We start from the raw sequence: 120,060 nt of genomic DNA on the forward strand, positions 1-120,060 counted from the left end.
TTTGTTGGCTGTCAAATCTAAAAGCGATGATGCAAAAGAAATCGGATATAATTGTCAAGGGAAATAACTGAGTAAGAGAATTTGACATATTTGTCATTCGGAAACTCGGACTTGTAGGTTGGCTGCTAATACGCGGTGCTAGAGTAAAAATATACTTCATAAAAAACGTCTAAATTTATTTTGGTTTTTTAATGTGTCCTCTTGTTAATGTAAATCTTCATTATTTCACACGTAACGTTTCAAACTGACCACAATATTAAACGGTTACCCGAACTGTGTTGGCCACTGGCTTATAGTATAACTTTTTGGCTACCATTTAGAGCACAAAGAGCCAATTCCCAGCAGCGGATCCCCCTTAAAGCCACTTCAGGGTTTCATCAAGATAATGACGTAGTATTTTGTTCCTCAAGTCCATTATATAGATCGCTCAATACATTGTATACATTCCATTCTGTAGGTGGAACTCCGTGAAGGAACTTTTTGTTCACCATCAGTGTAAAACAAAGCATCCTTTTAAGGCAAATTTATTTCACGTTGAAGTACATGTATTTTATACATTTCATTAAAAAATATAAGCAAAAGAATTGGGGGTCATCATTTTGCTTCAGAGCAAAAATAATCTAAAAACAAACAAACAAGAAGCGCCGTGGAGCGAGCCCTCACCTTTTTTCGAAGATTAAAACGAGTAAAATTAAATATTTTAATAATTAATAATGCCAGGGGATTGCCCCTTGATCTACACTTGAATATTGCAGAGACTGAGTCGAGTTGCCATGATTATGGAATTTTAAATAAATCATGGACATTTTATATACAAGTCATTTTTGGTTACATGCAGAGGGAAATAAAATAGTGAACGAGGTTAACAAGCACATATGTGAATACATTGTGCAATGAACAATGTTAATCTCTCACATTCATCACATACATTTGCCATCTTTACATGTCAAGAATATGTCACAAAATACAAGTGAGAAACTACAAAGTAACATGAACTGCAAACCAATGACTGACACCATGAAATTACACATTAACTGTGAATGTGTATAAAATACACTTCTCCATAAAATTCAAATGAGAAATTACTGTTTGAATAAAACAATCGGCAACTCTAAAAATCTATTTGTGACAAAAATTATTATGACATAATGTCACCACTACTGAGAACATTGTATCAGTGTTGTACATGACATACCCATTTCGTTAAATTCCATTTTTCATTTACAATGCAGTAGACCTTGGTCCCAGTTTTAGTTGTGACAAAATATAAATTCATTGTGGTCATTGTGTCAAAACTGTTTGAAAATAAAGTTAATTTATTGAAATTATTATTGTATAGAAACAATCGACAAATTCTTATCCTGGTAAACTTTCTGCAAATCAACTGAAATTATATTTATTAACCTAGATGATAAACAGTGCAAGCGAAAATAAAGTGCTTGGACAAGCCTTTTCAGCCATTTTGAAGTTTCCAAGGACTATTACTCTGACACACAAAAATGAACTCTGAGCAACTTTTGATAAAAAGGCTGGGTCATGTAACACTCGAAATGTGCTTATGATCCCATTGGCTGTTAAAAATATGCTCTTCAAAACCTCCGGAAATCTAAAAATGATTGAATCTAATTTTTAACAATGTAGAATAGTAACAATGACTTCATCATGATGACATAATAGATACATACTAAGAATAAAGCCTTAAGCCAGAGAAAAAATATTTTAGATTCTCATCCCAGCCCGCCCGTCAAATAAAAAAAAATAAACATGCCATTCAGCCCCATTTTTCTTCTTCAAAATACGGATGAGTATCAAAACATATTTTCCTCTGGCCTTTTGCTGCAATCCACTGTAAGATATAAAATAACCTCATATGCAGTGAACCATTGGCTTACAGAGACATGCTTGGACACCTTGACACTATGTACAAGATGTACTAGCACTTTGAACACTTATTATTGTTTCAGTGTGCAATCTGTCGTTATCCAACTGTGTAATGTGCTTTTTATTTAATTCCACTTCAGAGAATTCAAACACTTGTGGCTTTTGATTGAATTAATACAGTCTATCATCTTCAGTTCCCGTCTCATAGTAATGTTGAACACTTCGACATTTTCTTAGGAGTTGGCCTTGCTCCTCTGTTAAACGCTGAAAGTTCCTGGCTGAAATGCAAGAGAGGATTTAAGCTGGACAAAAGATAAAGGTTAAATAACATGAATAAATCACCAAGCCAGGAATATCGTTACACTTTAAATCATATATATAACTACCAATGTTATGAGCAACAGAAGAGTTCGAAGATATGTGCAAACTGGTTTGAGGAAATTGGAACTAGAGCTTGAAACTCTAAATGATCATGTGAATGTTGGTCTCACCATTCCACAAGTGGATTAAAAAATCACAAAATCGGCAAAAATGTATAACATTTCATGATTGCAACATCATTTGTGAGATATAAAATATTTGCCTCATGTACACAACTTTAAGTTGTATACAAGCATTCAGAGGTAGAATTTTAACAAACAGCAACACACCAATTTTAGAAAGCTTTTTGCATACTTTAGGAGGTAAAAAAAACTCATAGAGACTTGTCTTTAGAAAGCCTTTAAAACAAATATGATTGCATTTGAGCTGTGTTGTCTAAACAATGGTCAATCTCACGATTAATACAATTATGGAAAACAAGTATCAAATTTGTCCAAGATTTTGTCAAGGAAAAAATTATGACCAGATTTATCAAGACAGTGCCAAAATGTTCTCTTGAGTATAACAGGGCTTTTTTAAGTGACCTAACAAGTTAGTTTTTCGACAAAAGATGACCCAGTGCACACTGATGTGCTTCATTTCAACACCCACATTTCATCAGTAACTGGAAGCATACTTTGTCTATATAACAGACAGCAACATTGCTGCAAATCTATTGGATCATAAATAAAACTCTTTTTTTTAAGCGAACACTTTTAATGAGAAACAAGATAAGTCTACATCTGCAAGCAACATACAAACATGAATTTACCTTCAGGCAGCCCTTCAGCATGTTCAGAGATGACAGTGGATGGGGCAACTGTACCATTGTTCCCTGTAGCATCTGAAACACACAGTTAAGTTGAATGTTAACTGCTACAATATTATGAAAGCTTACTGGTATTCAGGTACAAAATTAACACATGCACTTACTGGATACATAAATTATAAATGTTACAAAAATTATTAGATCTAAATGTATTAATCAAGAAGTGTTGTCATTTTGGGCAACAATAAATCAAGGTGAACAAACATCTGCAGTTAAACTTCAACACGCACAATTCATTACACACTTTTAGCATACATCATGAGGTACTAAAGTCAATGCATGTCTAGGTGCAACATTAAAAAGTATGTACCTATTTACAGATAAAATGCTCAATTAAGCCTGCAGTTTACCAAGATAAGCATGGTCCACTTCTGATCTTCTGTTGATGCACCAAGAGCATCTTGAGATGGTTCCGAGATCTCTGTTGTTTCTGCAACTGTATAATCGTCTTAACAGCATCTGAAATGCATTGAAAGTGTTTCAAACTGCAACATTCTCGGTTCAGTCTATATTATATACCTGTGTTATAGAGGGTTGGGTTGAAGTCATGGGCAAACAGAACTGTAATAGCATTAAATAGTCATTCTAAAAAACTGGCGCCAGTTTTCTAGTAATTTTGGAAATCTCTCTCTATATATAAATATTGTTGAATAATGAACACCATATTTCCAAATAACATTATGATGCAGAATACCATAAAAAGTTAAATTACAAGTGCAGAGCTCCTGATAATTCTGTAGGGTTAATGGTACTGTTTGCTGACCATTTTGGACCAAGCATATTGTTCACTTGTGGTTGAAATTAGCACAAGCCTACAAGCGCCGCACTCGTAAAATACGTTCCGGGCTGGCTTAGATCCTGGGTTTTATACAGCAGGGCTTGTTTAAAATTGTATTGCCAAGCAGAAGTATAAGAATTCTGGTTTCCTCATTCAAAAGATAAGGTTTTAATGCAAAAAGTTATTTTACTCTACTGGTGTTTGGGTGTAAAAGATATTAAAATACAAGGAATAATAATGTGCATACTTTTTGTGTTGTTTGTTCTTTATTTTAACTTGTATTTAGGAGGGAAAATTCAGGAATGTATTTATGGCATTATACGATTAAAAAAATCAGCTTTGTCAACTCCTGGTTGTGAAAGAAATGGGAAATATGAATTTTGTTGCTCCCGCTCCTTGCTTCAACTTTTCTTGGTCACAATCGAACAAATAAACAAATATTTGGTGTGGCCTAAAGTTCATACATTACCCATAAAAGTACAGTGCATTTATTCCTGAAATTGTTTGAGCTCATAAATGCCTTACTTTTGCTTCTTCCTTCCTGCTTGAATGCAATATGTCTCTCGCAGAGAATATATCCTCCAAATATTTTCCGCAGATGCCTCTCACTCTGATCAACCATATCCTGTAGCTGCTCCTGGGTCAAATCTTGAACATTGCTGCAAAAAGAAATGTACAAAAATAGAAAAACATGTCCAGCAAACAATTGCTTAAGATTACTAAGTATGCTTACGGTACATAGCATTGTTTTATATACCGGATAGGTAAAGTTTAGCACAAGTCACCTATAGCTGATGTAGAAGTGTTTCACAACTCCATGGAAAGGTGTCTGTTGTAGCCCTTTCCATTGGCGAAGCAGTCACCAGTGTTTTTATTGTTTATAGTAGTACATGAAAGAAACTAACATTATTCATAATATGTGCACTGAACACATCCTTAATCAATAAAATGTAATGACAAAACAAGATTCCTTGAGAGCAAGGTTAATTATCTAGTCTATGTGCAGGTATCTCACTTAAACAGTTGTGGGATCATTCTGTATCAGGGATACATGTAATGATGTATGTCTTTCTGACAAGCTTTTAAAACAGACACATTCAGGTTTGACCGGTGAAGGAAACAAGACCTTTCCGGTTACCTTATACATTTAATCTCGATCTTGAATTCCATTATTTTTTCTCCATGGTCATTTCACTTTTACAGAATCAACTTCATCATTCTCTTCAGATATTGCCTGGTTTTCATTCCCTTTGTTCATTATGAAATGATTATCAATGTTTCAACCAAGAAAATATGCTAATATGTTAACAAGAGGGCCATGATTGCCCAAAGAGTTGTAACTTTATTTGAAGATTTTTCACTCCCCCGCGGACCAGGCACCATGGTGATATTTTCTTTGAAAAACAGACATGCTAAAACTGATAGGATTGTATGTACACAAACATATGTCAGATGTCCTAAAATCAATTTTAAGTTACATACAAACATTCTGAGGTACAAGTTGAACACACAACAAGTGAGCAATACACAAATCTTGAGAAGCTTTTAGCATACTTTGTGAGGTAATCAAACCGCAGTATAGCTGATGGTATTTTAAAATTTATAACATTTTGTAAGGAACACACACACAAACACACACATTCCGAGGTATATCTTAATAAGCATTGTGTCTACTTTATGAGGTACCTTTTGACAGAAAAAGTCTTTCAGTTATGAACATGAACAGACTGTGATCACCAGCGACAAATAATTACTCAAAGAAAGTTGGTTTCGTATTCAATTTACCTTGAGGCGGCCCTTCAGCATGTTCAGAGACAACTGTGGATGGTAAACTATCCCTCTGATTTCTACAGCATCTGAAACACAAATTTAAGTTGAATGTAAACTGTTACAAACTCATTAAAGCTTAAAACTTCACAAAAATATACTGATATTCAGGTATAAACAAGAGCTGTCACAGTATGTGACGAATGCCCCCGAATGTGATATTGACCTACGAACAAGGTCAGACAGTACATGAAAAGTTATACATATGGCAAGTTATTTTAAATTGCCTCTGAACATAAAAAAATACCACCCATACTTGACAACCTACACTGTTATGTCCTTATATTCAGAATTCCCTTGTGAATAAACACTTGTGTATCTTTCACCTTAGAGGTAGGGACACGGGTCTTGCACACGACACATCGTCTTCGTATGTGGAACACATGTAGCAAGTGATTTTAAAATCTGTCCATACAAGGGAAAGTAACAGCCCGGACACGACAACCTATACTCTATGTCCTTATATGCAGCACTCCATTGTGAATAAACACTAAGTATGACCTTGACCTTTGAGGTAGGGACACGGGTCTTGCACGCGACACGTCGTCTTGGTATGTGGAACACATGTGGCAAGTTATTTTAAAATCTGTCCATACAAGGGAAAGTTACAGCCCGGACACGACAACCTATACTCTATGTCCTTATATGCAGCACTCCATTGTGAATAAACACTAAGTGTGACCTTGACCTTTGAGGTAGGGACACGGGTCTTGCACGCGACATGTCGTCTTGGTATGTTGAACACATGTGGCAAGTTATTTTAAAATCTGTCCATACAAGAGAAAGTTACAGCCCAGACACGGCAACCTATACTCTATGTCCTTATATGCAGCACTCCATTGTGAATAAACACTAAGTGTGACCTTGACCTTTGAGGTAGGGACACGGGTCTTGCACGTGACACGTTGCCTTGGTATGTTGAACACATGTGGCAAGTTATTTTAAAATCTGTCCATACAAGAGAAAGTTACAGCCCGAACACGACAACCTATACTCTATGTCCTTATATGCAGCACTCCATTGTGAATAAACACTAAGTGTGACCTTGACTTTTGAGGTAGGGACACGAGTCTTGCACGCCACACGTCGTCTTGGTATGTGGAACACATGTGGCAAGTTATTTTAAAATCTGTCCATACAAGGGAAAGTTACGGAGCCGGACGGACGGACAGACAGACTGACGATGCAATTTAATATGCCCACCTTCGGGGGGCATAAAAATAACACATGCAATTATAAACTAACTAGATGCTTACATCACTAAATAACAAACATACAATATCTGGATGTATAAATCAACAATTGTTTGTTGTTCTGAGAAATAATGTCCCTGAGGTGACACCAAATAAGTGACAAAATAACCCAGACTCTATGAATCTAATAATTTAAGAACAAGAATAAGTTTTACTAAATAAAGCTTAAAAAACATTCTGAGGTTTAACTTCAACACACACATTCCATTACAAACTTTTAGTATACATCATGAGGTACTTTAAAGACTGTGCTGGTCTAGGTGCAACAGAAAAAAGAATGTACCTGTTTCAGTCATAAGCTCAATTAATGTCAGGATGGCTCAGAGGTAGAGTGTCCTCCTCACAACCAAGAGGTGAGCACTAGGTTTGATTCCCGCTCAGAAAATGTTCTAGTTTCCACTCATATGTACACTGTCTTAGTACTGAATTTGACTAAGGAAACCGACTGGAGTGTGTTTAAAATTAGCTGTTAGCTTTACACAATCGGGCTTAAATAAAGTAGTATAAACTAATGAGCACTCAAGTTTACCATGATAAGCATGTTCCAAGACTTCTGCTGATTCACTGAGGGCATCTTCAGATGTTTCTGTGACCTCTGTAGTATCTACAGCTGTATGACCATCTTTAACAGCATCTGAAATGTATCAAAATTCTATACCACGCGCACATCTGCCATGTCACAATGCCGTGAGATAGTATTTAAAGTATTTGTCTTATGTTCACAAACATAGGTTTCAGGAGATGTAAGTTTAGTTTTAAGTTACCATACAAGCACTCAGAGCTACAATTTTGACAAACAGTAACACACCATTAGTTTCAAGCTGTTGGCATATTCTGTGAGGTAATAAAACATAGAAATATGTCTTTTGAAAACTTTCAAATGAAGTATGATTGAATTACATCTGTATGGTTTAAACATCTGCCAATCTGATGATCAATTCAATTATGTTAAACAAGTATAAGAGTTGTCCAAGAATTTGTACAGGGAAGCAATCTCACCATGTTTAAGAAAGGTAAAAAAAATGGTTAAGACGGTATAAATAGGCTATTTCTTATGTGACCTAACAATTAAGTTTTCCGACACAAGATGACCCAATTCACACAGAGGTTCTTCATTTCAACACACACATTTCACCAATATTTTTACGCATACTTTGTCCAAATACATGTTAAAGAGTATAATAAGCCTGATTTTAATAGATGACAAGATATCTAACATTTGTAAGCAACACACACACACACACATATTCCATGTTCATCTTTACAAGCATTATGTCTACTTTATGAGGTACCTCATCACAGAAAAATAGTCTTAAGTAATTAACATCAACAGATTGTGGTCACCAGCGAGAAATAACTATGTAAAGGTTGGTTTTTGTATTCAATTTACCTTGAGGCGGCCCTTCAGCATGTTCAGAGACAACTGTGGATGGGGCAACTGTCCCACTGTTCCCTACAGCATCTGAAACACACAGTTGAGTTGATTGTATTCTGTTACAAACTCATTAAAGCTAAAAGCTTCACACATATATACTGGTATTCAGGTACAAAAATAACACAAGCAATTATTAACTAACTAGATGCTTACATCGCCAAATTACGAACATACAAGATCTAGATGTATAAATCAGCATGTGTTTGTCATTCCGAGAAACAATGTCCCCCAAGGTGACACCCAATGAGTGATTAAATAACCCAGACTGAATAAATCTGTTGATTGAGAACAAGCATAAGTTTTACTGAATTAAGCTTAACAAACTTTCTGAGGTTTGACTCCAACACACACACACACACACACACAATTCATTACAAACTTTTAGCATACATCATGAGGTACTTTAAAGTCGATGCTTGTCTAGATGCAACAGAAACATGTATGTACCTGTTTCAGATCATAAACACAATTAATGTAAGGATGGCTCAGAGTTATAGTGTCCGCCTCGCAGCCAAGAGGTGCTAGGTTTGATCCCCAGTGAGGAAAATGTTCTAGTTTCCTCTCATATTTACACTCAGTACTGGTGAGTTTGACCAAGGAAACCGACTGGAGTGTGTTTAAAATAAGCTGTTAGCTTTTACACAATCAGGCTTAAATCAATTAGTATGAACTAATTAGCACTCAAGTTTACCATGATAAGCATGTTCCAAGACTTCTGCTGATTCACTGAGGGCATCTTCAGATGTTTCTGTGACCTCTGTAGTATCTGCAGCTGTATGACCATCTTTAACAGCATCTGAAATGTATCAAAATTCTATACCACGCGCACATCTGCCATGTCACAATGCCATGAGAAGTATTTGTCTTATGTTCAAAGACAGGGTTTCAGGAGTTGTAAGGTCATTTTAAAATTTTAAGTTATATACAGTCATTTATCACACAGCAACACACCATTATTTAAAAACTTTTGGCATACTTTGTGAGGTAATAAAACATAGACAAGTGTGACCTGGATCTTTTACAAAGGGAAACAGGTCTTAAAGGCTGTCTTTATGTGGTTTACAGATGTGCAAAGTTATTTTAAAATCTGTCCAAACATCAAAAGGTTACAGCCTGGATATGACCACCTATACTCAATGTACGGTATGTATATTGAACAATCTATAATGATCAAACACAAAGTGTGACTTTGACCCTGGAGGTAAGAACACAAACCTTGCACGTAACACATGCCTAAAGTATACTAAACATGTGTGCCAAATAATTTCAAAATTTCCATACATGTGAAAGATAGAGTTCGGACATGAACAGATATACTCTATGTCATTAAACGCAGCATTCCATAGAAATCAAACCATAAGTGTGACCTTTGAGGTAGGGACACGGGTCCTGCAAGTGGAATGTCATCTTTGTATGCAAAACAGCAAGTTACTTTGAGAACTGTCTATACATGAAGAGGATACAGTCCGGGTTATATAGTGTAATTTTGACTTTGGAGGTAAGGACATTGGCCTTGCACACAACATAACGTCTTTGTATGCATAACACATAAGTATTTTAAAATCAGTCCATAGATGACTTCATAACAGTCCAGACACAACTGGGAGGGACAAAGGACACACGGATGATTTTAATTAGCCCAATTGGGATTCATAATCATTTATGAGATATCATAAAAGTATCTGTCTTCAGCACACAACCATGTATATCAAGCACCATAAAATCATTTTACAATTTAAAATTATGACAAACCTTCTGAGGTACAATTCTAACACACTAAGGATAAATGAGCTGGAGGTAATTTTACATAATGATGAACTGCAGTATAGATGATTGTGTGGTCTTGACAAAGGCCAATCACATAATGAATTAATTATGGAAAAAACTATTCATTTCAACAGTTTTAAGATTCCCACAAACGTTCTGATGAACAACTTTTAAACACAAAATTCTAACAAACAAAAAAACAAGACACAGACTGAAAAAGTAAAAAAACTATTGAGATTTTTTTATTACTTTGTGGATTTTTACGGCAATAGTAGGACAGGGCTTTCCGTAATCTTGTTCAAATGGAGAACAAAATTATGAATATTCAAATGGTTGGGCGGAAAATTAAGTCATATAACTTTTAGATGAAATTGGAAAATAAAATAATGTAAGGCAAATACAGTGTACATGAAATGAGTCAGAGAACATGACATTGCCAGGCTTTTATATATCATATGTCATGTGTAAATTCGAACTACGACAGAAAAAAATTGTCTCTCTGTATTTAATAATACAAAAAGAATTGTTTGCTTTAAAAAATTTTAAGGCAATATGATTTTTTTTATTAAACATTAAATCCAATGTACATGCTTCTTAGAAACAGTAAGTACCAAATGTTTTAATAATCAATATTTTGAACGCTAAAAGACTTTTCATGTACACTGAATATGTAGTTCTCAATTTTGCATATTCAGAAAAACCATGCAAATAACAAAAACAATTAACAAGGAACATCTCGATATTACTGAATTGTTCAAAAACCACAGGCTTGACATCATTTTTCTGCAAAATATGGTATACAAGTTTGTAAATGCAGAGACATTGATGTCAACATTATGATTCAACTTACTATCATAAAGTTGCCGATAGTTGTCTGGATTCAAGTTAAGTCCATTTGAATGAAATAGCTTTGATTGTGTGCACCTTGCTAATAAAACAATTTCATTTACAAGGAATTCAATTATGATTAAGTCATGTCTGTATCTACACCATAGGCTATGTAATAAATTATAACTTACATTTCAATCAAGACAAAATAGTAGTATATATCCGTAAGTTTTTATAGGTTTTAAAGGGAATAATTCATAAAAACAAGCAATGAAAGAAATAATTCAACACTTAACGAAACTAGAGGTTGAGGTTGTATGATGGTCTATTATTAAAATTTGTGACGTCATAAAGCTCACACCAAATTGGGGTATCAATAGGGGAAATCAATAATACAAATTTTACCCAAGTGAGATGCAATACCCGTCAGACTTTATTTAACATCCAACAGAGTTTGAGTACAATGCATTCAGTATTTTGACTTCAATTAAAAAGAAGAGAAAATTAAAACATTTTATTTACCTTTCGCTTTCTCCAAGGTACATCAGCAACACCATAATCGTACCTCAATTCAGTGTCTTTGCTGATCATTTCAGTTGCATACAGACAGAGTCTTGGTTGATGTCTGTCATCAACAACTTTAACCATTTTGCAATGAGGCTTTGTGTATCGGTCCAAGTCGTTGACCATGCGTGCCAGACACATGCTTTTTGAGGCATCGATGCTATTAAAACAATTGAAACATAACATTACTACAAAGAAAGGAAATGTATTATGACAAATGTCCCTATGTGTTTAATGTTCCTATGTGTTTTTTCACCACTTTGGGTGTCATTAGATTTTTTTTTATTTTGTGAACAACAATGCTTCAGTTTAAAATATTGAAACCAAGAAAACTATTGACTTTGATAATGTTTTTTTTGTTTGGAGAATGCACCCGACATGGCTTAATATTTTAAACCACACATATTTTCCAGTCATGGGGAAAATGTATGTTTTTTGCACTGGGAATAGCGCTGAATTTTAACCCAAAATTACCGCCCAGACACGACAAGATATTATGCCAATGCATAGTTTTACAGAATAAAACTTAACTGTAACCATGTAATCTGAGAGAGAGTTTTGGTACGACCACAAGGACATCACACTATCCAGACTTTATCAATGGACAAAAAGACAAGCTAAAAAAGTAGTGTATAAAAGAAAATAAATAGCAATTTATTACTACAAAAATTATAGCTTACACAAAAACTATATATACATACCAGTATTCCTTGTTGTTATGTCTGAAATGGTATTTGAACATTTCATCACCATCAGACTGCTGTTTACATAGTTCTCCTCTGTACTCGAGAATAAACTGCCCCTTCAAGAGCTCTTGCCTAGCAAACACTCCATTACCTGGAACCAGTAAATAGTGTTTTAGCCAGGAATTAAAAAGGGCAGGGTGGGCCAAAAACATGGTGCTTTCTTAAATGGGAAAACAATGCATTGTATTGATATCAAAGTACATGCATGTTCATGCACACATTGTAGTAATATCCCAGACAATGCGAATGTCCGTCGGACAGTCGGACATGTCCGGTATATTTCCATTTTGACCGACGGAACTTTTGTTTTGGTCGGTCACAATGTCCGGTGAAAAATTACAGTCAGCACCGTTTAATTTTCGGAAAATTTACTTTCACTTTCTAAATAAATGGTCAGAGTTATTTGTAACTATTATATCATGACTATTCAGCCTGTTAATCCGTGTATCACTATTTGTAAACCCCGTTTTGCACATGTTTCCGTAAAAGCCGAAAAAACACGTAAGGTTACGATTTCAGTTCGTACTCTACTACTTTTTAATAGACGGAATTTTACGGAAATGTTCGGACCTTGCTAAATTCCGTATGTATTTTTTTCGGCAAAGTGGTTCCCGGCAATCGTGTTAATTTAAATATGATGATTATACCGAGCTGACACTCTTTCCGCTCTGTTTAACATTGCCAATAACAAGAACTCTACTTTTGTTGTGTCTGAGTTTGAATTGTAGTAAAATTCGTTATATTTTTTAACTGTACTGTATCTTTAATTTAAAGATGAATTAAAAGAGTAAGATCTGGCTGCTCCATGGGTTGACGAACCGGATATGAGTTTTTTTGGGAGGAAAAAATAATGACTTAAGATCCGAAATATTGATTTTTTTGACCTGATGTTTAGCTTCTTTTTTGTAATTTATAATAGTACACATCTAACCAAGTAGATCTAAACCTGCTATAATGGGGAGTTACAAAACTTATTTAAAAAGAGGCTTAAAATCAAGGTTTAGGCTGATGTAACTGAATACTGTTTGTAACATTGCGACAGGTAAAAATTTGGTGCGACAGGTAAACTTTCAGTGTTTACCTGTCGCAATGTCCTGTGAAGAAAAAAGTTTTCGCGTTGTCTGATATCCCGACCGATTGCTCTTAATTCTTCTTTCTTGTTCATTTTCACTTCAGACACTTTCTTTACCATCTCGGGTTGTTATCACCAGGGCTCTCACAAGGCTGAATTTTTGGGGAGAAGTCACTTCTCCCACCAGTCAAATTAGGGAGAAGTGGGGGGACTTTAAGGAGAAGAGATACTTATCGTAAAACCTGAGATAAATATTGTGCCATGCCACCAAATTTTAAATTCACATTTACTTTGATTGCTTTTTCTAGATGGAATGTTAAAAAAGTGTTCTTTTTTGGCCTATCAAAAGTGTACTTGTCTAGAGTCTCCTTTTTGCAATGTATAGTTTACCTCCAAAAAAAAACAAAGACAAAAAAAATTGACAGCAAAAAACAACAAATAAAGGGCAATATTTATATATCCAGTATTTTTAAGTTATACTCCAGACAAGGTAAATTGCAATGGACCGACCGACAAACCGACCACAGGGTGACTCCAATATACCCCTTCAAACTTCGTTTGTCGGGGGTATAAAAATGCGAGTGAAAACTCTTGAAAAAGAGCAACTTTCAATTTGTTTACTTTCCATTTCTTGTAAACACACAAAATGATGACGTATACACAACTCACACGTTGTAGACTGTTATTTCGTGCTCAGATTCTAGACGGCAGTATTTGACTTATATCAATTTTGAGGCACAGTCCATCATCATGAAAAGCAATAATATTTTTAAAGTTTTTTTATGCATTGATATTTAATATCTACGAAGGCCGATGGTGATGATCAAACTAATCCGACATAGCAGCCAAAATTAACAAACTGTCCAAAGAAACTGTTACTCAATGGGAGACGAAACTCCACCTAGAATTAGACTTCAATACAGACAATGATGAGAACATCGGCAAGATATTTTGTGCAGACTGCATATCAGACCTACTCAAAACATTTTTGTTTTTACAAACCTTATGCTTTGATTATGACACAGAAAACATTGTTGTTGTTTTTAAGTACATACATTTTTCTAACAAACACAAAGGGGTGAGCAGTATTTTTTTCTAAATTCAATTCCCTGACTAAGTCCACAAATATGCTGCTAATGTATCACGACAAAATCATACCTATGTATTGATCGATATACTGCATATAGCACAAATTCAGCTCAATTTCAGCCGTGTTTGTCTGAAGGTAGTTTTGGTTGGCTTTTTTCTGCAAGGGCGTTGATTCTGGCCAAAAACATCTGCAATTGCAATAAAATGAGGCTGGAACAATGACAACATATCAACAACAGTCTGATGTAAACAGCCACCAGTCTGCGAAATAACTTTTCAGATGAACTTGCCCTTTCGGGCATCTCCCTGGCAATTTTAACTTGCCCGGACCAATTTTCACTTGCCCGAATAAATTTCAAATAAAATATAAGCAAAGATCACATCAGAGTTGTCTTTGAAACGCTTGCATCGGACTGGTTTAAATCAAGCGTCCAATCGGCTTTCAATTTTATATGCATAGTTATAAGCGTCTATTGATTCGGACTGCGGAGTAAGTGTACCAGTCGATACAGACCGCGTAAAACGTCATCAAATTTAGCGACTTTTACAAAGTCGAGTAATACGTCATCAAATTTAGAGTATTTACTTTGTTTGTTGATTTTCGGATAAACGATTTCGTTCTCTTTTTTCACTTGCCCGATCGGGCAAGCAAATACGATTTTTTACTTGCCCGGCGGGATTTTTACTTGCCCCGGGCATCGGGCACATGGGTTATTTCGCAGACTGAGCCACTATTCAATCCACTTACTTCTCGCGCCAGTTAATGACATAACCATCTGGGTTTACACAAATGACATGCTTAATCAATGCTGTGTATCAAAGTGTTTCATCTAGGCTTTTTAGCATAGCTCCCAATACTGCCCTGTGTGATTGGTGCTTTATGAGCAGACAATGTGTTTGCATAATTAGACCCTAGCTTATCTCATTATCAAATAAGTAAGTCATAATGAATCAATGTAGTCTAAATAATTTCGTGAATCTACATTTCCCATAAACATATTAACTAGATGTTGTCAAAACAGCATGCATTTAAAAAAAAACGGGCAAAAGTTACTAATGAAGGTTTTCTGAAGTCAGTCTGTGAAATAGCATTTTTAACCAAAGGCCACTTGGACAAAATCCATATATCATAAGGCCTGAAAGTTCCAAAAGAAATGAGGAGTACATGGATGTGTACTGAGTCCTATCTGCTATTACTGTGGCAGTCATTGAAATTAGACTTTCGGATGAACAAGCCCGAATTCTTATACTATTGCATGGAATCATGTTTTTGAACAAGCCCTGCTATATAAAATTCAGAATTTGAGCAAGCCTGGAAGACATTTTACCAGTGCAGGGCTTGCGGGCTTGTGCTAATTTCGACCACTGCTGTGGAAAATATGAAAAAGAAACACATGCTCTCATTCTTCCGATATTTCGACATCTTCTGAAATGGATGGGTCTTTTTACAATCAATAATAGGATCGTTTTTATTTGAAAATAAACAATTGTGTTACAGCCATTTAAATTTCAAAGATTAACAGAAAGACAAATTTGAAAACATGGTTTGGCAGCCTTTTAACATCTTACTTTTGCTTTCACATTACGATAAAGATCGGTGAAAGCTTATAGTTTCCATTTAACTGTATTAGTATTATGCAATAATATACTTATATTCTATATTTCACACCTGAATTCATCCTTTTTAAAACAAAGGCAATAAATTTAATCAGATCAGTTATGCAATAAAACTTTAATACTCCAACAATGACTGTAAAAATGACTTCTGACTTAAACAACATGCACATGTTGCCGCACATTTAAGACCATGATTTAGGAAATAAATTGATATTAATTTTTGTTTTACTCAAATCTGGGGCATTTATTCTGTTGATGTTTGTGTTGTCAATGTATATGTATACAAATCATACTGCATCGATTGTGGCTGCACATGCAGATTCTTGCCTAGTCTAAAATAATAGACATGTTATATGGGATTCTTCCGATCCATAACTTATATACGGGTTTGTGCAAAAACAGGGGGGTTTTGAAAAATATTGAAATTGTATTTAGAGAAGCATTTTAGGTTTGAAATAGATAATAAAGGTTTATATTCATATTTTACAGTGCAAGTGCAAAGATATTTTGCACAAAACAAGCATAAGATGCATTAAAACAAAGGATTTACCTTTCCAACAAAACGAAACTTGACCGACACAGACAACAATTGTACCAAGCTTAAAACTTGACCATCTTCGGCAAGCTTCGAGAAAGACCTCTTATATACAATCGTTACAACTCGGCCATGGCTGAAGTGTTCCAATTGTTGTTAAACTGTGAACCGCAGCCTTGCAGGTGTCATTCATGTATTGTATATTGTTATGTTTTGACAGTATGAAATGAAGAAACATGCATCAAACTCATAATAATTTGTTGGATATTTGTTTTTTTTTGTGTACGGAACTATTATTTAAGTAACATTATCTGGTAATATTTCTTGTTTTTAAGATATTTTATAGATGCAATCGGAATAACTACCCACATTCGATACAAAATAACTTGTACGTGAATGATTTGCCATATCAAAAATCGTAAAATATATCACTGTCAATGTATAATTATAGTGGTCAATATTAAATATTGACCACTACAATTATACATTGACAGATACTGTCAATGTATAATTATAGTGGTCAATATAAGCACAAGCCCTGCACTGGTAAAATGTCTTTCGGGCTAGTCTAAAATAATAGACGTGTCATAAGGGATTCTTCCAATCCCTAACGTCTAAACGGGAATGTGCCAAAAACGGGGGTGTTTTAAAAATATTGAAATTGTTTTAAGTAAAGAATTTTATGGTTGAAATTGATCATAAAGAGTTAAATTCATATTTTGCCATGTAAGTGAAATATTATTTTGCACTAAACAAGCATTTAATGCATTAAAACAAGTTGTTTACCTTTCCAATAAAATGAAAGTTGACTGACACAGATAACAATTATGCGAAGGGGAACAACTTGATACAATCGTAATAACTCGGCCTCCTACGACAATACTTCGAGATAGACCTCGTTATACAATCGTAACAAGTTGGCCATGGCCGAAATGTTCCGAGCGATTTAAAACTGTGCCCTGAAGCCTTGCAGGTGCCCTTCATGTATATATCGTTATGTTTTGACAGAATGAAATGAAGAAAAGCCGTCAAACTCATAATTACAAGTTGGATATTTTTTTTGTATGCGTACGGAACTAATATAAAATAACATTATCTGGTAATATTTCTTGTTATTATATTGTATAGACGCTATATGCTTTAACCCGGAATCCTGATCGGAACAACTACCCACTTTTGATACTAAACAATTTGTACGTGAAGGATTTGCCATATCAAAAATCTAAAAAAAATCCGTCAACGTACAATTATTTGGACTACTTTCGGGCTTGCTCAAATTCTGAATTTTAAATAGCAGTGCTTGTTAAAAAATTTGATGCCAAGCAAAACTATAAGAATTCAAAAGTTTAATTTTCACGACTGCTAATTCTTGCCTACTGGTAAACCACAAAATGTCAGTTCTTGAGTTCTAACTGCATGATCAGGCACCTCGCATCTGTTGCATGTTTTCGATATTGAGAGAGCCAGTTTTCACACACTATTATCTCCTTTAACCACCACATAAGCACGTACTAAACACCGTTAAAAACCTTACTATAAAGTGTATATATGTATGATATATCATTATACAGTACAGGTATGTGCCATGTGTAGTCATTCTAAAATGACTAATGTCATGTGCTGTGTTACGAAACAGTCTTAAAACAATGGTACAGAACGATGTTGAAGTGTTCTCCGACATCCATTACTTTCCATAAAAAGGTATTACAATAGAATTGATACGTACACACTTCAAAATCCAACCAATTTGCAAAAATCCTACAGCAGAAAAAACTGTCCGCCATCATTAGAATCGATAATACACAACTTACCTCGGCAAGCCGCCATGTTGTTCCCACACCACGTGAGGTGTCGATGGTAGTGCGCATGCCCAATGCGCGAATTAAACAGGTGCCCGCGGGGGCGGACCTGGCATGCGCAGCGAAACGGAGAGCCAATGCGCATGCCCGACTTTAAACTTTTTCCGCGCCCTGTTTTCGTATGTCAATGTGTGCAAGCACACTCAAACACACGACACACTATACAACGTTATTTAGAGGTAATCTTCATATTTAACCAGGAGAGTCTGGTGAACATTATAACGCTGTTCAGAGGTTTAAACTTCCGAGGTAACGGGACAATTAACCTCGGAAGTAAATTGTGCCTCAGAAGGTTGCTGTGTACTCATATGTTTAACCTCCAAAGGATATAAGCGCAAACGCACACACACACACACACACACACACACACACACGTACTTGCAAGCACCGCCAACTGAGGACACGCAACATTTCACATCCAAATGAGGACACCATTTTCCAGGGTGTCATTTCGAAAAATAATTACGTCAATGTGTTAAACGGACTTAAAGCTATCTGGGTAGAGGTTTAAATACGTAAACATTTTTTAACAAAACACCGCCAACCAGGGACACTGACACACCCAAAAAATGCGAACGAAACACCTCCAACCGAGGACATTCTGCCTCCGACCTCCAAATGAGGACAATTTATTACCAGGCAAATTTGAAGAAAAAAACAAAGCGGTTGTTCGGGAAACGTTATACGTCAACCTGTTCGTTGTGTGATTTGACTGTAAACCCTCATTTAAGAAAAAAAATATACTCGGACAACGAAGAACCCAACGGGGGTCACACCGACCTCATTGGTTCATTTGTTTAACATTCTGCATGGCGTTTTTTAACAGATTCCGTCTGTCATTCTTACATGTTTGCTTCCTTGATCCACATATATCCCTCGATATTCTTTGTTTACGACAAATAACAACTTCTAAATCTCAGAATCTGTCCAGGATGCACATTATCAAGTATGTTCATTCTAGATGGACCTTCGATTTCGATTTCATTATTCTGTCAAAGTCGACATTGTTTCTCCGTTGTGTTTTTTTTCACTGGTCCATGGGACTCGTTTCGTGGCCGTTGGAGCGCTAGATGGCAGAGTTGGTGTCATGGACGTTGAAACACAGGCTTGCGGCCTTGGAGTCATGGTAGTTCCGGCGCTGGGTCGCGTGACGAGATACGTAGTCGTTTGAGCGCTAGGTTGCGGGGTTAGAGTCAGAGTAGTTACAGCGCTGGGTTGTTTGATGAGAGACGTGGTCATTAGAGCGCTAGGTCGCGGGATAGGAGTCAATGTCGTTGAAACCATCGGCTTGTGATGAGACACGTTTTCGTAAGAGCGCTAGGTCGCGGGAATGAAGTCATGGTTGTTGAAACGCTGAGTCGTGTGATGATAGACGTGGTCGTTAGAGCGCTAGGTCGAAGGAAAGGAGTCATGGTCGTTGAAATGATGGGTCGTTCATTGAGAGACGTGGTCGTTAGAGCGCTAGGTCGCGGGAATGGAGTCATGGTTGTTGAAACGCTGAGTCGTGTGATGAGAGACGTGGTCGTTAGAGCGCTAGGTCGCGGGAATGGAGTCATGGTTGTTGAAACGCTGAGTCGTGTGATAAGAGACGTGGTCGTTAGAGCGCTAGGTCGCGGGAATGGAGTCATGGTTGTTGAAACGCTGAGTCGTGTGATGAGAGACGTGGTCGTTAGAGCTCTAGGTCGCGGGAATGGAGTCATGGTCGTTGAAACGCTGGGTCGTGCATTTAGAGACGTGGTCGTTAGAGCGCTAGGTCGCGGGAATGGAGTCATGGTCGTTGAAATGCTGGGTCGTGCATTGAGAGACGTGGTCGTTGGAGCGCTAGGACACTGGAATGGAGTCATGGTTGTTGAAACGCTGGGTCGTGTAATGAGAGACGTGGTCGTTGGAACGCTAGGGCGTGGGAATGGGGTCATGGTCGTTGAAACGCTGGATCGTGTAGTAAGAGACGTGGTCGTTGGAGCGCTAGGACGTGGGAATGGAGTCATGGTCGTTGAAATGCTGGGTCGTGTGAAGAGAGACATTGTCTTTAAAGCATAAGATCGCGGGATTGGAGTCATGGTCGTTGAAACGCCGGGTCGTGTGATGAGAGACGTGGTCGTTGGAGCGCTAGGATCCGGAAATGTAGTCATGGTCGCGGAAACGTTTGGTCGTGTGATGAGTGACGTTGTTGTTAGAGCGCTAGGTCGCGGGATTGGAGTCATGATCGTTGAAACATAGGCTCGCGGGGTTTGAGTCATGTTCGTTCCAGCGCCTGGTCGTGTGAAGACAGACTTGGTCGTTGAAGAGCTGTATCACTGGTTGGAGTCGTGGTCTTTGAAGCGCTTGGTCAGACTATGCTGTCAATATACAAGATAACACTGGGCGGACACTTATTCTTAGTAAATCAATTAGGTAATTGACCAGATAAGGCGTTGTACGTATGTAAATCAAACAGTTCAATGGAATTTCGCTAGATTTCGCTTATGTTTATTTTATTTAATCAAGTTCTGCCCGTAATCATTAGCTGCATTATGACTTTGAACTGCCATGATGCTATCACTACATGTGTTGTGGTTAATGAACTTAGTAAGATGAGATAGCAGTGACTGCACTTCTCAGTCAATTTATATGAACATTTGAAGAAACAGAGTGATCCGTGACAAGAGATCCGTGTGCGAAGCATGCAACCGCTTGGTTCTTTAAAGCACCGGCACTTTCCTTTGTATCACCAGAACAAGGCAAGAAATGTTTATTTGTAATACACGTGTGTTAACAAATGAGCTATTTTCCAACACGTTTAACATCATAATAAGCAACATCATAAAAAAGTGCACAGCGGGAAAGAAATACAAGATATTAAATTTAATGCCGAAAATAGAACGACACAAAGGCAATCATAAAATTGATTCCTAAATAGTGGGTGATTAGGAATTGATTGATTCACACAAATAGAAACATTATCATTTTGGGCCAAGGCATAAGAATAGCTAGCATAAATATAGCCGTGATCCATGACAACTTTATAAATATTCTTATATATGGTTGACTTCGCCAGCATTCTACGATTTTGAATAATATATTTCCTTAACTTTTTTCTTAATTTCGAAAATAAATTTAGATAAAACAAATAGGACCATGGGATATTCATTTGAAAAACTTTGTCGCCAAAGACTGTGAAATCTACGGTCATTTTTCAAACTTGCATATTTTAAAGCATTTTAATACTGTACTTTGATAGCTGTATTGGTAGGGAATTTCTTATGCATTTTTTTTTTCTTTTTCATAAGCCGAACTTCAATGAATAATTTTTTTTTTTCAATATATCTATAGAGTCGTATATCACCCAATAGGGCGGTGTTTTACCCTATACAGTTATTCACACTATTACCAAATAAGTTTACGGTCGGAACGCTCGAACGAAATTTAACAATGAATTAAGAAATAATAAACATTTTACATGATCCCCGCAAGGGCCGTGTTTTCCGTATACAAATATCATAGGGCCTTACTTGGGCCGCATTTTACACTAGTTTACAATCGGAACACCCTGACCATCTCCGCCATAAAACGACAGCCGAGGTGTTCCGATTGATTACTGTAAAAGGTTGCGTTGCACTAAATTTGTGATGGTTGGCTTATACCATATTTATCGAGTACCGCGATTGATTTGTGTTTATATACGAAGTCGATACATGTGTATTTATTGCAAATATTTACACCATAATAATAACTTAAAAGGTATAAGTTTTAGGTAGGCAAACAAGCTCTGTCTCCGGTCACCTGCCTTAAAGTGACACTCTTATTCAAAATCAACTCATACCCATGTATAAGAAACATACATTTTAAGCGATAAACCTTTAACTACTTACTAAATAATACATATATGGAAAGTATAACTTACTGATAGAACGATTGTTATCGTGCATTTAATGGCTAAAAACGCAAAAATATTAAATGATTGGTGAATGCTAAAAGATTTCCTGTGATTAACAATAGTCGTATCAGGTTGGAATACCGTGTTTTCTGCAACTTTCTTTCAAATATAACACGGTATCCTTCATAAGAACCATTGTTTTGACATTTATTCATCCTTTTTGGTATTTTTAAACAATCGTATTAGTTATGGTAAATCTTACATGGGTATAAGAGTGCATCTTTAAAAAAGGGTAGGTTTGACGCCAAATCTTTTTTCAAGTTATTATTTTTATTACCAAAATTTACCCTTTGTGACCCAAAACCATAGATTTTGTGCTTCAAAACATCAGAAATTCCAGCATTAGAATCTTTGACATTATCTTAAGCCTAAAATACTTCAGTGTCCTACTTATGGTGAACCCAAGCATAAATGTATAATGAAACTATGTACAATCCTCCAATGTATATCATTGTCATGGCAAAGGGTTACTTCATTTAATGGAGCGATATCTTGGTAAATCATCGTCAGGGTGCATGTAATGTAAATTCATACATATAATTATGTATGATTATTAAAATAATGCAAATTAATAACAAGTTCTCTTCATTATAATAGCAGGGTTGCAGACCCTTTAATGCTAAGAAATATCAGCCTCGACTATAGGCAGATAAATTACCCATTTTTTACTTTCAAAAATCCATTGTTCGAGTGCTCTACACTTATTCGAAAAATCATGTAATGTTTGTTCGAGATTTTCTCAGTTTGTTCAGGCGCGTAGGAGCTGGTACCACATGGGCCGTGGCCGCGGTCCCAATATTCTAGCTAGTAACGGCAATTGGGCCGCAATATTTGATACCATTTTTTTTAATTGTATTTCAAATGAAGCTACGCGCATATAGATTAATACATGTCTGACACGATATTGAATATACAGGTCACCATGGCATGATTACTCTAATTGATTAAAATGAATTTAATGTGTGTGATTTATTAATTTGTGACTATTTGTATTTGGTACAGAAATAGAAAATACTAGTATTAATTGTGTGCTTACAAACGTGTCCATAACATGTGTATTACTGTTTTATCATATTAGCAATTTCTTTCTCAGTGAATAAATGTTACCAAACGATATTAGTTTTAGATCTAACACCTATTTGAAATGTAAAAAGGTTTAGAGAAAAAAAACATGAAAACAAAACCTGAACTCACTGGAAATCGAGTCTTTCAATGCTTACAATTGAAAAAATCACCCGGGCGTGACACGAGCCCAACCCTTCCGCGGACCAAATGTCATTTGGAGTCCTTTGCGCCTGATGTGTTCGTTTCGAAAGATACCCCGCTTGGTATCTTCCTAACTGTAAACTTTATTTCTATTTTTGTTCCTAGATATGATCGTAAGAAGAACACATGGATTGATTTGTTCGGCCCCTACTCACCCCCCCCCCCACCACGTCCTTCCATCCGGACTAGTCAGAGCCATTCATGTATCTTAGTTCTGGTCCATAAACGAAATTCAACCCACCAGTGTTAAGTAATGTTGAGGCTCTTTGCTACTTGAAATATTTTTTGTCTTCGGCGAGTAGGATCTGGCTGCCTTCAAATGGATGGAACTTGGAAAGGGTGTTTTAATGTATTTGTGAAATGCTTTTATTATGTTGTTGTTGCTATTCATTGAATATATGATCAGATCATACTTTTTGCATTTTTGATGCATGAAAAATGCCTAATTTAGCGACGCCGACGGGTATCAATCCAGCGAATTCGTACGGTACTACAGAACAGAAATGTTGTCGGTGCGTTTATAGGTCAAGCTGGTAAAATCTTTCTCACTGTTTCTTTTCTAAAAAAGTAACACCTCTGCATATTGTAACTCTTATATGGAAGTAAAACAGATAGTCATACTAACTGCCCTTAATTTCAATGGCTATTTCAGCGTGTGATAACGACTGCGTTGAAACAACTGAATCACCCAGTGTGTTACATGGGACTAATACTGTAATGTAATGCGAACAACGCATCATCTTGTGGAACTAAAATGACTCCTTTGCACTTTAAGGATGTGACACAGATATCTGTTTGCATATACATCAAGGATAATGTCAGCAAGTCAGTAAAGTTTTCAGAAGTATTTTATTGGTCTGATTGTAATACTGTAATAGTTAAGTGTCAATTAACAGAAACTTCAGATGGATGGATATATTTATATAGCTGATCATTACAAGACAGGTATTAAATACGAATATATCAATACTAAGTAATCAGTATAATGTAGACAAATGGATACAAATACATGTCAAAAGAACCTCGGATACATAACATGCTCGGATATGTGAAATAAGTACATAATTATCAATAGCCGGAAAGTAGATGATTTTTATCTCCAAAGAGCAGAATTCATACTTTTATTTATATGATAAAATATGTTGAAAGTCCACTTTACACAACAATCACTATTAAAGCTATTAAAGTCTAACCTTGATTGTCAGACTTTCCCCTGTTAGTTAAAATAACTTACAAAGCATATCTTATTTCAACATTGAACCTTGATCTTGCCAAGGTCAACAAGAGCGCCATCCATGAAGAGAACACCAGCGCTCGTCTGTTTTTTTCTCCTTCGAAAATGAGGCATAACTCAATACAAACTAAAGCCAGAGTTATGCCCCTTGATGTACACATGCATATTGTCCCTGGCAACATCTTAACCAAGTTTTATTTAAATATGAAGTGATTTAGTTACTGTCCTAGGTAAAAGACTGCATGATGCCCACAGCCCTGACAGGTGCCAAGGCATATCACAATACCAAGATACTTTTTTCTGAAAAATTTTCTTTTACAAAAATTAATGCATATCAAATTTCAGAAATAAACAAATCTTCATTCATTGGCTCTAGATACAATTCAACCAAACAAATACTAAACGTTTTGATAGCAAACAGAAGAAAGTTAATACATTTTTGTTTGACATGTTCATACATGATGATATTTCATTTGCATTTCATCAATTTATCCAACAACACGAAAAACATCACATCACTGTGAAGTGACAGAAGCATTCAATACAAAGCAATACCACACACCATTATTTACCATGGAACAAAAAAAACAACAATTGAATACACTGCAGTGTAAATGACCACAAACATCATGGACAATTCTAGCAAAATCACCTACATATTCAATTTCAAATTTTTAATTGTTAAAAAATAAATGAAAATAGAACAATATCCAAAGAAAATGTCAATCACTGATGGTATTCAGATATAAAGCTTAAATCAAAATGCAATCTAGTCTATTCTATAATTTAAAGTATCTGTTTGTTTAATTGTTTGCTTTTTGATGAGCCTATTGCAAGGCCAGTTGCCTTGTTCTAATGTACCCTTTCACCATTGTCCTTGATCGCCTGGCAAGAATTGGATACTTCTTTATAAGTTCTTTATAAGTTCAAGACATTCTAACTTATTTTTGGTGGAGTATTAAGCTTAAAACACTTTTTAAGGCCATTTTCTACCACGTCTTCTTCAGCCTAGCTCCAAGGTGTTCTGACTGTGGCTGTTCGTTTTTCCTAAAACACAGAAATACAGGCTATTTTATAGACAAAAAAAAATCACTATATTTTCATCTATTTTTGAGCACTAAAATATGAAAGTGTGTTCTTGATAGTCCTCTTTAGGACAAATAACCATAAAATCCTATATTAAAACATGTTTTATCAATTGAAGTTGTCTAGGAATTAGCAACAGTGCCTCTGCAAGTCAATATATAAATATGACCTGTATTCAAGATGATGTGTTTTCACTGATAACCTTTATATTATTTGATTTCTTAATTTGTACAATAAAATGGGCACGGTAAGCAAACTCATTTTTCTGTAGCACTGACCTGTGCTATATAATATACATTGTTGTCCATGTTAAACATGTTTGTCTTCAGGATTTTATTTGATATGTAGAAATTCAATTCAAGGCCTTTCTGTTAAATACAATTAGATATTTTCACTGTAACTTTTTACACTGATCAGTAACATGACACACATTCTGGCTAATTTAAACACTGAATAGTTTTTTTTTAAGATTACAAGTATGGTTGTTACACAAAATTAATTGTACACTAAGGAAGACAACAGAAAAGCCTGATCACAAAAGTGCACTTACTCCTTTACAGAAACAACACTTTTTAAATCAAATTTGCTTTAAGAATAGAAATTTCTAATTGTTACAAATTTCAATATGATTCTTACATGGTTTGTGCCAATCCCAGCATTTACGACTGCTTCGAGTTGACCTATGGAGAAAAAAACATATTATATATGCAAATAGGTCTGCTATGTTTCTTAACGCTAACAATTAATGCTATTTATAATAATGAAACAGGTGTCTCTCGACAAGTATTATTTGAATGAAATTGATGTACATTAACAAAACCTCTTTCTGAGGACTTTTCTAAAAATATCACCTCCAATGGAGGCCAGTTACTTTTATTAGACACCATGCCTGTATTGAGATCTCAGGTATTTCAAATTTCCTTGATGCCTATTATTTAAAATGCAGTACTGGTTCTGAAATATTGAAGGTGTAGTGTTTTTAATACAGGAGATAATTTATCTCAAACACACACACACAACTATCTCTACACAACTAGGCTAAAAGAGACATGTTGCAACAAAATGACATAGTATTTTGTCTTTTGAACCTCTGGTTTTTTTGATTTTGTTCTGTGGTAAGCATAATACTGAAAAGAAGTATTCAGCTTTACTGATTGTAAGCACATACAGGTACATATATTAAACATTTCGGTTAATGATAATGTTATTTACATACAATGATGTACAACCAAGATTGTGAAATGACCTTCAACCTACGACTAGAATGATGTCAAACTGATTTTAATATCTCTGATGGTTTGAATTTCTTATTTGTTAAGCAAATTTCTACATGTAGTCATCACCTCAAAAGACAATGAATTTGGTCGAACACCCATTGATGTCCAAATGAAGACACTTCATTCCAATCACTTTGAACCCATTATGAAAACTACATTCCAAGACTAATTCTTTTACAACAAGGGCAAATCTATACATGAAAACATCAAATATCAGGCACCCGTTCATCTTATATTATAAAAACGATAAGTGTACCTATTTCAGTCCCTGGTTGATCAACGGAGGCATCAACATTATCAACATCCACATCATCAGCATCCCCATCATCAGTATCAACAGTATTCACATCATGGCACTGTCCAGCTGCAATACAAAAACATCACATCACTGAAAAGTGACAAAAGCATCAAAAACAGAACAAGATTATACATTATGGTATTTACCATAGAAGAAAAACTACTGAATACAGTGCAGTGTGAATGACCTCCAACTGAGGACAATTCTAGCACAAACACCTCCAATTGAGGACAAGTTATTACCTTTGGACAACACATAAAACTATTTCATAAATATCTCTTGTTTCAAATATCATCCTAATCTAAGCACTTCAAACAATTTAGTCTTTAAGACAGTAGGCACCTTTTAAGAAAGTATTTTAAAGAAAACCCACTGACAACCAATATAAAAAAAACTTCTAGTTAAGAAACAAGAGCTGTTATAAGACAGCGCGCTTGACTACGCCGCTTTGACTTAGAAGTGAAAACAATAACAATGTTATATGTGCCTGTCAAACACAATAAAACAATCAAATTCAAAAAGTGAACAAGAAGCGGGATGTGACAAAACCAGGTTTTTAATGATTGGCAGAAGAGATTCAGTTTCAACTGCTTTTTTCTATCTTTAGTAGCAGTGACCTTGATGCCATGGGCCCCAAACACAATCCCATGGAAGTCCTCCATAAACTCTTCCTACATATTAAGTTTGGTCACAGTATGTCAAACATAGCTGAAACAGTAATCTATTTTTAGTAACAGTGACTTTGACCCAAGAGGGCTGAAAGGCAATCCATCAAAGCTCTGCATATTGTCCTATATTCCAAGTTTGGTCACACTATGTCAACCCTTACTTGAGATATTCAGTACCGGTACTTAGCATATTTCTATTTTTAGTAGCAGTGACCTTGATTCCATGGGCCCCAAACACAATCCAATGGAAGTCCTCCATAAACTCTCCCTACATATTAAGTTTGGTCAAAGTATGTCAACCATAACTGAAACAGTAATCTATTTTAGTAACAGTGACTTTGACCCAAGGGGGCCGAAAGGCAATCCATCAAAGCTCTGCATAAACTTGTCCTATATACCAAGTTTGGTCACACTATGTCAACCCTTACTTGAGATATTCAGTACTAAGCATATTTTTATTTTTAGTAGCAGTGACCTTGATTCGATTGGCCCCAAACACAATCCAATGGAAGTCCTCTATAAACTCTTCCTACATATTAAGTTTGGTCAAAGTATGTCAACCATAACTGTTACTACATTTTCCTGTTCTACAGAAGTTCATTACTTTTATTTGGATTGGTTTTTCTTACTGCTTAAAGACCGACTGAATTAGTTTCAGTAAGTTATCTGTCCTCTGAAGGTACCTTCACCATTTTTACTTTCCTGGGCTCTGTTAAGGTAGTGCGTGGATTCCCTGTGGGCCACTCACATTTTTTCATATAGGTTTTCCAATTTAAAAACTTGATTATTGTACCTGAGATGTTAAATTTCTCTGATTTTTGATAGTTAGAACTAAGTTACTTGGAGTTTATTTTTTTATACTGTGTTTGTCAATTTTTGACACTCGACAGAATTGTTTCAAACTTACAGCCTAAAGTTGCATTATGGCTTGCCTGAGCAGCTAGGTATATCTAAGGCATTTATTAATTTCATAGTTAGTTTGGTTTTTACAGTGTTATTTCCATTTGAATTTAATTAATGAACTTGAATTCTTGAATAGATTGTATAAAAAAATGCAAACATCTCAGTTGTTCTTCACACCCAACCTCCCTGCCTTTGCCCTGTGTCGAACCTGAGGGTTCTTGTAACCGCCCGTGCGGCTTACTACCACTTGTTGAGGTTCGGTTACACAGTAATCTATTTTTAGTAACAGTGACATTGACCCTAGGCGAGCGAAGTCAATTCATGAAAGCTCTGCATAAACTTGTCCTATATACCAAGTTTGGTCACACTATGTCAACCTTTACTTGAGTTATTTAGTATAAGCATATTTCTATTTTTAGCAACAGTGACATTGACCTAGACCATAACTCTAGGGGCCCAAAACACAATCTCAGAAAAGGTCTCTATAAACTCTTCCTATATACCAAGTTTGGTCTATTTATTTCAAACCTAGCTAAAATTATTCCATTCATAAGGTGACTTTGACGCTGCCTCCCACCAGCCGCCCGAACAATGACGCAAGTTGATATTCAAATAACTGGTTTTCCCTTTATGAAAATGTGGTTAAGAATATATATAAAAATGTGCCTTTCAAAAAATATAAAAAGAAAAATTGAAAAAAAAAATCATTCCCATAATTTGTATTAAGGGTTAAAATGGAGTTATGTTCCTTGTTCTAAGATGGTCGTCAATAATTATGCAAAGTATTAAGGGCATTGAATGAAGGGTATAGACGTTTTTTTTATTAAAATCCCAACTTGCCCTACAACTTTAACCTGCCCTAAAACTTTAACCTAAGTCAATCAGGGGCCATAACTTGAATTAAGGATAATATGGAGTTATGTAACCTCATTGTGTGATAGTCCTAAACAATTGTGTGAAGTATTAAGTCAACTGAATGAAGGGTATTGGACTAATAAGTGAAAATCCCAACTTGCCCTAAAACTTTAACCTGCCCTAAAAGTCTAACCCAAGTCAATCAGGGGCCATAACTTGTATTAAGGATAATATGGAGTAACCTCAAAGGGGTGATGGTCCTGAACAACTGTGTGAAGTATTAAGTCAATTGAACAAAGGGTATAGAAGTTGTTAATAAATATCCCAACCTCATTGTTTGATGGTCATGAACAACTATGATAAGTATTAAGTTAATTGAATGAATGTATTGGACTTCTCTAAGTGAAAATCCCAACTTGCCCTAAATTGCAATTTCTAACCGGACGCTGACACTGGGGTGAGTAGTATAGCCCTCCTAATTCTTCGAATAATCGAGCTAAAAACTATATTCCAAGGCTTATCATAAAACAATTTTTTTTGCAATTTTGCTCAAATATCAGGCACAAATTTATCTCATATTATAAGAAAGATAAGTGTACCTATTTCAGTCCCTGGTTGATCAACGGAGGCATCCACATTATCATCATCCACATCATCAACATCCACATCATCAGTATTCACATCATGGCACTGTCCAGCTGCAATACAAAAACATCACATCACTGAAAAGTGACAGAAGCATCAAAAACAAAACAAGACTATACATTATGGTATTTACCATGGAAGAAAAACTACTGAATACAGTGCAGTGTGAATGACCTCCAACTGAGGACAATTCTAGCACAAACACCTCCAATTGAGGACAAGTTATTACCTTTGGACAACACATAAAACTATTTCGTATAAGTCTCTAGTATCTAATTCCTTTAACTCTAGGCACTTCAAACAGTTCTGTCTCATAAGATAGTAGGGACCTCTACTGAAAGTATTTGATAGAAAACCCACTGAAGACCAATATCAAAACACTGCAACTTCTAGTTAAGAAAAAAACTATATTCCTCTAGGCTTATACTAGAACAAAAAATAATTGAAATATTACTTTAATTACAGGCACCCATTCATCTTATATTATAAGAAAGATTAAAGAACCTATTTCAGTCCCTGGTTGATCAACAGAGGCATCAACATTATCAACATCCACATCATCAGCATCCCCATCATCAGTATCAACAGTATTCACATCATGGCACTGTCCAGCTGCAATACAAAAACATCACATCACTGAAAAGTGACAAAAGCATCAAAAACAGAACAAGATTATACATTATGGTATTTACCATGGAAGAAAAACTACTGAATACAGTGCAGTGTGAATGACCTCCAACTGAGGACAATTCTAGCACAAACACCTCCAATTGAGGACAAGTTATTACCTTTGGACAACACATAAAACTATTTCATAAATATCTCTAGCATTTAATTCCTTTTATGCTAGGAACTTCAAAGTCAGTTCCGTTTCATAAGACTGGAGACACCTCTACTTAAAGAGTTTTATAGCAAACCCACTGACGACCAATATTTAACACTTTGCAACTGTTAGACCTTTAAGAAAAAAACTAAATTTCAAGGCTTATAATGGAACAAAATTAAATTGCAATTTTACTTAAATATCAGGCAACCATTCATCTCATATAAGTAGAAAGGTAAGTGAAAAAGCGTACCTTTATTAGTCCCTGGTTGATCATCCGGGGCATCTACATCATCAATATCCACATTATCAGCATTATATCATCAGTATGAACAGTATCCACATCATCAGTATCAACAGTATCCACATCATGGCACTGTCCAGCTGCAATACAAAAAATCACATCACTGAAAAGTGACAGAAGCATCAAAAACAGAGCAAGATTATACATTATGGTATTTACCATGGAAGAAAAACTACTGAATACAGTGCAGTGTGAATGACCTCCAACTGAGGACAATTCTAGCACAAACACCTCCAATTGAGGACAAGTTAATACCTTTGGACAACACATAAAACTATTTCGTATAAGTCTCTAGTATCTAATTCCTTTAACTCTAGGCACTTCAAACAGTTCTGTCTCATAAGATAGGAGGGACCTCTACTGAAAGTATTTGATAGAACCCCACTGAAGACCAATATCAAAACACTGCAACTTAAACACTGCAACTTCTAGTTAAGAAAAAAACTATATTCCTCTAGGCTTATACTAGAACAAAAAATAATTGCAATTTTACTCCAATAACAGGCACCCATTCATCTTATATTATAAGAAAGATTAAAGTACCTATTTCAGTCCGGAGGCATCCACATTATCATCATCCACATCATCAGTATCATCAGTATTCACATCATGGCAATGTTCAGCTGCAATACAAAATCATCACATCACTGAAAAGTGACAGAAGCATCAAAAACAGAACAAGATTATACATTATGGTATTTAACATGGAAGAAAAACTACTGAATATAGTGCAGTGTGAATGACCTCCAACTGAGGACAATTCTAGCACAAACACCTCCAACTGAGGACAAGTTGAACAACACATACAAAACTATTTCTTAAATATCTCTGGTATAAAATTTCATTTAAGCTAAGCACTTCAACCAGTTTTGTCTCATAAAACTTGAGGCACGTTTACTGGAAGTTCTTTATAGCACACCCACTGACAACCAATATTATAACACTTTGCAACTCCTAGTTAAGAAAAACACACCATATTTCAAGCGTATCAAAGACAACAAAAATCTTCAATCACTTATGCTTTCTCAAACCAGGGGACAATTCAATACAATTTAACAGAGCAACCTTGGAGTTTACCAATTGCACTGATGGCAAATAAAAACTTTCTAGTAATTTTAATTGTAAACAAAACATGTACGTTATACCAAAGAATTACTCTTTATTTAAAATAAAGGTCGGGGCATGATGGTGAACAAGCATGCAAAGTTTCAAAGCCAGATGTCAATGGACTTTGAAAATATTTGAGGTGGTCCGTAAACTTTAACGTAAATTCTAAGAAGAAAAAGGGGCATAATTTTCTCAAAATGCTTGATAAAGTTACCTCTTCCTGTGTACAGGTTGGGGGAATGATGGTGAACAAGCGTGCAAAGTTTAGAAGCCATATGTCAATGGACTTTGAAAATATTTGAGGTGGTACACAAACTTTAATATAAGTGGTTACGCCGACACTGCTGCCGACGCTCGGGTGACTAGGATAGCTCTCCTTATTCTTTGAATAGTCAAGCTAAAAAATCATTGGTTAACACCTTATGCTGGGGCCTGAACTATAACTTTCTGCCAACAAAGTTATGTCCTGTTATACATGTAAAATAGGTGAGTATGTATTTTCCCCAATTCTGCGACAATATTTTCCTTTAGATTGTCCTATTTATGAAAAAACATTTGATAGAAATCAGGTAAGAATTGGCCAAGAAAAAAACTTTGTCTGCAATAAAATAATTAATTATGCCTCCACTAGAATATGTGAATGCAAATGTTTATATGGCACATTATCACTTACATTCATTTCTACTTTGATAATAATTATATTTTGCTTTTTTTTTAAATTATGCTTCCTTGTTTTAAACAGTATTCTATTTTACAATCAATTATTGGTTACAATCAATTGATTAGATATTGGCTGTAATTGGAAAGCTGTTGCTATTTATATACTGTTTAACTGTTATATATAACAGTAAGTCACTCTAAGATGAATTTTATTTATTTTATCGGATATACATGGTAAAGACTGATTTAGACTCTTAGATTGTTTTTTAAAAGAAATAAAAAATAAACATTATATCATATCTTGCTTTCAACCGGCTAGTGGTAACATTCAATCGTATTTGGAGTTTTTTTATAAAGATGAAATTAAACAAAATGTACGCCGTTAAATATGATATTGTTTTGGACTTCTGCTACATTAACAATAAATCTGACTGCAAAACAACCATGTATCTTAAAGATAAGTGTTTAACATCACATCAGTTCACATACAACTTCTGAGCATAAGCGACAGTAAATTTTGGACATATAGATCTATATTATTTTTGATTTTGATTGTTTTAATTCCTTATGACCACACTTGACTTAAACATTAACATTAGAAAGTTAAGGTTAGTCACTGTACCCTAAACAGAATAATTTTGCATTCACAGTCACCTTAACATAAAAAAACATAATCGGGTCATGATTCTTTGTCGGTAGGGTTTGGTTGTCTTGAAAACCTATTCAAATCATATTGTAGTTTATTTTTCAGAGGGCTACAAGTTTGCTAACAGAAGTCGTACCAACACAAACTCGCACCAGTACGAGTCGTGCAATATACGGACAGGTCGCTCCACATATGTATTATATAGGCGGTATGGGTAGATTCATATAAGTAGCTTGTCATATAGACTTTATATTAATTTACCATCATCAATTCTTAATCAATAAAATACCTTTAAAAAAGATATCCAATAAATGTTGTAAAATTTGACAGAAATAATATGTACTACCGTATATAATCCATATGCGGGGCGCCTTCTCTCTATATATGGTGAGACTTCATAGAAGTACTAGTTTGTGTTGGTACGACGGCTCTTGTAATCATGTGTTTGATGAAGTTCATGCATGGTTGTTAGCTACAAGCATGATTGTATGCTAGTCTAAAAAAATAGACGTGTTATACAGGATTCTTCCAATACCTAACGTCTAAACGGGTTTGTGCAAAAACAGGGGGTTTTTGACACGTATTGAAATTTTATTTCGAGAAGAATTTTATGTTTGAAATAGGTAATAAAGGTTTATATTCATATTTTACCATGTAACTTGTGCAAATATATTTTGCACAAAAAAAGCATTAAATTGCAATAAAACGAAACTTGACTAACACAGACTACAATTATGCCAAGCTTAACAACAATGCGTTGTTAAATTAAACCACAAAGGTTACACTTGAATTATTTTTAGACAATACCATTCTCTTATTACACTTAATGCACCAGTCAATTGTAACCTCGCCCCCCCCCCCCCCCCCAGGTCCGGGGGTATACCGGGGATAGCCGGGGAAAAGGGTTGTGTTTTTATTTTCCAGGTGCCCCCGCAGGGCCGGGTGATCGCGATGGTTTAGTCATAACGGCAAATTTAGCGGAGATTGGGCCTTATATAGAGTCTCTGGGGTGCGGGGGCATTTGGTCGGCGTTTAACAATCAGTTCGTCCCCGCAAGGCGGGGATTTTACCCGGGGTTTGCTGGAATGAAAGTCAAAGTCCCGGCTATTCCATTGGACCTGGGGGGGGGGGGGGGACCGTGGTTACAATTGGCTGGTGCATATGTGTTTCATGAAACCAGTCATCGATATTAGACTTTTGGATGAACAAGCCTGAATTCTTAAACTTTTGCTTGGCATCATTTTTTTTAACAAGCCCTGCGCCCTGTATATAAATTTCAGAATTTTAACAAGCCCGGAAGACATTTTTCCAATGCAGGGGTTGCTAATTCATACTGATCTGTCAACAAAGCATCACCAATTTAAACTACCTAGCAGGTGCCCTTTATCTTTCCGCTCAATAAACTTAGCGCTGGGCTCTGTCATTCTTGGCTATGAAAACAACAGGTGGGACATGGACGCTTAGAGTCGCCAAATAAAAACCGTCTCTGAAGACTGAAGCTATCATTCATTAACGACAACGTTAAATTATTTGGACTAAGATGTATGCTATTAAGCATAATGCTTTAATGCACTGCTTTTGTAGATACATAAGCTTTAATAAATTAAACCATTCAAAAATAACTACTGGCGAATAGCTGGTGTTTAAACATAACAGCTGACCAACTTAAATCTTGTTTTGTTCATTTTTACAAGAATACTGTCCACTGAATGTCTCCTAAAACTCGTCGTGTTGACATATAATAATTCTTTAAATTAGCATAAAAAATGTAATAAATTTCTATTTCAAAGAAAAGTATATAGTTTCTTATATAAACAGCTAATGGGCACATCATAATTGTAGAAACCATCACTGTATCTTCATTTTAATGAAATTTTCCGTTTCCGGGTCAGACATCGCGAAAACATATGACATTCTCAAAAATCAATCGAAGTAAACAACGTCTGGTCATGACCGTATCATACTGATAAGATAACACCTTTAAACATATATTTTACGATAAAATATTGTTATAAAGTAAATTAACAATTGAAAACAGATGTTTCACTCACTTGATGATGCGCGTAACACCGCCAATCGAGACCACTGGAGTGTGACCAAAAAAGAGGCAAAAAATGGAAATTTACGGACGGTCACGCACTTCCCATACACTTGACCCTTCTGACCTCCAACTGAGGACAGTCCATTTTTATGATTTTATTTTTCGTTTCAAGTCATAAAACGAACTTTGAGACTACCTTAAAAAAATGCCAAATGAGACCGTCCTCAGTTGGCGGTAATGGTCTCAATCGTTGCTGTTATTTCTAAGGATTGTCCTCAGTTGGCGGTGTGTGCAAACTCACACGCACACACACACACACATGACAGCGTGCACACACACACGCACGTACGCACGCACGCACACAAACGATCATACGCACGCCCATACACACGCACGCGCACACGCACGCTCTCACGCACATGAACGCTCTCACACGCACGCACGCACGAACGCACGCGTGCACAGCCATTGTACGCACGACAGGGATATTGAGTGCGTGATAAGGTAGCTATGTTGGCTTCTGTATTGGGCATTGAATGCATCGCCGAAAGTTGTCTCATGAAGTTGCTTGTACGCACGAAATGCTTTGATTACGTGACGAGAAAATGAACCCAGGGTCATGTTCGACTCCAGTGGCCTGTTTTAGAAGAAAGACCTGAAGAGTAAGTATCCAAAAGAAAAATCTCCTTTGATGTTTTTGTTCTTGAATCACTCTGTGATGCTTATGATTTCCGTTTGCAACATTGCAAGTTAAATATGCTTATAATGTTGTTGTTTTTATATAAGTAATAATCAAAACATCAGAGAAAAATGAGAATTTTGTATAAGCAATTAAGTATTTACTTCAAAATGGGCTGATTGTTCAGAACTTTGTTAAAGTTGAACAATCGTTGTAAACTTTCAAATCTTTACTGCACCTAAATTTTAATGGATACACTTTTAATTATTATTTTTAATACGATTCAACTGTTTGAGTTGTACTTCCTTTATTCAAATTTATGAGCTCATAATAAAGTATTTCACCTTTTAAAGATAACAACTATGCCGTTCACGACGTTATTTACTTTCTGAACAATGCTGTTTTAAAGAACTTCGTATATTGTTGGTATTTCTACTTGAAAATGTAACATTTCTGAAGTCCAGCATTTTTAGAGTTACTTACTTAACAATTTAAGTCCGTTTTCACTACGTACGGAACGAAAGACTAGAAACTTTCTTCACTAATTAAATTTCCCTGTTTCTAAATATACAGAGCCTACAAAATCATAGAAAAGAGCAAGAGATATCGTCTGCATTGGCTGTTTGTTTTCACTTATAATTTAACATTGAATCATTTGATAGCGTGAATTAATCTTATAAATTGATAGCGAAACAATAAACATAAAAATATTCGAGAAAAAAATGATACCAAATACATATATATAAGCCATTACAATAACTAGCAGCATTGCAATGTAAACAAATATAAACAAAAAGTAACGTTTCACTATTGGCCATTTCCGTTGGCGTATATTGTACATAAAACACGCTCATCCGCGAGTGTGGTCCTGTCGACAATATTTATTAACAATTCGACTTCGAGAGTATGTATGCTTTTAGGGCCCCGAGACTAATTTGTCTTTGATATAATACTTTTTAATATTTACATTTTTATATTTGTGATATTTTTTTCTGTCTAACCTTACTATGTGTGAGGGTATGTCAAATCTTTCAAAACTAATTCATATATGGTAGTTAAATATATAGCTATATGGGCTTTCAGAATAATGTAACTGTGTAAAAATAGGCGAGCAAGCCGTTTTTAGACATCAAATTTTACTCTATATGTTACCGACAAATTAGGACGTCCGCCCAGTTAACTTGTATAACTGCAAGGCTAAACGATAAAGTGTGATATTTATGGGGGGAACCATATGCGATTATCTTTGCTGTAAATGGAGGTTGTAATCTAAATTATTTGTGGTTATATAACAAGTTATTTATCGAAGTTTGTTTATTCGATGTCTCTTTTAATTGTTATTATTGTGTATAAAGACATATTTATTCATTATGTTGTTGCTGATGTAACGTATTTGCTCTCTTTCGTGCACGTAAGCGATATACGTCCGGCATTTACGCTACGAACGTACTAACACACATGCAGTTACGTGAATGGTGAACATCGGATGGTACTTGCACAGTTACGTGAGCGATGCACATCAAGTATTGTCGCTACAGACGTACTTGCAGAAGTACTTGAGCAAAGAACGTGGTATAGTTTCAGTTTAGCTGGCCAACCGATGACAAGAAATATGTGATAGGCTTTATGTTGATTGTGTGTGTGGCATACTTTCAGTTAAGCTGGAAAAAGGAATAGTAGAAATATGTAAAGGCTTTATGGTGATTGTTTGTGCGGTATACTTTCAATGAAGCTGGTCAACCGATGAGCAGACATATGTATTTGGCTATATGTTGTTTGATTAAGTGGCATTCTTTCGATGAAATTTGATAACCACATTAGGCACCATCTCATAAGTGACATATATCAAACCCGTTGGCTCTAACTTCCAGTAACCGCCGAAAAAACATCGAGCCTCGTAAAACTCGCGCCAAGCGAAAATAATGGCATTCAGTATAAAAACATCCTTTACATCCAGTTCGAGCAATCGAGAAATTCGAGCCAAGCAAGTTCGAGCCAACGGGGTTCGACTGTATGTTGGTGTTATTGTACACAATATTTATGGATAATTTGAAATATGTTATAGCCTATCTGATAACTGTATGCGTCGAGTTCGTTAAGTGAAGCTCTAATATCCCCTTGAAATGGTCAAATTAGACATTAACTGTTGGTAAGGCAGGAAAAGTATGTATAAAACTACACCATTTTAGAGTAATATTTGCCCAAAAGTTCACGTTATCATGTTCTAAACGATGTGTTTGGTTCCTTGAGGGAGGGGACACACTACCTAAGTTGAACCTCACAAGTGCGCCCCTTTTAACGTTATATCCTGGCATCCGTCCCTGAAATGTGTCTGATTACATGGATTTGATAAAACCTTTTACAGTGTTATTATGATAAAGCATTACGCAATCTGTCCTTGATGGCATAAATACGTCAATGTATCTTAATTTCATTTGAATACATTTGAAGCTGCACTCTCACAGATTGAACGTTTTGACAACATTTTAATTTTTTGTCTTAGAACGAGCCAATTTTTGCAAAAACATCCATGGAAAATAGTTATATAAGACTGCTGCCAAAAAATTAGATCGCATATTTAGCCATAAAACATTAATTTTCGAACGGAAAAATGAAAATTTGCGATCTGATCTTTTGTCAGCAATCTTATAGCATTGGTTTGCAGATATTTACGCAAAAGTTTGCTCTTTCCAAGACAAAATAAGTTGTAAAAGTGGTAAATCTGTGAGAGTGCAGCTTTAAGAGATAATCTGTAACATTTCATGAACAAAATTTATGTACTGCGGTTGCGCATAATAATTTGCTAACAAACTAGAACAGATAAAAGATAAATGAGCACGATATACATAAGTATGCCAAACCATCAGACATACTGCTATCAAACTAGTGAGCAATTGAAATTTGATCTTATCTTTAGTAATGTCAACGTTGATTTAAACACGGTGAAGTAAATGGTCTTATTAAAAGGACAATAAAAAAATCTAAAAAAATATATTGAACGCACAAATGTTGATCTTTACGTTCGTAATAATAATAATTTCAACCGCGCAAGTAGTATGTGACAATACTCTCGGTAGGGATGTTTATAATGAAATAGACACCTTGAAAGCACAACTGGGAGCTCTCACGAATCAAACACAGAGGATACAAACTGAGGTACAGTCTAAAAATGATATGACACAATTTCTGCAGGAGGACGTGAGGAAATTGAACCAGACTGTGGTTTCCGAGCAACAACGAAACGCGGTACTGGAAACAAGGGTTGCAGCACTAGAAACAAAGTATATGTACTCAATTTCTTCTTGTATTTAAAAGTATTTATGTGATAAATGCAATTTGCTTAACGACTCTCATAAGGAATAAAAGGATTTGAATTAGATCTATAAATAGCCAATTTGATTTCTTGTGTGTCGGTGTTTTTAATTTCAAATGTCGAATTATTGTCGTATTCGGTTTTGTCAAGCAAAACATTTAGCATTGGCCATACCTAAATACCGTTAAAAAGATCCTCAAGGAATATAGTACACACGTTTCAAGTGTCATAGTTAAGTACTTGTTGTTAACGCATATATGTGCGTATTCAAAGAAAGGTAAATAAATATATTTTATATTTCACCTAGGCTTGCAAACACCGTCGCTAGTTTAGCAGAGATAAATGGTGACCTGAAGATGACAAAGAATCTCACTTATGCACTAAGCAGTGACCTTCGAGACGGCAACCAAAACGCCACATTGATGTCCGACAGGCTACATATACTGAATGCCACTTTTCTAACAGCCATCGAATCTTTGGAAAAGGCGACTGATCTTTTAAAAGATAATTTGACTTCAGTGATCATCGCCAGCTCGAAACCTACCAAAAGTAAGTCGTAAATCATATTAGATAGACGGGCATGTGCAATAGATTTCTAATTGTATACGAAAGAAACGTGATATGTTATACTCTTGTTTAAATCCAATTTAATGCAAATATCTTATTGTATTATGACCCATATCCACGTTGAAAGATATTATCTGAAAAAATAGACGCAATCCATTGACATCTCCTCAAACTATGGAAAAACTCAATTTCTGACTTGAAACCAGCTGTAATTATTGTAAGATACTAACAATGTTTTTGCGTTATGCACTTCCTGTTCTCATTATCTCACCTTCTCTTATACCGTTCAGCCTTGTATATCAGTTTTAAACTTTGTCCCATCTTATTCTTATGAATTATGTTTATTTACCTCGAAATAATTATATTATTTCAGATTCTACCTTCTTCTCGTACCGGAATCTAAACACTTCCTTACCATTTACTGTCGGACAACCACTAATTTTCACCGGACGAATATCCAGTTCAGATCCAAACTATGATCCAACCACCGGCATATTCACAGCTTCAATTGACGGCGTTTACTTGCTTTCTACTACGCTTGCAGCTGATACGAACGACCATTTAACGTGCTACATTATGAGAAACGATGTGGACTATTTGGCCGAAATACATTCCTCCGCTTACAATGCGTATTCGTCCGCGAGTACAACGATTGTAGTCGATGCTAAAGTAGGTGACCAACTCTTTGTTGGTCGTTGTTCGGGAAATGGAAAGTTGAGTTCGTACAAGTCTTCTTTTTCTGGTGTTCTTGTTCACTAATAAAACTAATAAAGAACTAGAGATGTAAATGGGTTGTGTATGTGGTGTAAGTTTTTTCAGTGTTTATATTAGTGTATGTTGTGTTGATATGTGTGTGTCTCTAGTTCCTTGTCGTTTGGGTCCTTACCTTGAATACTGATGTGAAAAACCTCAGAAACAAGCTCAGTAGCTATAGCAAAAAGTTTAAACATGAACCCGGTTAAATGGCACTGGGTAAACGCAAAAGTCATAGAACGTAAAAACAAAAAGGCACAAACAAGAAACATGGAAGAACAGCAGGAAACTCCACAAACAGCAGAGTGCATACATACTATATATAAAAACTAGGTATGTTTATCAAGGATTGTTGGTCCCGCCTTGGAACGGTCAGTAAAATGTAAATTTACTTCGGGTTGTTTAAGATTATGTAAACTAAAGACTACCGTTCTCAGTTTCCGTAAGACTGAAAATTATGACAATATTAAATGTAAGGGGCGACTTTTTACAGCTGAGCCCTAAAACAGGGTTTTATTTTGAAAGTTCGATTACTGTGTATACTTGTGTAAGTGTAGAAGCATTTATCTAAGATGGAGTATCCCTTTCAAATGTGTTATATACAATGATGCAACTCGTATAACGACTTTCGTATATACTACATGTAAATAAAACAGATAAATGGAATCTAAAGTGGAAAACAGAATAAAGCATTAACAAGTTTGCAATGATTAACTCTTACGAGTGTTTGGTACAACGAAGCAAGGCCAGTTTCCGCAGACTTTTTGTTCTGTTAAGGGCATTCTATTTCGATTCTGATTGCCCTGGAAACGAATTGGAAAAGTTCAAAATGTGTTCATTTTACAACGATTTTAACATTAGCAGCCTTGTACTTGTAAGCCACTCTCGTTGGCACGCTGATGCGCGAGAGTACGGTAGTGTGTTACGGGGGAAACCTGAGAACTCAGAGGAAACCAACTTGAAAACACGCAAATGCACTAACCGATGCATTAACTGGACACGTGTTTAGGGCGATAATATAATATAAAATGACATTTTAGAAATAAATGACGGGAAGCAAGGTCTTTCTGTAAACTCAGAACTTTTGACCCGATACGAAAGCCCTACGCATAGAGCTGTCCAATAATGCACACTTTTCACAAGGTTCTCCTTGCAGTTATTTATTTGTGAATAGAGATAGTATATGATTTGATTGAAGCTCTCGAAAATAAAGGGGCTATTTCTTTTAACCTTTTGACAGGAAAGCATTAGAAATATTCAAAATTGCCGCGTAAATAGCGACCGCCAAACAGATCTGTTTTCAATTCAAATTGTTTAGTTAACAAAAAGAAAATCCCCTCACTTGCCAAGGGAAATCACATGATCTGAATGTGTAAGAAGTTTCATTCCTAACAATCGAGCATCTGTCACAATACTTGTATGACTTTGATTACCAAACTGTTCACTTAGTTATTCAGACAGAACATATCATGGAAAACTTATTTCCGCAAAATTATTTTTAATTTGAATGTAGATGCAGTTATCGTCAGAATTACCAGGTATACCACTGTCCTTTATAACAATCCATGTTACCGCGACACCGTGTTGCATTTACTAGTTAACGTTGCAAAAGTATATAATTATTGAGTATATATGATCTGCCAGTGAGTTTCAGATTATTATCAATGGCTAACTAGTCAACAAGTGTTTTGTTATATAACAATTTATTTTTAAGATTCATTGTATTCGCAAACCAATAAGATTAAGAAGACACAGAGAATCACACCGGTAAATATATTGAATTCATTGATTTTTTGTAACAATTTATAAAATTTATCAAAGGTAAGACAAAACTAAAACAGCTAAAACATACCAATCATGACATAAGAGTGTTAGCAATGGATGTTATTCATTTAATGTTTGGTGCGTGGTATTGCAATTGTTTTCATCTAGTATCGATTGTAATGTTCGTCAATTGTGATGTGTTCAATATTCGAAAAAATATGACAAAACTACTAGAGAACTTCACAGACGATACGGTAGAAACCAGTGAACAGCATTGAATAATAATTATTTTCATTGCAGAACATAACCTGTGCAATCTCCATTTCAAAAAAGTTGATACACTTGATACCAGTCTAACCAGTTTAATACATCAATGTCAATTACCGAAAAGTACAAAATAGCTGTTTACGAAGCGAGTTTATTAAAACATCCAACCAATTTCTGTTACACACAGCAAAATGTTTCACTTCGAGACTCATGTGTTATATCACATCAAAATATTCATAAATAAACAGCAATATACATAAAAGATATGCATCAATACTTTGAAGTGTTCTTCTAACTCCATGAGTGATTGTTACTGTGTAACTAATGATCCCTATCTGCTATTAGCACTAATTCGTTATTCCATCTGGTTCACGCATTCGTACAATTGACATAGTTTCGTTTTGAGTTCTGTCGCATAAGCAATGTATATGCTACTTTTATGAACTTCAATCTCGGGTAACTATATACATATATATGTATTTAGCTGTTACTTTAAATGATATTGTCAATGTCTTTAACGTCGTGTGAACTCTCCGTAAACCTGGTAATATTCACTACCTAACAACAAGTTGGTTGATACATTTATGGACGTTACTGAAATGGCCATGATGTAGCGATCGTTCTAGCGAGACTGCTGACCAGTCAACACGTATTGGACTTATAAAGGTACGCTCATCAATGCAAAGACAAACATCACGTCACTTGAATGACCTGCTGAACTTGGAAATAAGTCAACTTCAGCAGATATCTGTTTATTGCAAGCAATATAAAGAACATTAATATATTTTTCAGCAAACAATTTTTTGTTCACTCATATTTTCAAAGATTGCCTTTTATAAAAGAAAAAATATGAAATGTGATAGGCAAAAATATCGTACTAAATTAATTGTCATTTTACCATAGGAATTATCATGCGTGTATGTGGAACTCGCTCCGTCTAGTCACATGGGAGATGTTCGTCAGAAATAGTCAAAGTAACCCATTGTTTAATACAACCATGTTATTATTCTTTGACGAAATATAATCCCTTAACTTGTCATATGACTGTTTGAAATTCAACCAGCTTCCTTCACTAAATGGTTGACTGGCGACCAGTTTCGTTTGCTTATATTTTATTTTATTATATTATGTTTGTAAGTTTAGAAACGTGACATCTTTATATGTATAACTATATGTATTACGACGATGTACACATGTACAAGTCGAATAAACTGTCTGTTCTGTTCTGTTCTGTTTAAAAAAAAACTTTACAGAAACTGTGATCGGTAGTTTTTGATTTACATAATCTTAGCTATGCACTGTGCTGTTTGTAGAGTTGTGTGCTGTTCTATGTTTCTTGTTTGTGAATTTGTGTTCTATGTCTTTGGCGTTGCCCATTGCCACTAAACCGGGTTTATGTTTAAACTTTTTGCTACTGAGCATGTATCTGTAGCTTTTTACATATATATATATATTGAAATTTAGTATTTGTTACGCCTCAACATTGTAACCATTGAAATGTTTTTCATTAACGCTTGATTTGTCGTTTTGTCACGGCAGTTTTCATTGTATTATTGTTATGATAAAACAAGAACATTAAAACTTATTTCAGAAAACTGTCTTACGGGTAAATACTAACGATTTTAATTTGCAATCAATGTTGTACTACAATTATATTTGATGGACGATATCAAAGTCGTGGCTAAAAATATTTGTGTGATCATCATACGAATGAGCGTAAAAATGACTTGAAATGTTTTAATACGTGATGGACATTAGCAGGGGTAAAACGAACTAATAAACCCTGTTAAATTATATTATATCAAGAGGGCGCCATATGTCAGAAACATTTTAAAAAACATGTATCCGCCACCACCACCCGAATGGCAGCAAATAGGTCATTTCTCATTGATAAACTAAGAGACAATTAAGGGACTATGTGGAAAATGCTCCATATGCGAAAGGTCGATATCAGGTGCGTAATTGACATTTTTGGGTTTATAAATGTCTTCCTTTTTCAGCAATCAGCGCTAGCCTTGAACCCTTTGTTAAGCATCGTAAATATGTAACGATTTGCTAACACAGTATTGACATTTCTTCTCAATGTAAAATTTATCCATATACAGTTATCCATTGGAAATTGAACACATGAATCCCTAAAGACGCGGCCTCGTTTAATGACATGTTAGTTCGAAAGGGAGCTAACTGTATCAATATACCATTCATGAATATGGGCAAGATTATTAAATCTTATTACAATGTATGGAAGATTTTAAAAGATTCGTAGTTCGTGAATGATAATGAGATTGATGGGATTTGAATTTCAAGCAATTTACTAAAGATTTATTATTTCGAAATAACCTTACACTAATGCATTAATCAATCATGGATATCGTTTAAATTTACAGTGTAACCTTTATGAACAAGTCAGTTGTAACCACGCCCCCCAGCTCCGGGGAATAGCGGGGACTTTCACTTTCGGTCCAGCTAGGGTAAAATCACCGCCCTGCGGGTACGAACTAATGGTAAAATCCACGACAAATGCCCCCGAACATAAGGGACCCAAGGTAAGGCCCATTCCCCACTTAATTTTGAGCGAAAACAAAACCACCGCATTCACCCGGCACTGCGGGGCCACCTGAAAGGTGAAAACAAGGCCCATTTCCCCGGCTATCCCCGGTATTCCCCCGGACCGGAGGCGTGGCTACAACTGACTTGTGCATTACTGTTACAGTAAAAGATATATAAGATCAAAGTAAGTATTTCTGTTCATTAGGCTATTTATGGACACACATTTTGAAAATTTGGTAAAGTTCAACCTTAATTGGTTGTATAAAAGATTTACGTCAAAAAACGAACCGTTTATGTCACATTAATAATACTTATATTCAACTACAGTTATCGAAATGTTTCTAAACGAAATAGAGAAAACCTAAAACATTACAATCCTTTACCAGCTAGAATCAATAGGCCAACGAGAACAGATCGGCAGAGCATGATACAATATACTGTGTAGCAGATAATTGCCTCGGAACTCGTTCAGCTTCTTAGGGCCTCTTTTCTAAGAAACGTTAAAATGTGAAAACTCTACATCCAAGATAACACATTGTAACACTGGAAGTATAGACTTCAAGCTAATAAGGTGTACCTTAACTTAAACTTGTTTCACATGATATTATATTTATCTTCTGTAACGAGACTTTAATTGTATGGATATATTTTATTGCATGATCATAAAATTTAAAGTCGACCTGTTTTAAAAGAGTTTCAACATCCATCGTGAGTCGCGTCACGTCATAAAAGGAGTATTGTGGGGGGGGGGGGGGAGAGTTCTCACTGTAGGTCCACATCATGATAAAAGTTAAACGTAAACAGTACGCCAATAAATGCCTGTAGTTCGACCACGATTATTTTATATTTATTATGATTAACGAGTCCTTTCTGCGAAATCTATTATGGCAATATGCACGAACACGTATCAAAATCTTATAGCCGAATTGATGTGTATGTGTTTTTTTGAGATTCATTTATGTAAGTCATGTCGATATGTCGGTCTAGCACAAACATCTATCTGACATAGTTCGCCTATTTAAATAAATTTAAAGGTCTATATACAAACAAAAAATATAAGCGATATTTTGGTGTTTTTTATAACTTGGTCTTGGGTTACCACGTAGCTATTAATTGAAAAAACAACTTTTAAAGGCTTATTTTATTATCTGTACACAAAAATGCTGTTTTTGTTTGTTTTGAACATGAAGTTTGAATAAGTATAACAAATTAATGTTTTAAAATAAAAATAAAAATCAAGCTATGGTCGTACAGATAACCCTTCAGGGACAACAAGACTCCCTTGAGTCGATAAGGAACACTATATATCTTTTAATCAAAGTAATGTTAGTACTGATGGAAGGTATTTTTATAAAATTGTTTCTAACCCAATGGGCCCGTTAATCCGTAAATTAAGCAAGGGTGCGACAAGCTTATCCGCGGACACGCATGTAATAGCACTGGCAAACAATGAACTACTTTTATTCCACGTACATTCCGATAAATGCCTAAACGCAGGTAAAATACGATTTTGATACACTGAAATCAACAAAAATCTTGCACGTTTACACTTCAATTTTACTCAGCAATCATCAGCTGTGAACGAGAGACCCAGAAGTAATTTAAAGTTCATTTTGGCAAAAAATTTAAATTTACATGTATTTGCAAATAAATCAACTTCTTTTCGATGCCTTTAAAAACAACCTCACAAAAATAGGGTTTTTTTATTTCGAGGTCCTTATGGCTAATAAACCTTCAAGCAGAGTGCAACAAGTCAAACGTGTAGTTTTCCTAACAAACTCCAAATAAATGATAACGTATTAAATGGTTAAAATAATTTATTTTTAATGACAAACCACCCCTATTTCAATCCAGCACGTTTTCGCCAAAAAAAACTAAAACATGTACGTGTAAGAAACAAAACAGTGTGACTAGATGCAGTAGATGCATGTACTGTGTTTTGTACATTTCAATTGAATTTGATTGTCTTTACCGCATTTAAGATTGTGGCGTTATGTGTTGTTCTTGTTTGTATTTATATTCAAGAAAGGCTCCCACAGTGGCGTTGTTTTCGTGATGAAAAAATTTTGAATCTTAATCAAAAACTGTTATTGACTACTTCCATGACCGACTACGATACTTAAGAATAGAACAAAACCATTATCATTGTATTATTATAAGTTATTAGGTCATGAAGATATTGACTTGTGCTAGTAAAATGAGGAACAAGTATTGCCATAGTCAACAAAGCTTTTGTTTTTGGTGATTTATTCAAAGTATTAAAACTCAATTCAAAACAAATCAAACTTTGCATTTTATATTACTGGGTAATCTTTTAGGCAAAAATCGATATAGCAAATTAGGGGGGGGGGGGGGGTATTTCTTACAGCACTGATATAGATGTCAGACGCCTACGGCATAAAATAATCAGGCGAACTATTTCGTTTTGAACATATTATCTAATGTGAACGGCCAATATGTAAGCTATTTAAGCAAAGTACGGTACGCCAATCGTCAATCTAAATTTATTTTTTTAAAGTCGAATTTTTTCAAGAATGATATTAACCAATGTTATATAAATAAGGAAAATAATTCACCAGTCAAGTAATTAACAAATAATAACTTTCCATTTTTATACATAAACAATGCATGATAGCATTATCAAATGAATCAACTCAAATCCCCGCCAAATAAGCTAATTGCTTTCGCGATAGGTTAGTTGCTGATAAGTTTTTGTTCGTGGCATTTTTCGTTAATAGGTTTGACATTTACACTACTGTTTGGCGCTGGCACTAATTATTCATGGTAAAGCGCAGCAAAAAATGCCTTGTTTCTGGTAACACATTGGTTCAATTCCGCAAGCCCTTGATATCAATATTGTTTTAACTTTGTTAAAATTTAGTTATATGACCTTCTTTTATGAATAAACAAAAACGCGATACTGATTTATTAGTTTGTAGCCTAAAATCATTTAATTTTCAACACCATTACAATCCCTTTTTTGCAAAACAGAGCATTTCATATCGTATTTCTTAATATATTTTAACAATAGAGCTTTTATTTGAACTTCTGAGCTGGTATTTATAAAACACCTTAATTCATTTCCGAACTTAACTTATACTTTTTAAGTATATTAATTATCATATTATATCATATCATATCATGTAATCATTTCATATTATGCGTTCTTTATGTTCAATGATTCGGTTTATACTACATACTCCTACATAAAATCAAACTTAATTTCACTTAATTTGACTACTGAAGATTTAAAAACAACACATTTTAGGAAATTGACTTTAGATTAAGAAATAACTGTAGGTGTTTTAAGAATACCGTCCCAAAAATGTTTATCAAACTGTTTGAATCCAACATTTTCGTCACATCTCACACGCAATTAATTGCTCGATGTATGGCACTGTGCAACGTCAAGGGATTCTTTGAATGTTGTAATGATCACACCTGTGAGCATTTTTTGGACAAAATTACTCTACCAACCAAAAATAAAATATAGGATAAAGGCTCAGGTCGCAACCTCGCCACCACCACCACCGCCGCCGCCGCCGCCGCCACCACCACCACCACCATGATATCAGAAAAAGCTCGTCGATTTTATACAACCAAATACGTCCACAATACACAACAAGCGCCATTTATTACAACAATTTATGAAATACATAGGAATATATTCGGATGGGAACATCCAAGCCGAGGGCACGTGTTAAAGCTGGTAGACGACTCAATGGCTTTCCAATGTGCAAAAAATGCCATAAGAAAAACAAGTGTAGTGATATCAAGGCATTCAAATTTTGTCCTTGTTCCAACGCTTACCTGATATCCTGGAAACGCCACTTCTACTAGCCGTGATCAATGGGACATAAAACCAATTTGTTTATTGTTTACGCTTGATTAATGGATGCTGCAAGTTGATTTTATCATTTGTATAAATACCTAAGCAAATGTCAGAATAAATTAATATAAAACCACGGGTAATTATCTGAACTTTTGTACCACGAATACTATAAATAACCGTTAAAAATGTAGTAACAAATGTTTACTAAAGGTGATCCGTGGCACTGGACCTGTTTCATTGCAGTGTTAAAATATGTTTGTAAGTCTAACTCTCACAGTATGTATGCTTTCGGTGTTTTCTGTATGTGGAATAATTGGGAATGTCCTTGTACTTGGAATTTATCGACACAGACGAAATACAACGGCTAGGTTCTTTATCATCACACTTGCAATAGCAGACATATGTTCTTGTTTAATTTTAATACCGTTGACAATTGTTACCGAATCGCTTTTTTATCAATTACAATACGATGCTGTGTGCAAGATGTACAACTTCTTGCTTGTATGCAATGTGCAATTTTCCGTGTTTTTGATGGTGATCATTTCGATTGACAGGTACTTTTGCATATGCCATCCTTTTAAAAATGTGATCAACACATTTCGAGCAAAGGGCATAGTGATTTGCCTGTTAGCTGTTACATCTGTATTTGGAATTTTCGATTCATGGAGTTACTCGATTGTTGACATTAAAGCGTCTCCAGAACCACCAACATCATTTTCATTGTTGAAGAAATATAACAACACGACAAGTTCATCGCAAACACCATCGTTGTTGAATATTTCGTCGTACCAAATCGAGCAAGGGGGCAACGTTACAGTATCAAGCAGAAGCGAGAGGAAGGGAGACAGTTTCTGCATGCCTAATCTTGACAACATGGAGTATTACAGATCAGTGAGATATACGTATGCAAGTTCGTACCTAATATCAGCTGTTACGGTGCTTGTGTTCTATGGACTGATATTCCGTTTTATACACAATCATAGATCTCGAAATAAAAAAATATTACAGCCAGCTTACATCCTTGAAAGCGTAAGTTTTTGTTTTATTTCATAACTAATTGTTTCTTTAAAGTGACACTCTCATTTAAAATCAATACATGCACATGTATAACAAACATCAAATTTGACTGATAAAACTTTAACAACATACTAAATAATGCATTTATGGAAACTATTAATTACTGATAACATTTTGTAACCGTATATTTAATAGCAGGAGGCGCAATAATATTAAATGATTAGTGAATGCTAAACGATTTACTGTGGTCTAATATAGTCTCATAAGGTAGAAATACCTTGTTTTATGCTCATTTCTTTCAAATTAAACTTCTATCCTACATCAGAACCAATGTTTTCGACATTTACTAAGTATTAACCCTGTTTTGAATATTAAAACAATAGTATTAATTGTGGTAAATCTTATTTAGGAGTAATATTGCATCTTTAAACAACATAAATCATATTCAAACTTCCGGCAACGAGTTACACACAACATCAAAATGCTTAATGTCAGGCGATATAAAAAGGTAGGACAGGTTTTGTGACGTGACTTTTTACTTTTAACTGTTATTTGGTACAAATGGGGAACTAGCTTTTAAAGACATTTACGATTTTATTTTGTTGTTCTTTTCTTAACACGTATCTAATGCAATAACACAATATATGCAGTCCAAAATATAAGCATGAAATATATTTTATAGCAGCGATAATGTTAACGGTTGCTGGACTGTGGTAAAACCACCTTCGAGCTCAGTCAAATTTTAAGTGTCCATAAAAATACATTTCAACAATCAGCTCCCTTGTGCGTCCCGGGCATGCATACTATTTTAAACAATAGAAAAACAGAACATACATATTAAGAATGACTTGCAGTATAGCTCAAATTAGTAACCTAGGATTTTAAACAATTATATATCAAAAAATATAACACGTTGCTTAAAAAGGTACAAAATAAAAAAACAATAAAAAAATTAAGCTTAAGTCAATATCGCTTTGATTGAAACATCATGTGTTTTGCTATTACCAACAACTTTACTTAATTAGCTATTATCTACAGCTCAAAAACACACAGTTAAAAAATCAAAAAGCAGATGTAAAAACACCTAATATATCAACGCTATAATTATGACACTGGTTTCAATTAATTGTACATCTTTTAGACTATCTGCGCATGCGCGCAGGTAGAATTAAGATCTAAAAATCCGAAGAACTACTTCTTTTCATGTCGTTTTAACCCATTTTTTGTCTCAATGCGCTCTATGTTTAGCAGAATGACGTCGACACCATAACAAAAGATTAGTTGTATTGCGGTGCGAGTATGAGTTCTTGCTTGCTCGGGTATTTCAGCGCTGTATTTCTGTATCCCGAAATTTTATTTATAGCAGAAAACAACTATTTTTAGATCGCTATACGTATCAGATTGATGTAGGTCAAAATAATGGAGGCTTTGGTAGAAAGGTAACGATGATGATATTCACTCTGAATTTAGCCCAAGATGTTATAACCGACCACCAGTGTCCCATCGCCTGCAGGGTTTGTTATTAGGACCTGGCGTGACCCTGAAACACGCTTATTTGTAATGGTGTGTTTTTGATATTACTTTTAAGGGATAAGAAACAAAAATGTTTCGCGTTGCTAGTACTTCAAATACTATATGATCTGCCTGCTATACAATACAAAATACTATTTATTCTATGACTTTTAGGCGTATACTTTTCTATTAAGATGTTCTTTTTTCCATAAAAGCTTCGTTCCGGTGTATTCTTGGCATAGTTTTAGACATTAGGCGTTCAATTTATATAAGAACACATGCCCTGATACGACAGTGATCGAGTTATGCATAATTTTGGTCAAGCAAAGTAGTTCGGATTAAACCTGTAAAACATCCAAAGAGTGCGAAGCAATCATAAGAGCACTAGTACTATTTGTACAAAGATACTTACATAAAACATAAATAACATTAATTTATTAATAAAACTTGAAAAAGCAAAATCATGTTTTCATTCTTAGAACAGACAATTTCCGATAATCTAAAAATAATTTCTCCATACATTAACTGACCTATAATCTAAAAATATTTTCTGCATACATTAACTGACCACATGTTTGTCTTCACCGCGTGAAAACGACCATCTGATAAGCTCTGCATTTTGAAGGGAATGATTGCTAAAAATGTTCAGAAAATAAAATTATTGCCCTTAAACAATTTAAACGTGTATGTTTATAAAACTTGCCTATCGTATGATATCTAATCAAAGCATCGAAACTACATTAGAAGCGAATGAAAGGTGCATGCATTATAACCTTAGATACATGGGGATAGGGGTACGTCGACTGAAGTGATAAGCTGTGCATTTTGAAGGACTTTTGCCTTAAGTTGTGCATTTTGAAATGGATTATTGCTCAAGTTGTTGTAAAAACAATGATTTTCCGTAAAAAAACAAACGTGTATGTTCATAAAAGAAAATGATATATATGATGTATTATACTTTTTTTCGTATGATATCTAATCAAGCAACGAACCACCTTTATAAACGACTGAAAGGGGCATGCATTGTAACCTCAAATACATGGGGATGGGGTGGGGGACTATAATGTACAACGATTGAAGTGACTTTAGCATAAACAAAATGACACCAGACGCCATAAAATGGATACAGATATGTTTGTTTCCTCGCCAAATGTGGACACACGCGCTCTTGGCCCTCAACACAGTTTTTACTTTTATCCATGTGCCATTCACCAATTTCCCTTGTTCAAATAAAATTTGCAACTCTCACATAATTGCCGGCTGATAGTCTTTTAGCGCGTTCGCGCTTTCATTTAGACTAACGCATGACAAAACACGCGACATAAAAGAGTCGCTAACATTTTATTAGTGATTATTTTTAAAAGCAAAACAAAATTTAATCATAAATTAATGATTTGGTTTGAAACGTTCTGCTTATGTTTCAGGATGCAAGTGCTACAGCGATTCAGGACATTCATATAACGAATGATAACACTATCAGCATAGCTGCACGTACGCCAAGAGATACGGATAGAAACCAAACCTCCAATATTAGAACAGCCGCAATGTTGTTCGCTTCTTCTATTGTTTTCATTACAACTTTTCTTCCAGCGTGGCTCATGGCATTAGATGCAATTGAATTTAATGTTATAATATTTTATATGTACTTCATCAGCCATGCATCTAATCCATTTATTTATGTGTTCATGAGTAGAGACTTTAGGCGTGAATTGAACCAAACTTTAAAATTACCCTTCTGGAAGAGGTAATAAGAGTATGTAACCGTTCTCTCCCAGAAAGTATAACACCCGTTTCTGCTTTTAATTTTTATGGTGAGCACATTTTTTTTCGAGATGGCATTATGAAGTCTTGCCCAGAGCAAAATTTAAGATTTTTTGTGGCATTGTTATAGAGTTATCTACCCATCTTCTTTATTTTTTAAAAGTGCAGCACATGAATCTTAACCGTTGTCACATCCTTGTAAAATCATCTCCCCAAATAAAGCTAGGCTAATTCAACAAAAATAACCATTGCGAACATAATGAATCGGTAAACATTGACTGAAGACTAATCGAAAAAAAAAATGAAGGAATAACCATAGCGAACAAAATAAAACGGTAAACATTGACAGTGGTACAAAGATGAACAATTGTATATATTTTGTATCATTTTGCAGCGTTTTCTCCAATTAGAATGCAAACATCTTTTAATATGTATCTGCATCACCTCTATATAATAGAAAATTGAAATGATATTGTTTTTATTATTGCCTTTCTTTCAGCATGCCGATTATTACTGTACAAAAGAAATCATTATTCACGTAGATCTTTACATACTGGTAGTCGGGAACCTTGCTTGTCGGTATATAGAAAACGTGCATGCATATTTTGGTAGCATAGACCCACTTGTATGTGTTGGATGCGATTGATGGCTTCACACAAACTTTTGTAAAACGGGATATTCAAGGTGAAATAAAACATTCCCGCCACTGTTTTTCAATGTACAATATTAGTACAATCATGACATTGACCATAACATTTAGTCGTAACATATTCCATTTTCAGTTTCAAATATAGGAAATGCGTATTTTTTTATAAATCTTTCAGGTGATTATTTACCAAAATGGCCTCCACAATGGCTGCCGCATACACGCTTATTTTACAGTTTTACTACACCTTTTGCTTCGATGATTTGTCAAACATTATCTGAATGGCAATATTGGTTTAACTATACAAACAGTATTAGAGATGAGAGTGTCATCAAAATATCCGCATAATGGGAAATTTCTTTCAAAATTTAGCATTAACTTTGATGTTTGTTCATCGTAGTGTTTTGTTAACATTGAACAAATATACTTAAATATGCCGAGAAAATATATACAATCATATAAAGTTCATAAAAGCGTCCAACTTAGTCAAAAAGACTTCACCATTTTTATTTAAGTCATTATAAATATTTATCTAATTATTATCAAATCAATATTTACTAACATTACACCAATTTTATAGTCAATTTGCGCCAAAGATGGCCGTTATATACTAGCTTAATAATATGAAAATTGCCCCTTTCCCATTATATCTAATTATTATTACCGGTCATGTCAGATCTTAATTTATTTTGAAATTATGAAATTCGCACAGAAAAAAGTGTTGTTTTTTTCTTAATTAGTCAGCAGAAAATATCGTTAAAAAGATTTTCTGGCAAAAACAAGTGATCATTGTGAAAATAAATAAACACTGATAATAGGTTCATTGTATTTTTGTCAATTACGCTAACTGTCCCTAGTTTGTATCGATCGGCTCCGATGCGGAAAGTCAATTAACTACGACTACTTGACGTCCGTAACTGTGGAAATATCTCAACGCTGTCTTATTTGGGTCGTGCTAGGCCTTAACAAAGAAGTGAAAAATGGTTACGTGACGTGTGTTGAAGAGTGTTGCAGTTGTAATTATTCATTAGCATTCATACTTTAGTCGTAGAATAAACGTGACCGTTGGCGTGGTCTTTGCTACTCTTTTGTTACGATTCGAGCAACGATCTATCCTTATCAAAACCAAAATAGTGAATTGAGTATATCAATTTTAAACTGGTCAGTTGTCTTCAGTAAGCAACCGGAGCTATTTTCTATTCACTCTCAAGTTATTACTAAGGAGCGAAATCATGTACAACCTGGAATTACGTGCGTATGCTGAGCATTTGGTACAAGTATGTCATGTTAAACCGCGCAGGCAACTTTGTTCACTCCATAACGCTTGCTATTTATTGCAAGAAACACAGAAAACCGGATTCCTATGCATGGAATAGCGTGTTATACCTTGTTCCGCTAGATTAGTGTAACAACTTTAAAAACTTTACCAACCCGAATCAAAGACATGTTTCAGGGTATTACACTTTGTAACGCCTTTGTTACTTCTTTTTTACATTCAATTTACATGTGTTACATGTGTTACAGAATGCCAAAAAAGTCTGAAGAAGTAATATTAGTATGCCGAATACTTTGGGCAAGGTATTCAAAGAAGGATTGTTCCTTAACAAGATGTTTTGCTAGATTGCAGCTTTGATAATACGTGTGTCAATGTTGATCCAGGTTGCTAGTTTAGTTCGCCTATTAGCCTCTATTTGATTTCTAAGTGGTATTCGTACTTTGTTATTAAACCAGCGAGGTTCGTTGTTGCTATTCGTAACAACACTTTACAGTATACAAATTTCCCAAATGTACATCAGTCTCATTGGGCATATCTTAAGTATAATTTCTTTTATCCGAATGACAACATGTGTTCAAGTCAAATTAGGAGACAAGTTCTGTATAGACCATTTCAGGGGTTTTCCATATTTTCATTTTGATGTTCTTATTAAAGACTTGCTGTTGATTGATTTATTCAGACACATCGGTGAAACCTGTGATTTATTGATTTTTGACATACACGTTATGACTTTAGACAAGCTGCCGTTATAGCAGAAGTTTCTTTTATACCTGAATCAATTGCTAATACAATTAATCGTCAAAAAATACTGTTTGAAGTTTCAGAAGATGTTCCACAGAGACTTGTATTCTACATGCCAGAGGCATTTTAATGATTTTAATTTTAATGATTTCAAAATCCTGCCGTTTTGATACGAAAATGGGGTTCTTAATGAACACGATAAACTACCAATAAGATCAATGGGAATATTTCTTCTTATGGAAAATTGAAGGATGGGTTAAGAAAGTCTGTTAACCAGTATGATTCGTGAGCAATGGCTCAGTAAAAGCAAAACTGTCGGTATCAAAAATGATACTTGATCAGTGCATAATGGCCCGGTTGTTGGAACATTCGCTAAATCATAACGAATCGTTAAAATAACAATCGCTAAATTACCTACTTACCGTTACCTGACGAGTCGTTAAATTTTCGGTTGTTGGAATCAATTTAGCGATTTTCGCTACATAACGAAATTGTTAAGATATGTAGCGAAATCGCTAAATTTAACGATCAATTAAACTATTGGGTTGACCCATAATGCACTTGACTCACTTCCTCCAAGATGGCCGACGTTAGCAACACATCTGAAAAGAAAAAGATAAAAAGTTTTAATTTCACTGCTACTGAAATAAGTGTTCTTGTGGAACAGTATGAAAAGAATAAAGAAACATTAAAGGTAGTGAAGAAGCCTGAAAAAAGGCTTGAAGTTTGGCAACAAATTGCCAAAGAAGTAAGTAATGTTGGTGTTACAATAAGGACAGCATCACAGATAAAAAACAAATGGGATAATTTGCAAAGAGAGGTAAAGAAAGATGAGGTTGTTAGGAAAAGGTCGATTGCTGCAACAGGAGGTGGACCCCCAGAAAAAAAAAATGTGGAGAACTGCACAACAAAGTTGTCGAGTTATGTAAAGATCAGGCTGCTTTCAGTGGGATTCCTGGTGGCCTAGAGACAGTCATTGATCTTGGTATGAACACAATTTCTGATATTATTATTATTAATGAGTTTATTTCTGCTAAATTGTATTACTCTGTAGTTTAAAAAAGCAATACGCTTGCTCATTTTTTACCTGTTAAAATGCAAAAAACAGAGTACCGAATAAATCGTCTGCATTTAATAAGTGAATAAAATAAATGAGTCTAAAAATAGAAACGCTACTGTACACAATCTAAAATTGATTTAATAACAAATGCTATAACAAAATTAGTCTTACCTATTTAAAGTCGCTGATCTTTTCCGATGTAGTTGAGCTATTCTAGCATGGTTTAAACATCCGTGATAGTATTATGATTTAATCCATTTTTATCGTCGGACATGCTTTCACCTATGAAGTTAGCAGCCAGTAATTAGGAACTTAGCAGCCAAAAAGTACTTTTACCACGAAACAAGAAATGTTAAAGGAATCTAGCAGCCAATAAGTAGAAAATCAATAGAAGTGTATTCTGCTAAACAACATCAATGTCACAATAAAACAGTATCGTGAATGTAACTCATAAACAAAAATATAACAATATAAAAAATAATTACACTGTATGTATAGATAAAAGTTAACCCTGGTTAGAAGTTATAAACAGAAATGCGCCATATTTTAAAGGAAACTTTTTTAACATTTAGACATTTTTAAACCCCAAATCATCAAAAGACTGTGAAGCGGCTGTTTATATTGATTAGCATTAAAACCTGAAAATAGTTTGATAACACGTTCGTTCAAAATATAACATAAGCTTTAAAAAATATTGTTACTGGTACAGTTGTACAAATAACAACAACAGTAACAACTGTGTTATATAAGATTTGGTCATTGATTTTTGTCCATACGAAATCGTAAGATTTGATATAAATGTATTATAGCACAAATTTGAGTGACACTTTTGGCAAGAAGGAGATGTTGTGACCCAGATGTTGGGGGTGAGTTTTGGTCAAGTTGACCCCAGATAGAAGTTATTAGGCGGTACTCGTCGAAACCTCTGTTTAATACGATTACGCTACTTTTCTATGAAACTGGAGTACCTAATTCCTTATTTTGTAATAATTCCTTTCTTACTTGCTGCTATGTTATAAAATGTATTTGGTTGCTTTCTCTATTCCGTTGTTTCTATTTAAGTACAAACACTTATTGGCTGCATCTATTGGCTGCTAGCTTCCCATTTAGCCATGGCAAACTTTTGACAAAACGTCCAAAAGTGAAACGGTAATTAAACTGGGTCGAGTTAAAGTGCTGACCAATTAGCTGACGACATGGAAATAAATGAGATTTGCTGACCATATAGATAAAGAAGCGAAAAATATCTGATTGACATGATAAGTTTTTCAAACATATTTTACATTTTTGTTTATTCTTTATCGAAAACCCATTGACGAAAATTGGCGGATTGTTACTCAACAAGTTCCAATGTGAAACGGTAATAGTCGAAGCGGTATAACTTGATCACGAACAACATCATTTTGCTTGATCTAATCTAAGATATAAAAATATTGTTTGGACTGATTAATCGACATGCCTTAGTCATCAAATAATTGACATTTGAGTACAATAAATTTCATATGTGTATTTCATTCGTAGGGCATGCACCGGTAGATGATGAAATGATGAACATCCTTATTTCTGTAAGTTTGTTTTCTTATGTGCAAATGTTGATAATGTTAAAACAAAAACTATTTTCAAGAAGTGTAACCTTGAGTGAATAAACATAAAGATGGATAGATACATGAAGAAATATATAATTTTAATAAAATAAATTACGATACAAGTGCAAATGCTAATGGTATATATACATACGAAAAAAAGAGGTAAACATCTACGAAAATAGAAATATGTATAAATAATATAAACATGAGATCACGCATAACAGTATCTTTCAATACGTATTAAACTATCACATTTTTAACTCAAATACTTGGCACTCTTAAAACAAAACAAAAACAACAAAATTAATAAGAAAGTCATGCACAAAATAGATGGTTTCGATAGATAAAAAAGCAAACAAACAAGAAAGAAATACGACTTAAAATGATTGGTAGATACATGTTGAATAAAAAAGGAGGTCGCCCGCGCTCGGAAATATTTTATGCACGATGATGATATTATTTATCGTTTGTTAAATAAACAAATGTATTTAGTCAACAGTTAAGTCCTTTTAATATATCGAGTTTTTATTGCGTAGTCTGTAACCAAAATGACGATTTATCGGAGAAGCATCAACATATATATTTTACAAAAATATTCGATATTTGGTCGTAAGAATGGCATGTTTTTTATCAGTTCACATATTACTCCCAAATGTTACCCACATAGGTATTGTGTTACAGGGAATAATACAGTGTTTGAAGTTTCCAACCTAAAGCCTTTGGCAAGCAAATCGTGTTCCGAGCAAAAACTTTAAAAGAGAAACTTGCGCGGCTACTAAGTGCTCTTGCTAAGATAAATATACTCTGCAACAAATATGTTATACTAGTATAACAGATCCGTTTATAATCGACTATGGATATATTTTAAACATAATGCTAGTGCTTACATATTCACTTACTTATTTTGCAAAAAATAGGACACACTTCTTGCATGTAAACAATCTGCAACTATTATTATTATTAGTTCGGAAAGTAAAACCCTCTGGCATATAAAAACTAGAAGAGGGTCATTTTGACGCGTTCCTTAAAATGATAATGTATAGCTACGTAAATTAAAAACAATCATAAAGGAAGATATTTTCTGTACACAACCAAATGGCTTTTGAATCAAACAGTCACACAGGAAAGTCATGATAATGCATTCAACTAATAAAACAAATGCATCAACCTATAATATGCGCCTCTGAGGCCATATCAAATTTGATTCTACGTTAAGCGTTAGGTTTCAATTTCAAAACCTACATACCAGGCAGAAAACGAATAAACAAAGTTCGAAAAAAACACAAGCACATAAAACAGATTGTCTGTAAAAGCACATAGATAATCCAACATACTTTGTTAACGTACAGTTGTTATACATACTAAACAAGTAGGCTAACAAGGACTCATTTTCAGCCCCGCTTACTTAAAAGATAAAATGAAATATAATTTGTTCTTGAAACACATGTTATGATAACTAATGAGCCTTACAGATGTTAAATTAAAATATCGTGTGTTCTGTCTTTAGTTATAAAAATATAACGAAAATGGCTCAATATGTACGTGAAAAACTACACAAAAAAGCTCAGAAGCCAAAAGTATAAACATAAACCATATTTAATGGCACAGGGTGAACGCCAAAGACATAGAAAACAAAAAAACAAAAATATCGCACACAAGAAACATTGAACAACAGCACAAAACTCAACATACAACACATTTAATATATACTGTAAAAAAAATAGGTATATTTTTCTGCAGCTTTTTGCATAAATATTGTTAGGAACCGCCTTGGAACGATCAGTAAAATGTAAATTTACCGGGGGTTTAAACCAGTTTGTGCGCACAACCTCTCTTTATAATATATAACAATATTTATGCAAAAAACTACAGAAACAAGCTCAGTAGCAAAAAAGTTTAAACATAAACCCGAATTTGTGACACTGGGCAAACGCCAAAGACATAGAACACATTATCACAGACAAGAAACATAGAATAACAGCACAAAACTCCACAAACAGCACAGTGCATACATACTAAATATATACAAAAATAGGTATGTTTATCAAGAACTGTTAGGTACCGCCTTGGAACTGTCAGTAAAATGTAAATTTACTTGGGGGTTAAACCAGTTTATGTGCACAAACCTCACTCTTATCCCAACAATCCTTAATAAAGATAGAACGCAAAAGGTAAATCTTATCAAAGTATGCATTAACTTGAGGAAACTCATCTATAAAACAAATAATAATAAACGTAAAGGTAAACCCCAAGTACTTCTATGATTAGAGATCCCAACTCTATCTGTAGACGGAGGGAAACAATTCAAAGCACCTAATGCAAAAACGTTCCAAAGGTAATCCCGAAAAAAGTAAAAAAGTAAATAGTAAATCTAACGAAAGTATGCATTAACTTGAGGAAACAAAAACTTCGTTTAATGGCAAAGGGTAAACGCCAAAGACATGAAACACATAAACAAAACATCACAAACCAAAAACAACAACACAAAACTAGCTATTTCGTAGATTTGATACCTATATCAATATTGCACAATCTCTAAATTGCATAACTTACACAGACTGAAGACGGTACAGGCGATTTGTTTTTCAAAATACGAAGGTTGTCAAAAAATACCGTACAAAAACAAATAAAGTCCACTTGCTTAAAGAATCTTTGTCGTATACTAAATTATCATTTGTTTATTCTTTATGACTTATCAAAACATAACTTAAAGCAGGTCGTGTTGACCGTTAAACACAGTGAAATCGTGTATCAAAATTATAGCTAGATGTCGGTACATTGTAGATATTTTTGAAAATAATTTGACAAACGCCTTATTCATTTAAACAAATATTAATTTATACGAAATAAAACGTTCTGTTTCTTTTAGATGATATTTAAATTGACATGAGCTAATATTAAAAACAAGTCATAATTGTTGACGTTGGGCGATTGAGTGGCACAGAAAAACTTAAACATTGAATTCTGTACAAAATCGCATTGAATAAATGCAGTAATTAAACCATTGACCACGAAGTATTATATTCAATTTTGCTTACTTGTCTAGTAGCCATATTTTGGCCTGATGGAAAGATGAACCAAATAAATATACTTTAAGATCTAAGGACGCCAGGAAATATCAAAGATTGTTATTGACAGGAATCGAAAATTGACCGTTATAAATGTATATATTGAAAGCGTATTGCTGTATGTAAATGTGCGCATTTTTTGATACCTCATAATACTATATCTATATACCGAGGATTTAACTTGAGACATCTCTGTTCAGTAACTCAGATATCAATAAATTTCGAACAAAATAAGACCTGGTTTGCTTCAACGTTTGTACATATCTACAGCCGGTATGCTTGAGTTTCCGAAGGAAACATTGGCTTTAGAAATTGAAGACTGCTGTTCAGTCTCTTGACTAATTGGGTTTTGTCTTTGATCAATCACACTTACATCTCTACCTCGCTCAACTTCAAACGGAATGTTTGCTGTAGGAATATCAGCGTTATCAGCTAAAATGGTGGCAACTGGTTCATGTAGACCTTCAGCCTCCCTGTCAATATCCCGGGTAATGTCGTTAATTTCATTGTATATGACACTGTTGCTGTCGTTTTCGTTGTCACTGTCATTTAGCAAGCTAATGTCCGGAGCTGATGGTTCACAGCCATCTGAATGTTCAGTTTCCTGTGTGGGATATTGATCATGGTGCACAGGTTGTGGGATATTACCTTCATCCTTGTCATGATCATTGTTCGACTGCTTGTTTTGCTTTGTGGCTGTATCACCATTGAAATTTACAGCTTGGTTATTAGATATATTAACGTCAATACGTAAATCTCCGTCTGAAAAGAAAGAAGACCGATAGTACGATCAGTTCATCTTAAGATTCTGAGAAGATTCACAAATGTTTTGTAAGCTTCCAGGTTTGCTTTTGACCATATTACTATAAATACGTATTTTCAATTGCATTTTATACAATAAAAGGTTAAACTATATCACCCTACGTTTACTTTCAGCCGACACTCTCCTCCTGTTATCGCTTCCTTTGTGACTGGATTCGTCGCTCAGTTGGCTTACCTCGTCTCTTTCTAGAAGTTAAACAAATGTAACTAGACGGAAGAATTTAAAAACGCTTACTAGTAAAAAGCAAATCACTAGAATATGTTTGTTTCAATGGCGGATAAAACATGGCCACACTTCACAATACTATCGAAGTTCCTTTTTACGGTTTAATACGACGAATAACGAGAATATATTCTTTACTACCTGTACCAATGATACCGACCTGATTTTACCAGTTTAGTTTCTTCCGTTGTTTCTAAGAGCTTTGCTCTTTCATTGACATTGTCATACTCTTTGTCATGCTGAACATTATCTTTCTCAATGTGTACATAGCCTGTTTCAACGTCTCTGATTTTAGGCTTTCGTTTATCATAGATCATCATCGGTATTTTTTGTTTGAAGTAGCATAGACATACTAGCGAAACGACAAGAGCTGTAGCCAAAACACCAGATACACTAACTAAAACAAAGCACAATGATAAGCATGTAGTTTTAACATTTATATTTAAAGATAGTTAATTTTAGCAAACAAGCTTATATCGAGGTGGAAGATTTGAATCGTTGATTTTTTGTCAATTATTTAATAAAAGGAACCCGAAGTTAAGTTCGTGTAGTCAGAGTTAATAAGACAAGTTTTATAATGAATTTAAGAAAATTAGACTTTAGAATAAAAGTTATGATATGTATTAGTTTTTATTTTTTTGTTTAACTTACCAACTATATAAAAGATAACTTGATTCATCTGATGTTTCTTCTGACAAACTGGAAAGATTGTCCCGAGCCCTTTTGATACTGGCTCCAAGGTACCTTTCAAGGAACATTGCCATTCTTTTGGTCCAACCAAATCGAACTCTGCATTACACTGGAAACGCGCGACATATGTGTTTTGGGCGGGATCATCAATGAACCACTTACCATCCATCAACGCAGGTGGATCATCGCAGGTGACTCCTTTAAAAAAGAAGGCACTTTAAAATACCACTTTATATCTTGAAAAAAAGATAATGAATATATAATTGTGATGTACAGTTTAAGAATCAAATGAAGCTGTTATGAACAATTAAATTTATTTCAATAAATCTACTTTTGTCACAATTTGAAAAAGGTAAAATTAAGTTTTAAATATATTACTACTTTATGAAGTTAATAAAAGCCATTAATGAAGCCATTAAAGATACCACAACACTCAACCCAAATTAAACAAGCAAGTATAGAAATACCATTTAAAGGATTAGGTCTAACATGTATGCATATAAAAACCATTCATAATGAAGTCAAGCATGCAAACAAATAATCAGAAGTAAGCTGGAGAAAGTTGAAACGTATGATATGGTCAATTGAATTTCCTTCAAATCTTTCTTTCTAAAATTTATATTGACACACTCTTAAAGTTAATTTTATACTCTAGTTTATATAATTTGAGTTTAGAGCGACTGTGAGGACAGCTATAATCTCTGATTATTATCATATATCACCCTTCAGTTCAACTCCTAGTGGCTAAGAGAAAGTACCCTTGCGGATATTAGAACCTATGCTCGCTCAACAATACCACATTAAAACACATACATGTGTATATATCGAATTCAAATAGCTTTAACCGTTTCAGCAGACCGACAATGACCATTGAACCATCTATCTACAAAAGAGTACAAACGGCCATCCACATAAAACGGCAATCCAATCTCTCTCTCTCTCTCTCTCTCTCTCTCTCTCTCTCTCTCTCTCTCTCACTCTCTCTCTCTCTCTCTCTCCCGTTTATGGTCGAGGTGTTAACTGTACCGATGCCGTATGACCGCCATTTAATTAAACTTTGTTTCTTTTTTTGTTATTTTCTACTTGTGCTATCACCGATTTATTTTGATTTGATTGGTTTAACACAATCATTAAAACATTTATAGTTAACAGGCATTTTACAGACAATGCTTTAAAACAACAGATTGATTAGCTATGTCAAATCCCCTTACTTTTCTTATGATGTTAATGTTTTAAATATCTTAAGCAAGACATATCATTAAAAGAGCAAAGTTGAAGACTATAAACGAGTAAAGAGCATGCCAACTAAAGAGAACAAAACTTGGACAAAATAGTTGTTACAAGAAATAGTGTTCTGTGCATTGTATATTCATGTCACGTCAATCTGAAATAAATGATTCATTCGTCGTTTTACTCCTGCGTTGTTTTTATTTGTTTCATAATATTGTTTACCTGTATCCTATGCAATAAAGTACATATGTCACATTTCTTTCTAAATATTTGCTTATTTCTCAACGAAACCATTATTATTTTACAACAATATAATTCAACTGTAATAGGGGTAAATATAACATTAAACTGGTTAACTAATTGTGTTGGGCTGCGTTCAATTATCGATATTTTTCAAACGTAATTCGTAACAATTCTTAAATAAGTTTCAATCTGGTCATCTTAATGTTCGAAAAAGGATATTTTCCTGACGGTTGGTTATAAATGACTTACTTGTGCAGACCGGGGGCAAAACATTCCATTCCCCATCGAAACAAAAGAGGCTTTTGTCTCCGGTGAGTGTAAAACCAGGGTCGCATGTTGCAACTGCTACTTGACCATGTTTGAAAGGTCCTTCTTCGTTGTATGATCCATTTTGAAGACTTGGCAAGTGAGGACACTTGATGTCTAAAATTTGTCAATTGATCATGTAACGATATTTTAGTACGTTTAAGATGACAAGCAATAATATTGCTACATATTCATGTTGATGTTTTCAAGAATATTGAATACTTGAATTAATTATTAGGTATCATTTCTTTCTAATGATTTATACACGACAAAACGATTTTAAATCTCATTTGATAAAAAAGAGAATACGTTACTTTTCTAAGAAAAGCGTTGATACTTACTCGATTGTTCTTGCAGCGCTTTTGTTTTCAGAAATTCTGTAAAATAAGCAATATATTTACGTAACTTAAAGGTAATTAATGTTTAATTGTTATTGCAAATTTAAGCCAAGTCAAGTCAAGTCAAAATTTTATTAGCATTATTCAAATTGAACATTGCCAAAAACATATATACAAGATGGCATTTAATGATATCAGTATAACATCAAAGGAGAAAAGTATGTTCTATAATATCATGGTATAATAGAATTTATACAATTAAGCGTTTCTTCTATCTGTAGCAAACGATATATATGTTGCTATGTTATTTAACAGCTTAACATTGTCAGTACTTAACAAAGTATTAAATTTGGTCATATTTGGCCATTGGCAATAATATCTTGGTAAATATTTGACACGAAGGTCTCTATACTTTGGGCATATCAAAAGAAAATGATACTCATTTTCAACAACATTCATATTGCAATGTACACATTTTCTATCTTCACGATTAATATTCCTATATCTCCCTTCTTCAATATTAAGACAGTGTGCTGAACATCTAAATCTAGTTAAACACATCCGTAATTTGTTATTATTTATACAAGACAAGTATTTTTCAATGACAAAATCGTGTTTAAAACCAACATAAGATTGTAATTTATCTGAGTTTCTAACACTCGTATACCATTGTTGCAAATAATTATCATACAACCGTCTTACAACAGCCTCTAATTGCAGTCGTGTAACATTTTCACAATCAAACATAAAAGTAAATCCTAGCTCATCGAGCAGTTCCTTCACTTTTAGTGTCCATGTATTTATATACATACCATTGTTATTTTTCATACTATAAACTTTATATAAAAGTAAATTCTTTCAATGATAGTCTTAAAATTTACGGCCTCCGACAAAACAAGCGTTGGTGCGCAATAGCGAAAGTTAGAATGTTTCAAAATTTAGTTTTGAGAAACAATATTTTCCAAGATGTTAACACACACCCGTTTCAACATGTGTGTTGAATAAGGAATTAATATTAATTAAGATATTCGGAAAAGAAACACAATCAATGCAATTGTGAAACATAGTGACGAAACAAAAACAAATCTGATAAAATCGTCTTTGGTATTCTTTAAATCTCCCAAAATACCTATTCATGGATAAAGGGACTCATATATTGTGTCTGCATTTATTCTGTTTGCTAAATATTGAAACTGAAGTTAGTTTCTTGTTTGCAAATTTGTGTTGAGGTGCTTCAGGCCCACTTTTGCACTACCTATCTACAGTTTCAACCCATGCAGTACGTGTAAGACTTACCGTGGCATGTGTTCGAACAGTTTTTAGGGGCAGTAAATGTGAGACAATCGTCGGTGATATCATTGCAATTCCTGCAATAGGGATAGGCCGCCTGGCAAAACTGTTCCTCACCTTTCCTGTAATTATTAATAGTTAACAACGCCTATCAATAGCTAAAACATAAATTTAAATATCAAATGAATGATAACTAGATGCTACATCAAACAATGGTTGAAATATTGTTTCTTGAACTTTCTTACTTTCACGTTGTATGAAATGATGAGCCATTTAGCAGATTATGATTAAGTGACCAGATAAAAAAGTCATTGTGCATAGTAAAATCATTTGTGATCACAAATAATGAATACAAGTCTATAACGTCGTATCTATGTCCATTGAAATGATCCTAATGTGTACAAAACTTTCAAACCAAATCACACAAATATATTATTTAAGTTTATTTAAAAAAAGGTTGTAAAAACACGACGTGTACGAAGCACCACGTCGATCGTCGATGTTTAACTTGCAGTTGAGTTCAAAAGTCAGGTGCGACATTTCACTGTAAACTTGTACGTGTAGGCTTGCTGTTACGGGCATATGTCACTATTCTCATGCTATCGTATATGGCATTCTTAAATTGTCCAATGTACACATACTTTAATAATGTAGTACACACAAAGTAATGCGCGCTTTAACGTACACGTACCCATGTTCGCAACTGCATTATTATGGCGAAAATCTTAATGCTAAATTGTGTTGGTCTACTTACCAGTTGCACAATGTACCGTGGCATTCAAATTTCTCTAGCGCCAAAGTGTGCCCTATTACAGCAATGGTACAAGCAAATTTGTAGAACATTCTGACTGGAAGCATTTTCAAAGTTTTGTAAGCTGAAATAAAAATGTGTAAAATCATGTCATTCTTGAAGTATTTGCCTTCGTAAGACAGATGACTTAATATGATCGTGTTGTATACGATCTGAAAAACACAAGAATGGATTTTATCAATAAACTAATTGTTACCTTGAAACTTAAGTTTTGTTTTCTGGTCTTTCGTGGCTGTTTGTAATATAATTGATTGTTTCCGTTGAATCCTACAATAAATATACAGATGATGAATGTTGGAACAAGTGGGACGTTTAACATACATAAACTAGTTACCGCTCTATCTTTATCTTTGCCTACTTAAATGCATATGCTGCCTTTATATATACAGCATATCATTCTTCAGACGTAAACGTCGTACCTTACTTTGATCGTCAACTTTTATTAAGCTCCACACTTAATAGTCCATCCTTAAACTACTGAAGGAAAAACGCGACTACTAAACGCCATCTTAACCACTTTTCGGTGGTGCAAAGAACACGAGCTGTAGACACTGCCTTTGTGCAGCTGTACCTTTTGTTTATTTGTACATACGAAAATATGACTTATAATTTATTTGCAATCTTTATTAAATGGACATATTTCGAATATATTTAGATATTAGTACCGCGTAAGAAACCTTTTACTACATGTTTGCTACGATTTCGTTTTAATAAAGTATGACCTGTGGTGCAAGGAGCTTCTCTCCTGATTCGGACATTTTTCGAGAGCTGATAGCATTTTAACTACACTTCGGACTTTACACCAGATGACATCAATTGCAAGAAAAAAGAAAATTGTCAAAAACATACATAAAATTGATATCGTGTACAACGCATTGAATCTTACCAACTGGTATACCACATCGCTTACGACACACGCATCTTTCACAGCTTCTGCGCATTTTTCCCATTCGAAATTTACTGGGTTCGTTAACCACCTCAATCCCAGTTTAAAAATAGCGTCGGTATATCGATTTGTACTGAAAAACATATATAATTTAAACTGGAAAACAATTATGCGCTATTTTTAAACATGAGACAGCAACATGATTGTTACGTTTATTCTTTTAATCATGTACAACGCATTGAATCTTACTTACTGATGTATCACATCGCTTACGACACAAGCAACTCTAGCATTTATTGTTTGCGCATTTTCCTATTCGATATTTTCGAGGTTGTCTTCCGCGTAAATCCGAGTTAATTCAAAATATAGCGTCGGTATATATATCTCTGTACTCATTAACAAAATATGATTATAACTGGGAAGCTATTACGCGCTTTTTTTATACGTGGACACTCAGACGAGACAGCGTCATGATTTTTGCGTTTTGAATAATCATATGAAATCGGCCTCCTACTAGCTCGAATTGACCATGCCAGGCTTGTGTTAAGGTATACTGTGTTTGGGACCATCTTGTGTCTAGTCCCTTTAACACTGTAAGTAAATGCACAAATTGAATCATTTTTGCATCTAGTTGTATCACATTTAAGCATTGCCACACACGAACTTCCCCATAGCATTGCTACGTCTTTTTCAGGTACTCGTGAACGGAATATGTATAAGATAAAAACTAAAGTGATTTCTAACCGATACACCATAACAAAGACTGAAATTAACGCGTGTAACTATAATGACGTTCGATGGATCAGCAGTTGAAGAATTCTGGCACATTTTACACAGCAGGTATCAACAGTTCACACAAAATATATCAAATGATATTCAAAGCTTCGTGAACAATAGAAATAATAGGAAATTAGTTTTGCGGATATGTACTCAAATATGTATATTGCATGATTTCACATTTCCATTAATTGCTTTAATAAACATTCAACTGAAATTGATAATACTAATAATTATAATAATAATAATAATAATAACATAAGTAATAATGATAATAATATAAAAATGATAATAATGGTAGTATTATATAATTATTAAGAAATATTGCACATCTGTTAAAGTGTATATAACGCTACGTAACCTGGGATCCTAGTATTTAATAATGGGACTAGACACTTTGGGATTCCTATCTTGTGCGCTTACCTTATAAATAGGTGTAACTTAAGATAGAAGGTGTGTTCAATCGATGAAATGTTTTGAATGAGTAAACTCAATAACATTTTATCAAATTTAGTAATTATCGATTGACCACTTATGTGGTATCATTATTATCATAGATACGTTATTTGATGATTTATAGAGCTAAATACATAAAACGCGCAAACAACGCTACTAATTCAGTTATCACGTAACAACAAAAGTTATTATATTACAAATATGCCATATCGAGCAGACCAATATCACCAGAAATAACCCCGGGTTAATCCCAATATATACCATGCGTGTATATTTACAATAGTGTGTTGTCTTTATTCGCACCACCCTGAAACTAAACAATTATATGTTTTCAATAAAAAAAAATATATTATATCAAACTGAATACCTTTAGATATGTACTGTTTTCTCGCATTCTAGTCAATGAATGCCTTCTTACGAGAACATCACGTGTAAAAATCATAAACGAATTGGAAATTAAAAGCTTGATTCCCAAATATTCTATTTTTATATATACGTTTGTTCATAATTTTATTTATATAATTATATATATTTATAGTAATGACAATTGTTTAGGGTTTCCGCGATTGATTGCCCTTCTGTGAATCTGGATTCTCTAAAATACCTCAATGATAAACATGTTACTATACATGATAAGAATTTTCTTAGTACATTCGTTCCAACCAAAATGAATGTCGTTTCAAACCGGTGAGAATCTCACGTCACTCTAAGGCGATGATTGATAATGGCATAACTGGTCGACAACGACGATCACGGGCATCACTGACTTATTTTTTACGGAAAGGAAAGGCCGACGGATAAGCAGAAATTGACACAATCAAAGCTTTTAAGAGATTTAAACAGAACCATTAACGAAAAATGAAGTTAGTTTCTCCGTGTTGCAGTAATGAGTGCTACAGGGAAACTTTTCTTACACTTTTGCCGGAAGATTACATCCTGTGGAGCTCACAGGGGGATTCATTCAAAAATAGAGACAATTTTTTTTTGTTTAATTGACCAATTTTAATGGCGAAATAACACTGTTTTCCAGCGTTTCACGAACGCCAACACCATTCATCTGAAGAAAGCAAAAGCAGATCAAGTAGATCTACCATGTTCTGCAAGTATCTTAGGTCACAAACCATTTAGCTTCAAAACATTTAGAGATCAAATATAGCCAGGTTTGAGGTGGTAAAATGGTATAAGAGTTTACCCATTTAAAAAGCCGCATAATGGTTTCCCAGTTAAAATCATATCTGTTTAAAAGTACATATAAATATACCGACGCTATTTTTAAACTAACTGGGATAAACATGGTAGGAAACCAGTACATTTCGATATGATACTTCAGTAACTAAGAGTCAATGCGTTGTTCACAACGATCTCAATGTTATACCAGTTTTTGATGAGACTTTTCTTTCTTTCTTGCAATTGTATCATCTGGTGTTTCGTCCATTTAAACCATGATGACCCAATGCCCTCCCAAGGTTTAACTGAACATTTCAAAATATACAACTTTTAATATTTAAACGCTTAAAACGTTTTATTTTCACAATTCTGTTGTTGGGAGGCAAAAATGGTAAAACGACATATATGTTGGTTTGGGTAGCCCGGATTAACCCTTTAAGGTTGGAGACCACTGAATAAATTTGCTATACATTTTAAAGTCAACTGACCAATTTACACGCGAAATAGTACCTAGCTTAATGACATTAATTCCGGTTAATAGCAATTTTCAATAAATTGGAGGACAATTTTCATCCGTTCTGAAAATTCTATTTCATTTACCAACACGCCCACAGATGGTAACATTTTTATCGGAAATAACTTTGCGTATATATAAATACATACGCAGATAAATCCTTTGTATTATACGCGTGTCCTTACATTTAAATGTTAGGAGTTGTGAAATGCTGAGATAAAAGAAAACAATGAATATATTCATACATTATTAACAGTATGAAATAAAATAAAACGTTTTATGTGTTTTATGTGACTTTTTGTCGTTGTTTTCAATGACCGATTATTATGTTATGAAAGAAACATAAACTGAAATGATTTACACTTTATTGAGTTGTTATATAAATATATCGGTATGAATAAAAAATATTAAACATCAACTTACCTGTTGAGGATTCAATATCACACGCCAATACCTTCTGATCACCTTAAATGTATCTTCTCTTTTAAGCACTGCAACAGTGTTACCTTAACACAAACTTATGGGTTGATAAGTGGGATTGACATGGTTTACCAAAAACAAGCAATAATACACGACTACTAAAAACCACAATCGATATTTTTAATAACAGGTAATTAACGTGCGATAATCAATGGACAGGATTGGTAGTCGAATAGTTTACGATCGCTCTGTTTCAAGCCTAACAGGCAACTCGCGTATCCAGGGGGAGAGAGCGCACTTGGCCCATCCCTAATCATCCAAGTTTACAGTTTATTTCAACATCGGAGACAACGATACTAAAAATGCTTCCTTTCGGAACATAAACTGTAAAAATAAATCACACACCCTCCTGCCAAGAGTTTTACTATATACGCAATAAATTTACGTTCTGAGGGAGGGGCGCAAGTCAAAACGTAACGCCCCTAAGTAACGTCAGATCCTGTATCTGCCCCTGCAGACACATTGTTTAGACAAGATTCATGTAACATATAAACTTCTAAACTCTGAACGTGCGATAACAAATCGGAAATCATCTTAATTTATATTGTTTTATTGAATGTAAACAGCATTAAAAATCAAAACAGAGCACACATATAAATAGAAATATTTTGAAATTTACACCATGTCATTCTTTCACAACTCGAAACATAAAAATCGCAAGTATGTGTTAACGAATGTTGCCTTAATTACAAACAAAGTGATAAAACGGTTAAACATAGAAGGAAGTGCACCACCTCCAACATATCATTAATCTTACTAATCTAACAGGATAGGAATGGCATAAATGATCAACAGTATGAGCTTAAACGTTTAGGTATTCTAAGAAATCAGGGAAATATGTTCATAGACTAATGCTTATTCTTGTTTTATTTTGTTGTATTCGTTTTCAAATAATCAGTACTTCAAAACATGCATTTATTAAAGAAAGATATTAACTTGAACTCACAAAATAAAAGAGAGCACATTCGAATAGTAGTTTAAACAATTAATACACACTAACAAAGTTTTAAAGGGATAACTAGAAAAACAACTAGAATTTCGCAATCGGATGTGTCGCCTGTTCGGATCGCCAATCATTTTTCTAGTATATTGGTTAGCAGCGCATTGACTCCGACGGGGTCATCTACTTGCCATGATCTTTGCTAGGACCAAGTTTTAAGACTCTTCAATAATTCGTTCAAACAGTATGTATCAGAAACGAGTGTTACGCACACGACAAGGAAATCCCTATGTGTTTGCCATATTTCCATGGGGACACAAAACAATGCCACTTGAGCAAAAACACACCATCAAACAAATATTATAAGCGAACATAAATTATAAATAAAGGTACCTCTAAGTCACTGCACAATAAAAAATACATCTAGATCTAGTGTTATAATACTGTAACCGAATGATTGTCTGTCTAAATCGCTCATATCACACTTCTCGGCGCAATTTGCAAATACTTGTAACGTTCGTTTGAGCAAAGTGCTCTTTCGGGATACAGTATTAAATAGCATATTCAAGCACAGTTGTACAACAAGGCCAAACTGTTCGGATGTTAAATCTACTGCAGTCGAATGCTTGATATTCCTCTGCTGCAAATTTCTGCTGTGCATTTCTTTTCAAAGAATATCCGCATCTCCTTGCCGCTTGGTCTTTTATCGGGATCATTGTCCCATCCCCTGGTTATAATCTCCGCCACATCACTAGGTGGTCTATTTGGAGACCGAAAGCTAGGACGCCAGCCCCCACGCGGGTGACCCTGACGCTCCTTGAGCCTAGACATAGCGTCGCCTTGGAAGCCTGCTCCAAGTATTTCATGGTTCATATCGTCGGTGATCTCTTTGCCGAACCACATTTCCCAAAGCACGAGCGAGGTGCTGTAAATGTCGATCTTGTTCGACTGATTTTTTGTGCTCAGAAGGACTTCTGGTGCCATGTACGCCGGGGATCCGTTACACGTACGAACAAGTATGTTTGTTGCTTTTGCAACTCCGACATCAGTGATTTTCGCTGTATTATCATTTGCAATCTAAAACAAAGAGTAAAATGAGAGTTTTACTTTGGTATGCATGCGATATTTTTCGAATTACACAATGAAAACTACCGGGTCAAGACAATTAGCACTAATAGTAACGCGGTTCAGACGCACAGGGTGGAAGACATATAGGTTATTCAACGCGATACACGCAGCGTCACAATACAACAATGTCAGAGCAAATATATACACTGTAGACATATGTATTTACGAATACATTTTGATTGAACCGTTTCGATACGGGTTCGGTCAAATGAAACATAAAACAAGCGAATGTTATTTGAAAGCAGCGTTTCGTTCAAATATCCCGTTCATTTATCATCAGTTTACACTGTTTCAAAAACGAGCCTACCAGCACATTTTCCAGTTTCATGTCCCTGTGTGTGTAACCTTTCTCGTGGATGTATTCCAGACCCTTGCATATATCCAACGCATGGAGCAGCATTCCGTTTACTGCATCTTTCTTCCGTGGATGGTCGTTAGGGATTAAGCCCGGGATTCTCTTTTCACGGTCGATGGAATCTGGTAGTAAAGATTCTATTTTACGAACATGTATAATAACATATAGATAGGTGCATGTATTATTATGTTTCAGTTTTTCAGTTATCGAGTATACCACGATATATATATAGCATATGCATAGTAATAATCAACGAAATAACATGCACTTTTATCTTTTATGTGCAGATTTCCAGAAGATTCTTCAGGACATTGAAACTGCTCGTTCAATTCTTGAGCACCCTACATGCGAGCATACACGATTAATCTATCAATGGAAAACTTTTTGTATGTTGTTTCAATTACTCATAGACTGGATAACAAACATACCGGAGCAGTAATAGCCTTTCAGTGTGTCAGCACACAGCTCCATCACCATGATCCACTTCAATCCCTTGTCATTCTTGAGATTACTCGCCCCGTAATACCGTACAACATTCGGGTGTTTCAGGTCCCTGGAATAGGTTACATTTTTATACATATCATACATCGGCAAACAATACGTTCCTTAAAACATGCTTGTCATTATTCCATTTTCTTATGTCACGTCTTTATAACACGAATTTTGGGGAGAAGTTCAAACGACGTCTCCAACAAAGTTGGTAATATGTCTCCTAAATTGTTATAACCAGTAACGTTTATGTAGCCCTCAGACTGTTTCAAAATTCATTTAAAGTATTGTCTGGTCCATTTCCAATATTTTTGTTGACTGTTACATTTGACGGATATCTGATGTTGTGAGAATAGCTATCCGTATGGAGTGGAGAGTTAAGGCCTATTTTGAGAAATTATTGTTTGTACTTATTCCTAAAAGGTTACATTCGATATCGTGGATTATAGCGCTTCGTTAAATCCTAGTTGCAATACAACCTCCCGGAACAGCATACAGTACGTATGACCCCATTGTATTGTTACTACTAAAATGTTTTAAGAGAGCTACGAGGAATAACAAAACACTCTTGGGGCCATGTCCATATTGGATGTGCTTCCTGCCATGGACTAAGTCTGAATTTACACTTAAGACTCAGTACTACAAAATTTTCGGAAAAGTTCTAGGTGCATATAATTCGATATTTAAATTTGCTGTAGAAGTGGAAAATGAGACGGGTTGCAAATATTAACAGTGAAATAAGGAATAACGTGTAGTCATACGTAGCTGTTTTTCTTTATTTTTCTGAGTTAAACCTTAATTCATTAGTAGATACACATTGTGTGTGTGTCATGTGGACCCCATTACTAGTAAAGGGGTGGCCGTATGAGTGTGTTAGAGGGGGCGTAATCTACAAAGTTTTTAAAGCGACTTTAGTCCGACTTATCTTCAAATGTCTTCCTACCTACACCTAAACAATTTTAAAACAGTATCATCTATGCGTTTTTTTACTTGTACGTGAACATTATTTACAGTTTTCGCTCCTAATCAGTATACCTTTTAATATACTGGCTCAAGATAATGTTTACCTCATAGTGCGATCCTCCAGAAGGATTTCGGAGATGTTAGATTTGCGGACAGTCTCGATGGAAACCTGGAACAATAAAACTTTCAAATGAAATAGCTTTCAGCACTTATAATGTATTCCAAAAGAATATATTATCTAGACAATGCATTCGTAAATATTATAAACGAAGTGCATGTTTTTTTCTGCAAAATGGAGATAACATAATGAGGCAAGCGTTCTACTGTTGTCCCACTGTCACAATATCAAGCGGTTCTAACAGCCCATGATTGTCAATCCTGACAGATAGCCGGGATATTTTGCTAGAAGGAATTCATGCTCAAAGCAGGGTTAAGGGGCTTAGAACCCTTTGAAATTGCTTCATAAGTATGTTTTATTCATTTCAAGGTACTTCCACTGTTTGTCACGCGAATGTCTGAGCAAGAAACACTCTTCACAACTAAACAATAGTCTGAAAGTTAGCGCTTTTAATCCTAATTTCAGGATAAATCCTGAACTTAAGCACCCCAGTATTCACATTGGCATCCGAAAGTATCACACATAGATTTAAGCTTACTTTCACTGCAACAGGTTGACGCTTTCGTTTGAGTTCCGATTTGTACACTTCAGCAAAAGACCCTCTTCCTAGAGGCACTTTGTTGTCCCAGTCCAACTCTTGAATATCAAAGTCAAATTCCATAATTTCATTGATGTAAAAGATATCGAGTGTTCCATGCAGCTCCGTACACTCCATATTCAGTGTTGGAAGGACCTGTTGCATTTCTTTAAGCTCCTGCATGCTGTTCCGCAAAGTTTCGATCAGTTGTTTGTCCGACTACAAAACAATAATACAATGACAAATACAGGGACAAGCCCAGAAGTCGAAAATTTAAAAAAAACGGTTTAGGGTAACAAGGCAATGGCCCAAACGATAATGAATTATAGACACAATCTTATTAACGTCACATACACAAAAGAAATGCAAACAACTTGCTATATATATGTGTTGTATCATATGTTTGTTGTTGTTTGCGTGGCTCCTTGTGCTTTTAAACAGTATCTTGATAACATCATTAGGCTATCGAGCTTATCCCTGTTGTTTCGATAATTTTAATAGGTAAACGAACGATTGGTTATAGTTTATTCCTTTTAACTTTTGTTCACTATTTAACACAACCTGATCGTGAAGTCAAAGAGTCGAAACATAATAGGGCATTGAAATATACATGGACAAGCCCAGGATTTCAGCAATCACTCTGTTTAAAAGCACAAGGCTCTGACCCAAAGGCAACGAACTAGAAAGACAAACGCACACACAGCACAGACAGACCATACTTGCATCAGCATAGTTTTTCCAATCATCATACAATGTGATGTTGTACGAAAATATGGATACATTTAAGGCTGTTAATCGTACCTCAAGGAACACAGGAAGTCGTTTAGCTGCTTCATCGACTTCCTTGAAGTATCTACTGAAATACTTTTTGAGTTTAATACCGATGTCCTTCTGTTCTAAAATACTCTGTAAGTAAAGAGTGGTAGCCTCAGCCATGCCTTGTGTCTTGTTGCCGTCCTTGTAGCGGTCTCTGTTGTGAAAAAGTAAGTATAAGGCTATAAGTAACTATAGCCATACGTCTTTCATGTTCTTACAATACATAATAAGATACAGGTTTAATTTTATCCACAATTAAAACTGCACAATTATTGTTTTCGATAGTTTTGAAAGAATGGTCTTTAAACCTGAACCGAAATTAATGTAAAAATCAGTGTTTTTGGTAGTGAGTGTAATGGTAATGTAGGTGTTTCTGGACTAGCACATTCAAACCAGCCCTAAGTTTACTTAAGGCTTACAGTCGCTCACGTAAGCTAACGTTAGCAAACTGTTCTGTAGAGTATCCCTGTTGCATTGAAGAACTTACACCACAAGCATGGAACCAAACAGAAACGTTAGCCGCAAACATTACAAAACGCAGGGCTGGTTCTCAGTCTTATAATGATATGCTGTCTCGTAAGAAACAAATTATTACTTGAACAATTTCTTCACGCGTTTGTCGCCTGTGTCCAGCATCCCAATGCAAGAGATGGCCCCACCTAATGTGTTGTATGTCCTCTCCATCTTTCCTTTCTTCTTTGAAAATATTCCCTTTACCGGCACAACCTTGATTGTCTTCATCATCGGATTAGTGTGATTGCTGTCCGTCAAGAACTCTAAAAGTTACATTTTAAATTGAAATTGTCAATATTATATCTCAGACTTTTTCTGGTAGTATATACGAGTATTCTATGACGAGTTGCATGAGCTTCACAAGACACATTGCAATATTATAGCGAAGTGACGCCTCTAATGTATTTGTGTTCATGTATTACCCTATGAAGTTTCTATTTATATGTTAATAAATCATACTGGGGTTTGAACGCTTAAAACAACATACTTTCAATGTCCTGTACTTGGTGCCGAAGGAGACCAAACTCGTTTGCGAACACATTGATGATTTCCTGGTCAATGTGTTTAAGTATGTTGTTCTCTCGTTGCCACCCATCCATTACTCGAGCAATCCTCTCTGAGATTTTCACAGCGGCCGTGTCTGCAGTCTGCTTCCACCTTTTTTCCACTCCCGCACACTCCAGTTCATCCCACTCACAAAGCCTTCATACAGCAGAAAATACAATTAAAAAAGCAGAAAATGAAATGCAGGCACCATGGAATAGAATTAAAACAGCTGAAATTACAATTAAAACAGCAAAAAAATCAATGAAAACAGCTGAAACAGCTGAAAATACAATTCAAACAGCTGAAAATACAATTCAAACAGCAGAAATTACAATTAAAACTAGAACAGTCTTGTCTATTTTGGTCATATTGCTCTTTGACCTTCTGCTAAATATATGATGTGTTATGCTCAAATACAATAGGGTTATTTATACTGGGATTTGAATTCAAATCAAGGTTTTTTTGAGGATTTGAATTTCAAGAGAGGCAAACCGAGTGAAATCACAATCCGCCAAAATCCACGATAATAACCCTTTTTATACACATTACTGGTTAAATAACGTAAAGGATTCATGATTTCATATTAAATGTCAATTAATGACGCACTACTTTGATTCATTTTTCTTTCGCTTTAACATCGCGCAATAATACATATTATGACGTGACGTCAGCAGAGTGGAATGCAATCGTAATGCACTGGAGTTGAATACTGACTAATGAAGTACGTTATTTTGCGATATGTATTGCGTGTGGATGTATGATGGACTTCGGACTTGCCCTATCTAGAATGTATTTCATCACAAATGATTAACTGAAATAGCAGCACAAAAAATCACACGGTAAAATGGAACACATAGGTAGAGATTTAGGATACATTTAGGGAACATGCAGACAGCTTAACTCACATGTTTTGTGTTTTTTGTCACACATTTTCTCCTTGATCAAGTTATTTATTTTGAATATCTCAAACTCGACCTTGTCATTCAGCCTTCCCATACAGTCCTTACTGTTACTCTGAAATGAAACATTTTCTAAACCATTTTTTTTCTTCAAATTTTAAACTATTTAGCCTTCCTTAAAACCATAAGTGCTTTTAGTGGTCCTGTCGAGTCTCTCAAAATCGATTAGAGTATAAATATGTTTGTATGTTTGAAGTACGTAATCATGTTTTAAATCAAACATTAATCATAAAGCGTTAAATCATCATTACTGAATGAAATGAAGTGATCCTCTAGATAGATATGCATTAGCATAATTTCACGGCTAATTAATATTCTTAATGTGTGAATGGTTAAGATGACTCACAAAGAATCAATTTACAGGCTTTAAGATTATCCGTGCTCGAAGGAAAGAAATGTATCGGCTTGTTTTGTCAACATTAAGCATATCATTTTGAAACTAACGTGTATTTTGAGGAGGTTAAATGCATACCTGAAGCTCCTGAACATGTTTCTGCATTTGGTCGTACTTTGTTTTCAGTTCATCTCCTGATAGTTCTTGTTGGACGCCTGTCACTCGAAGTATGTAGGAAGCCCGAGTCAAGAAAGAAGCAAGCCACCTGCGATAGAGCAGTAACAATAATCTTTACAATTCTTCGACAAAAAGCATGGCAAAATCTTGAATAGATAATACTGGTATATAGTATGTATTATCATCCGCTAAACAAAACTATAAAAAACGCTCACCTTTCTTTCTATGGCGAGCGCATATTGTGCCTGCTAATATAAATATATACTAAGATTAATGTGAATGAATTGAAAGTAAAATATCTGCACGACCCAGGCAAAGACGACGGCAACAATATCAAGGCTTAGAATCATTATCTTACAACTTGTTTCGGAAACAGCTGTGTTTAAAACGACGATTAAACGGCAATGGTTTTTTTTTCAGCGCCTTACCAGTAATGGTTCGAAAGACCCTGTCTCAAGGAATTAGGAATAAGCTGTTCCATTTTCTTCAGAAGTTCAGTATGTTGTTCCGTATGACATTTATGTCTTTCATGCACCTCACGCGCCTGGAATATGTGATCAGTGTTGATTGGTTAGTAATAACAATAAGCTATAATACAAAGGAAACTACAGGTACAAGCCCAGTTGTCAGTATTCAAAAATAAACCCTGTTCGGAGGCAAAGGCCAAATCGACACTGAACGAGAGACACATACGTACGAGTACAACATCTCAACCAGACAACACATCCAAAAGATTTATTAATAAATAATTGGAATGCCGCTTTGGAAAGGTACTTTATAACTTAAAGCAACGCACAGAATTCCCTCTCTATATTTAAGATAGAGAATGCTACATCAGATTGATATTTTGTTTAAGCGTGAGTGATGCATATAATCAGAGTTCTGATAATTGTCAGTCCTGAAAAATAGCCGGAGGACTACTAGTATTTGAATTTTAGAGATTTATGCACATCTTCTTAACTGTACAACACTCTGAAGTTAAAAGATCCCATTCCTGATTTGAGGATTATTCATGAACTTCAAAACCCCTGTTCTTATAGTATATGCTGACACTTGAATGCCTAGTTCGAACGTGTTATGTTGTATAGCTACAATAATGGATCAATCCATTTTGAGATGCAATGACTTATCTATATTTGTCTTAGTCTTATCAACTAGATTCACTTACCTGATTCACTGACATGTAGTGCAGCTGATGTTGCCTTACACCAGGATATACGGCCGTCAGTTTCTTAAACACATCTTCTTGGACATCCTTTTTGTCTTTATCCGGCACATTTTCCCATTTGTTACCAATAAAAAGCGACGATTTTGGACTGAATTCGTCACATGAGTTCACGACTGTCTTCAGTAAATGGCCAAGCTTAAAGGAGAAGACGGTCGTGACATAGTGATAAGTTATTACTTTTTAAAAACAAAGTTTTTCTGTAAAGAACAGTTCTTACAAATGTTTATCAATGTAATGCAGCTTAATCTTAGTTTATAATAAAGTGTGTTCAATCAACGAGCTAGTCTGCGAGCCGCGACGCATGATTGCTTCTGGTGCATATTAGGAAGATACGTATCTTTCCAATGGAAATGGTACCGTTATTTACCCTGCTTTGTTGCACCCCTCCTGCGGTGTTAGTATTAATCACGTAGAGAAAGCCAAACGCCGAGTGAAGGTACTTATCCAGTCTTTGGTCAACGTTGCTACCTCCTTCTATACCAGGCATGTCAACTATTACTATTCCCTCCTGCAAAATAGATCGAGTTTGTTATAATAATTGGAATTTACTGCGTTTTAGTGACTGATTCTCCTTGCCAACCTCCTCCATTTTCGAAACCCCACCCCCATTTGATATCAAAAACATTTGTCAATCATTCACATGAGAAAGATAAAACAAAAACATAGAATATTATATATTGTATAATGTCCCCTTTGCAAACGATTCACATGCTTTTGACATATGAACACTGGTGTATATTACAATATGAACTAGAGATGATTCGTTTTGACAGGTTTTAAATATAAGCCCATAATATCTGGGAGGAGGAATCTTATAAGCCATCGAAACAAATCAAATTAAATATAGATATATATATATATATATATATGTCAGATATGAGCAAAATATGGGTAATGATATACAGCCTTATCATTTTAAAAACTCCAGTATGCAAGGAATTAAAACGTCAGTCAATGAAATCATTCGATGTCTTTGATAAATTTGCAATTCCCATGATTGAATAACACGTCAGTTGGGAATGTTCAATGCTCACAAATTTGTTTGCAATAATCAAACAAAGAAAACCATTTAAAAACAACTGAATTATGATCAGGTACTTCTATTGTACAACTTAAGTGTTTTTCAATAAGATATTAGTTACTGTATGCTATTGATAAACATAAATGACAAATGTTTAATTGCTGTGTTATTGTACTGCGACTTTATAAATCCAATAATTAATAGCCACTAAATTCACATGGACTATACAAATGTAGAGTATTAACAAATAGTAGTAGCAAATACATAGAAAAGAAGACAATGTATACATTTGACTAAGCAAACTACATTTATGAACATCAAAGAAACAACCAAAGTCGTCTACATAAATACAAAAGGGATTTCACATTAACATGAGTGGAAGCGGAAGAGTCTTAAAAGGTAGTCTGTAAAAATGAAAGTAGTCCCATGTTTGTTTATGGCTCACGAATTAAACAAATATAAACTTAGAAGGGAAAACACCTACGCTGAGCGACTCAAGTGGATAATACACTTCTATATGTTCATACGGGTTATCATCATTGTCATCACTAAGCCGTATAGTCTGATGGAACTCCTGTATTCCCCTATCGTCACCTGAAGATAGCGCGTTTGAATGCCGTTTATTTAGCAAATACTCGACCGAATTTGTCAATTTTTTTAACGTTAATGGTAAGAACATATACATTTTCAAGCAGAGTGTAGTTCAAATATTTATTCAGTGCAAAATTTTAACAGCTCATTTATATTCTGCGCTTGTTCATATTTAACAATACTTCACACAATGTGTCACAAGAACTTCCGTAAACTATCATGATCAGCCTAAAGAAATATATATTTCCTTTAAATTCAAAACGTAGTGTACTTACTAGCATACATGGTTTTGTCAGCGCAAACTGGTTAAAAACCTTGAGCCGTATTCATAAAGCATATCCAGTGAAAAATTTCAGCTTAGAGAAAAAAAATCTAAAAAAACTAATGATGTTTGTAAACTAAAAATATAAAAAATAAGCAAAAATAATATCAAAATGAAGAAGTATGTGAATAAATTTGATGAAAAATAGAGGGTATTCAAAATATTCTGTGTATAAAATGAATATTTTCACTATGTCGAATATTTCACTAAGAAGCTTTATGAATACGGACACTCGGCCCATGTTCACTAATGTATTGAATTTAAATTTGAGACTCAAACTCAACGAGATAAATATTTAAATTTCATATGCATCCATTAATATCATTCCTATGGACAAAACTAAAATATACATGTATAGCATGTACAGCAAATTTTAGCATCAAAGCCTTATTTATGCTGATTTTAAGGAAAAATCAAGGCCTTTTTAGTTGGGAAACTTAAAAGCGTAAACTTTTGAATTTGGAAAATTTAAAGCGTCATCGATTCAAACTAATTTATACAAAATGATTGAAGATAGAAGCAAAATCGAATTATCTCAGCACAAACAACTGTGCTATGTTTTATGGGATTATAAATATCTTATTATTGGTAAATATGCTTCTTTTCAATTCGGAAGTTACTGAATATCGCCCTCTACTAAAGAATGTGGAAAAAGCTCTTACTTAAACTTATGACCGTTTTCCCGCCATTCTTGTTAAAACACACGGCCTCTTTCCTATCGCATTTTCTGATCTCGACAAAGGTGTTGGTGCACTTGAGGGCATCTACGGGAAGAAGGCTCTTTTCAAGCAGCAGGTTGATGATGCTGGACTTTCCCGCACCGACCTCACCTTAGAAGGTATAAATGAAATATTGATTGCCAATTAGTTTAGCAGCGTAAATTGAGTGGTTATTTAGAGGTTAATACACGGCGTAGCCGGGCCGTTGAGTGATAATTGGCCCGAGTGACTCATAATGGTCCGAGACGTAGTCACTCAACGGCGCGGCTACGCCGTGTATTAACCTCTTTAAAACATATGTATGTTGTTGTTTTTTCTTATTTCTAAGTCTACAGTTTGCTTTTTAAAGTTTACCAGCTATCCAATAGTGCTTATTTTGCTCTCGCTTGACAACGATGAGTTAACTCACTCTCAAATTAGATTTACTTTTATTTCGTTTTTGAGAGTGAGCCAAACAGGCAAACAGCATTTTGTTGTCACTTTTATTTTTCCCATTCCAATTTCAATTCACTTTGAACAGTCCACAACGTCTATCCGATTTTTTCTGTACGAATCACTGACATCTTTGTGTTCATAGTCTGAATAACTGAATTCAATTCAATAAATATGAACACCTAGCAAGTAGAACGACTGCTTGTACTCAGATAAACCAATACTTCGTATTAATGATGTCAACATGTATGAACAGTTGCTGTTTTTCAAGTAAATTCAATTTTGCCGCTCCCTTTGTTTTGTATTTGAACGTCAACGCAGAATGAAAAACGCCCATCTAACGGTCCATCCTGGTTATCAAACACTAGCATATCTTCCTAAACTGCGTACGCGTTTGCCTCCCTTTAAGATTTTAACAATAAATATGTTCAAGCAGATTAATAAATTTTAATTATTTAGTCAAGACATTATTTCACAGTTGAATTCACGTGCGAATGTTCTACGGGCCGCAAAATGATAATCGATAATCGGCTCGGGCCGCAAAACTGATAATCGCTGAGTCATGCAAATAATCGCGAAATCCCTGTACAAATGTGTTACTATATATAGTTATATATAAATATGTATTAATGAGTTATGAAGTATAAAGACAATCAAGAATGACATGCAAAATACTCTGAGAACGACCTCCAAGGAGTAGATACGGATATGGCTTCGTCAGGACTTTACAACAACAACAATAAGCATTTCCTAACCTAAATATCACACTGGTCATGTGATATGATATATTGATGAAATTCAAATAGAAATAATTTTATCAAATTTAATTGCAATTAATAATTTAATGTAAAAAGATACTTATTAATATATTTGATTGTGATTCATTGCCAACGTTGGAGTTTATCAGGCTAACGGCGATCTCCATCGATTTCTCCTTTTTGTGCAATAGTAGCGTTGACACTAGTTTACCAGTTATTGCTGATAAGAAATACAGTTGTCATAAAGTTGACCAGTCTTTATAATATACGTTTCGATGACTATTTAGATTAAGACGATTTTAGTATGAGTCATAATTGAGTAGATCTGTTTTGCAGAGGAAACGTTGGTTGACCTCATTTGACTGTTAATACTGAAATCTCAAATCATCTCTAAATAACTAACTTGTTTTACATCTTTTAATTCGTGCCTCTATGGAGTCTGTAATTGATCGCTTACAAAGACATTTAATTAAAGCCATTTTTCACACCATTATCATTATCAGAGCTTGATATTTTTCTCATAGTAGTGTAAAACAAAATTGCTTGTAATATTTCGGAAAAGAGACAGACAAAACAAAATATAACCTGCAGTTGCTATCATTTAGTTCCGGTCTTTTACGACTTCAAGTCAAAATGTCATTAATGATGATACAGCTTATAAAAAAATTACTACAAATTATATATGAAAGAGAATATTTTCCATAAGTCGAAAAAAACCAATGTTGGGTTGGGTGCATAAACGATAGACCAAAGTGTATGCAATTAAGAATTAGAACTAAGCATAACTAATAAACATGTTGACTCGATGCAGATGTGTAAATTATAATCTCCTTTAATACCCTTATTTATTATGTTTCATATCTCATATGTATTGCTAATATTGCCAATTAAACTTTAACATTTTAAAAGAAAATAAATCAGTTCAAAACTTTATTATTTTATAAACGATATACGTCGGAACTTTTAAACTTATGAATATCTAATAAGAAATAACACCTGTTAAACAAAAATATATTTAACCCTTGACATCGAGTATCATTATTTAAACTAAATAATAATGGTATAAGGAAAGAGGGCAGTCAAGCATTAGTCACAAATTATTTTCAGATCGAACAAAGGAGCAGATAAGTTATCAAATAATTGTATTGCTATAAATAACAAACTTCGTTTTACGTGCCATACCCGAAGTGCCATAACCTTGCCGATGGATAATTCCTACCCCTCTGAGGTCACGCCGCGGGAAGTGCAATACAACCTTTATCGTACAGTTGAACACAAAGTTGCTGAGCATCGTTTTTCTACTTTTTAACACAAATGTTTTTAAAGAACCAAAAGTTATTCTAAATTCATTCGAAAAGTGCATTTGAAAGGGGAAAATAAAACTGCATCGTTATCCGCTGGAAGCTAAGCGATCGGATGACTATAAATTACTTTGAATAACTAAACAAAATTTAGCTCCTTCTTTCTACTACGAGACTTACAAAACGCTTAGGACCAAAATGTAACAATCATAAAATTTAAACAAAATCATCATCTTAGAATGCAAAAAGTATCCCAACATTTATATAGGAAGTAAGTTGATCTGTTGAAAGACTTATTCGTGAAAACTCTTAAACAATATTTTCCTTATATAACTCTATGGGAACTTTCACTACACTGGATTTTTCCATAGTTGGCTATGATGGACATGTTAGGAAAATCGACTTAAGAAATAATGTTTTATAAATACACGTTCAACTGAAATATAGCCAGCATTAGTTTTGCAAAAAATTATATCAACATTTAAATCGAAACAACGTTCAAACATACGATAAGAGGTCGCAAAATTGAGTGTGTTTAAAATATAAAAATGGTACTGTTAGTTTATCCTCACCTGCAACTAAAACGCAGCATTCACCTTTCTTCAACAACTCTCCTCTGTCCTTAAAATCATGTTCTAAACCTAAAAGTACACAAAATAAAGTTCACTCAGGCAATCCTAGTATTGTTTCAGCTATTCATTGCAACTACAATGGGTTAATGCGAAGACTACAATGGCTGTGTACAGTTTAAGGATAATTTTCAACGGTTTTAAGCTTTTTCGATTTGTATTGTCCTTAAAATTTACCCGCTAAATGCATCATAATGCGCAGATATTGCCACTTATAGTTCAACTCTACAAGAGGCAGCATTTATTATGCTCTATTACCATAATTATACTGTTATTCAATCCATTAAACATCTTACTTGGGTGTGATCTTTTCATGTTTAATCGGAGTTTCTTTGGAAATTTCGATATGAGAATCTCGGTCTTTTGGAATTTCTCGCAGAGTTTGTTTCTGACGCCGGCTTGGTCACGAGAGGCTTTAATAATGCCATGGTCAGAGGGCCTTCCTCCTCCATTAATCTAAATATAACAGCGAGCTCAAATCAATAGTTTATTGAATCAAACATCAAGCAAATACACTAAAATGACGAGACATTTAAAACTCTGAAAGAATGAACAAATAAGGTGTGTTTTATACATAAAGTTGTACATTGTACATTGTCCGAGATTATCTTAACATATGTAATGTGTCCTCCCAAACACGAGCATTCGTTTCATTCAAAAATCAAGTGACATAATACCAACTTACGATTTCATTTAATATGTATAATACAAATAAATAATACGTGCAAATAAAAATGAAATCATATTACCTTAATGATTTTAATCCAATGTTCTATCAAAATATTATGAATTTCCTGTAGATTCTTGGCACCTTTAATGTTAACTCCCCATTGCTCAGCAAGGGCTCGGTTGTCTTTTAGCCCTAGTTTCCGTATGTCGTCAATGTTATTGATTGATATCATGTCTAGTTTGAATGCAGACGAAATTTATACTTTGTGCATCTTCTGAAATATATTATAGATTTGCATAATACAGTGGGAGTGTATTATATTTATACATGGTTCATAGCCTATGGTAAGTTTCATCTTACAAACATTATCTCTTTTCATTACATCCGTGTCTACGTGTGCAGTATGTGTACCTGGTTTATAGTTTATCATAAGTCATATCTTACAAACATTATCTCTTTTCATTACATCCGTGTCTACGTGTGCATTATGTGTACCTGGTTTATAGTTTATCATAAGTCACATCTTACAAACATGATCTCTTTTTGATACTTACGTGTCCGTAAGTATTTTTAAAACATACGTGTCTTACAGTGTATACAAGGTTCATAGTAAGTAACATTAAACAACTTTAACGACTGTTCTTCCTCTATTCAAGTTTTTGTTATAACAGAATAATAACTTATGCATAGAAAACTTACATCGCTTCTATTCTTAACCTCGTAAATAAGTTATTAAGAAAAAATCAATCTAAGAAAGAAATTAAACAAAACATACCTGAGTATGTGTTTTCCTTCTGTAAAATATCCTATGAAGAAATAGAAAATCTTTTTTGTTAACACCGAGGCGAAATCGTCAATATTATTCATTTATTTACACAAAAGAAGACCCACTCCAATGTAATGCGCAGTGAACATTCTGAATAGAACTTCCCTGTTTCATGTTTCAATTGGTTTTAGTTCTTCTGAATGTACTCCGATAGGTTTGTTAAACAATTCACCGAAGACATGAATAGTTGGCTTGTAATTAGAATACACTTCACAATCAGCCCAATTTAAGTTTCATTATTAATCTATTAACTTCTTCCGACGTTAAAGCGTTAAAGTGGAATCAGACTCAGTTACTTATTCCAAAGCTCTTTCAAATGACATATCGGCAAGGACAATCTTTGCTTAATTGATTAATTGAGTTGTACTGGGTATAATGCTACAATGTGCAAAACAATGAACATTTATTACATAAACGGAAGTAACGTAATATACAGTCAAACCCCATTGTATCGAACTCCCAGGGACCGGCGAAAATGCCTCGAGTCTAGGGAAATTAGAGCCAAGCGGAATTGTTCACTTTCAGTATAAAGAAATCGGTCCTTTACATCTAGTTCGAGTCAACGAGTTCGAACCTACTGGTTTCGACTGTATACCAATTCGTGCGGTTTAAATAATAAGAAAACCTTCACATAACCTATCCACGATGGTTTACAAAATGTACCAACACTTTACTGCTTACAAATGCATAATATATGGGAAAATAAGTAGTGAGATAACTATTTCAAAGACATTGGGTAGCGTAGTTTAAAAGTTCGTTTCTCACTAACGCATCATCCTCAGAGCGTAAACATGTCTCTTATTGTGGCGTTTTGCTTAAGCTCATACCCTACAAACTAGCCCCTAGGGGTCAGTTGGCAGCTCAAGGTATTATAAAATTACGGGTTCAACACACACTAAACCAGAGAAGTTGCATTGATCGTCATCAGCTTTTTTGGGATTACAGCTTTAGAATTTAAACCGGTCTTAAAGAGCTCAACATCATCGACATTTCCAAGTTAACAATGAGTTGGGAATGGCCTACAACGCCATCGATACAAGAAATGAACACACTCTTCAAACATTTCGTTAAGCCATTGGTTAAAACCATTTTACAAAGAAAACAGAAAAACAGACAAAATTAAATTTGTTTTTAAAAAACCCATTGGTTTAGTACGTGTTGTACACGTGTATGTTTTTTTTATCTTAACAAAACTGCATTCATCTGCTTGTTGTCATAAAATCTTATTTGAAAAATAAAGCACCGAGATAAATGCCAAAGTACCAAGTAGCAGAAGATGGTTGTACCTGCTACATTACATTAACCATGTAATATGTTGATATATTTAATACAGCTACGACTACAGGCACAGACCCAGCAGCTCATCATGTCAGAACACGATTAAAATCCCAAAAGACAATGAACGAGCCACACAACGCCACAATACAACACATACCCAACAAGCTACACCACGTCACAAGACAATATACACTCAACGAGCCAAACAACGCCCAAAGACAACAGTCACTGAACGAGACACACAAAGCAACAAAACAAATGGTATTCTACTAGCCACACCACGCAACAAAAATGGACACTCAATGAACCACACAACGCCTTAAGAAAATATACACTGAACGACCAACACAACATCACATTACAACAGACACTCAACGAGCCAAATAACGCATCAAAACAATGGATATTCAACTAGCCACACCAAGCAACAAAACAATGGACACTCAATGAGACAAACAGCGCCTTAAGACAATATACAATGAACGACCAACACAACGCCACAGGACAACAGACACTCAACGAGCCAAATAACGCATCAAAACAATGGATATTCAACTAGCCACACCAAGCAACAAAACAATGGATATTCAATGAGACACACAGCGCCTTAACACAATATACACTGAACGACCAACACAACGCCACAGGACAACAGACACTCAACGAGCCAAATAACGCATCAAAACAATGGATATTCAATGAGACACACAGCGCCTTAACACAATATACAATGAACGACCAACACAACGCCACAGGACAACAGACACTCAACGAGCCAAATAACGCATCAAAACAATGGATATTCAACTAGCCACACCATGCAACAAAACAATGGACACCCAATGAGACACACAGCGCCTTAAGACAATATACACTGAACGATCAACACAACGCCACAGAACAACAGACACTCAACGAGCCAAATAACGCATCAAAACAATGGATATTCAATGAGACACACAGCGCCTTAAGACAATATACAATGAACGACCAACACAACGCCACAGGACAACAGACACTCAAAGAGCCAAATAACGCATCAAAACAATGGATATTCAACTAGCCACACCAAGCAACAAAACAATGGACACTCAATGAGACACACAGCGCCTTAAGACAATATACAATGAACGACCAACACAACGCCACAGGACAACAGACACTCAACGAGCCAAATAACGCATCAAAACAATGGATATTCAACTAGCCACACCAAGCAACAAAACAATGGATATTCAATGAGACACACAGCGCCTTAACACAATATACACTGAACGACCAACACAACGCCACAGGACAACAGACACTCAAAGAGCCAAATAACGCATCAAAACAATGGATATTCAACTAGCCACACCAAGCAACAAAACAATGGACACTCAATGAGACACACAGCGCCTTAAGACAATATACACTGAACGACCAACACAACGCCACAGGACAACAGACACTTAACGAGCCAAATAACGCATCAAAACAATGGATATTCAATGAGACACACAGCGCCTTAAGACAATATACACTGAACGACCAACACAACGCCACAGAACAACAGACACTCAACGAGCCAAATAACGCATCAAAACAATGGATATTCAACTAGCCACACCAAGCAACAAAACAATGGACACTCAATGAGACACACAGCGCCTTAAGACAATATACAATGAACGACCAACACAACGCCACAGGACAACAGACACTCAACGAGCCAAATAACGCATCAAAACAATGGATATTCAATGAGACACACAGCGCCTTAACACAATATACACTGAACGATCAACACAACGCCACAGAACAGCAGACACTCAACGAGCCAAATAACACATCAAAACAATGGATATTCAACTAGCCACGCCAAGCAACAAAACAATGGACACTCAATGAGACACACAGCGCCTTAAGACAATATACAATGAACGACCAACACAACGCCACAGGACAACAGACACTCAACGAGCCAAATAACGCATCAAAACAATGGATATTCAACTAGCCACACCATGCAACAAAACAATGGACACCCAATGAGACACACAGCGCCTTAAGACAATATACACTGAACGATCAACACAACGCCACAGAACAACAGACACTCAACGAGCCAAATAACGCATCAAAACAATGGATATTCAATGAGACACACAGCGCCTTAAGACAATATACAATGAACGACCAACACAACGCCACAGAACAACAGACACTCAACGAGCCAAATAACGCATCAAAACAATGGATATTCAATGAGACACACAGCGCCTTAACACAATATATACTGAACGATCAACACAACGCCACAGAACATAAGACACTCAACGAGCCAAATAACGCATCCAAACAATGGATATTCAACTAGCCACGCCAAGCAACAAAACAATGGACACTCAATGAGACACACAGCGCCTTAAGACAATATACAATGAACGACCAACACAACGCCACAGGACAACAGACACTCAACGAGCCAAATAACGCATCAAAACAATGGATATTCAACTAGCCACACCAAGCAACAAAACAATGGACACTCAATGAGACACACAGCGCCTTAAGACAATATACACTGAACGACCAACACAACGCCACAGGACAACAGACACTCAACGAGCCAAATAACGCATCAAAACAATGGATATTCAACTAGCCACACCAAGCAACAAAACAATGGACACTCAAGGAGACACACAGCGCCTTAAGACAATATATAATAAACGACCAACACAACGCCACAGAACAACAGACACTCAACGAGCCAAATAGCGCATCAAAACAATGGATATTCAACTAGCCACACCAAGCAACAAAACAATGGATATTCAATGAGACACACAGCGCCTTAAGACAATATACAATGAACGACCAACACAACGCCACAGAACAACAGACACTCAACGAGCCAAATAACGCATCAAAACAATGGATATTCAACTAGCCACACCAAGCAACAAAACAATGGACACCCAATGAGACACACAGCGCCTTAACACAATATACACTGAACGACCAACACAACGCCACAGAACAGCAGACACTCAACGAGCCAAATAACGCATCAAAACAATGGATATTCAATGAGACACACAGCGCCTTAACACAATATACACTGAACGACCAACACAACGCCACAGAACAACAGACACTCAACGAGCCAAATAACGCATCAAACAATGGATATTCAACTAGCCACACCAAGCAACAAAACAATGGACACTCAATGAGACACACAGCGCCTTAAGACAATATACAATGAACGACCAACACAACGCCACAGGACAACAGACACTCAAAGAGCCAAATAACGCATCAAAACAATGGATATTCAATGAGACACACAGCGCCTTAACACAATATACACTGAACGATCAACACAACACACATAACAACAGACACTCAACGAGCCAAATAACGCATCAAAACAATGGATATTCAACTAGACACACCAAGCAACAAAACAATGGACACTCAATGAGACACACAGCGCCTTAAGAAAATATACAATGAACGACCAACACAACGCCACAGGACAACAGACACTCAAAGAGCCAAATAGCGCATCAAAACAATGGATATTCAATGAGACACACAGCGCCTTAAGACAATATACACTGAACGACCAACACAACGCCACAGGACAACAGACACTCAACGAGCCAAATAACGCATCAAAACAATGGATATTCAACTATCCACACCAAGCAACAAAACAATGGACACTCAATGAGACACACAGCGCCTTAAGACAATATACACTGAACGACCAACACAACGCCACAGAACAACAGACACTCAACGAGCCAAATAACGCATCAAAACAATGGATATTCAACTAGCCACACCAAGCAACAAAACAATGGACACTCAAGGAGACACACAGCGCCTTAACACAATATACACTGAACGACCAACACAACGCCACAGAACAACAGACACTCAACGGGCCAAATAACGCATCAAAACAATGGATATTCAACTCGCCACACCAAGCAACAAAACAATGGACACTCAAGGAGACACACAGCGCCTTAAGACAATAAACACTGAACGACCAACACAACATCACAGGACAACAGACATTCAACGAGCCAAATAGCGCATCAAAACAATGGATATTCAACTAGCCACACCAAGCAACAAAACAATGGACACTCAATGAGACACACAGCGCCTTAAGACAATATACACTGAACGACCAACACAACATCACAGGACAACAGACACTCAACGAGCCAAATTACGCATCAAAACAATGGATATTCAACTAGCCACACCAAGCAACAAAACAATGGACACTCAATGAGACACACAGCGCCTTAAGACAATATACACTGAACGACCAACACAACATCACAGGACAACAGACACTCAACGAGCCAAATAACGCATCAAAACAATGGATATTCAACTAGCCACACCAAGCAACAAAACAATGGACACTCAATGAGACACACAGCGCCTTAAGACAATATACACTGAATGACCAACACAACGCCACAGAACAACAGACACTCAACGAGCCAAATAGCGCATCAAATCAATGGATATTCAACTAGCCACACCAAGCAACAAAACAATGGACACTCAATGAGACACACAACGCCTTAACACAATATACACTGAACGACCAACACAACGCCACAGGACAACATACACTCAACGAGCCAAATAACGCATCAAAACAATGGATATTCAACTAGCCACACCAAGCAACAAAACAATGGACACCCAATGAGACACACAGCGCCTTAAGACAATATACAATGAACGACCAACACAACATCACAGGACAACAGACACTCAACGAGCCAAATAACGCATCAAAACAATGGATATTCAACTAGCCACACCAAGCAACAAAACAATGGATATTCAATGAGACACACAGCGCCTTAACACAATATACACTGAACGACCAACACAACGCCACAGAACAACAGACACTCAACGAGCCAAATAGCGCATCAAAACAATGGATAATCAACTAGCCACACCAAGCAACAAAACAATGGACACCCAATGAGACACACAGCGCCACAAGACATTGTACACTTAACGAGCCATACCATGATCAAGACAATAGACACACAACGAGCCACGCAACACCTCAAGACAGCATACATTGACAGAGCCACACAACGCCACAAGACAACATATACTGAACAACTCTAGACAACATATACTAAACGACTCAAGACAACATATACTCAACGAGTCACACCACGCCATAACACAACACGCACTTTACGAGCCAAACAACGCTACAAGACAACTGGCGCTCAACGAGCTACACAACTCCACAGCCAACAGACAATCATCAAGCCACACAACGCCACAATACAATTGATACTCAGCAAACCACACAACACCATACAGCGACGACTATAGGCACAGGTCCAGCATCACATCATTGAACACGGGTTAAATACAATGGACGATCCAGACAACGCCACGAGACAACACATACCCAACATGCTACACCTCGCCTCAAGACAACACACACTCTGTTGCGTTGTTGGTTTAGTTCTTACAACAACCTGTGGAATGGGTTAGATTCATAAGATCTCAAATGGAGTTACATGTTTATTCATTCATACCCAAGCAACAAGTGAAATACAATACTACTGGCATAGCTATATATGAAACATAGTATTCAGTATGAATAACTACAATAGAGAAATATGCTGTAGTATATAAAGAATTGTGTCCCTTAGATACATTAAGATTAAGAATGCAACATCTCTCTTCTTTTAAAACAAATTAGTAAATTTATGAAGAACACATTTAATCTAAAGTAATTTGGTCAACACCCTAGCGTTATCATTATTTTCAGCTGAGCAGAAAACCTTCTTGACAGATTAATTGTTCCAGCAGAGTGTATCTGGAAATTAATGAGAATTTCTTCTAACTAAATGTTAACAGTTCAGATAAGGACACTTGAATCCTCCCAGAAATGTCATCTGATAGTGTATTGTTTTCATACCGCAGATAGCTGTTGATATATCCAATTAACATTGTAGAAATATTGTCCACAAATATCACTTTCACACGGTTACAGGATATAGGCGATTATGATTTTCCTTCACAGCACAGAATATTGAAGAAAAGTTTTACATTTGAAATATATTGAAGTATCACAAATATATATACAACATAACACAAAACACATCTTAAATCAGTTCCAACCTTTGAGGTACTTTGATCTGTCTTCCTGATCTAGTGACGTACATGTTAGAATTTTGATCAGTATTGGCAGCAACATCAGTTGGTGCTGATGGTTGTTGTTGTTGCGACTGAGTGTTATAATGAGAAAAGTTTCGCTCTGATTGATTTTGTATGTTTCTGTCACTGTCATTTTGTGATTGATCAGTTAGACGAATGTCGTTGCCATTGCATGGATGTGTATCTATGATTTGAAATGGTTTTTCATTTGTCTTCAACAAATGATTTCTGTTTCGTCTATAGACACCACAATCATTAGTTTCAACAATGTATGATCTGTCATGCACTTGTTTCCTAACAATTGCCTGTTTCAAGCGTTTACCTTGTTTGATTCTAATTGTTTCTCCTTGTGACAATTGTGTGAGTGGCTTGGCAGATTTATCAAACCATGTCTTTGGTTTGATTTTTGATTTTAACATTTTGCTTTTGATTTCTTGCCTATTTTTAACTTTCGGCTCAAGGTGTTTGCGTGTTACTGGCAAAATAGACCTAGTCTCCCTACTCATTAGTAATTGTACTGGTGATTTGCCACATGAAAGCGGTGCATTTCTGTATTCGAAAACTGCAAGATACGGATCTTTGTTATCTTGTAGAGATTTTGTGAAAATCTTTTTAATTGTTTGAATACATCTTTCAGCAACACCGTTGCCTTGTGAGTGTAACGGCGATGACGTAACATGTTCAAAATCCCATTCTCTAGCACATTTGTCAAATTCCTGACTACAATATTGTCCTGCATTGTCACTTATGACTTTTGAGGGTATTTCATGTGTAGCAAAATAGCCCTTCAATTTGTGAATAACCGTGTCAGTTCTCATGTTTCTGAGTAACCCGCATTCAAAGTATCTGCTATACAGATCAACTGCAACAATGTAGTTACTGTCATTCCAGTGAAAAATATCAGTAGCCACAACTTCCCATGGCCTGCTGGGAATCTGATTAGAAATCATTGGTTCCTTTACATTGGAGTTTCTGTGTTCAAGACATATGGGGCAATTGAGTACTTTGTTCTTTATGTCTTTGGTCATATTGGGCCAAAACATTACACTTCTTGCACGCTGAGTACATTTCTCTATGCCTAAGTGTGAATCATGAACTTTGTCCAGCATCATATGTCTCAAATCTTTGGGAATTATGACATTGTTTCCTTTTAACAAAAAATCGTCAATGACTGTTAGTTCGTCTCTGAAATTCCAATATTGTGAAATACTATTTGGACAGTTCTGTCTCTTATCAGGCCAACCTGTTAATATTGTGTGTTTCAGAGTCTGCATCTCTTGATCAGTCTCAATTTTGCTTTTGATCAGGGTCATTTTCTGATCACTCATAGCAATGTTTTTCATGACAGAATGTACATGAACATCTATGTCTTTACATACATCAATCTGTTCATCTTGCAAATAGTTGCGACTTAGTGTATCAGCTACTGGAATGTCCTTTCCAGGTACATGAACAATTTCATAATCGTATTTCTGTAATTGCAAAATCATCTTTTGCAATCTTGGCGGAGCAACATGCAAACTTTTGCGTGTTATACTCACAGGTGGCTTGTGATCACTTTGGACTACAACATGTCGTCCATATGTCATTTGATGAAACTTGGTCATGCCATACAATACAGCATAGAGCTATTTTGTAATCTGGGCATTGTTTCTTTCTGCAGACGTCAATGCTTTCGAAGCAAAGAAAACTGGTTTGTCGTTTTGAAGCAAAACACAACCAAGTCCATTTTGTGATGCGTCTACTTGCAGTACAACTTCAATATTTGGATCAAAGTACGAGAGTACCTGTCCTGGGTTTTGAGTTATTACCCTTTTTATTTTGTTCAAGGCAATTTCATGTTCCGAGTCCCACCGGAAAATGCTGTCTTTCTTCAGCAACTGTCGTAACAGACTAGTCATTTCTGCAAGATTGGGTGCAAATCGTTGCAGATAATTCACCATTCCTAATATAGACTCTAGCTCAGACTTTGACTTAGGAGACGGCATTTCCTGGACAGCTCTTACCTTTGAAGGATCAATTTTCAGTCCGTCTGACGTCAGTAAATGTCCAAAGAAAGGTATTTCTGACTTACCAATCTCGGTTTTGTCAGCATTGAGTTTGAGACCTTTTTGTTGACATCTTTCCAAAGTTTGTCCAAGTTTCTGTCATGTTCTTGTTTGTCTTTGCCATAACAAACAATATCGTCAACAATGACCTTGACGCCATTCAAACCTTCAAGACAAGACTCCATTTTCTAGACGAAGACGTCTTGAGCACAATTTACACCATAGGGAAGTCTCAGATACCTATATCTGCCAAATGGAGTATTGAAAACTGTCAGAAATGATGATTTCTTGTTCAGTTTAACAGACCAATAACCGGTTCTTGCGTCAAATTTGGAAAATACGGTTGCACCTGTCAAGTCAGGCAAAATATCATCTATTGATCTAGATGGATAGTGTGGTCTCACTATTGCCTCATTCCGGTCTTTAGGGTCTGGGCATACCCTTAAAGAGCCATTGGGTTTTTCAACAGTTACCATACTGTTGACCCATACAGACGGTTCTGTCACTTTCACAATGACTTTGTCTTTAACCATTCTGTCTAATTCTGTTTTTAGTCTGTCCTTAATTGCAATAGGTACACATCTTGGAAGGTGTACTACAGGTATTGCATCTGATTTTATATGTACGTCACATTCACCTGGAAGTGTTCCCTGACCAGTAAATACATCATGGTATTTTGAAATAACTTTTTTTGTGTAAGAAACGTCAGGTTCTACTGCTCATACAAATTTTAGTAGATTCATTGCAAGGCAAGTGTCAAGACCTTAAATTGGACATGAGGGTGTATCTACAATGTAAAATTCGTTTCTTGAAATTTTACCATTGTACAAGAATTGAAGACTAACTAAACCGTGTACTTTGAGTGATGTGCCATTGTAAGCTGTCAATTTGCTGCTTGTGTGTTTCAACTGAATTTTGCTACCAAGTGATTTGTACATGTGGTATGGTATGATATCAACTTGTGCACCAGAATCAATCTTGAATTTGAATTGTGTGCTGTTGTTACCAACTGAAATATTGACAAAAGCTTGATTTTTGTGTTTGTCATGAGTAACAGTATTAGCAAAATAACCATCACAGTTGTCACTTAGATCTGAGGTGAAAAATCATTTACCTCATGCACTCGTGATTTGTTCTGTTCCTTTTGCTTTTTGTAGCATACACTAACAAAGTGATTTCTTTTTCCACAGTAGTTACAGTCTTTCCCTCTTGCTGGGCATATGTCCTTGGTCTCGTGTTTTGATCCACAGTTTGAACACATAGCCTTCTTCGTGCCAGCGTTAGAATACTTCAGTTTGCCTCTCGACCTTTGTTTTGGATTCCTCTTTGCCTCTGTGTGGTGATATGTCCTTGGTGTAACGGCATTTACACTTTTATTGTTGTCCATTTGTTGAATGTGTGATTTTGTAAGTTCATACGTTCTAGCAATGTCCAAAGATTTCTGTAACGTTAAAACCGTTCCCTTCGCTTATGAACTTTTCGCGGAGTTTCACAGATCGAACGGCAAATACAATGTGATCCCGGATCATGTCATCAAGAATGTCCTCTGGATAATCACATTCTTTGATGAGTAATCTCAAATCCGTAACAAACTGTTCAAATGATTCGCCAACTTTTTGTATTTTCATTTTGAAAATGTATCTTGAATATATACGGTTTGATTTTGGTTTACAATAGTTCTCGAACTGGTTGTAGAAGTATGTAAGATCTTTTTGTTGATCGTCTGTTGGTCTCCAAGTGCTAAAAATGGAACGACCTTTTTCTCCAACCCACAGCATTAGGTAATTACACTTCACTTCTTGTGATTGTTCCTTTAGAGGACCCTTAAACATAAAGTCGGAATGTGACTTGAACGACTTGAATGACTGTGACAAATCCCTGCTGTCCCAGTCCATTTTGGGTGTTTGTCCTTGCATATTGTTAAAGCTTCCATTTTGTTAGAATGAGCTTCACAATTACAATTTAATTATTCCATTTAATTTCAATTTAATCCATAAGAATCAGTTCACCAACTTCTGACACCATGTTGCGTTGTTGGTTTAGTTCTTACAACAACCTGTGGAATGGGTTAGATTCATAAGATCTCAAATGGAGTTACATGTTTATTCATTCATACCCAAGCATCAAGTGAAATACAATACTACAGGCATAGCTATATATGAAACATAGTATTCAGTATGAATAACTACAATAGAGAAATATGCTGTAGTATATAAAGAATTGTGTCCCTTAGATACATTAAGATTAAGAATGCAACACACTCAACGAGCCACACAACGCCACAAGACAACAGCCATTCAACGAGCCACAAACGCCACAATACAATGGATTCTCTACAAACCATTAAAATAATTTCAACTTATAATTTCAATCGTCAGTGATTTAAAATTAAAAATAAATATTTCTTTGTGTCTAGCTTGTTTCATTCTCAATGATATGATTATGATAATTCTAATCTCCGATTCATTCGCTGCAAAATCTAGTGCAAAACTATAAATAAACCATTTTTCTGATAACATCGTTGACCAATCAAAACGCTCGATACGTCAAGCATATTTAATTATATAGAGCTCTGACCATCGACACGCTGTTTTGCTTCTTACTTTTTTATTTATCATTAATTTTGTTAAGCTTAGCACTCTGTTTTTAAGCATAATGGAAATATATTTAAAGAAGCAATTATTTTATATGAAAAGGTAGATAACTGCATAATCGCCAAATTAAATGCACTCAAGAAAATTAACTTTTTTAAAAATCCCATACATTGGTCCAAATAACAATAATTGTTCCTATCATAATTATATTACTCTCAATGTCCTATCGCATGTCCTAAATACATGTGTTGTATCGCAGAATTAGCACAGCTGCAGGGGGCAATTAACTAATACCGTGCATTCCAATACACCAGTCCAATTAAATGTTAAAAAGGTCTTATATTGACATTACTTATTCTTGAACGAAAAAAGTGGATTAACAAATAATTATTATAAGTTATATCTGTATGGTTCTCAATACTATATTAAAATAATTAAAATAATTTGAAATACCCGTATATTAAATAACGATACCATATATATGCCCTTTCTTATTTCAATGTACACAGGGTTTTCAAACATAACCTTAAAGGACCGAAATATTATAATCACTTGAATATTAAAGAGAATCAAATAAAATCAGACATATTTTCCTATCAGCATATTGTCTCCATTAACTCTTCATAAATACTGTGTTAAGTCAAGATATGTCAACCACAACTAAAATTAATAAGTTTTAGCCGTTTTCTACTTTAGTGACAGGAACCTTGGCCACAGGGGCCCCAAACGCCATCCCATGAACGATCTCCATAAACTCTTCCAAAACACCAAGGTTAGTCAATATATGTCAACCCTAACTAAAGTATTCAGTTTCAACCGTTGTTTTCTATTTTTAGAAACAGTGACCTCGACCTTGACTCAAGGGGCCCCAATGGCCATCCTATGAAATGTCTCCATAAACTCTACCAAAGTTAGTCAAGATATATCAACCCTAACTAAACTAATTGAATTCCAACCGTTTTTCTTTTTAAGTAACAGTGACCTTCACCTTGACCCTAGGCGCTAAAACACAATCCTATAAAAGGTATCCCTGACATACTCCTACATACACAGTTTGGTCAAGATATGTCAACCCTAACTAAAGTTATTCAATTTGACGCCGGCCACCCGCTATAAGCCGGTCCGCCCGAACAATGACGTACGTCATTCCAATAACCAGGTTTCACCATCTGAAAACCTGGTTTAAAACAGCTAAATATCTCTGATTGGCTGAAATTTCCGATGTTTTCACTCAGAATCAGGACGATTGAACCGGAGTGGTGTACGCATAGTATCATCGCTCTGGTGTACGAGAGTGGCATATTTGCACATGCGTTAAGTTTACCATGATTATTGTAATACAATACATACTGTGGCACATATTGCCGTACACCTAAGTCATATTTATACTTAAACTAAAGATAGGTCCTGTATATTACCCTTTTGTTGAAACCTTAGAGTCGTATATACACTCTAATTGTGCTGAATGAATGGCCTGATGTCGAATCCGATAATGAATAATGGAAGGAAAGATAAACTTTTGTCGAACGTCTATAGCCATCACCAATCGGCAACCGACCGAAATTCGTTTGGCGACGGTCTGCCTACTGTTGGCATCATATTTTCAATAAACTATGGCTAGCAAATTGAATAACAAGTGCCGCACCATTACATAAAACCGTCTAAGCGGAAACTGAAAAAGCATGTTGACATAAGCTAGTTTCAATATCGGAGATCTCTGAATAATACTTTTTAGTATTCGGTACTATTTCGGTTATTGCAGCAACTTCAGACGTAATTTACAAAATCTGACATATGTAGGGACGCCAAAGAAATTAATGAATAGAGGTTTAAAATCATACAAACGTTCAACATTTTCGTCGTCCTTGTCAATGTAGAATTCACTATACATATATATCTTTATACATTACTACATTACTATTTATTGTTGATGTATGTTTGTCGTATAGTTAAACAAAACGCGGACCCTGGGGTGTGGTATCAGTAACACTATGTAATATGTTACAATGTGTTTGTCATATTTATGTTGTTAATGGTCAAAGGCTACTTTATGCCGATCTGCCAATAAACTTTGGAACTTTGTTGTCAATGTATGTACTTATTTAGGCCTCCTCACACAAAGGCGAATCCATCAAACGCTGCCTGGCGAATTGGGTAATTTTGTCAATTCTGGCGAATTTTGACCGAAACTGTTTGAACATATGTTACACAATTTGAAATATAACGAAAGGTAAACGTAGGGGAACTAGTTGTTGCGAATGATTTACGAAGTATGACGAACGGTTACTGTTTTTCGCTAAAATGCGTTGGATCGCGCGAACAAATTCTGTTCTTTCTGTTAGCGATTACGAACGCAATCATACGAACCAAAGCGCAACTTTACGCGTGCTTCCGAAGCCGTCCGAAGCTTTCCGAAAGCGTTTTTCCGCATCCGGCCGTTACCGGACGCCGTACACGACTGGCGAAAAGCAGGAGGGGTCAATTTGCCTTCTTACTTTGTCCGACTCGACACCACGTCGTATTGCTGATTGACTGCTGTTTGATTTTCAACGTAACAACTGTTAGTGAAGCACGTGGCCCAATCCACGTTTGATTTTTAAGTGTTGAAACATGTTCATTGTAAACTGGTTGCAAGGAAAAACTATAAAATTAAGAATTTATTTCATCTCTATATATACTTTGTTTTCAACTTAAATACTGGCAAAAGTTCAATTCACAGGAATGTGCAACAAAGTAACGAAATTATGACACGAAGATAATTATGGCAAAGATCTTTAATGAAATCTGCCCAAATGGTCTAAACGGTGGCGTATCCGTGGTCTAGTCAAGAAACACACTAACCTGTCAAACCAGGGGTCGCAGGTTCGATTCCCGCCGCTTCACTATAACTTCTAATCGTCATCCGGGAGGGACGTTAAATGGGGTCCCGTGTCACAGTGCTATATAGTGGTGCATGTTAAAGAACTTATCTGTGCACTATGCTCGAAAAAACAAATATGACTAACAATCTAATCGGAGCACTCGCCGAATGGGCCTTGCCCGAGTGCGAGTATAAAAAAGCTTACATACATATGGTCTAAACAAATCGTTCAGTCGTCTGCTTGACAAGGTCTGCTAAGGACAGACTACAGCTCTTCGTAAATATTAATTATTTAAGTAGCAGTTATTGATCGTTCCAGGGTGTCAAAGGTGCTTTACCTTCAAGTTGTCGTATGCTATATCAAGTTGTCGTATGCTATATCAAGTTGCCGTATGTTATATAAAGTTGTCGTATGCTATATAAAGTTGGCGTATGCTATATCAAGTTGTCGTATGCTGTATCAAGTTGTCGTATGCTATATCAAGTTGTCGCATGCTATATCAAGTTATCATTATTATTATTTAAAGCGACACTATTATTCAAAATCAATGCATACACATGAATAACAAACATCAATTTCGAGTGACAAATCTTGACCAACTAACTAAATAATGCATTTATGGAAATATTAATTACTGATACCTAGATTATGACTGTGTAGTTTATAGCTGAAAACCAAAAGATATTAAATGATTGGTGAATGCTAAAAGATTCACAATGATCTACTATAGTCTCATATGGTAGAAATACCGTGTTTTATGCACATTTCTTTCAAATTAAATTCCTTCATAAAAACCATTGTTTTTGACATGTATTCATCCTTTCTGGTATATATTTAAACAATTGTATTAATTGTTGTAAATCTTATTTGGGAGTAATAGTGCATCTTTAAGCAATAGTCAATAGCTCGACGTCCAAACATTCGAGTTCGTCTGTTAAGGTTATTGTTCTCGTTTTTGTGCTCGAAGAATACATGATATCACTATCTCTATTTGTATAGTGTCCATATCACTATCTCTATTTGTATAGTGTCCATATCACTATCTCTATTTGTATAGTGTCCATATCACTATCTCTATTTGTATAGTGTCCATATCACTATCTCTATTTGTATAGTGTCCATATCACTATCTCTATTTGTATAGTGTCCATATCACTATCTCTATTTGTATAGTGTCCATATCACTATCTCTATTTGTATAGTGTCCATATCACTATCAGTATCATCTCGGTTTGCAGATAACCAACTTATTCACAGATGCGAGACAGACTGTGACGAAAATATGCTGAAAGTCAAACTTCTTATATGTGTCGTATTGGAGTTTTAATAGTTTAATCGTATCATTTGATACAATGTCATCATTGCGTATAAGTCTTTTGCGTTGTGTTGTACCAGTATTATAAAACTTATTGTAGATAAATTGAATGTTCACTGGCCTTGCCCTGGAGGTAATTATACCATTACTATGAAAGACCCGTGATAACTTATCAATTACAGATTTTCAAGATTTCAACTTCACAAATTCACGATTTCAAGAATTATCTTTGTGAATTCACGATTTACCTTAACGAATTCACGATTAAATTTCACTAGTTCACGATTTTACAAATTTACGATTTCAAGAGGTCACGATTTATCTTCTCAGATATTTACGATTGAACTTCACGATATCAAAAATTCACGAATTCATCATGTCACGATTTCAGTTCATGAATTTACGATCTAACTTAACTAATTCGCGATATCACAAATTCAGGAATTTAATTTCACGAGTTCACCCTTATGACTTTAAGACTGAAATCGTTAACACATGTCTTTGGTAAAACATCTACAATACAAACACATTTTCAAACGTGCTAAAACGGGTACATTGTTGTTTTTTTTACAAAAAATGTCCAATTTATGTTTTGTGCACGAAGTGATTTTACTTATTATGCAAAGACGCCACAGAACAAACGATTATATGTTGTTTTATTGTCAAAAAGGGGACAAAACTCAACATTTATTAAGCCGATTGTTATGAACCTTGCTGTATACGTGTGTTATATGTACCAGGTGGTGTCACGTAACGCCAACGCTCACTTAACTTTCGTGATAGTTCGTTCAGTAACCAACCAACAACTGTTCAAGTGTTCTAAGTCTTTATTGTTCAACGTTCTTTCTAAGTATAATAATCAGTATATAATACAGCATGGCATTTAAGGTAATCCCGCATCCTAACTGCCGTCCATTAAGGACCCAAGGCCGGTCTCCTTCCGTGCCTACCAAACTCTGTTTTCACATCCCAAATCATCTCTTTTATACTAATTTGTACTAATTTGTTGTCTACCTATGACAGCTTTACAACCACAGGAATACACGTTTTTGTAATTAACATGACCATTTTGTACATTTGTACCAGGTCGGCTGTCAACCATCTTCATATTCAAATGACAATCAAATATGCCCTACATTACTAAACATGCAGTATGTAGACACATATCCATTTAATTAAATCTTAATTATATCTTAATTATAACGTATTACGTCACATTCTATAGTATTAAACTCTGTTACGTGACATTCGTCCCTTTTTTTATCAAGATTTTTAAGAAAATCTTTGCGTCAACCCCAAACAATGGTTATAATTGAATAGATAAATAAAATCGTAAGAAACTATGTTTCTCAACCCCAAACAGGTAAATTAAAAAAAGTAATTCTGACAAAAAAAAAAATACGCAAAAGAAAATCTGTGCCTAAATCTCAAACAATGATATCAAATTGTATTTCCGACAAAAAATACGCAAAAGAAAATCTGTGCCTAAATCCCAAACAATGATATCAAATTGTATAGATACCGTCCCTTTTTAATGCAAGATTTTCTTTTCGTAAGCAATAGAAAGTAAACTGACACGTTATTTGTCAAAATGTCTGACATAATAGACTTATTGGTAATTAGCCCTCAGGTAATTAATAAACATAGTTAACAATTAGAAAATAACACTGCAGATTGAGTACAAGTAATTAACACTGACAGTACTGTTGTCAAATTTGGTAATTAGTCAATGTTTTATGTAGCGCTGTTTTTCATGTTATCATTCTGAAGACAGGGAATCATCGTTGTTGTTGTTGCTGCTGCCGTGTTGTTGTAGATGTAGAGTTTATAGCCAAGGGGTTTTTGATTGTAGAATGTCCCCACCGACTCGAAATGTTCTGCCATTATACGACTGCTAATTCTGGAAGTGTACTTAGATAGATGTGTGCAAGTGTTCATGTTATTGAAGATACTAACGATCTCAAGTTGGTGTTGTCCATCACACAGGAATCATCACGGTCCTAAAGACTTGATCATGTGACGTCAAGCCGAGCACAGGTCATACGAGAATGTGTGCTTAGCTCCTCTGGATATTCCGAAGTGTAACCAATTGGTTAGCACATCACATACGCAATACCAGAATATAGTTCGATCCTTTATGAAACACCGATGACCACTTAACACAATATCGCCACTAGGTATATTATCTCGATATCCGCTGAAGAATAATGTTGATATTGACTGTTCGTATCACGTGACATATTACCTGTACTTTTACCTTTCATTGACATAGGTGTTGCTATTACCATGAAATTTTGTGTTGATATTTTCAAGCAGGCTTATATTTTGAAAGTGGCCCCATTTATAATTAATTACTGTATCTGTGCGTAAGTATTCGTATGTTTGATTTAATGAATGTTTGACCTAAGTTGTTGTTTTTTTTGTGAAACGTTTTGTTTTTATGAACAGCATTTTATTTTATTAAGAACCTTTTTATGCAATATTTTACAAAGCTTATATGTTAGCTCATAAGTAGTCCATTATTTTAAGAAAACTAATACATAAGTGATTCAATTAATTTATTAAATAACTCACACCCTAATGTGACTTCACAGGAGTACAACAATTTTGTTGAAATTCAATATCTTGAACGTATCATCTCCAATCACTTTTAAGAAACCTAGTCTTTCTTGACCACTATCTTTGTTTATCTTTGTACAACTTTGTACATCTTCATAGTTATAAGAAAGCTAAACTCTAGCTTAACATGTTACCATCATGCTTATCATCGGATAACTTACAACTTTATAATTGATTTATTAGTTTTACCAAACTAATCTGTGAGTTACTTAAATAATTTAATTAGATTACTTATTACCTAACAAACAATTTAATTAGTGATTTCGAAATTGAAAATAACTTGCCGTATTCAGCCGATACACTTTATTTAATGACATCTAAAAAAAATACTTTTTATTTGCATGCTTTCTCTCTCAGACCTTACTATGATCCAAACAATGATTTATTTATATGATTTTTACAACTTTAAAACCATCACCAATTTACTCAAAATTATATAAAATGATATATTGACAAAATACTACAATTATTTACAAGACTATAAACTTACTTAATTTTAATGATTTCATATCATTAATGTCAAGTTAATTACAGGTAACATTGAAATCATTTACCTATCTGATTTGTTTGACAAATACTTACAGTTACATGACAACTGAAGTAATAAAACCTGCCATTTTTCTCCTTCTTCGACATAAAAACATCACATTTTTTAGTATCTTCAGTGTTTGCACTAAACCCTGAGTATAAGTCATTATTTTTTGTATTTATGCAACTTTCATTAATGTTAGACCTGCTAAATAAGTTTACTCAAACTTCTTTTAATTACATTTCTTTTCATGTTAATTATTCAATTAATGTCCTTAAATGACTTAGTTTGCATTTAACAACGTTTTTTCACACCTGTTTTAATTTTTTTTTATCGAATTTCTCAATATCTTTATCTTTGTTACCTTAAATACTCATTCTTCAATTTATTCTTATTTAAATCAAATGGTTTTATTGTACTAAATAATGTGGAATGTTGTTAAGTCAGAAATTAGATAACTTAGGGGTTCTTTCAAAAGAACAGCTTGGCTCTGATTGCATTTATTATCCAAAACTTTAAAATTTTGCCCTGTTAAATATCCCAAAATTATAGCAACACATGTCATATCTAGGCAAGAAATACAAAGTAATAAAACGTCACTAACTTTTGTCCCGTGGCCTGGTCGCGCTGCAATGTCCATAGTCATTCGAACCGCAGTTGTCATCATGTACCTTTTTCATCTTCATATCAAATGTGATCCAATAGTCATAAGTACTTCGCCGTTGTGTTCCACGTCAACCCTGTTCTTGAATATCTTCGGTCAGCAGGCGCCAAACTTTTACGTGTCACGTAACGCCAACGCTCACTTAACTTTCGTGATAGTTCGTTCAGTAACCAACCAACAACTGTTCAAGTGTTCTAAGTCTTTATTGTTCAACGTTCTTTCTAAGTATAATAATCAGTATATAATACAGCATGGCATTTAAGGTAATCCCGCATCCTAACTGCCGTCCATTAAGGACCCAAGGCCGGTCTCCTTCCGTGCCTACCAAACTCTGTTTTCACATCCCAAATCATCTCTTTTATACTAATTTGTACTAATTTGTTGTCTACCTATGACAGCTTTACAACCACAGGAATACACGTTTTTGTAATTAACATGACCATTTTGTACATTTGTACCAGGTCGGCTGTCAACCATCTTCATATTCAAATGACAATCAAATATGCCCTACATTACTAAACATGCAGTATGTAGACACATATCCATTTAATTAAATCTTAATTATATCTTAATTATAACGTATTACGTCACATTCTATAGTATTAAACTCTGTTACGTGACATTGGCATATAATCACGGTTTTTGAGTTGTGGCCATGGTTAAAGTTGTTAAATGCCGGCGACGTTAACGACAGCGACAGCAAGTCTATGAAAATACCTCGAGGCTGTATTGCTTCGAAATAAAGACGAGTTAAAGGTTTCACATATAAAAGAAATCATAACATTTTATTCCTCAAATACGTGCAATTTGTTACTGTTAGGAAACGAAACAATTAAGCGAGAATTATTCCTATCGTAACATATAGCTGTAACAAGGTCCGGTAATTCGTTTTCTGTAATAAACACTGAATGTCCATCTTCTTCGCCTCGAAATTTCAACACACAATTCTTCTTCTGTCCACATACAAATACTTCACCAGCAGTTCCTAGACACATCAATCTGGTGCCTAGATTATCAGGATCGCGTTGCCATAAGACCTGCCCCTTTTGTTTGTCATACGCAATAACTCCGCCAGTAAATACCCAGCGTAGACCGTTTGACCGTCACTGCTTATGCATATATCGTTACACATATACGTGCTATTGTTGCCGTGTACGTTAATTTGTCGGAGAGAATTTCCCGCAAAATCGCAAACATAGATCATGCCGTCACTTCGGGAAACGTATATCTCATTCTCGAACCCGGCGATCTTTGTAAAATCTTCGTTTATATGTAATGAGCTTTGCAACGCCAGATTGTCACCTACGTCGAATACCTGAACAAGTCGTTTCTTGGGCAGACTCACTGCAACCCTAGAATCATCCACTAAACACAAGCAGGTTGGAGTTGCTCCGATGGAGTAAGTATCCAAAACTAAGAAGTTACAATCAGCGAGTATAAGTTTGCAGCTATTACACTCCGTCAAAATGATATGTCCTGACTGTAAGACGCATATCCTGTTAAAGGAAGGCGCCTGCTTTAAGCCTTTCACTTCCAATGTAATCACCTTCTTATCAGGTGATTTCTTAGAGGAGGTTGCGATTTTAATTTCATCCAAACCTAAAACGTTATCCATCGTGTTCTGAAATAGTATTGATAAACCATCCCGTTTCTTTTTAACTAATTGATCATACCTCAAAAAGCATGTTAAACTTGTTCAGTTAAATATTGGAAAACTATTATCTACAGTTGTCAGATTGTGGCAATCAGCTTTACATTAAAGCGAAGTAGAAAAATGAAGATTAAATATTTGTCGATATATGGCCGTGTTACTTATGTATACGATAATATTTATATAGTATCCAAGCCATTAATTCATAATACAAATATCCTGAACGTAAATAAAGGAATACTACATAAACAGGAATGCATTTAGGCCACATGTTATAAATATTTTGTTTGACCTTGCTCGATCGACTCGATATAATTAAAATATAAAAATACCCTCGACCGGACAAAAATATGTATTTTTAGTTTCTCCATAGTCATGTGTTTTACGGGATAAAGAGGTTAAGAAGTAACAAACATCTATCTTACCTAACCAACCATCAAAATGCAGGTGGGGTTAGGCCATACCAAGCACTTTTATTGTTGCTTTAGTGTCTGTATTTTTTATTCTATAGGTATCTGATACACACATGTGTGCACTTTGGATGCCAAGTGACCCCTCATTATGTAAGTATCAGTATGTATCCTACCATGCTACGCAAGGGGTGACATGTTGTTTTTAGCGCTGATATCAAATGCTCACCGAATATCGACACAACGTGCAGAAATTACATGGACACCGACACGCGGTCGAGGTAACAGCGACAGTCTACTTACTGCTGGCATCATATTTTCAATGAACAGAACAGCTCGTATACGACACGGACAAGCGATCGGCACTAATAGTTCAGTATAATGTAGAATGTCGATTTTCGTGATTTTTATGTATTTGGACATCCGTCTCGTCTTTTTTTTATTTTTTTGAGAACGCCGTTTCTCGGTAATACCATGCGCGGCTAGGTCTTAATTTCGTTTTCTTTAGCAACCACCTGCGATGATATTAGTTGAACAGGCATTGCTATGAAGACAAAGATGCTGCGTATTTCTTATTTGGTTGTACATGTTTTGCCGACCAATCTTTTCTTACAGGGGCGGGTCCAGGGATTGATGTCAGAGGGGGCGTAAATAAGGGAGTAACCGTTTCATGTATAATGTATTTGGTTTAAATTGTTTTCGGCGGGGGGGGGGGGTGAGGTACTTAACCAAAAAAATTCTTTCAATTTTTAGTCCGAAATGGTACATTTAGGACGGGGAGGAAAAAGGGGGTCGGCTCTTGTACTAAAGAGACGTGGGGGCCAAGTAGCGCCAAAAACTGCCCAGAAAAGGGAACGGGCGAAGGGGGGAACCCTTCGCACGTTAGAGGGACATGGTTACAGCCAAATAAGTAACAGATGACGACAAGAAGTCAAAGTTCAACCACAAAAGTCGAGGTTTCAGGTGACATATCCAGAGTTTCGAGTTTCCCTTTTCCGGACGACATATGACCAGAGTTATCCAGTTACATTAGTTACAATGAGTTACAGCACAGTTTTTGGAAAAAGTTTTTTTCTAGCTGAAAATAGCGGGTTACGCGGTTACATTTTACAACCGTTACATGAAAATTTCAGCAAAAAGCGAGTTTTCATGTCGACTATGATGCATGTTACTTAATAACAGTGAGTTCCAGCACAGTTTTTGAAAGTTTTGAAAAAGTGTTTTTGAATCGGAAATAGCGGGTTACGCCGGTTACATTGGTTACAACTGGATGCAATCGGTGGTACTCGCAATATTTTCATCAAATCGAGTTTTCAGTCGAACATATGATTACAGTTATGCGTTACATTAGTTTTCCAATGAGTTACACACAGTTTTTGAAAAGTTTGATAGTAACTGGTACCTGATTTGACTTTTCCTAAAAGAAATACCGTTAATCAGGTAAGCGGCTATGTTTTTAGTTAACCTTATAGTAAGTTGAACATAATACCAAAAAGCATGTTGTATTAAAAAAAGTGCCAAGTGCCATGCGATGATTAGTTAAAAAAACTTGTATCGAAAGAAAATATTACGGAACTGCAAATTTGTCGAAAAAAGATCAGGTACCGACTTCGGAAATACCACAGTGTAATACAAAGGAGACAATACTTTTTTTAAGCCAACTTACTTGTTGTTTTCTACGTACGACCCGCACGCTTTATTCGCTTTACGTAGAATTCACACAGACATTCGAATGCGCGACGGTCGCCGCGGTTTAGCTGATACGTGTTTCTTTTTTTCGGATAAAGAGAAAGAGGGTTACCAGTCCTATCAATACAGGAGCATTTAAACGAAAAAAATCGTGGTACTTACCAATATGTTTGGGAGGGGGAGAGTAGGAGGAGGAGAGGAGGGAGGAGGGGAGGAGAAGGGTTTTCTATTCTGTGCATATATCTCACCGTATCGTCAAGACATTCATGTAGTTAGCCCGATTAACTTCACTCGCTACGTATGATTTACTTGTGCTTCATTAAAACGAACATACAGTTTAGCTTGAATTTTAAGCGAGAAACTATTTTTATTGGATGTTTTCATTGTAATCATTCTGGTACTGACGTTTGAGTATTCAATTCGTCTACGGGCAATCCAATTAAAATACAGCGTAGGAATACATTCAGTCAGTGATCTCAGTGCGGCTTGAGAATGCAGATAGCGTGTTTATGGCTTTTAACTAGGCACAAGTGCCCTAGTCCAAAAAACTAGGTGTTAGGTTATCGCCTTGGAAAAGTATGCAATGTGTTGTTTGTGAAGTATTGTGCTGTTTTTCTATGTCGTCATGTTTGTGATTTTATGCTTTTGGAGTTATAAGTCGTAGGCGTTACCCAGTGCCATTTAAACGGGTTTATGAGTAAACTTTCTGGAGCTTGAGGCTTGTTCTGTAGTTTTTCAAAACAGTAGGTTAACCAGGTTTGTGTGCACAAACTACTCACTCTTTATACCCAAAAATCCTGAATAAAGAAGGACGTAAAAGGTTAAATTTCTCATCAAAGTATGAATTATAACTTGAGGAATCTTAATAATAGAAACAAATAATATAAAACTAATCATGTAACCCCAAGTATTGAATTTTGGATCCAGATAGGGCAAGGTTAAAGGATACTGACCTAAAAATAAAGCGGTTTTCGTTAAATAACTAAAGAAAACTTCACACAGGAGCATCACCCCCTTTCATTTTCGACCAGTAGGTACAGGTCCACAGTGACCTAAATGAAAAAAAAAAAACTTGGGTAGTCACTAGTCCGTACAGCACATTTCTTTCCGCTCGATAACTAAAGCCCCTCGCACTCAGGAACGTCCTACTTGGATCAAGAAACTTCATACTTGGTATGCAGTTGGTCTCATAACCAGCAGATGAACCATGTTTGTTTGTCTACAATCACTGACAATGTTTCTTACTAGTAGCTGGGAAGGTTCGAGTGATTTCGAGCACATGCATTAGAGCACTTTCGATGGCGTTATGTTTTTCTGCTCATTTGATTCAAATATTTCTTGACAGAGTTTCTTTTATCAGTATGTTATAATTAATGTTACGCGTTGTCTTCATTACACGTATCACAGTAATCGGAGATTGATATTTGAACTAAAATAACCCGGAGATCGAACCAAATAATATTTCTGTACAGTCTTGTTCTGTGATTTGTTCTACTGATATAAATAATTTGCTCATAGAAAGCATACTTGCCATACCGAAAGATCGTCCCACTGACTAGGTAGAAGGTTGCTATCTCGGAATGTGTGCCAATGTAGGGTATTTTGTTTGTAAATGAATGATCCTTAACAGTCCCGCATTTAAATTGTGCATCAATAGAGGACATGGTTATTATTCATAAGCATACTTCGCCTGGTTGACGACTGTTGCCAACATACTGTTTCAAGCCTACAGAGTATATTAAATTGGATTTCTGTCACTCGTGATCACACATTAACACATTGTCTGTATTTGGCCTTTGTACAACTTTACGGCTGTGAGAAATTTCATTTCTTATTCAGGACGCATTGTATACGTTAAGACTTTTAATGAAATTGCATTCGTATGAAAGACTCTAATCTTAACAGAATTGTTAAATCCTAGTATATGTCTTTTGTGCAAAAATCTACATGCGAAAGAGAATAACGATTGTTTTTTATTTTTATAAAAAAGGGTTAGAAATAACTAACCATGCCGATAAATAGGATATTGCATTAACTGAACAGGCGGATATAATTGTCTGATTACGCAAGTGTATTCAATGACGATAGAGGTGTTTAAATACAGACATAATTTATGGAAGATTTTGTATATAATAAGCAAATATTTATATTCAAAATAAATTATTAAAAATCAACATAGATATAATCTTTTCTACTTGAAATGTCATCAATATAAGTTTTGCAATAGACGGTCATAGATAGAAAAACATAATTAGTCCAAAACATCTTACGTTACCGAAAGGCTTGTTCAAGAAGACCACTTTCGATATATATGGTTGAATATTTTCCATTAATTAACCCATTACATTTGCCCAAGTTTTGCGTTACATACATGTTTAACTGTCACTGTTGACTGTGTCAACTTATTGATTTTGATAAAAATCTTAGGCGTCCAACGATGCCAACATCTGATCTGAGCAGTAGTGGTCCGGCGAATGATCTCTGATATCAGGAATGTTACTGGTGATACTGCGATCATCACTGAGATGTTGAACAGAAAATCATCAACCACGCTCAAAAAGTTGACTTAGACATCAAGCCATCGACATAGACAACGCTTATAGATGTGCAAGTCCATACAAGGCTTTTGACTATGGTAAGTGCTGTTTCATACTGTAACTCTCCTGAGCGCATTGTGGCAAATTCTTGCGTACATAATAACTGTAAAATCAATTGTTGGTGGGGGATATTTCATAACACATTCTTTGAAAATCAGTGATATATGTGAGAATATATGCTGTCAACTTGTAAATAGAAAGTATACACATGTCTAGTCTTGGGAATATCTCTGACAGTATACAATGATTCTAACGGTGGACAGCCGTGTGATCACAGGTCAAGATCACCTGTTAAGATCTTCGAAGGACTTCATGGAAATTAAGATATTTTGATATTTAGGCTCACCTGGTTAAGCTCATCCCGTGCAAATTTGGTGAATGTCTTGGACATATGACCTTGAAATCTTAACAAATGGCACATTTTATCACACAATATTACTTCGAACATTGTTCAATTGGGGACATCTGAAATAGATCATGTAGTAGTGTTCTTTTGTTATAAAGATGAACCGCGGAATTCAAGGCTCGCCGAAGATGCAGGGACTCGCAAAATCTGACGTTCTTCGGAAGTGATGATCTTACAAGGACCCTGACTTGGTAGTGACGTTTTTAGCTACCTGTATTCCAATAATATGGAGGACAATTTTACTTCTTCGTGTACTGGTAAAGGTAAGGGAAAGTGCGATTAACATTTAACTGCAATACCCTTCATTCATTTAAAGTAATAGTATTAGGGCAAATTTGTGCCTGTTGAGTTTAAGAGCAAGTTGGGATTTTTCAATAAGAACTCAATTATACCCTTCACACTTACTTTACACCATTGATGCCGGCCACCATAACGTTAGAATACATAACTCCTGATTATAATAAATACAAATTATGCCCTGATATAACTGTTGAAGTTTGGTAAAAGTTTAAGCTCGTGTTAAATAACTTCTTTTCATAATACGTAACAGGAATAGTGACATATGCTGACAATTTTGGACTCAATTGAGGAAAATTTCTTTTTATTTTACTAACCATGTTTACATCTAAGGACGATCATTTTAATCTTTTTTATCATTACTAAAAGATGACAGCGGAGATCAAGGCTCACCAAAGTTTGGCAGGGCTGGAGAATCTGATATTCCCTCAGAGTATATGATTCGATCAGACTCAACTAGGTGCCCAATCGCTCTGATAATTGACTATCGGTTAGAATTTTTGCATTGGCTTCTTCAACCAATCCTTAATGAATGAAGACAAGGCTCCTGTGCACGTCTTCAACTTGCAGTATTTATGCCACTCCTACGACCAATCGAAGGAGAATCTAATACAAAGGTTGCAACACAAAAATGCTCCAGATTCCTCGACACTATACCATGATTCTGTACATACAAATAATAGTTAAGGGTATAAGGTCAAGTTTTTTACTGCCTGTACTTTGCAATAAACCACAGCCTAAATTACCGCGTCACTTAAGAACGTATCATTCTGATGAAAATAAATGCAAATGTATATTGCTGAGAAGAACTGAAACAGACAAGCAAACAATATTTATACAAAAATTCAGAAATTTGCATCGTCCATCATACATTGGGGTGTAATTCGTAGTAGCACGGGGTTCCTTACTGGTGAAGTACAACAAGGGACAAAGGCAATTTTTTTTTTTGCACGAATATCTCCCAGTGAAAAATTGGTTAGCTTATTACCTTTTTCAAGTTAAGGAAACATGTAAAAACGTTGAAATTGGCTCCAAGTAGTTCAAATGCAAAAACCGTTTTCTGTCAAGGCGCGTCAGGGGTATGAATTACATTCAGTGATAGCTTTAATCTGTATTTGTGATTAAGGTGAATAAGAGGCACTTTATCCGTTGACACTTTAGTTTCTGTTTTATATACACTATGAGGACTTAAACTCAAGCATCGCACTTTAAAACCTTTTTTGTCTCATTTATAAAAATTGACCAGTCGTCAGCTGTCAATTAGATCATTATGTTTGCCATAATAATAAGAAAATAGACATTGTTGCATTATCAATGAATTAACCAGAACACGCTCACAAAAAAACCTACCTTGGACACTTAAGTAAATGCGTTGGCATCTTGTCAATTTGTCCTGCTGACTAGAATCATTGTATTTCTTGTAAAACAGAACTACTTAAAGAGCCAGCATTCTTAAAAATGTTTCGAATTCATGGCTGGGATAAAAAGGAGTTGTGATGGATAGTATAACGATCATCAAGAAATAGTTTATACTGTCTTTGAAATTAAGCCTTATTTTTTAAAGACAAGTGTTTTTGGTACTGTTCTAATATGTTCCATGGTGAAGAAAAAGTAAGGTAAAGGCATGGTCAGAGGCAAGAAAAGGTAGAGTGGTTGGAACGATTTTGGACGTCACATATTACAAGAAGATTCCAAGGGACCAAGCGGATATTGAAAGTGTATGAAAAAGTACTCTTACACTGCAAAAAAAGAACCTGGAGGAAGATCAAATACTTTGTAAGAAATCAAATTGCCTCTCAAATGGCAAACAATTATGATTGCTGATTGGTATTATTCGTGACGAGAAATTTGCTGCTGATTTATTTTTTACATGAGAAATGTTGAAGCCGGTAGTGTGTTGGATAAAAATGATTACATGTTCATTTTCCTTTGTTTTGTCATATATTTGCTGTTTTTATTACCAGTATTGTTTTTTGATGACATTTAAATTGTTCGTTCTTTTTCTGCAAGCAAAATCAGATGCCAATACTGAATGATTTTCAAGTAATTTGTTTGACTTTTCTAATAGTCATACATTATGTTGAAAATTAAATACAAAAGTTATTTCCCTTTCTAAATTTATTGAGCATACATCGTTTTCAGCAATACCCTTGTTTACTTTTGATTTTATGAAAGTCTGATTGATATTTGTTTTGAGCATTAAAACATAAATATTTCCAGCTGTGTTCAGAGAAATATTTGAATTTCAATTAACATCGTATAATGGTGTCATATATACAAACACAACTTCTTTAGATTACTGACAACCTAAGTTTACATGTGCCTGCGATTGAAATTTGTTATTTGTGACAATTGTAACTAATGAAGGCATATGATATACTTAAATCCGTTATGGTAAATGTCATTGGGTGCAATGTTTTCTATTTCTTTTTTTATTTTCTCATGTGAAATGTTAGAAGAATTAAAGAGTTTAATATGCGAATTCGGGTCTCCACATGTCTTGCCTGCTTTCCTTTTGAAAAAATCCCGTACAGTTTAAAGTTCTGTGTCGGACTTATACCTGCACTATACAGTGCGTGAGTGTAGTAAGTAGTGTCCACTTATTATCCAAGTGAGGTGAATTCGAGTACCACCAGAATACACTCTCATGACCACTAGTACTGACTTCTCCCAATGAGTGATTTATATCAGCATTTATCTTCTCAAACTGGTATAAAATAACTATAATACCACAATGAATAAAATAATATCTACCGACATAAAATGTATAATAGATAAATAAATATAGAGTTTGGTTGTTGAGAATTATTGTGCTTACAAGATGAAAGAAAAATAATCTGCGACACTTAAAAGGTTTTAATTGGGAACACCCCCTAGCTGTGCGTATTTACGTTGTATATCAGTCTAATGATCGGGGACATCTGCAACACACTCGTGAATTGTCTTCCAATTGGGGACTACTGCAAACTGCAGTTTCAATTTTTTTTTCGAGTTTGCTTTTCAAAGCCTTTTAATTGTCTAATTTCTGATAACAGAACGTATATTTTTCATGATATCCATTCTGAGTTTTTTTTATCTAAGGTTGTTGTCCCCGGCTAGTGTACACATATGCACATCCGTATTATGAAAATATGAATGTTTACGACCATGACGCCCTAATGAAATTCAATTGGCTTACCGGTATGTATACAATTAAAACTGCCAGGCTTGTCCCTGTAGTTTTATAGAAGAAAGGTTTTCGTTTTAATTGTGGACATTCACCAAGGCTGTGCACATTTGTCGTGTTTATCAGTCTATAATTGGGGAATTCATAAATTCAGTCTACATGTGGGAACATTACACATTTAATTAAAAACTACCTGTTTCAAATATTTATAGGTATCTGACCATATTGTTGTCACGTAAATGTCACTTTCTCATGATATCCATTGTCCCCATTAATTCGGTAAAGAAATATAGGTGTGTCCCCAGTTTAAACGTTTAAAGTATGTCCCACATTAGTTTACAAATAGCCACATCTTTCATATCTTCGTAGACTCAATTAAATGTATTTAAGGTCGATTGAGATACTATTCTGACTTTTTTTCTCAAATGAGCGTAATAGAAGCAAAATTAAAGACATCCCCTATTTCTACAGTGGTTATAACAAATGTCTCCATTTGACATTATTAATTTCA

General features: G+C 35.2%; 4 protein-coding genes, 2 long non-coding RNA genes and 1 pseudogene across 9 annotated transcripts; 2 read left to right on the top strand and 5 right to left on the bottom strand.

The window, feature by feature from the left end:
• Nucleotides 1-508: 508 nt before the first annotated feature.
• LOC128223006 (uncharacterized) lies at nucleotides 509-11,638 on the bottom strand. Its single transcript, XR_008259269.1, has 9 exons — nucleotides 11,481-11,638; nucleotides 9,055-9,159; nucleotides 8,319-8,390; nucleotides 7,458-7,562; nucleotides 5,634-5,704; nucleotides 4,374-4,507; nucleotides 3,421-3,529; nucleotides 3,014-3,085; nucleotides 509-2,159 (listed from the first exon to the last, which is right to left on the bottom strand). It is a non-coding gene; the product is annotated as an uncharacterized LOC128223006 (long non-coding RNA).
• A 28-nt stretch (nucleotides 11,639-11,666) lies between these two features.
• Nucleotides 11,667-18,658, bottom strand: LOC128223007 (uncharacterized). 2 transcript variants are annotated; one of them, XR_008259271.1, is made up of 4 exons: nucleotides 18,393-18,658; nucleotides 14,499-14,617; nucleotides 12,224-12,359; nucleotides 11,667-11,682 (listed from the first exon to the last, which is right to left on the bottom strand). It is a non-coding gene; the product is annotated as an uncharacterized LOC128223007 (long non-coding RNA). The 2 variants fall into 2 exon arrangements; XR_008259270.1 differs by lacking the exon at nucleotides 18,393-18,658 and adding an exon at nucleotides 16,597-18,347.
• Nucleotides 18,659-24,454: 5,796 nt separating this feature from the next.
• On the bottom strand, nucleotides 24,455-35,552 carry LOC128223537 (coiled-coil domain-containing protein 1-like). The gene is made up of 7 exons (XM_052932814.1): nucleotides 35,498-35,552; nucleotides 31,665-31,697; nucleotides 31,093-31,200; nucleotides 30,543-30,641; nucleotides 27,476-27,583; nucleotides 26,579-26,622; nucleotides 24,455-25,903 (listed from the first exon to the last, which is right to left on the bottom strand). Exons 1-7 carry the CDS (start codon nucleotides 35,550-35,552, stop codon nucleotides 25,865-25,867), a joined length of 486 nt encoding a protein of 161 aa, XP_052788774.1. The 3' UTR covers nucleotides 24,455-25,864.
• Nucleotides 35,553-40,022: 4,470 nt separating this feature from the next.
• LOC128223538 (uncharacterized) lies at nucleotides 40,023-41,487 on the top strand. The gene is made up of 3 exons (XM_052932815.1): nucleotides 40,023-40,129; nucleotides 40,469-40,710; nucleotides 41,102-41,487. The coding sequence occupies exons 1-3, from the start codon at nucleotides 40,023-40,025 to the stop codon at nucleotides 41,485-41,487; spliced, it is 735 nt and encodes a 244-aa protein (XP_052788775.1).
• Nucleotides 41,488-50,117: 8,630 nt separating this feature from the next.
• LOC128223001 (cholecystokinin receptor type A-like) lies at nucleotides 50,118-54,881 on the top strand. The gene is made up of 2 exons (XM_052932231.1): nucleotides 50,118-50,923; nucleotides 53,848-54,881. The coding sequence occupies exons 1-2, from the start codon at nucleotides 50,147-50,149 to the stop codon at nucleotides 54,169-54,171; spliced, it is 1,101 nt and encodes a 366-aa protein (XP_052788191.1). The 5' UTR covers nucleotides 50,118-50,146; the 3' UTR covers nucleotides 54,172-54,881.
• Nucleotides 54,882-59,570: 4,689 nt separating this feature from the next.
• On the bottom strand, nucleotides 59,571-72,827 carry LOC128222994 (uncharacterized). 3 transcript variants are annotated; one of them, XM_052932218.1, is made up of 11 exons: nucleotides 71,001-71,083; nucleotides 69,401-69,533; nucleotides 68,711-68,781; nucleotides 68,458-68,578; nucleotides 67,710-67,825; nucleotides 66,417-66,452; nucleotides 66,019-66,192; nucleotides 64,258-64,494; nucleotides 63,767-64,003; nucleotides 63,486-63,569; nucleotides 59,571-63,323 (listed from the first exon to the last, which is right to left on the bottom strand). In XM_052932218.1, exons 2-11 carry the CDS (start codon nucleotides 69,415-69,417, stop codon nucleotides 62,809-62,811), a joined length of 1,608 nt encoding a protein of 535 aa, XP_052788178.1. In that variant the 5' UTR covers nucleotides 69,418-69,533; nucleotides 71,001-71,083; the 3' UTR covers nucleotides 59,571-62,808. The 3 variants fall into 3 exon arrangements, with proteins under 3 accessions (XP_052788178.1, XP_052788179.1, XP_052788180.1); XM_052932219.1 differs by lacking the exons at nucleotides 69,401-69,533; nucleotides 71,001-71,083 and adding an exon at nucleotides 72,738-72,827; XM_052932220.1 differs by lacking the exon at nucleotides 69,401-69,533 and having other exon boundaries at nucleotides 71,001-71,032.
• A 499-nt stretch (nucleotides 72,828-73,326) lies between these two features.
• LOC128223005 (uncharacterized) lies at nucleotides 73,327-89,488 on the bottom strand (annotated as a pseudogene).
• Between the last annotated feature and the right edge of the window lie 30,572 nt (nucleotides 89,489-120,060).

This window comes from Mya arenaria, chromosome 17 (assembly GCF_026914265.1).
Source record: "Mya arenaria isolate MELC-2E11 chromosome 17, ASM2691426v1".
In the NCBI taxonomy this organism is placed as follows: Eukaryota; Metazoa; Mollusca; class Bivalvia; order Myida; family Myidae; genus Mya; species Mya arenaria.

Excerpts from the sequence above, each read along its gene's own strand:
- LOC128223537 (XM_052932814.1), bottom strand. The coding sequence starts at position 35,552 with ATGACAGAGCCCAGCGCTAAGTTTATTGAGCGGAAAGATAAAGGGCAC. Across the intron at positions 30,642-31,092 it reads TCAACCAGGGACTGAAATAG|CTGGACAGTGCCATGATGTG; the intron begins GTTCTTTAATCT and ends TTTGTATTGCAG. Across the intron at positions 27,584-30,542 it reads TCAACCAGGGACTGAAATAG|CTGGACAGTGCCATGATGTG; the intron begins GTACACTTATCT and ends TTTGTATTGCAG.
- LOC128223538 (XM_052932815.1), top strand. The coding sequence starts at position 40,023 with ATGACACAATTTCTGCAGGAGGACGTGAGGAAATTGAACCAGACTGTG. Across the intron at positions 40,130-40,468 it reads GTTGCAGCACTAGAAACAAA|GCTTGCAAACACCGTCGCTA; the intron begins GTATATGTACTC and ends TATTTCACCTAG. Across the intron at positions 40,711-41,101 it reads CAGCTCGAAACCTACCAAAA|ATTCTACCTTCTTCTCGTAC; the intron begins GTAAGTCGTAAA and ends ATATTATTTCAG.
- LOC128223001 (XM_052932231.1), top strand. The coding sequence starts at position 50,147 with ATGTTTGTAAGTCTAACTCTCACAGTATGTATGCTTTCGGTGTTTTCT. Across the intron at positions 50,924-53,847 it reads CAGCTTACATCCTTGAAAGC|GATGCAAGTGCTACAGCGAT; the intron begins GTAAGTTTTTGT and ends CTTATGTTTCAG.
- LOC128222994 (XM_052932218.1), bottom strand. Across the intron at positions 63,570-63,766 it reads AACTAAACTGGTAAAATCAG|AAAGAGACGAGGTAAGCCAA; the intron begins GTCGGTATCATT and ends TTTAACTTCTAG. Across the intron at positions 63,324-63,485 it reads AGTGTCGGCTGAAAGTAAAC|ACGGAGATTTACGTATTGAC; the intron begins GTAGGGTGATAT and ends CTTTCTTTTCAG.